The sequence below is a fragment of the Anoplopoma fimbria genome, chromosome 9 (genome assembly GCF_027596085.1).
Source record: "Anoplopoma fimbria isolate UVic2021 breed Golden Eagle Sablefish chromosome 9, Afim_UVic_2022, whole genome shotgun sequence".
Lineage (NCBI taxonomy): Eukaryota > Metazoa > Chordata > Actinopteri > Perciformes > Anoplopomatidae > Anoplopoma > Anoplopoma fimbria.
In genome coordinates, this window is record NC_072457.1 from 8,136,954 (window position 1) to 8,281,132 (window position 144,179).

A 144,179-nucleotide genomic window follows, 5' to 3' on the forward strand; every position below is an offset into this window, starting at 1 on the left:
TGTATGGACATAAACAAACAGGCTTAACCAGAGTGGTGAAATGATACTTAGATTTTAGAAATCTGTGTTAGTCTTTGTAAACCTGTGGAAAAATGCTGTAGAACCCATTTTTATCCTTGAATATTAAGGCTGTCTAAATAAAATTGTACACTGAAGTTTTAAATGCACACAGATATTTAGGTTATGAGTTTTTGCATTTGTTTGATTAACTAACTTTTTTTTTCAACTTTGACTCTGCAGGTGTCAAAATAAAGTTATTATTGTTTTTACTTTTAAATTCACATACATCATTTTTATATCATATGAAATCATTATAAATGATTAATTAATTTTTTAACTATGATTTTAACTATTTTTTTTAACTATTTTCAATTTATCAACAGAATTACAAATACAATTCTTTCTTCTATTATATCAAGCTCAAAACAACATAGAGCATTCAGGTAAAGTGTCAATATGTTTCTCAATTATTCCAAAAAATTCTGAAGAAAATACTTTTTCATTCATTCATTCATTATTTGGCCATGTAGCTCTATCAGCACCTTGATCTTTATGCTCAGCCCTCACTGGTCCTGCAGGGCTCTGTAGCCATCATGCAGCCTCCCATCGGTGTTTGCCAGCACTGTAACCAAGCAACAAAGGTAACCTGAGCTGTACACTTGAGAAAAACAAGCAGCATAGCTACCGAGTCTCCCTTTGTCTCAGTCTGTCCAGCAACTCCACAAACTCCACCCCAGAAGCTTCACGCAGGAACTCTTCCTCTCAGACTTTAGTGAAAAAGAGGTGAAAAATGCCATCTCACATCATGCTCTCCTACCAGTGGGATGACCAAGCTCTGGTTAAAAACATATACACCCGCCTAAAAGAGGACGGTCTGCCGGTGTGGATGGATATCGAAGGAGGGGTGACGGGGAACATAAACGACTCGTGAGTACACGGGAGTCATAACCGCTGATGGAATCAAATTAAATGGATGAGTTAGATCAATTAGAACACTTTGAGCAAAAATCTGTGTGTGTTTTCAGGATGGCTGCAGGTGTGGAGGACGCTGTGGTGATCTGTCCCATCATGACTCCGGCTTACCAGGCATCACGCAGCTGCAAGAAAGAGCTGAACTACGCAGACAGCAGGGAGGTCATCGTGGTGCCGGTCATGCTGACCAACAACTGGGAGGCCAGCGAGTGGCTCGGTCTGATCACTGCAGGCCTGCTGTGGGTGGACTTCAGGTGAGGAAGCCTTTCAAAAAAAGGACGGTTGACACACTTCAATGGATGAAAATTGATGTTGCTACAAATATATTTCACATCTTACCTCTTTAGAAATGCAGAGAAGGATGAGGAGCAATTCGAGATGTGTCTCAGGTCTCTGGAGGAGGAGATCATGTTTAACGCCGGTCACCTCCTGGCAGTTAAAGAACCTCTCAGAGAAGAGGAGGTGGATCAGCAAGAAGCATCCAAACCTCGGCTGAAGAAGAAACCGGGCCGAGGGTTTCGCCATGCTCTGACAGAGCTCTACATCCATGAGTCAGGTAAACACTAAATATGATCTGAAACCACTAAATAAACCAGAATTAACGGTTGTATGCCTCCACCAACGAGTCAAGTTGCAGTTTAGATCCATGTCTGTCATCACGTAATCATTTATCCTGTTAGACATGTGTGGGAAATTGTCATAATCAGCATATAAATTCTTGAGTGTAGACAAAAATGTGTGAGGATGTGTTATAAGGACACATTGACCTTTGCCAACGAAATTCTACTCAGCTCATACTTTAGTCCAAGTGGACGTTGGTGCCAAATTTGAAGAAATTCCCTCAAAGCATTCCTGACATATCGAATTCACAACAATCAGACAGATGAACAAAAAACACAATGCCTCCAGCCACAGCTAAACAAAACTATACTAAACAGCTCAGTACGGACCAACTGCCAGCTCTTTAGTGTTTTGACACACTGAAAAGTTTTCAAGTTTGGTAGAAAGAAGCTTCAATAACGGTGAAATATGCAGGGTTAAAGGTGGACATTGTGAAAATGTTGCTGAACTTTTTAAAGATGAATCGATACTGATATCGGTGTGAATCTGACTCGAACACTTGGATTGGTTATAGGATATCATTATTTCAATAAACTACAATTCAGTACATTCATATCCATGTATTTATTTGTTACATTTAGTTTTGCAAAATTGGGAAAGCAATGTTTTAAATCAAGCCTGATGTTGATTTACACATAAACCAATGATCCTTGTCTCTTACACGCAGTGAAGCATGCAGATTATAAATTAAAAACCCAAAGCCCAGGTATCTACATCGTTATCAGGACTGAAAAAGTAAAATCAGTGCTACCAAGTGGCTGGATACCACAAAGTGAATTTCTTTTACTTGGGTTGAACCTTTATGATTCAGCATTAAGCCTTCTCTCGTGCCTTGTATATTTCACAGGTGAGCATGATGAGCAGATACACACAGTGGGGCTCAGTGAGACACCTGGAGATTATTGTTTCTGGGTGGAGATTAAGGCTAACGGCTGTAAGTACTACAGGAGCGTTGTCACCAACAGATACCTGGGTAAGTACTCACACTTTTTGTCTTACTGAACAATAGAACAAAACAGCAAAGTATGTGAAAAATGTCGTTTTTATTAAACTGAACAAAAATAAACTTCACATTTCAAGCCAGAAAAAAAAAGGGCGCCGTTGGTTTCAGTGTCTGTACAACTGGCAAATTTGAGGCAATACTATTTTTTTTTTTTTTCCTACTATGTTTCCTTCTGCAGGGTTTGACCCCGACAGGAATGAGCTCCACTCGGAGGTCAGTCCGTCTGCGGCTGAAGAGTGGCTGATGTTGGTGGATCAGACGGACCAGAGCCACCAGAGAGCCGTCATCATCAAGAACAAACACTCTGGGAAGTTCCTCGCAGTTCAAAACGGCCACTTTATTGGACTCACATCGTACAATGAAGACTGCAAATGGTTTTTGGCATAAAACGGGACGATGTGGTCGCTTCTGTCAAAAAGACGCATTAGTTGTTATGAAAAACGAGTAGCAGGCAAAACTTGATGGGCTTATCTACAACAGGAAGTTTGGTAGGAACAAAATTTATCAATGTTACTGTGACAAGAGGAGCAAATAAAAAATGGTTTAGAATCGTTTTCTCTTGAGGATTTCTGGTTTCCAGTTGACTGGATGGCTTTCTTCCGTCTGAAAATAGAAAAACAAGAGTTTTTAAATTAGCTATCTGCTGCCTGGGCGCTAATAATAAAATGATTTAATCAAATTTTTAAATATAATGATTAAACTTACCGCGGTATCGTCCTCTTTGTATACTTTGATGGTCTTGTCGGCCTCGGCGGTGATCAGTCGGCTCTCTGAGTTGTCGAACATGCAGGCGAAGATGCCCGACTCGCTGTCCAGAGATCCCGGCTGCACAGCTGCATGAATCCTCTGGAAGTTGTAGCCTGTTCTCCAGTCCCACATGTGGATGGTTCCATTGTCGGCTACGGAGAGAACAGAAATGTGTATCATCATAACGTGTTTCTAATCCAATACTGTAATCGCCTGTATCTGTACCTGTAACATTAACCCAAATAAAAAATAATGAATCTATTATTACGCATTAAAAGTTTTTTTTTTAAGACAACAAGTGAAGGTGTAGCTAGTAATAAATACCTCCAGACACCAACACGCCGTCAGAATTAACAGCGAGGGTGTTGATGATGGCGTTGTGGCCCGACAGGTTCTGGATGAAGTTGCCATCTGGGAACATCCACTGCTTGATGTTGTCGGCTGAACCAGAGGCAAAGGTGTATCTGTGACACAAAGGGAACAGGATGACAACATGTTAGGCATTTTATTAACTCTATATTTGTTTTATAATCGTAGAATTGGTGTTTTATAAACCCATAGGTCAATCATCTTGCTGTTCTTTATTAATTAAAAAATAATAATAATAATAATAATTAAAAAAGGGCTTTTATTTTCCGATTAGGCTTTAGGTTTGTAAAATCGAGAAAAAAAACCAACATAAGGCAATCAAACGTTTTCAAAGCAACAGACAAAGTCTTCAAATTTGCATTGGAAAGAAACTATTACCTATCACGGTCTTGAAAAAGACTCGAACTGCAGCCCTGCTAACTCATCTAACACTATATTTCAGGGTTCTGTAACTTACTGTCTGGGGTGCAGCGCCAGAGTTCGGACAGACTTCTTGTGGTTCGTCAGAGTTGCTCTTGTTTTTCCAGCGATCAAATCCCACAGTCTGATGGTGGAATCGTGGCTGCCTGCAAGGAGTTAATCAGTTGTCAGATTAACAGCTAAAGGCCAACCAATCAGCGACAACTTCCATGATGAAACAGAATCATTTGTTATGTGTTCAAGTTACCAGTGATGATTTGTGGTTCTGCAGCCTGACATCTCACTGTGGCCACAGTGTTGGTGTGGCCGGTCAGTGTGTGCACGTTAGCTTTTGTCCTGATGTCCCAAACCTGCAGGGACAGAGAGGAAGTCCAGTCAGTTAAATTCATTAATCCTGCAGATGTTTAACTACATACACATCGTATTCAAAACCTATTCAACTACGGTTCCATGATGAAAGGATTTCTTTCTAAACACCAGCCCGTTCTTACACTTTTCCTTCTTCAGTTTTTTTAGAAGTGGAAGACAGTAATTCTATCTGAACTTGAGCATGTAACACAGAAAACTAGACCAAGACGAGGAGAAAATTGTGCATGAAGAGTATGTTTTTCATAATCTAGTAATAAGTAATATCAATATTATTATTGATTCAGTTCAGTGTTCACAGGGTTGCTAAATTTGGTTTCCTGGCTGCAGTGAGATTCGGAAGACTTGGCTAAATTGCTGCATCATAAACACAATTTGTGACAATCAAAGTGTACAGTGTCTTATAAAACATACACACACAGTGCATATGTTCTAGAAGAAAGTTCCTAAGTTTCATAAGTAGAAGCAATAACTCTAATAAAAAGTTATTTAAAGTCAGTATTTTCTTTGTTGTCTAATTGAATTGTTAGGTCTTTTTTATTATTATTGTTAAAACTTGCCAGTGTGGGGCAGGTTGTAACAACCTTTTTTGTAACCTCTTTTTTGACATTTATTTATTAATTCTCTGATATAGTTGCTTACCCTCGCTGTGGCGTCTCTGCTGCACGTCACCAGCACGTCAATAGTTGGATGTAGGTCGATATCATACACAGCACTGAGATGTCCGTGGTAGTGCCTGATGACCTAATACACAATTTGACATTGTAAGGACAATACCAACCGCCATAAAATCAACTGAAATCTCTTTTTATGGCCCTTTAAGACTTAACTGACTCCATCACATTAGCCTCCCTCTCATTACGTCATACCTTGTTATACTCCAGATCCCAACACTTGACTTGCTTGTCTTCTCCACAGGAGAACAGGTAAGGGCTACGGTTGCTGACCGCCACACCACGCACTGTACTGATGTGTCCGGTCAGGGAGAGTTTCAGTTTCCCGCTGGCCAGGTCCCAGATCTATCAAGACAAACATGTTAGAGTAGGAGCATGATAAAACATTCTGGAAATAGTGTCTCGAGAGGGCCATCTTGAGGTGGCAGAAGGGAAATTAAAGCTGCAGTTGTGGACAACGAAATAAATGTGTGATATGTAGCTGTTAAGAGGAGCATCATTATACACTCTGTCATCAAACATTCCAGATCAATAAGACAGGGGATTTATAAAGATTAAATATTGGATTATTATCTAATTTACCAGGGTAGGTGATGGTGAGATACAATACAAATTTTAGGTTCTCAGACATATTTGTTTATTTGTCAGTTCTAATTTACCACACCTGAGTCTTGATCAGTGTTTAAAGTGTCTCTGTTTTCATCATGTTATCATACTGAGATGACTTCATGACAACCGAGCCAACTTTAATTTGCTGATGAAGACATTAAGATGTAGTTAAAAGCTCTGGAGATTGAAAGAAGACTTAGAGCCGTGACCTCTTTGTCAAATACTGTTCCCATGGTCAAAAGGAGCTTTATTGTGACTTTACATAAAAATAGCATAAAAGATAAACCTTGTGGATTACATTTGTTATTGTTTCTGACATCGTATAAACTAACTAATTAATAGAATTAAAAAATGACAGTGAATATGTTGGTGATTTTCAGCTTTACTCACCTTAATGGTTCTATCAGCAGACCCGGTGACGAACCACTGATTCCCAGGCTCCACAGCGATGGATCTCACCCAGCCAAGGTGACCACTGATGACCTGTCAGATAAAACATACTCATTTTAAAAATAACCCAGAGGACACTTCACAGACGCAGCCCTCGCTTTGGCATCGGTATGTTGAATTATAATTATTAGTAGTTACCCGAAACAGTTTCCATGGTGGATGCCACTGGGGTTTCGGCATGGTGGGTGCTTTCCTCGCGAGCGCAGAATTTCTGGTGCCGCCTCCTTCCAACAGCGACTAAAATAAATAAAATAATTCTGCATCAGCTTTGCACTTCTCTCAAGGATTTTACATGTAAACAAGATATCTCATCAACTGTAAATACACTACAACCTACCACAGAAGATGACTGGGGGTGAGATCTCTCTGCTCCTCCTGCATGTCGATGGATGTCACCAACACTGGCAGCAGTGCGGCTAATGTCCTGCCTAAAATACAACAACACGTAGATATGGTTTAGAACAATGAATAAGTTTTACTTTAAAAAAACCCCCCACCAAATTAAGGCCAGTAACTTACACAATGAGGAGGGAAAAAAGGCTTACCTGGCTTGTGATGGTGGCAAAGCCAGCGCCATGGAGTGGACTCCTCCCTCACTTGGATTCCTGTGCATCTTTGTGTCAGCAGTCAGGGCTACTCCTATTTAAAAGAAAAATACTGCAATCAAACACTAGAATAATGCTGACGCAGTTCATTGAGTGGACTCAGCACATTTACATGCATGCAGCTTGTTTAAATTAATAGCAAAGTACTTACCAGGTCCAGAGGGGAAAGCATGTGTGCCGGTGATCAGGTATTCTGGGTCGTCCCCTGAAACATTAACAACACACAAATGAGTTAGTTTTGGAGCATCAGTGTTGAGGAAAAAAACAGCAAGGAAGCTTTCTTAATATCAGTCTGGATCAAAAACAAAACCTCTCTCAATGCTGGCATGGAAATAAAATGTCAGCTTAGATGTTTTTCTCCATAATCAACTGATATCAAACAAAGGGTTAAATACAGGGTTCGTTTTTATCCTCACCTGGCTGTGTGTAGCTCTGGTGACCAAGCATACTGCCAGTCACTCTGTCTGTCCCTTCCTTTAGGACAGGCATGTGTAAGACCGCACTGTAATCCGCTTTCAGTTTCACCGCCATCTTCATCTTGTGGCTGCAAATACATGATACAAGATTGTCCATCATTTTTGCCTTCAAAAACACTACTGTGCTCACTCTACTTGGCATAATGAGCAGGGTTTTTTTTTTACCGCTGTAATGCATAACAATACACAGTTGATTGCTTTGAACAGTTTAGTAGAAGTGGGCAATATGGATACAATCTTCTCTCATGGTCTGTTGTTACTTTATTTCATAATAAAAAAAACAATGATTTCTTTTGGTTAATCAAGTGAATGAAATACCTGCCAAATCCATGTACTTCATCCCATTAAAAAAATAAAACAATATTGCCATACAGAAGTCTCACGATATATTCCATTTATAGCTTGGAAAACCCTACAATGTACAAGTAATATTGGAAAAATGTCCTTATCAATACCGTAAAAATGATCTTTAGGGATATTGCCCAGCCCTGAGTTTAACCTTCTCTTATCTCTTATAGTTATTACCTTGCAAGTACATTTACAAGCTCACATTAGTTGGTCTTGAATTACAAGTAAACAAACAAGGGACATATTCTTTCTGTCCATTCTCCCTTGTTAAACATCTTTAAATTAGCTATCAAACAGCTACTATAATAACAATTTCAAGAACCCTAAATATTTGTATAATTTGATAATCATGAAAGCAGAAATAAGTGTTATTCCACTGTTCTTGTTCTCTGTTCTCCACAGTTCTCCAGTTTACAGCGCAAAACCGCTGCACTTAAACGCACCAAAACTGGGCTGGATTAACTCCTGGATCCAGGTACATTTTAAACCCAGTTAAAAGATGTAAACATAATTAAATATAACAACACTTGGACAAACAGAGGACATGGAGTTCAAAACCTCTGCAGCAGGTATTACTGTGAATAGACTGAGTTACCTTTCCTCGTCCAGTGCGATGGACTTCGCGTGGTCGGACACAAACATATCATGCGTCCTCTTCAGGGACCTGAACACCAGAGTGTGGACTGAGTGCTTCTGGACATCCTGTACAATGAAATAGTCACATTTAAAACCATTTCATTTAACTCACACAAAACCAGCAACATTTCTAAAAGGCTCTTGTCAGTAAATATAAGTCACACGGACAACAAATCGTATCGTAAACGTAACGCGATCCAGCTATTAGCCGGGCCCGACGTGTTCTACGTCCTGGAGCAAAGCAGCGGGAGCTAAATAAAACAAAGCCGGGAAAAGACGTCCAAACGTCGGACTTACCTCGGCCATCGTGGTGATATCAACACGGATACAACTCCACAGCTGAAGAAACTAATTTTCTTTAATAGATTGTTGTTTGCTCGCTCTCAAAAATGTATCACAGTCCTGAAAACATGGCCATCTCCACAAGCCGGCGACGTTAGACCCGGAAGTAAACATTACCAACAGCAGCTGGAAGTTTGTTGGCGCCACCTACCGGCCAGGAGGGGTACGACAGCGCAATTTTGCAAAAAAAACCCATAAAAAATAAATACCACAGTGGTGGTACACTACACACATTTTCTCACTGATAATTATTTTGTGTACGTTTTGATAAAATGAGCTTGCAGTGAGCACAGGCCAAAGTTTGGTTAACTTGCCTCCTGTACCAAGCCATGTTTGCCTAACAGAGTACTTTGATTAATGGTTACCCAATCCTTCAACGCCAAAACACTTAACGTGGTTGGTACAAAGTGTGTGGGCGGCCATGACACAGTCCATTGCAGGACACAACCATTTTCAACAAAGATGGAATTTGGACTCCACATGTCGTGGATGCGATGATGCATGAGGACAAGCACTATGAGTACACCATGTGAAGAAGATAAACTGTCCAAATGTGGATCAAAATAAACACGGCCTGCTCTGATAAGAACTCTGCCACAATAACTGGGTCACTAAAGGTTTTTTTGTGTCCTGAATGATACTGAAAGTTATATTTACTACCTGCAGTTAGTCTTGGAGGGTTGGCCGTAGAAAAGTTTATCTATATTGTGAATACCCTGCTGAGGCAGCGTAACCTTGGGGTTTAAGTGAGGGAAAATAAAAAAGCAATGCTCACTGGATGGGTAATTTGTTGTCCAAATAAATTAAGGTCAATGCTTGAAATTATAAATGTCAGAGGATTCAGGCAGGGCATCACATTACCATACGTTTAAAAGTTCTTTAAGGGAGAGGATTATTTTTCCAACTATGAATCTCTTTGAAGAGCCCTTCAGTTTAGATTATTAAATTACATTCTTCTTAAACTTATACTGGAATCGTTTCAAGTGCACGCTAGAAGCACTTTGAGGATCATTGCCGTGGTCAATATTTTTCAATTATTCATTTTATGGAGTGAATAGTCCATGGATTGTGTTTTGTTGCTTATAAAGCAAATTGATTTTAGCCATGCTTCTTGCTGCCGTTTAATTTGCTTAAAAGGTCCTCTAGCCAGATCACTAATCAAAAAGCAGTTCATTTTGATATAAAGCATATAAGCAGCTGTTTTTCTCTTGCTTGTGTGTATGTGTTTGTGTGTTATCTATACAAATATGACCACCTGGAAAACAGAAAGCTAAAAACCCCTGTAGCTCATAATGTTCTCGTAATCAATGGTAAATACTACATTTGTGAAACTTTAATCATTTTAATAGTTATTAAATTGTTGTTAGTTGACACTGTAATACAGTGGTGTTTAAACTGTGATACAGCAAATGAAGTGGACACAATATTTACGTTTAAGATGGTATTTATTTCAAGGCTGTTGTATTGTACATACATACAGGTGTATATTTCCGGTCATTCTGGTGCACAATGACAAACTTTTTGCAGAGTTAATTCAGACACATATCCTTTTTGATCATTTATTTTTAAGCTTGCAACATGGACTCTGCAGGTTGTATCAACAGAGTACAAACTAAGACAATGAAGTAATGAGTATTTTAAGAAAAGGCGTTATTTAGTGTGCTAAACAACATTGAGACACAATGTCCTGCAGCGTCAGATCAGTAAAACATGCACAAGCATCACACATCATAAAGTCAGAAATTTCCCATGGAGACTATCATTTCATTTAAAGGGAGAGTTCACCACAAAATCCTTATAAACACATTTTTCCTCTTACAGGTGGTGCTATTCTTTCAATCTACAGACCTTGTTGTGAGCTGTTTCATGGAACTTCATTCATTAAACTGCTCACAACAATGTCAGTGGATTATCTTGAGTAACCAGGTCAGGATTTCTGGAAAGAGACGTTGCTGTTGAGTTTTTCAAATGTAATCTTTGGGCACTGCGCACCTCAAGCAGAGAGCCATACTATCCCATTAAATTAGAGAGAAAAGGCAGACATCACTATGGCCGATACCTCCAAAACTAGGCAATTCAAAGCAAAACAATCTAGATTGATAAATAGCAGTTCAAGTAAGAGGAAAAATACTACATTTATAAACTGTTTGATTTTGGGATGAACCATTCTTTAAATGCGGATTCGGTGCTGTTGTGATTAACAACTTAACTGCAGCCTAAACAGACCACAAGCTTGTTTGTCTGTTTCTTTAGATATCTCCAAGTCCGCCAAACTGTTTCACTCCAGTATGCTGTCCACCGCCCGCTGTGAGGCGGCTGAGGGGAATGATCTTCATGGTGGTCTCCTTCAGGGAGTACCAGCGGTTGTGCCATGTAACCCAGATAATGCCATTGTCGAAGCCAGATTCACCTGCATCCTTTTGTGAGTACTGGCCACCTAGACGGAGAGAACACGACAGTTAGAGGGGAAATGATTTTTACTTATTTATGTATTTGGATAAGAGTTTTTGTTTTTCTATGTGTGGGGGTAAGTTGTTAATACAATTATTATTATTAACACCACCATTATTATATATATTTTCTATTATTAATATCATTCTTATTCCTATTCTTATTATTTTTTATTATTAATATCATTCTTATTCTTATTCTTATTCTTATTATTCTTATTCTTATTCTTATTCTTATTCTTATTCTTATTCTTATTATCATTATATCAATAGTAAAATGAAATAATAATAACAATAATATTTGTTATTTTTCTTCTTTTTATTATAATACAGCTCCACAGATCATTAAAACGAACCCCCATTAAAGGCCTTGCCGCTGGTTTCGGCCATGTGGTCTTACCCTGGTAGTATTTGCCGTTCAAATGTGCAGCGTGACATCTGTTCATCCACCAGCCGGAGCCGTCCTGCTGAGCACAGTTCCCATTGTACTTGTCGTTGTCCTTGTCGAAGGTGCTGAACTGCTGGCCGTTGTGAGACGTGTAGAACTTGTCACTGGGGTCATCACCAAAGTCAAAGCCGTCGAAGGCGTCTCCAGCATCACCGCCCAAGAAGTAGCCGTACGTCAGCCGGTACATGTCACTCTCTGCTCCCACTTTGAACATGGTGTAGTCGGCATATCTTGAGAAAGGAGGCCACAAAGAGGAGTGGAGGGTTAGTTTCGGGTCTTGTTTGCACTGTCACTGTGTCCCTTCGCTGGCCTCTTACATAATCTGCTATCGTGTGTGTGTGCAAACGTACTTTTTGTTGCCCTCCCAGTCAACAATCTCTATCCTCAGCACAGTCGGCATGGTAGTAGGGGTGACCGTCAGGTGATGCATCTTCTCGTTACCGAGCCAGAACTCTGTGGTGTCATCCGGTGAGAGATAGCCGAAGCCATTCTTGTACTGGTTCCAGTCCTTGTTGAAGTCCACGCTACCATCGCGTCTCTGTGGACGTGTTGAAGTGATCAGTGTCAGTCTCGGGAAGGGGAAAGTATTTTTGAATTTTCCTCATTATACTTTAAGTCAACCTTCAACTGTCAAATTATTATGAATTGGTAAGACATCTGATTTCATACATAACCGGATTCTGCATAATTTCTTCTTATTTATATAACTAAAGAAAGTGTTAATGACACTTGTAAAAGGCCTTTTGATTTTAAATATGTAAACATATGATTCAGCCCTCCATCACTTCCTAATAATTTTCATACAGTCCCTTATCAGTTGGTTGCTTTCAGTATTGGCAAATTACAAGCTGTTTTTCTGAGAATTGAGTTCTTGAGTACTTCTTCAACAAAATATTTATAGGGACCATCCAGTGGAAGGTTAATACAGCAAAGATACATTTTCTTTCAATGTTCAATTCAATTCAATACAACGTTATTAATCCACAGGGAAAATTTGATTCAGGGCAGGTGAAAACAGGAAACAGAAATATACACGAACAGAGAGGTGAAGTGAAGCGTACCCTCTGGATTACTGTAAAGCCGCGTCCAAAGCTGTCAATCTCACAATAGACCAGGAACTGCTCGGGGGCGTTTGCTGGCTTCACATAATAAAGGCCACTGGTGGTGGCACCTTTGTTTGCAATATCCTGGCAGTCTGATGAAACAAAAGGGAAGAAGATGAAAAAGAAAGAGGGTTAGTTCAACATAATATTGAAAATATCACAATAAAACCTTAAACGTGAACACTAGTGCTGTTTTTATGTAAAGCCAGACAGAAAACATCACATATTATTGTATTTTTAAGTAATTGTGTCCACATTTATTTTAATTATAATTCTGGGAATTAACTTATTTGAAAACCGGTCTCTACAGATTTCCTGGAGAATAAATCTGTTTACTTCGCATTGATGCACCATATTGATTTTTTTGTCCCTAAGTAAACACTGAACAAGGACAAATGTTCAAATGAGGCATTGTGAAACCTCTTGTGGAATGGGAATGACCTGAGGGTCTATGAATTCAATCCTTTTTTCCCCTTTTTTTTCCTACCTGTTCCTGTGAGGATCTGGATCTCAACCGAGTCTTTGCAGGGCTCGCTGCATCTCTGGTGCAGCTGAAGGGAGAGTCGTTTCAGGTCTGACATTCTCCTCTCATTGTCTGTAACTAAAGTCTGAAGCGAACTGGAAAGAAAGGAGCAGATATGAGTTGTACAAGACAATGAAGCTCAAATATATTCTTTAATAGATAAGACAAGAATAAGAAGATATGGAAATGAAATAGAAGCAAAAGGGACAAATGATGAACCAAATTTGGAAAAAGATAATTGTTAAGTGTTTTCTGTTAAATATCAGGAGTGAGTCGAGGTTCCAGTGTTTCTAGGGGATAAAGGAGTGGGCGGCAAATCGCCCTGTGACCTGTGTTCAGTCCTGACTGTGTGGGCGAAGAAGGTCGGCGTGCATTGACCTGAAGGTGTGGGCGGCTGGGACAGTAAACTATCAAGTAAAAGTACACAGTGTTTTTTTATATACTATATCACTACTATACTATACATTAGAATCATCAGACCATCATTTCTGATGTGTTTTTGGGTATGAAACACTTCCCCTGCAATCTATAACAATGCACCATGATTTATAATCTGATCACATAAAAAAAAAGAGAAAATATAAAATCTGCGAACAGGCCCTGAGTTCACAGTATTTTGACCCCAGGTGCACGCTAGGTACTAGTTACTCCCACACACACACACACACACACACACACACACACACACACACACACACACACACACACACACACACACACACACACACACACACACACACACACACACACACACACACACACACACACACACACACACACAGTTTTTGTACTTTCTTTAGAATATACATGCAATTTTGTTATAGAAAAATGGCACCATTTATAGGTGACTGTGAGTTCTTCTTTCAGTACGGGTGTTTTTCAGAGGCCTTAATCTAAATGTCTCACAGGGGCCCCTTCTCCGGCCCCCACATGGTTGGACCCAAACCCCCCATTCCATCCCATAGGCCCCAGTGGATCCAGCTGGACTCTCTATATTTGTACACCACTGTCTGCAAAGTAACTTTTAACTACAGATGTGAAATAAGTCTATTTAAGTATAAAAAGTACAACATTTCCATCTGAAATGTAGTGGAATAGTAGTAGCTCAGAATTGTACAGTACTTGAGTAGATGTGCTGCGTTACTTTCCACCACTTGGTATGAAAGTTTATGCCAAATGGTTTGATTTCAGTGCTAATGGTAACTTACTTTATTTGATGTTCCTGTGCAATGATGGTCTTTTCAAATCGAACGATTTCATCCAGTATGCTTGAAGATTTTTTGAAGTATGGGTCTGAAATAAAAAAGTTTGTGTCAGTAATGATCTCAACGCATTTTCAAAATACTTTAAATATATATATATAGTTTGTACAGAGGGGTTTAAAGTGGCAAATTACTGTAACAAAATGATCTAGTCTTATAAATAAGGGTACCTGGCTGGGAACTCTTTTGGGCAGAAGCAGCAGAATCTTTCATGTCGATGACTTTTTCTTCAGCCCCCTGGGTCAAATTGGCAATTGAGTCAAGTTGCTCTAGCAAATTATCCAAATCATAGTCCACCCTTGACAAATATCTCAGCATGTAGTCAGCCACTCCACATGTTGTAGGACAGTAGTTTCCCTGAATACGGATAAGTACAAAGACATTGATTAGCTGATACATATATACACATACAGTCCACACAGGAATTTTTTTTATTATCTTTTAAACTACTTACAAAGCCGTCATTTTGGGTGCATGTTGCAATGTTGTCTCCTCTGGTTTCCTAAACACACACACACAAAAAAAAAAAAAGATTTAGATGTTTGTGCTCAAGAAAACTGTGGCAGGGAAAAATTTAGTGACTTACTGCCGATGAGAAGGAGAAGAGGAACAGAAGTCCTCCTGCCGTTGCAAGAAGCGATGGAGCCATGCTGCTTAGGCCACTAGTTGTGATCTGGTCTTCTTTGGAGAATGACAAGCTGTTCGACTCTGTGGGATATTTATCTGTACAAGGTCCTCAGGTTAGTGTTTGCTAAGGGGTCATATGCAAACACCCCAATCGCTGAGTTGGGACAACGTTGTGACTCAAACATTGATCATTTCTCAGATTTGATGGGGACTGTGGTTAAGCTGACGTGACACAGACTCATGTGACTTGAACATAAACTATATGTGTAACTCAGGGCCGGTAATGATGACAAAGGACATAGAAAAGTATTATGACTCAGCTTTGTATGTCGTTGCCTTTTTGATCAAATACTTGATGGTATTTTATTCGAATGGACTTTGACTGTCCTGTTGTTCCAGTTCATACCTACAAACATTCACTATTCCTATTCACAATCAAAAACAAATGACAACATGAGTCATTCCTTACTGACAAAATGTCTTTAAAACAGCATGTCCTTGTAAAACATTAACTTTAGTGTGTTGTCAATCAAGATGTGCCAACAAAACCTGGATTGAAACATTGTTTGTGAAACAAGACCACAGAAAGTACTCATTTTGAATTGGCCATCAGATGTCAGTTAAATATCATTATGGGACATCTGAAACATACGGAGTAGTATAGTAATCTATAGAGGAGAAGATAAAGAGAAAAAAAAGGCTTTTCATATGTAATTCAAAATAAAGTCACATTTGTCAGCCAATATGATGAGATTGTAAATTGACCTTTGTCATACATTTGTTAGAGAAATTTAGCTAAAAATTGAAACTTTTGAAACTGTTCTTCCGAAACAAAACGTTGGACTTTGACACAGCAGACTTAGTTTAGACTGTTAGCTTCCTGCCTTTGACCAACCGGCTATGTTTCTTCTCACCATGACCCAAAGTTACTCTAACAAAGTAGTCATTTTAAGCCAAGTCTCACAGGGTAAACTGACAACAACACCAATTCTCTTTTTGCATAATGAAGTGGTTCTGATTCAAGCATCATTTACATGTTTTATTTATTTTGCATAACCTCATTCTTATTTCTTCACTAGTTATGCTCTATAAATTTGGTGTATGGTGTCGACCTCTTATTTGAAACTTGGCTGCACTTTAAGGCAAAACCAGTAATGGGAGTGGAACCACAATAATCCAAACATTCATACCTATTAATCAGAGAGCACACCTTCAAATTGAAATTATTAGCATTCAGAACCTAATTATGAAGTTCAGGTTAAGAGATGACATACATGCAAAATTATGCAGAGAATTAATTGAGATACATTTTAATGTTTGCAGAGACATTTTATATGATAAAGTATGCCATGGTCTTTGTTCATGTCTGGCGCATAAGGAAGACACATTAATTACTGGTGGCGTTATCAACATATATTACAAAATCAACCTTAAAAAATAATTGTTCTTCTTGGTTAGTTTACATTTTGCATGTTTTAGACACAAAAGAGTAATTACTACCTGCAGTCTGCAGGAAAATTAACGCCAGCATTTTCTTTTTTTTTTCTGAGGAAACAAAGAACGTTTTACACAGGCTTAAGTTTCAAGAAGTACATGTACTGCTGAGCTATTGTTTAGAGAGTTGGACCCAAACACTAGAGACACGAGACGGATCAATGGATGAAAGTAATAAAAGAAATTTACAAGCAATTACATTATACATTTTAAATATGTGCAATGCCTTTGAGGAAGGCTTGTTTGCAACTGCCTGTGATAGGGTGCATATATAAAGTGATATCTGAAGGTGTTTTCATGGTTGTTTTCTGCAGATGAACCTTTAGTTGCACTCAGTCCATCTGGAATAAGCTCATTAGGAATGTTATGCTAATCTGCATGAAGGGTGAGTATTTGAAAATAGCATTTACTTGGGGATTCTACAATACTTTTTACAATTATTCCTCATTATTTAGGAAATGTAGGTCATGTTTTTGAGGGGTTTAGCAACCTCAGAGTTTACATTCCATAATAATTAAAAAAACATAAAAAAAACACTAAAAGTACTAGATATATACCCATAAAATGGGTATATATCTAGTACTTTTAGGCCAATACATGAATAAATTAAGGTTTCAGTATTTCTGCACCATGATATCGTTTCTGGCAGTATGGAGAGGCAAAGAAACAAATTTTAGACTTTGATGTTGGGAAATTAAAATTACAAAAGATACAACTGAACAGCTAAATTAATAAATTAAATACAAAACATCCACATAATTTATGTTACAAGTGGGGCTCTACAGGGGAAACTTGGTCTACAAACTCAATGCACATCAGATTCTTATAGGCGAGCATTTTGCATTTGATTTCAACATTATGCCTGACTGAATTTAGCGTAGATTGAGATACGTTTATATTTTGTGAGAGGCTGCTACACTTGATGCATCATGAGCCTCATGCACAATAGTTTTTTCTGATTTTCTCGCTGAACGAATTTATGGATACATTGCATTTGTAATTTATCCAATAAAAGCCTTTTAGTTTTGCGCAAAATACTTTCCAAATGCTGTTATGTGTCTCGTCTGCCAAAAGTGAAGCAGATCGACTAAACTTGCCATTAGAAGAGAAAATAGTGACGTGTCTCTGTGAGGAATCTCCTAAAGACCAGCTGCCTCTGGGTGGATGCACCAAATGTCTGCTTATTTAGTTTTTTCTTTTTACTTAAAGGTTATTTTTGGAGGAGGTGAAGGGGGGCTTTAAGGTTGAACAGTTCTGGGGTAGCAATAGGCCTGTTGGTCTCAAATAATCGACAATACAAGGTCAAGCAGTCAAAAGATTACATCACAAACAAAGCATCATTTGACACAAGGGCTAAATGCTAAATATAGAATTACCTTGAATCTGGTTGCAATGACCAATGCAGTAACATAAGGGGGGAGTATGGTAGAAAAAACATTTACATATCAAGTCTCATGTCTCCATGACAGTAAGAAATAACTTCTTGTTCCCGTCGTAGTTTCTTTGTCTCTGCACCTGTATTGCATATCTTTATGGTTGTTTTGTGTCTTTTTGTAGTTCATTTTTGTCTCTTTGTAGATTTCTTGTGTCTCTATGTGGTCATTTGTGTCTCTTTGTAGTTTCTTTCTGGTTCTGCAGCTGTTTTGCAATTCCTTGTTGTTGTTTTGCATCTCTTTGTAGTAATTTTGCATATTAATGCAGCTGTTTTGGACTCTTTGTAGTTGTTTTGTGTCTCTTTGTAGTTGTTTTGTGTCTCTTTGGGGTCATTTTGAGTCTCTTCCTGTATGGTATTGGTCTCATTGAGTGACACACATGTGAAGGGCAGGGGGGGCCCTGACAATTTTGGACTCTGGGTCTGTGCCTAGTAGGCCTGTTCAGTAATCCATCCATGCCCACAGAGCTCATGGTTTAATGCTGTTGTGCTTGTTTTAGTCACACAAAAATAGAAAAAAAACACCTTGTCTATTGTGACTGATGAGTTTGAGGCTTCTTTTTCTTTAGCAGGAAGCCCACATTCAAAAGAAAAATATTTGTCTGCTGTTTTTAGGTCAAAATGTCAGTGGGTCAATCAGTCTTTCACTTTAACGTTATAAATGATACGCATTATTTAGCTGGGTTCAAATTAGGTTGATATCAAGTGCAATGTTTTGCTTTTGTGACTGAGGGATGTTTGCAGTTCCAAACTGTTCAAGGCCACCGGTATTATCCCTCCAATACGCTGTATAGTATGCTGCACAGTTGGACTAAAAACACAAATGTATGTAGCTATTGATAATTGTTCAGGCAAATGCTTTAAGCAAAAACCTTTTACTACAATAAAACCAACAATGGAGATACATGTGACAATATAATTCTTAATAAGGCTTTATCTGTGGGCCCCATGTTGACATTAGATGATAAATTGTACCCTTACTACCTCTGTGTGACCTGGTTTTATTATGTGGAAAAAACAGACCCAGGACGGATGTGAAGCCTCGCTGACCTGAGGATGAACTGCAAGGCCCAAGAACCTAAGCAATGCTGAACTTTTGCTGAACTGGCCTCTTTGTGAAGAAACACCAGATGGAAAGTGTTTCTTTTCTTTCTCTAAGTGCCATGAAGACATGGACGCTCTCTCAGAACACTGTGCCCAGGATGTTAAGACACTCTTTGGGCTGTTGTTGTTGTGTCATGCATTCGGACTAACGGTCTTGCGCAGTTTGTACTGTATCAGGATTCAAAGCAACAGAAAAGCAAGACTAAGTTATTTGTTCATATGGTAATATGTTGCAGAATCATTCTGTTTCTTGAAAACATAGGAAATATGTCTGTCAGTAATCAACTTGGGAGTCTTGTTAGGGTCCCCCAATGGTCACAACAATAAGTCTGGAGCCATTTGACTGTGGTGTAAATCTCCACCAGGACAGAGGGCAAAGGTTTGTTGTAATGCCAGCTCAGGGTTCAGCCTGTGGTCACAGACGGTAAGTCGACTCAGCTGAATGGAGGAAAAACATACAGCGAGGTTGACACTATGGGATGTCTCTGGTTTTCAGTAATTGTTCTACAAAAGGAACTCAGTTGACCTGGATACCTTAATATTAGCACTGCCATATGAATTCATTGTTCTCTGCTTTATCTCCATGTTCACACCCAGTTTGGGGTGCGTTAATTTGGTCCTGCAGCTGTGCTATAATAAAAGGAACACATCATGTTATCAGTATATTAATTTGTCTCTGTTGGCTCATTGTGCCATTTATTACCCTGATTGGTTTACGTAGTTATTTGTCGTTCGGCACGGCATTATCAGGGTTTACCGCCATATGAGAGCAGTGCAGAGAGGCGGCCGTGAGCCAACCAGTGTGGGAGGATGGCATCTACAAACATGCAATAAAAGCAAGGAAAAACTCAGATTACAACACACAGACGGTGAATTACATCATTCTCTGCTCAGGTACACAGTACTCCACTATATTTTTTCATAGATTTCAACTGTTTGCTGATATATTAATTCCCTGAATATTAGATAAAGCTCCCTTAAAATAGGATTAAACATTAAAATTAAAGAAGAATAAAAAATATATATCAGTTAAAACCGCATGTTTAAATTTCATGGCTAATGTCAATTTCTCACATATTGATGTTTTAACAGATGTTTAATAGCTGTTTGTGGTGATTACCGACAACACATTGATCCTCTTTAATTCCTTTAAAGGTTTCTCTCATTTCTGATATCGTCCAGTTGAATAATGCAAAAGGACAGTTTTTTACCATCTGAATTTGGCCACTGTATGAATGCACATTTTGTTGTGGTGGAAAAGAGTTCTGTGCTCAAGTAGAATCTTAATTCAATTTAATTTAATTTTTCCATTTAATTTTACTTTATTCTTATACTCAATTACACAAACCTTGCACTTGACTACATTTATCTGATAGCTGTAATTAGTTACTTATTTTCCACATTATCGATATGAGATTAAACTACCCAACACTACACAAAGTACTTCAATCAGCTCCTCGACCAGCTTCAGCAGGCTGCTAACTAATTCATGCATTAATAAAAATCTGCATAACTATAACTTTAATATAACATCTCAAAGATGTTATTTTATTTTGATATATTAGTATAATTTACTGGCAATACTTATGTACCTTTACTTAAGTAACATTATGAATGCACAACATGTACTTCTTGAGTATTTTTGCATTGCAGGTTAATGAGGCTTTTTTTAAATATTAATATTGTAGTTCAGGATTTGTTTTATGGGTCAGACTAGTTTTTCTAAAACTAATAAAAGAAGCTTTTTGAATTAAATATCAGTAATCATGTATCCCTTTTGGATTTAGGTCAGCAAATTAAACTAACGATTCAGTGACACATTGAAAAAGGCTTTCTCAAATTATTTTTTGGGTCAATGGTGTGTAACTGAAGCCAACAGGATTAAAGTAATCTGGTGAAAGGAATGTTTTATCTCATGTGAGAAGACCGTCCAGCACAGCCTGATTTTTCCCCAACACTGATCCTGGATTGACGATGGGACAGAACAGACCAGCCACTGTGAACCAACAAAGTCCTCTGCAAGTCCTTGTCTGGAGGCTAATTGGCTCAATAGCCTAATTAGAAATGTGTTCCACATAGAGGCAGTCAAATTACCATGCAGAAGGGTAAACAAAAGTTGCAGGACCTAACTATATTTCAATTTGTTATGGACTTGTACTTTGATGTTTTAAAGTACATTCACCTAATTACTGTACTTTTATATTACCATTTTAAGCCTCTGTACTCCCTAAATTTCATAGAAAATAATGTATGGAGTATTTTACAGAGCAGCATTAGTACTTTTACTGATGTAAATTATCTGATTGCTCCTTCCACTGCTGTTTAATATCAAGCATTAATCTCTCAGGAAATCAATCTGCTATCAATTCCTTAAAAACACAAAGAGGAAGTGTGATCCCTGATGTAGGATTAATGACTTACATGTATCATTGTATCAAAATGGTAAAATGACATGTGGTCAATCATCATCCACTGTTCTCATACAGCCTTTGTAGCTATACCTAAGAAAATGAATGCGCTGTAATTCTAAGAAATTGTCATGTATATGATTTCAACTCGGCCTTATCTCATGAAACGCTTTAGATATTTTGAAACCGAAAGAACTGACACTGGGCTGCACGGTGTAATTCTAAGAAATTGTCATGTCAGCGTATATGATTTCAACCCGTAGGTGTGGATGTGAGTGTGAGTGGTTGTTTGTCCTTATCTCATGAAACGCTTTAGATATTTTGAAACCGAAAGAACTGACACTGACACTATTTGGCCTCCTTAATAATGTAAGTCCAATATTCACTCTCTTATTAGCTCTGGTTTTGGTCTCCACCACAACTTCTGAGGGAGCTATTTGACTATTTAGCTGCCAAATGATCAAGTATGTCCAGCTACAGGTGCTAACTTTGTCTGCTATTTGTTGACCCGATGGTGTACTATGTGCCTTGCTTTAATTATTCAAGCGTGCTCCTTCATTAAACTAAACTGCCTCCTTTTCATTCTCTTATTTGCTGCAGTTCGTGAGATGATTAAATTAAGTCCAAGTGGAGTGTTGCACTTACTGTATTCGTATCAGTTCGCTGCACTTATTGAATTCGTATTCGTTTACTGCACTTATCCTACTCGTAGTAGTTTGTAGCACTTGTTATATTCGTATTAGTCTGTTGCAATTATTGTTTTCGTAGTAATTTGCCTCTGCACTATACTTTTGCTCTGGTTTATGCTTTAAGATGCTTGTTTAAGAAAGGAGATGCACTTATGACTTACATTACATTACATTACAGTCATTTAGCAGACGCTTTTATCCAAAGCGACTTACAATCAGTAGTATATTACATATCATTCACCCATTCACACACTGATGACAGGCTACCATGCAAGGTGCCACCATCAGACTCTAACTAACATTCATGCAACATCCAGTCCACACCGATGGCAAGCCTTCGGGAGCAACTTGGGGTTAAGTGTCTTGCCCAAGGACACATCGACTGCCGAAGCCAGGTATCGAACCACCGACCCTCTGATTGGAGAACTACCTTGCTCTCCACTACGCCACAGCCGCCCTTGCGACTTCTGGTGACTAGTAGTTCTCTTGAATACCTATGTTGAATACACTTTGTCCCGTAACCACAAAGCTTGGTGGATAAAATGCGTCTTGAGCAAGACACCTAAATGACAGAATAATTTCCCCATTGTGGGACTAATAAAGGCTTAATTATTATTATTATTATTATTAAGTCGCTTTGGATAAAAGCGTCTGCTAAATGACAGAATGAGACACCTAACCCCAAGTTGCTCCCCAGAACAATGTACCTCAGGCCGGATAAAAATGAAAAAAAAAAAAAAAAAAAAAAAAAAAAAATGGAAAATGGAACATGCTGAGGAGGTCACAAGTGCACAAGGTCACTCGTGGCAAATGTGTCCTCTGGATTTCCTCCCAGATTTCTCTCCTCCTCGTCCCAGTGAGGATAAAAAGGCCAATGCACTCGTCCACTTTAGGACACTTCCCCCTCCACACTTCTCAAGATGCTGCAGCTGCTGACGTTCCTGGTGGAGAAGCTCTCTCTGTTCTCCACCTTCAAACTTTTTGAGTCCAGCTGGGCTGATGCAGGCGAGGACCGAGAGAGGCGCACTCAGCCCCCACCCCCACCCCCACCCCCACTCCGGAGGGGAGACCTGCTGGAGGTCCCCAGAAGCGTTTTTACGCACTACGGCATTTATTTAGGGGACAACAAAGTGGCTCATCTGATCCCCGACATCCTGCCTGTGTTTTCCAACGACAAGAAGCTCATCGGTTCTGTCATCACAAACAAGAGACTCATCCTCGGCTGCATCTACAAGTGTGCCACGGTGCGTGTGGACACGTTAGAGGACTTTGCGTACGGCTGCAACATAAGGATCAACCACATGGATAGGTCGATGGAGAATGGAGCATTGCCCAATGAAGAGGCTGCAGAGAGAGCGGAGAAACTGATCGGAGCGGTCCCGTACAGCCTGCTGTGGTGCAACTGCGAACACTTTGCGACACATTGCAGATATGGATCTGCAGTGAGCCGGCAAACAGAGAAGGTAAACCATTCTGAACACTTTTCTGTGAATGAGTGCAGAATGAAATGTCTGTCTTACGTGTTCATTTGATCATGTACTGATTACTGCAAGGCTATAAACAGATTTAGCCTTGTGCATTAGATAGGTAAACATAATAATGTGTGTGTTCCATATTTGCACCTTGGAGTGTGTCATGATCATCAAAAATAATGACTTTTTCACTTTTTACAGTGTGATTGTTGTAAATTTAACATGAGTTAGGAAGCCAATGGGCTATATTTTGTTGCTGGGCCCCTGTTGACCACCCCATTGGGCCCCCTGCAGCCTTTGTGTGTATTTGAACACCTCCAAGTTCCCATTAGATAAATTGCTCACAAAGACCTAACAAAAACAGTAAGTACACTGTTGGAGCAGCTTTATTTAGGAATATGCACCATGGGAACAAAGCATAAAGAAATATAAGATCTTAAGGTTCTGACCACCCTACTCAACAGGTCCACACCTTTAGGTCAGGGTTTCCCTCAGGAAAGTTTTAACCCAAGGTGTGCCACCCAGATCCTGACACATCTAGTCTTGTGATGAGTTTAATTATAAGATGATGGTCTAAACAAAATTCCAACCTCAATTACCATAATGTGTCATAATAAAAAAACATTTGAGGTTTTCTGTGAAATGGCCGCAGTAGGATTAAGGCAACAAAACACACGGTTGGGCTTAAAATAAATAAATAAACCAAGTAAAAAGTAGACAATGAAACAGAAGTACAAAAAATACGTCCCAAACATCCCTAACGTAACGGAGTTGTTATTGCATGCAAAATTACTTTTTACAAATTGTCCTGTCATTCATACGGTATTTGCTAAGACACTGACGCTGATTCACCCTGTGGGTCATCCGATCTTTTTCTCTCAAAAAAAAAAATGCCATATATATATATTTTTAAATGTAGTCATTATTTTCTGGTGTTAGCAAAAGCTGTCTTCATTTCCACCTCTGCTACTAAGTATTGCATAAACCTTAATAATGAAGGGCATGACTTAATTCTTATTGTACTATGAATAGTGCACATTTCCAAAGAAATCTGCAAATCAGATTTACCAGAAGCAACCAACTGTGATTGGTTCCTCTGTTTTTGCACTTCGTGGCCAAATGGCAGTCCTGCTTTGCCAAATTTGTAATCCAGTTTAGAGTTTAACCATCACAGGTAACATTACGAGGAGTACTGTTGTCATGGTTACCTCCTGGCTAACCATGCATACTGATTTAATATGGTGGTCAAACTGTTAGAAGAGGCTCTGATTATGGTATGAAAGATATGATTTTATCAGACTTTTTCCTTTTCTGCAGCCGTAGTACAAGGTTCTAAATAATATTAATCCATCAAGCACAACGAGTGAAATAATTAACTGTATGTTTTTTCCTTTTTAGTTCTGTGAGTGCTTGAAATCAACCATCAGAGACCAGCGCAGCGTGATTGTCACCGGCCTCCTTGGATTGATCTCCATCGTCTATTTCGGCATGGCACCGACAACTACACTACCCACAGTCCTTATCCCCTTCACTCTGTGGATGGCTGGTTAAAGGAGTTCAGCACAAAGAACCTGCACCTAAACTTTTATTCAGCTCCGCCTGACCTGAAACCGGTCAGTGCGGTGCCCTTGATGCCTTATCAGTCTCCTTACGACTATTACAACTATACTTTCATTTGATTGTGTAGACAATGTTTAATGTTTTGATAAATGCATTAATAGTTTGCTATATGACAAAAAAGGGGGCAATACATACAATGTTTTGATAAAGGAATACCGTAAACGATTTATTTTTGCTAATATTTTAATCACCATAAAAATGAATATACAGTACAGTGGTGCATTGACTACAGCAATATCTTAATGTATATACAGTATGGTGGGTATTTTATAGTAGTGTCCTTAATATAATGTTGTAAATATGACAAATGTTTAATAAACAATTTATTTTTACTTGTGTGAGTGACTCTCCATGCATCTCCAACCACATGCCAGTGAAGCAGAGCCCTAAATTGTCCTTCATATATATATATCATTATTATTATTATTATTATAAATAACTTATTAGCTCTGGTTTTGGTCTCCACCACAACTTCTGAGGGAGCTGTTTGACTCTTTAGCTGCCAAATGATTCAGTATGTCCAGCTACAGGTGCTAACTTTGTCTGCCATTTGTTTACCCGATGGTGTACTATATATATATAAATATATATATAAAAAATATATATATATAAGTATATAAAAAGACAGAGGGAGAGAGACTGTTTCTAAAACAGTAACACAGAATGTGTAAGTTATTTTGGAAAAGATGCTGTGTAATAATAGCAACATTTCCATCAATGATATGAAAGCAGTGTCAATAAACGACTGAGTCTTTTCGCTTCGTCTATACTGACCGACATTTCAATAAATATAGTTATATATATTTTTCTTCTAAATGTCCAAGAAAGTGGTGAATAACGCTGAAAATAATTTAAAGGGATGTATCGCAATCTTGTCCACGAAAAACAAAGGCTGTTTATTTTTGGTACGATGGCTCAATACGAGTGACCTTTTTAAATGAGGATTTACATTGTTGCCAAGGCAGCCTTCTCATTGAGGACCCTTGACCTTAATACAACAAGGCCCACAGCACAGTGATTAGAGAAAGCTGTTTATTTCTTTCAAAATCTTACTGAAATGTTGACCAATATGTAATCCTTCCAACCACTCCTCCCAACACCGACTGAAATAAAACCTGTGTTCGGCACTTTGCAGCACACTGCCATCATGTTTCTTTACCAGCTACTCAACTTCTTCTACGTAGCTTCCAAAAAGGAGGAAGACTCCAAACATGACCTGTCTCTTTACAAGCGTGGTGATTTATTAGAAGTCCCCAGGACCTTATTCACACATTTTGGGATCTACTTGGGTGGCAATCGTGTGGCTCATCTCATCCCGGACATCCTGCCTGCGATTTCTAGGAATAAATCTGCAATTGCGAAGATGGTAACAAATAACCGTCTCCTGCTGGGGGTTATCGCCAAGGTCGCCAGCGTCAGAGTGGACACGGTGGCAGATTTTTCGTACGGTTCAGAGATTCTGATCAACCACATGGACAGAGTGTGCAGCCAGCCACCTTTGGACGGGGACGAGGTGGCCAGAAGGGCCGAGAAACTCCTGGGCTCAGTCACATACAGCTTACTGTGGTACAACTGTGAACACTATGTCATGTACTGCAGATATGGAATGGCCATCAGCTACCAGACGTACCAGGTAGAGTCTCTGTTCAACATCATTTTCAATTTTTCCGTCCGTACTGTCCAAAAACATATATTTTCATCGCCAAATCAGCAATCCTCATCCTGTGAAAACATGCACTTCAATGTTTAACCAAAGCTAACATGACGCTCTAACAGTCTGAGTTTGTCATTCTAAGAAGGTACCTTCCAAAAGTACTTTATTTTTATTACAAAATTCCCTTTTTTGTTTGCCTTGACAAACTTTTCTTGCTGAGCATTGTTATTGCATTAAGACGGAATCTCTTCACGGTTGGCTACCAATTACTCATTTAGGGACATAAATAGGAGTTAGAATGGTTTTAGAGCAGATTTCCCAAAAATATATGTACCTATACTTTAATATAAGATCATTTAAAGTACTTTATCAAGTAAATCAGTTTGTGAATTTATATAAATCAATAATGATGTTATGGCTGACCAGCTTGTCAACAGCTTTTACTTGTTTTTTGCAATGATTTAAGTGTGATGTTAATTCTTGTGTGTCACGTCAAGTCTTGTCAAGTGTGTGATTCTTAGCATTCTGCAGACTATTGAATGAGATCGGTCACATGCAAAAGCCAAAGGTTTAAGGTTCATTGCACGTGTATCACTTGGAATGCCAACAATCCTTTTCACATGAATTTAGTGTTTACATGTATTGATGTAAAGTAGTGTTAATCCACAGTTAATGCATTTATGATTGAGTGTGTGATTCAGATTTACTGACTTTCTGTCACAAGAGGGGTAAATCTCACAGCCCAGTTGTTTACTTCAGTCTACTTGAGTGAAAATTAGCTTCAGTTATTCATGAGGCGAGTAGCTCCATCTAGTGTTACTTTACACCCAAATGACTTCCGTTCTGGAGCTAATGAAGTCCTTTACCCTTGATGGAAGACCTTCTACTGCACTGCTAATTTTGAGATAATTTGATCTTTAAAACACTAATTCTCACACTCTGTCTTCTAGTTCTGCACAGCAGTACGGAAGATTGTGTGCAGCAGGATGAGTGCCTATTTGACTGCACTGTGTGGAGTAGGAGCTGTGCTGTACGCGGGCTGCGTGACACCACTGACGGTTTTACCGACCCTGTTCATCTCATTCACCATCTGGATGGCAGCCTGACGGCCTCTGGCGGGACGGCTCATGAGAAAGACTCATTCAACACACTGGTGGAAGCTGAAATGAAGTCCTGTGGTTTAGCTGCATGACTAAAGTCATTGGGAAACAACGGAGTTCACTTCAATAAGAATGTCAGTATTTTACTTTTTACCTTCTTTGGATAATTATTGAATGTTTTTCTTTTGTCTGAATATGTTGCTCCTAATAGTCTTATTTCATAAGGTACTTAACATTAATGTTCACCAGGCTCTATTCAACATTCATTTCATTTAACAGTAGCAACTCATAGATTATAAATAGACTTTGACCGAGCACAGTGGCGAACTCAGGAAGACTGAGACAGAGAAATCCAGCAGGAGGAGACTGAAGGGGAATCATCATGGATGTTGCAGGATTATTTTTACTTTTCGGTGTGATATACTTTAAAAGGTTGCCTTGGACAAAGTGCAATGAGTTTTATCATAGTGGAATACAGTATAATTTTTTTAATATATAGTATAAGACAATTGTCAGATGTATTTGTCAGTCCATTAAACATGTCTTTCTACCTGCTTCCTGTCGTATTTATTGTATAGTACTTTTATCTCATTATATTCACTACTGCCATCAAAGTTAATTCCATTCTATTTTATTTTAGTTTCATTTTCAGTGTGTGATTTGCCTCATTGCAGTCCTGAAGTGTTTTTTTCCCTGGTGAAACCATGTAAAGCACTTTGTAGCTTTGTTTTGAAAAGTGCTGTATAAATAAAGTTTATCATTATTGTTATTATTACAACATTCCCTGGATTAAGAGAAAACATTTAAAATCAAAGAAATCCATGGGAACATACTGCTGAATACAGGCTTGGGATAAAATACCCATAAACAACTAAATTAGAGTTAAATGTTTTGCTCATGACTGCAGAGAATGTGGTCAACCTTCTGTGATTGTAATGACAACAAGAGTAGCGTGGCAACACTGAGAAACATTCTCAAATCATCTTTGAGCATTTCCCTTAAGAGTACAAAGCAAGCATGGAAATTGACCTGCTAATATATGCAGATCAACTGAGTTACATGTAAAGCAATGTAAACTTAGAAAAATGTTAACAACACCCAGAGGATATATATATATATACATACATATATAAATACATACATGTTTCTTAATAATAATTGAATTATTTGAAGAATCTGAGAATGTCCAAAGACAGTAGGCGTAAAAACATCCCAAAAAAAGCAGCCACTGGGTCATAACACTGCAGGAAGAGAAGACTAAAAGCTGGTATGCTACAGTTTGGGCAGCACAAGACTGGAATAACAAAAACAGTGCAGGTATGTGCTTTGGAGCAGATGAGGGCATTTGGAGCCGGTGTGCAGTTAGGAGAGGACCAGAGGTTAATTTATCTGGACATTTCAGAACAATTAAGCAGCAGGTTCTGTGGAGACAGGAGATTAGAAATCTTCACACTGGCAACAGCGCAAAGAATGAGCCGTAGTTTATCTCACTTTTCTTGGTTATTGTAGACTAACTGATTCTTGGTTATGGTGGCAACAAATAAAAACATAAAATTCAGACTATTTGTGTGATTTGGTTTACAAATATAACGCTGGTTCTATGAGAATGGGCTGTTAAAGGGAACATTTGTGTGAAACAGAACTGACTGTTGTTGTGTGCAAATGTAATGCAAAAACATTTGCAAATGTTTTAGGATGAAGGATCTGACGCCAAAGACCTTCTTGTACAGAGATGGGAGTTACAATCATCACTCCCAAATATGACCACCTGTTATCACGTGTCCGAAGTTCAATTTAAGTTTCATAATTCAGTAGCTACAATCCACATCCGTTAACACTCTTCAGTAAAAATATATTGAGTTAAGATTAGTTTGTTTAATACTATTTCCATGATGAAGTATGAACCTCCTGCTCCACATGTATTATAGGTTCTGAATTATCAGAAGCTCTTTGGCCTTAGCTCACATAAAAAAAACAAATGTACCTACAGTATGTCTAAAGTCTCTCGGGTCAAGCTGTCTAAATTAATCTCTGCCTTGAGCCAGAGCAACACAGGTAAAAGACCAGTGCCAATTAAAGATAATTGCCTTTCCATTACACCTCGGCGCTCATCATGCAGGGAAGCACTTTGTATTGATTCAACAGAGGCCGATGTAATGGGCTCCAGCCCCCTGGTTCTATTAGGTGGACTGCAGATGCACAGTCCTGCTGAGACTGAAGAGTTCTGAGTTTTGCCACCTCTCAAATTGACACCTTTCAGCTTTTTAGCATGGAATCACTGAGGGGAATCTGATTTTCATATCAATATTCCCATACAGTGTTTTTTTTTAAATTTAGATACATGGATCACATGGCTAATTTAAAAATCCCCCAGGTGTGTGTTGCCCTTTAAATTTTACGCTTGCAAATGTGGACTGTATGAATTCAACTAAATTGCCTGTTATTGAATCTTGGACCATGTAGACTCCACTTTCATGGGACAGTTGGACTGAGAGGATGGTGTCAAACAATTCCATATTTATGTCATTTTATCAGATCAGACACTGTGTTTATATTTGGCATACCACAAGATTCAGTATAGGTTTCAACAAATTTTCGGGTGTGTCTGGAGACACAGATCAAGATTGAAGTAAACACACCTAAAGAGGCATCCCTCAAGTGAAACCTGCACTTCCATTTGAAATATGATATACCTTTAATCTTCCATTGCATCTGAAATGGAGAACTCATTTTCCGAAGTCATTTCATTGTCTGTCATAGCATATCTGCATTTTTGTCCTAAGAAGGAGTGTCCATGTAATTGTGTTGCATTTCATCTCTCCTCTCTCTCCCCTCACTTTTTGTAATGTCTCTACTGCCACTATAAAAATAAAGCCTTGTTCATTTTCTATACATCAAATCTAATTACACCATTTGTAAAAGGGTTTTAATTCGGACACCTGAGTCAGCAAAACCTAAATGTAGACTACTATACAACCATGACATAATCTGAATTAACAGTGTGGATGCTTATTTTTCATTGAAAATGTGATAAAACGCACAACAGCATATAGCTAAAATTATGTGTGTGGAGTTTCCTTGGTTAACCACTACAACATGACATCATGCCCAGATGTGCAGTTTTACAAAGAACAGGTGACATTTGGTCAATAATTGTCCGTCCCCTGACATAAGGGCCCTATATAGTAGCTTAGCATATTAATGTCTCTGCTGTTCAGCATGACAAATGTGTTCAACATCCTCCACAGACACAATATGTAAGCCATTCATACCCCTGTTGGTTTATGATTTATGTATCACCTCAGATATCTCTGAAGCACAGTTCTGTTTAGATCAATAACCAATCTATCGCCTGTGTGGTCGTGTTCAGTTGTCAGCTCACTGCATGTTGTTATTTACGGCAGTGGATGAGTAATAATAATTTATAGGATGCAAGTTAAGACAAGGATTGCTATAACTCTACTATGAATAGGATCAATAAAGAATATTAAAAGAAAGGAGGAAATCCATTTAGAGTCATTGACATTCATGAACTGGAAAAGACATTGTACAGAAATAAATTACTTGAACTCTCATGAAATATATATAGTTTTATTATCCAGTTTAAAATTCTCATTAATCATTTGAAATAATTCTGCGGGGACTAAATTTGATTGTGAAACGCCAATAAAAATCAAAATGAGTTTGCCGTGAACCTACATGGTTTAACTTAGATTAAATGGCATTGTCTTTCTCTGACAGCTACTGCAATTTCATTTGTAGCACTGATCCCTCAAACCCGATCTCACTCCCAACTCATCAATTGCCGACAGTTAGTAAGTACCTCTCTGCATCTGATACCGATGCATGAAATAGATTCTGATAAGACCAACGAAAACCCACCTGCGTCATTGCTAGATGCTCAGAGCGTCTGACGCAGTATAAAGAGCGTGAAAGGGTGAATCAACCTTACACAGGACTTATGCAGGAGACCGGTGATCATGTCCTGAGCGAAGTACGCTGATATTTTGTTACATGAGTTGCAGACACAAGAATCATGTTAGATGAGGTAATGTGAGCCTCTGAGTGCAAAACATTGGTAGGGAAATTCACCTTACCATCCAGATGTTTTATCTCTGGATTTACCAAAACGGAGCTAAAAATAGAGTGAATATTGGTGTTACAGAAAAATCCAAATCCTGCTTTAAACATGCAAAATGTACTTTTCTTTTTTACCATTCCAGACATCTATTGGTTTCCATTCTTTTCTTTTTTGTATGAACATTTATTAACAGACTGTTAATTACTTCGGTGGGATCATGTCTGATGAACAAAAGCTGTCTGGAATTAAAGGAAAAACACATAAAAAAAATGTAAGATTGTGTAGAAAGTAGTCGGCAAAGATGTCGAATATAAACTGAAGTTGAAGAGCTGAAGGCTTAAAAACACATTGCTGTGATGCTTTAATGACGAGGGAAGAATAATTTGTTTGTTGACATTCACATTAAAACAAGGACATCATTTACAGTCTGCTCCACCTCCTAAAATCATCGGGACACTCTTGACATGCCCCTTCAATTCAGGATTTCCTGGTTTTTCTAATTACTTCCCCATCTGTGTAGTTGCACTATGGGCTAAGTGGGCTTTTGCCAAGGAGGCTGCATGACAGTAACTCAATTTTCCAATGGCCACATGGTGTCTTGGTTTGTAACAGTGGTGATCAAATTATTAGACCCAATTACCAGACACAAGCTAAACAGTTTGAAAAGGGGTCGGCAACATTGTCGTGCCCCTAAATGGTAAACAATCAGCATCATTGACCGTTATATAAAATGTGAAGGTTACTTCAAGTGAGGGTTTTAATGATGATGCAAATTGTGGGTCAACAAAGCTTTTTGCTTTAAATTCTCGATGTAACCTGGGTAGAAATGATACTGTTGTCATCGTCACTGAAACATTTTGTCAAAACTATAATGTGTTTTTTTATTTTCATTTTTTACTTTTATCTTGTCTTTCTTCTACTATGTCTCTTAGGCAAGACACTTAACCCTGAGTTGCTCCCGAAGGCTGTGCCATCGGTGTATGAATGGGTGTGAATGATTAGATAGACCCTGATGGGCAGGTGGAACCTTGCATGGTAGCCCCAGTGTATGAATGGGTATGAAAGGGTGAATGATTAGTAATGTAAAAGCGCTTTGAGTGGTCGGAAGACTAGAAAAGCGCTATACAAGTACAGTCCATTTACCATTTACCATCTTGTGTGCACTTTAACTCTACGCTGCTGTAAGCCTGCAAATTTCCCCGCTGCGGGACTAATAAAGGATTATTTTATCTTATCTTATGTTGGCAGACTCATAATTGCCTCATGTGTTAGTCTGGCAAGCTGAGGATGAATGTCACCTCGGCTTTCACCTTGAGCTCAAAACGTTGGAAAGACGCAAACCTAGCCATGTGTACACTTATGTATTCAACACCTCTTCAAGACTCACATTTAATCAGGCCTTTAGGTGACATTATGTTTGCATTAGCTGCTGGCAATCATGCTATTTCTTCAAAAGACATTTAGAAAAATCATGTATTCATGGTTCCAATTATTACTACTTGAAATCAGTTAATCAGTTTGTCCTTTTACTTCCAAGCTTTTTTTCTTTTAATGAGCAGGAAATTATCACCAAACCCCTGTTGCTCTGCACAGGTGAAGAAAAAAAACAAAACCCACAGTGCTACTTTGATTTAATGATATTTGTAATTCTTGTTTGAAACATCTCTCCATTGGATTAGATCGATTTTCTTACACTGTTGGCAGGGGCGCCGAAAAGGGGGGGTAAAGGAGACGGATTCTAGGGGCCCATGATGGAGGGGGGCCCAGAGAGGCCCCTAATGATGATGAAATTATCATGCTGTTCTTCTTTCACAAATATGGTAATGATAGTCAAAAATACCATTAAAATGCATAATTGTATGTAAAATAGCATCAAAAATTTTTGCCGCTGTGTTGGGGGCCCTGTAAAGATTCTTTTCATGGGGCCCAAAATCCCTAGCAGCGCCCCTGACTGTTGGTTATTAAGTGAGAGTCAAACACAAATGCTAAAATTTTCACCCCACATTTCGTTTGCTATTCCAGCACGAGCATAGAGAGAAAGTACCTCCCTCAGAGAGAAAGTACACCACAATAACGAGACATCCTCTCTAAGGTGGAGGATGTCGGTGGAGGAAGGACGTGTTTCCTCTCTCTAACTCAAACCCGCCTCATCTGTCGGTCTCTCGCAGCCTCGCAGGGGTCAGGTACGGTGATGTGCTCCGTGCGCACTGGCCAATGGTGCGCACTTTGCTGCGTTGTTCCTCCATGAAGAAGAAGATCAGTCCGTCGGTGCCTGAGTGGTTCATATTGTTCTGGTTTTGTGGATACAACAGGAACGATAAGAAGCATGTCAAAAGCTGTCACTAAACTTTACCGCAGGACGAAACAATGAGAGGAATCTGAAAATCTCCACAGATGGAGGTGAGTCAAAAAAAAAGAAGCGTGATTTTGATATTACCGGACAATGTTTTTTGTCAGTGGGAGAAACTGAGCTCGAGCCTGTTGTTTCACTGAACATGCTTGCTTATGATATCTCCTGATCCACGTCATTTTTCTCATCGCTCCTGATAAGGTTAAGTAGTTACTAATTCATTTAAGATTTCCTGTCAAGCATCAGGTTGTCACTCTTGATATTCACAGATTCAGGTTTATCTCATAAAATAGATTAAGTGAAAATATTAGTTTTCAAATATTATCAAATGTCACTGCTAAATCTATATTTTAAGGAGAATGCTTTAGTCCTGTATATGTGTTACTATGGTTCATATACCCTCAGTGTAAGAGTCCAATATCTTTTTAAAGGGAAAATCCACAGTAAAACAATATACATCATGCTTTTTTTTTTATAGTGAAAGTGGAGTTTGGAGTGACTGACAGTATTATGTCATAGATGTTTTGTTTGAGTTTTATTTGTTGATAGCTATATGGATTGGAACTGTGCCCATTACAACAAATTCCCCTCGGCTGCTTTCAGTTTGTCCATGGCTTTTGTTGTATATGTGAATCAGTTTAGGATCAGTCTCCTGCAGTGTGTTTAGCTCAAGACTTCAAATTTACAAATCAACAATGTGCTGTCCAATATTTGAGATATTGAAGGTGTTTAATCTACAGATTATGGTGGATTTCTTTGGCACAAATAAACTTGGTATTTTGAATACACCTTCCCTTATCTTAATAGTATTGTGCGCTTGTGGTTTGAACATGCATATCATAAAACATAGTTGATCTTACACTGTAATGCAAGATATATATTTAGAATCTATTGAAATCTTATTCTCCTTCTCCTTGTCCTGTCCTCTGCATCTTCCTCTATCCAATCACCTGCATGTCCACCGTCACCACATCTATAAACCTCTTTTCCTCTGGCCTGGCAGTTCCATCTTCAGCATCCTTCTCCCCATATACCCAACATCTCTCCTTTTCAGATGACCAAACCATCTGTCATCCAACCTAAACTGTCCCTGTAATACACCCATTACTAATCTGTTCCAAACTCTTCACTCCCATTGAAAATCTTAGCATCTTCAATTTAGCCACCTCCAGCTCTGTTGACATCTACACATATATATTGTAAAAAGGGTCAATTATATTCATTTATTGTAATGTTTTTTAAATGCCAAAATAAAAAACATTGTTTATATACTGTAGATGCCACCTTTTTGTTTTTAGAGAGATAATTAAAAAAAAATTGCCAGAATGTTGCCATTTAATTAATACATTTAATTTAAATCTTGGTCACATTTTGTGTATTCATAGCTGTCCATCTTTTTACAGAGTGACTTATGGGGACCGTTCGCCATGGATACAGCAGATCAAGTCAACACCACTCAAGTGGAAGATTCACTTGGACTTAAATCTTCCAACTGCTGCTCAACTGACCGCACCCTGAACGATGAGAACTTTCTGGAGCTGGACGACAGCACCAAGCGGGTCGGAGTCCAAGTTATTCTAATCCTTGCCTACAGCACAATCATATTGTTTGGAGTCATTGGAAACTCCTTAGTGATATATGTCGTCTTCAAGTTTAAGGCTCTTCGGACCGTCACCAATTTCTTCATCGTGAACCTGGCTGTGGCCGACCTTCTGGTGAACACGCTGTGTTTGCCTTTCACCCTGGTCTACACTCTGGATGGCGAGTGGAAGTTTGGTCAGGTGTTGTGCTTCATGCTGCCCTGCGCTCAAGGCCTGGCAGTGCACGTGTCCACCATCACCATGAACGTCATTGCGCTGGACCGCCACAGGAGCATCGTCTACCACATGGAGACCAAGATGTCCAAAGAGATGTGCGCCGTGGTCATCATCGTCACGTGGGCCGTCAGCGCCCTGTTGGCCAGCCCGCTCGCCATCTTCAGGGAGTACGGGACGTTTGACCTTTCCCCGGAAGAGTCCATTCAGGTGTGCACGGAGAAGTGGCCCGGCAGCAGCACCAACGGAAGCATCTACAGTATAGCAGCGCTTCTTATTCAGTACGGTCTACCTCTGGCCATCAACTGCGTTGCCTACATCCGCATCTGGAGTAAGCTGAAGAATCACATGACTTACGGAGGTGGAAACGACCGCCAACAGCGCAAGAAGAAGACCACGAAGATGCTGCTGACCATGGTGGTGGTCTTCGCCGTCAGCTGGTTGCCTTTCCATGCGTTCCAGTTGGCCATTGACATCGACAGCACCGTGTTGTATATGAAGGACTTCAAGCTGCTTTTCACGGTGTTCCACATTGTGGCGATGTGCTCGACGTTTGTCAATCCCATCCTGTACGGGTGGATGAACAACAACTACCGGGCGGCTTTTTTGTCCGTTTGCAAGTGTTACCAGCCGTTCACTTCCAGGTCAAAGCGCTCCAGAGGCAGAGTGATACAAAAAAAATTTGATAGGGTTCATACTGATTGCAAATCAACAAATGTCTCCACACCCAATCTTATCCCATTTTGCTCCCCTCTCCCCTAACGAGGTCCTCGACCTTGTTACATCTAACCGCCCCACCACGTGCTCCCTTGACCCGATCCCCTCCCCTCTTCTTCAGTCTATTGCCACTGAACTCCTTCCTTTCCTCACCCACCTCATCGACACATCTCTCGTCTCGGGATGCTTTCCCTCGGCTTTCAAGACTGCCAGAGTCACCCCCCTTCTGAAAAAACCATCACTTGACCCCTCTGATGTCAAGAACTTCAGACCGGTTTCTCTTCTACCCTTTCTATCCAAAACACTTGAACGCGCTGTCTCTAAACAACTGTCTTCCTACCTCCACCAGAACAACCTCTTGGACCCCCACCAGTCCGGGTTCAAGGTGGGTCACTCGTCAGAGACGGCCCTCCTTGCGGTGACAGAGTCGCTTCACGCTGCGAGAGCGAACTCTCTCTCCTCTGTCCTGATTCTCCTGGACCTGTCAGCGGCGTTTGACACGGTGAACCACCAGATCCTCCTCTCCACCCTCGAGGGGATGGGCGTCTCAGGCTCTGCACTCTCCCTGCTTGCATCCTACCTGACAGGCCGATCCTACCAGGTGACATGGAGGGGGCCGTGTCAGAACCACGCACGCTGACTACGGGGGTTCCACAAGGCTCAGTTCTGGGCCCCCTTCTCTTCTCGCTCTACACAACATCTCTGGGTTCTGTTATTCGCTCGCATGACTTCTCTTACCATTGTTATGCCGATGACACCCAGCTGGTCTTGTCATTTCCTCCCGGTGACACCCAAGTGGAGGCACGCATTGCTGCGTGCTTGGCTGACATCTCGAAGTGGATGGCGACACACCACCTGAAGCTGAACCTGGACAAAACCGAGCTACTCTTCCTCCCGGGGAAGGGTTGCCCGCACCGAGACCTGTCCATCACCATTGATGATGCCGTGGTGACGCCAACTCGGACTGTGAGGAATCTGGGTGTGACCCTGGACGACCAACTGTCGTTCTCAGCAAACATTGCATCGGTCACACGCTCCTGCAGATTCCTCCTCTACAACATCAGGAGGATTCGCCCCTTCCTCACTGAGGAGACGGCGCAGGTGCTCATCCAGGCTCTGGTCATCTCCCGCCTGGACTACTGCAACTCACTACTTGCTGGAGCCCCGGCGTCGGCCATCAGACCCCTGGAGCTTGTCCAGAAAGCTGCAGCACGTCTGGTGTTCAATCGCCCCAAGTTCTCTCACACAACTTCCCTTCTCCGTTCTCTACACTGGCTCCCTGTAAGAGCTCGCATCCAGTTTAAGACTCTGGTGCTAGCCTACAGGGCAGTGAAAGGAACAGCTCCTTCCTATCTCCAGGCCTTGGTCAAGCCCTACACCCCCGCCCGACCACTTCCCGCTCTGCTGCCTCGGGGCGATTGGTTGCCCCGTCGCTCAGAGGTCCCTGCGGCCGATCCACCCGGTCACAGCTTTTTTCTGTCCTGGCCCCTCAGTGGTGGAATGAACTCCCCACTGACGTCAGGACAGCAGAGTCGCTGCCCATCTTTAGGCGCAGGCTGAAAACTCACCTCTTCAAGAAGTACTACCCTGAGCCTTCCTCGTAGCACTTATTGCAGTCGTATTAGTTGTTGCACTTACTGTATTCGTATCAGTTCGCTGCACTTATTGAATTTGTATTTGTTTACTGCACTTATCCTATTCGTAGTAGTTTGTAGCACTTACTATATTCGGATTAGTCTGTTGCAATTATTGTTTTCGTAGTAACTTGCCTCTGCACTATACTTTTGCTCTGGCTTATGCTTTGAGATGCTTGTTTAAGAAAGGAGATGCACTTATGACTTCTGGTGACTAGTAGTTCTCTTGAATACCTATGTTGAATACACTTCCTGTAAGTCGCTTTGGATAAAAGCGTCTGCTAAATGACTGTAATGTAATGTAATGTAATGTAATGTTTAGGTGCTCTATCAAAGACGGTTCATTGTTTATCATGAGTGGAAATCTTTGTATTTGGTTTTGTGTGGGCATTTTGAGGTATATTGAAGTTAATATATGGGTTTGAAGAAACTACCTAAACATCTAAAAAAGAGCCTCGACCTCAAAGTTACTTAACTGACATTACTAACACTGCGACAAAGGAAGATCACAGTAACTCTCATTTCAATCAAAACTTGTCATCTCACAATATATATATGATTAAACTATGATGGGTATTCCCAGTCTGTTGATGCAGTTTGTCTGGCTTGTCTCTTTATATTTTTGCAGGTTGTTCCTTCTGATGTATCAAATGATTTAAATTTAAATTTCGACCACATATGATTCAACCTTCGGAACTCGGTTAATCCCATGCCAAAAATGTTAATACAGCCCTCTGAGTCGCCTTCAGTTATTACCTTGTGTTCAGAGAAATGAGCAACAGTAAGTCCTTTGCAAACTTTTTTTTGTCTTGCCTTAACCTCTCAGGCTGCAAACAGTCGATATTTTTACTAACAATTAATTTTGGTCAAAAATCAGATACTACTGCATATAAAGTATATAAATACTAGCGAGCTCTTTGTAGTTAAGATGCAAATAGAGCTTTATCTAACAGAATGTATTTTCAAAAGATAAATGAAACTAAACATGATTGTTAGTCAAATTAGCATGTCTATTTTTGTAATAATACGTTATGATTTTTTTTCACTTAATTGTGTCTCCCCAAATACTGAAAACCAAGTGCTTGAGACCACCTTAATACATATTTTAAATACATAACCCTCCCCCTCCACTTTTCTTTCAAAGCTCAGAATAGGTGATTTAGAGGCATACAGTCAGAACAGCCAGACCTTGACATAGAAAGATAACATGTGACATTAAGAACAAGTCTGTTCCCATGAGGAGATAATTTAGTCCATGTGTATCTCTAGCAACCATTACATCATCTCGGTGACTAAGATATTTGACTTCACTCTCAACTTGAGTTCAATTCCAGAAAAAAGTTTTATGCTTTTACATCAAACTATTAGAAAGTCAACAATGTATTTAAGATAGATTGTACAACTGCTGAAATCAGCACTGAGGGGAGAAAAATAACTAAAAATCATCCGTTAACTTAAAGAAAAATACGAAAAAGAAAAAAATAGAAAACACCACATGTTTTTGCACAAGACATCCTTATACAACCTTGGTTCACCCCATTTCAGACATTAAAAGTTAAAAAACATCTCTATCCCAACTAAACGGTCTATACGCAGTATAAATTATGAGTGGATATTTAGATCTTTCATCCCTCATTTCAGTCAAAGTTCTTTTTTAGATTTGAGCAAAGCCTTTCAAGCATCAAATCTCTGAAGATCATATCTATTAAATATATAGCAAATAATATATTTTTTGAATTTTCTGGCAAGTAAAACAGCCTCCAAAGTACTCTTGATTTGTTTAATAAATTGGGGCCCTTTTGAAGCCTGAACACGGACTCATCACCTGCAATCATATACATTTTCACATCAATGTCAAAACCTCAGTATTTTTCTCTGGTATGTTGTATATGTTGCAGAGTTGCAGAGTTGCAGTTAACATTTTTTCGAAATTAATAGAATAAGAAGTCAGTATTATGTTTTCCATGCTATCGCTACTTTTTCATAACTGGGAAATAAAGAAATAACTGAAGCTCTTGTAGACAATTGTAAATATTAAGATGTAGGCCTAATCAATGCTGAAGCTTCATTGCCTAATGAAATATTTTGTAGGCAAAATATGCAGCTGGTAATGGTGCTGTATTCAAGATTGGGAGCATTACCTCTTAACAGCTTTTAACATGGAAAAGGCTGAGCCGGCAGCTTGCAGCTAACGGTGCTAACATGGCAAACACTTGCTAAAGTCCTGACTTGATACTTGGGGATCAAGTCATCATTTGATCCAGTGTCATTATTATACAACAATGTGGCTAAATGGTCATAATGTCCCATTTTATCAGAATGTTTGAACGTCATAATACTATTCTAAGTCAACTGTCTGCAGTCAAACAAGTGTTTGGTGGTAAATTATACTGCATGCGAACTGTACAAATAAATGTAAAAATAAATATCAACTATGTGAATTCATGGCACGTGAAATGGAGAAAGTGGTGTTTTTTTGGCCTTTGTTTCAACCTTGGAGTGTAATGCGGTCTTTGTTATGGGGTCTGAGCTGCAGTAGCAGAGGGATTCAGATGTTTATATTATGGGTTGAGCAGGAAACTGAAATAGTGTTTCTTATTAGACAGATGAGGAGTTCCTCCTCCTCCCCAACCTGTCTTTGTTTGCAGCGAGCAGCCTAATTACCGCTTTTTGCCTCTCCTGTGTTTACTCCGGTGTTCAGGTTTTGAAGAGACCTTCCTGTTTACCGGGTCTTTACTGATTTACTTTGTGCGTACGTGAGGAGCTGAGGGACTGATGCATTAGCTTTACATATCTGTTTTTCATGGTGCATTCAGCTCTAAATCAATACTTTTTTCTTTAACTGTCTAATGTTATTGAGCTTTTGTACCCTCAGGAGGAGGATACTTGCTAATCAAGTCAAATGAACAAGAGCTTTGAAACTAATTCAATGAACATTTGTTCGCTGATGGGCTCGTCTTTTGGCTTTTATAAGAGAAAGCACTTACATCACTCCTCGTTTCTGTCTCTTTCCATCCATATGCATTAATATTTGATTAATGGCATTCTGTCAGTGACCAGCGTATTGATTCTCCCAATGAATTGTAGTTCCATTGGGGAAATAAGTGGAACAGATAGTGAAACAGTGAGACAGCGATTAATGGCTCATGGCTTTTTTAGGGACTTTGTTACCATACATTATATTTAAGAGGGTACACTAAATCTAAAAAATATTAGTCTTATTAATGACTTATTCGGGTAGGCAGAAAAGTAATCCTGTCATAATCTTAAAGTAAAACTGCACAACATTTCAACTTTTGTGTGCTCATCATATTAATGTAATTTGGATGTTTTACATACTTACACTTCCAGCAGAGATCGAGCAACGTTACCTTTAATTGTGAGTTATTTTATGGAACCTGAATAATGTTAAGGCAAATATTCATCGGTGTTGTAGCTGTGGTTTGGTCCAGCAGGTCGTATGCATTGGGTTTATCAGGAATTTCTTAATGGAAACACCTATCTGAGGTAGATAATTCAAGAAGCTGGGAGTCAACTATAAATGTAGGAACCGTGAAACCTCCAATTTCTTTTAAATAAATCCTCTGTGTGTTTGTTACTGTATGAGCGACACCTTTTACTTGATTTGATGTTAATATGCTTAACGCAGCGCTAAAGGGACAGTTTTAACCCCAAATCAAAAATACATGTACACATTCCTCTCACCTGTAGTACTATTTGTCAAATCAAAATTGTTTTGTTGTGAGTTGCTGAATGTTGAATATATGAGCTGTAGAGATGTTTGCCTTCTCTTGAATATAATAAAGGTAGTTCAAATACATTTGAAAAAAACTCTACAGCAATTTGTGTTTCCAGCAATCATTAACCAGTTACTCAAGATAATTCACAGATCTTGTTTTGAGCATAGGCTGTATATAAGAATTGGACATAGTCATGTGACGTCACCCATTGGTTTGTGGACTGCTGTTATGAAGAGTTGTATTCTATATTTTGGCCAATCTTGTTTTTGCCATTGCCATCTTGGCTTTTTGCAACCAAACGTGAAACGAGAGGATGAAGCTTACTACAACTGAATGCTGAATTAGACATTTTTAACCCGAAAAGGTTACAATTAACATTAATGAACTGAAAACACACTGTGAAAGGGTTGAAGTTGAAAGAAGAAAACTTGTCAACTCCCAGACTAGACAACAGTGTGGTAGTGACCTGTCAATCACAAGGTAGCCACTCCCTAAAACATACCATGCTTTATTGTCTATTTTATTCTAAATGTGGCTGAACTGAACTGAAGAATAGGAAAAATATGTATTTCCGATTCTGCGGTGAACTGTCCCTTTTATCAATTTATAATCAAACTAATCATTATTTGAGTGAACTCAGCCCCACATACAGTTAAATATCATAAACATCCAGCACACTTGGTAAATATCATAAACATCCAGCATACTTGGTAACTTAGTTTGACGACTATGTTTTCTGTTGTCATACGTGAGGCTCAACGAGCTAAAAATTATACTTTAGCTCCCCCCGCTGTGTCAACAGGGTCTTACCAAGCAGTCTCTTAATATGCAGTACTGTATGTGCAGCGGACTAAACAATTGATTTAAGCCTATTGATGCTACTTTCAAGCCTTAATATTATTATTATTAAACAATGTACCTGTATGTGTCTCCATCCCACAGTGCAGTACTGTCACTGGAGAGTTTTAGGGGTTTATTTACCAGTAGACGGGTGATGGTTTTAACGCAGTATAATCTTTTCTTATAGCTTATATTCTGCTTTTTGAGAGTTTTTTGGGCTTGTTAACTTAATTGCAGATGCTTAGCCATGTTTTTAATGACTGCACCATAGCATAAAATGGGAATATTCTGTCTTTTTTTTGGGGGGGGTAATTTACCTCAGTTTCAGCCTGACATACTGGAAATTGGAATTTGAAACGAAGTTCTGCAGTTTTGAAAAACCCAATATTAGTGAGTAATGAAGTGTGATTTATCCTCAGCAGACTCGGTTGTGTAACTGTCTGGAGCAGAGACAGGAGCGGAACCTCTTAATCTAATCAATAACTTTTTTTATCCCCACTGTCCTTGACTTCGACAATTAATTGAAAGGATAAGCAATCGAGCCAAGAAATCATTTAGAAGTAAACAGTACAGTTCGTTACATCTTCACAACACAAATTCTTGTTTGAGTTACATAATAGATGCTAAAGAAACCCGAACAAAAAAGACCCTCATTCTATACTAAATGTACTGTTGTAAAGAAGCTGCCTTTTGCCAATAGCTACAGGCTCAATACTGGTGTTACAAGGACTTATATTACATCAGCTCATATTCTCTTTTTGTCTTTTCCTTGTTGCATACAAGTTCCTTGATATTACTTCACTTCATCAGGGTTTTCATGGGTCTGGGTCTACCACTCTGCTCAGCAGCAGTGGTCAAATACATATCCTGTAGGCCCTCTCACAGTGTGGCTGCTGGCCAGCGATGATGTATTTTTCCTCAAAAAGAACAGATGATGAAGACCAGGCTACACAGACGAACCACAAACACCAAATGTACCCAGATGTGCTCCCTCTCACTGTAAGCATGTTGCATTTCATATGACGTTAAATTGAAAGTAATCTGGGGCTGGATTGTGTTAGAAGCAGAAGAGAAATGTATTGCTTATAGATTCTGCGGTCCCAGAGTTCAGCTGATTGGGATGTAGCCTGAGAACCAGTTCCCAAATTAGTACCCTCACAATGAAAAAATGCCTCTTTGATAATAAAGAAATGTGTATAAAAAGGTTTCAATGACAATAAACCAATACACAAAATGAAATAAACCTGCTGCTCTTACTCAGGTGGAAAGTTGTTCTTTTTCCTATATATATATATACATACAGAGACTAGGATTCACAATGCTCAAAATGACCCTCAAACAGAAAAGATAAGACAGCAAAGACGTCTCAAATGGACCTAAATTGCAGCGTGTCTTGCTGAATCTGCTAAAATGAGGTCTGCATTACATTGAGAGAGGATCAGAACGGCCTGGCTGTGTGGTTCCCCACCTCTCTTAAGCCCTAAAGAAGGTGTGTTGTCACATCCTGATTGGCCGAGAGGAGACATGCACCAAGCTGCTCTCAATTCTTAATTAGGAGCCCGTCCTCACGTCGAGCACAACAGGTGATCTGAATCACCCTCCAATCGACTCTGGGGAATTGTTACATTCAGCTCGAATGAATTGGGAAAAGGGAAATGACACCAAGTACCAAAGAACGAGGAACAGCTAAAGTGCTCTTTGTTGTTTTTTGGTATTTTGTTTTTGTTGTTTTGTTTATTCTCTACCCCTATTGGCTTGAAAGTTTCCTTTTTAAAGTAACACTTGTAGGAGCACCAGCTATCAGCTTAAACTCAATGAAAATTTCAATCAGTATCAAAAAGCCTTTTTCGCAGCTGATATTTTGAAAACAGTATTTTTGTAAAAGGCCTATGGTGATAGTTTTTATGGTAAATAAACGTCCTTTGAAACTTCTGAAACCACTGCTTCAGTATAATATACGCTATCGTTCAATTGACTTTTACTGCTTGCCAGGCAACGCGGACGCCGCAGAAGTTTGATTGGACATCAGAGCCGATAGGTGGGTTTTCTGGAGGAGTAGTACGCAGATCTCCACCAGGTGTGTCTGCAACAATCACTGCAGTAAGGTTTGATTGAATGAACAAAAAGCAGAAAAGTGTATTTCTCTTGTACATCTCACAAAACAGATATGCTCTCATTTTTATCCCTGCAGCAGTTGCCACCAGTTCTTTGTACGCCAGCTTCTTAGCGCCATCCCAGAGGCATAACCACAAATTGTAGCATCTATTTGGGCTTCAAGTCATTTTTTTGACAAAATGCACATGTAAAGCTGAGATTCATATATAAAAATGCACAGAATAACTCTGTCTCTGGCCGCAAAGCAGCATTTGAGCGGCAGCAATGGAGTCAGCTGCGTGTGTAGTTCTGTTAGCTGTTAGCTGATAGCCAAACACAACGTCCAAAACAGTAAAAGTGAGCAAACAGTTTTCCCAATGGTTTGTGGGTTTTTTCCCCACTGTGTCTCTGGAGGCGAGAGCACAACTGGGTAAATCTGTGTTATTTCTGAATAGATTGCCATAAACAGGTTTTTTTTCTGTTTTCTAAAGGTGGTGCTTTTCATCTTAAGATTTCACATACAGAGGCCATCTATGAGTCAGTTTGAGCTGAGGTCTTTATTGACAAGACATCGAATTATGAGAAACTAGCAGGATGAAAGTGGCAAGTCTCAGTGTGTTTTTTTTGTAGTCACTGCTGCTGGGCTCTTTAAACAAAGGCTGTTCAACTGTGAAACCTTTCTACACAGAAAACATCTTGCTGTAAAGTTCAGAGAGTAAAGTGTATTCTTATCGATATATTATTGCACACAGACAACATCAGATAAACAAGCGCAGATACACACAGATGTAGGACACAGAAGTGTCTGTTTCTATGTGTGTCTGATGTGTTTGTCGTGACTCTATGCAGAAGGGAAAGTTGTGATGAGGTCGTGTCCCTCCGGTGGTCTCATTCTAGACCGAGCGTGAGTCTCACAGTACAGCTGCCCCTCCACAAAGAAATAGCCCTTCTGTTTGAGGTTGACGTCACAGTCGGAGCACACAAAGCAACCGGGGTGACGATATTTGTCTCGTGCTTTGACCACCGTCCCGCTGTGGCATAAAAGACAAAGAGGGAGATGTCAAAAGAAAAGAATAGGGTATGTGTATAGTAGTAATAATAAAGCCAGTATAGTATGATATAATGTAAATACATCCTCCCTAAACTGGTCACACTGTGACTGCACCAACGTTTTCAACAGACAAAAACCCACCTCACAATAATATGAACAATCTCATAATAAATAATAATAGAAATTCAACACACAGTGTTGTTAAGGAATTAAAGAAGAACCTGATTTGTTAAACTTGTTGAGATTGAAATAGCTATGAATATACAAAGTAATTACGGTTACTCGTTACTTTAACTCCCCTATAGCATTTATAATAACCTAATGAACCGTATAAGGTGTGTAAGGACACTTTTACAGTACTAATTCATGTTTTTAGTCAACCATAATTCTTCCTCCTATGAAGCATTAATAACTGGTGTTTAAACATGAATACCTGATTACACAGTAAAGCATAAATATATCATATATAATAGTATATGATATATAATTACAATGTGTTAAAAAGCATTATTATGTACAAATAATTCACAGGCTGATTATAAATATATGTGAACACATATCATTATACATGATTTAAATTATTTTACTGTATGTTACATTCATATTTCATTGGTAACCCACTTGGAAACAGACTTGACAGTGAAATGACAAGCTCTTTTTCAGGACTTTAAAAGGCATATTTCACACCAAAGGAAAAGTGGTTTATTATTATTATTTATTTCCTTTTGGTTAAGGTTAGTGTGGTCAATGAACAAAATGATTCTTATATTTGTTTGAACAATGTATAAAGGCATATGCTACTACATGTGTGCAAAACAGTTCAATGCTGTGCAACCGCCCTGCAATACAAAGTATTTTATGAAGCTTATACACTAATGTTTAGCCTTTGTATGTTCAGACAAAAGGGCTGTTGATTAATTCCCATACAACTTATGGTTTGTGTTTCTCCTATATTTTTTCTCTCCCCTTTGTTTGTATTGACTTATGGAGGCTCTGAATGTGAATGACAGACGATTCTTTTTTTCTGTTATCTACTCACACAATCCCATTCCCACACTTGTCGCAGACAGGCAGTTTCTGCAGGTTTCCTGTGGGCGGAGTCGGTCTGGTTGTCGGGGCTTTAACCGTCCTGGTCACAATGGGACGAGTGCCTGCCCGTACGGGAGAGAGAGCACGCATCAAAACAACCCTGTGCTTAAACAGGATCACTTAAAAACAAACAAAAGGAAATTGAGGCAGGGACACTTATAGCCTCTTGAATTCCTAATGAATGCTTCCTTATCGTGTCGAAGCATATTTCATAACTTCAACGCCACCAGGAGGCATTTTAACAGAGGAAACACATGGAGGAGTGCTTTTGTAGTGATGCATTGTGTAGCTTTAACACTACACTACTTGAATGTGGGTAACATGTGAGAGCGTGTAGCATACTATGTATGTTATGAGTCATACAGGGTCAAAATATTGCATGCATGATTCAAACAATAGTGTGATCTTCATCTTTGTTCCCTGTAGCCTAAAAAAAAGAATGTATATAATTGTTTATGCAATAGTTAGAAGGTCATCAAATGAACAATGTGGTTCAGTAAATTCAACTGTAGCGTAGGATGACAGCAGGTTGTTTGAATGGTTGTTGGATCAATCCCTTGCTCCTCTTGTCCACATGTGGAAGTGTCTTTGTGCAACACACCAAACCCCGAAAAATTGTCGTGATGTGCTTACCTGAGGTTAAAAATATAAATCGCTCTGGAGAAAAGTAAGCCGTAAGAAATCATAATCATTTGCTGATGCACCTTTAACAACAATTATGTAGTTTAATTGAACTTAATCCTTCAACAGGGCAACAATGATATTCCTAAAACCCCAAAAAAGAACTGTCCCAGGGCGAAAATACTGTTAAATACCTGGAAAACTAACATTTAAACATCATCTAAGTGTTTCTACAGTGAGGCACTGTGTCTCAGTAAAAATACTAATATTTGTCTGGACCTGTAATCATTTCAACCTGCAAGATGTTATTTTATGTTGTGGAGGTAATAGTCTGAAAGAATTTAAGAGCTCACCGTCACTGTCGATAAAGTCCTGCAGGGCTTTAAATGAGCCGGACTGCCGAGGCTCCTGGGGCTCCTCCTGGTCTCTTTGTAACATCTGGTACACGTCAGAATCCTCGATGCTGACCAAAGTCCTGGGGCTGAGCAGCAAGTACACACACACACACACACACACACACACACACACACACACACACGCACGCACACACACACAATTACAATTACAGTACCTGGTCAGGATGCACACAAATGCACACTGAACCATTCAATTGTGGAAGAAGTATTCAGATTCTGTGAAAATACTCCACTGCAATTAAAAGTCCTGCATTGACCTTATACAAGTAAAAGTATGTAAGTATTCACAGCCAACATAAAATGGTGCCAAAATTATGTTTTTGGATTAATATTACTGTTGCATTAATGCATATGTTGCATTTTACTGCTGTAGATGTTTGAACTCAGTCACAAATGCTGGTCTTTATATACTGTTGGCTAGTTTTTTCTACAGCAATGACATCATATTCTGTAAGATCATCATATGATTGTGGCGTCGCTGTTATTTTGTTGATGCATTTTCCAGCTGATCCAAGGCTTTTTTTTTAATATATTTTGTTAAGTTTATTCAGCTTAAGAAGTAGGAACATTTTCTCAACCCATAAATTAATCAGAAACATTCCAAATCAAAATCACCAAACTCTGGAGATACATAGTTTTGTGTATAAAAGTGAGAATTTTTTATATTATATATAGGTGGAGATTTGAAATAAGCCCAGAGGGTTTTCTGCCTCTTCCTGCACTGTGATATTATTTATCTTTATTATGTTTCTGTGCTTTTTGAATTGTGCATAATGCACTGCACTGCTTTGGTCTATAGGTTTCAACATGATACGACAGAGACATATTAACGTCTTCTTCCTAGACCACCTTGAGTCAGTTTCATTAAGAGGGATTCATGCTAGTGGCAGAAATGATGCATTGCAGTCTTAACTGCATCGATCCGCTGAGAAGAACCAGCTGGGAGATTACAGAGCTACAACACGGTGACTCAGCCTTAAAAGGAGAGAAAGGTTTAGATGATGAATGTTGGATGAGTTAGAAAATTCACGAGCTGGACCACAAAGAGGAAACTGAGAAAGGAAAGAGGGTGAATGAACGATTATTTAAGAAACAATTCTCTCTAGTTGGTTGGTTGTAGTGGTCATAAATACAATCCATGAAACCAGGGGGATGTAGAGTGAATCTGTGATAAATGTCTTATTCAGAATTTGTGGTCAATGCATGGACAGATTTGTTCCTGTGGTGATATGTTCTCAGTTTGACACAGCGTATATCAGGTATCCTAATGAAATCCTCATGAGGGAATGCTGAAGCTTAACATACTGAGGCTGTATTAAACTACTCAGCTGATACCTTCTAACAAAGTGTATTGCTGTGTATGATCAGTACATACCATAAACATAGCATTGATGGTTGAAAATGGACACTTATTGTAATTATTAGATCTTGACAATAAGGGTGAAGCTAGAGGAAAAGCTGTTTATGTTGAAACAATTAGACAAGTAAGTAGGTAATTCTGTGATAAAACATTCTCTTTTGCAAATAAAAAACTAACTTTCAGTTTATATTAATTCATCACAGATATGTTTCAAGGGTAACCGCATTAAATAAGTAGTTTGGCAGAAAAGTGATAAACTATTTAATTGTTATTTGCTTTAATTCCAATGATTTCTTGTTCACAGCTTCCAAAATGTGAGGATTCACTGCTGCTCTCTGTTTTATATCAATGTTACTTTCAGTCAGATAAAACAAGCAACGTGAAAGTCTTTGGAATATTGTGAGGGGCTTTTTTTTTTCTTTAACTATTTTATAAACAAAAAAAAAAAATGTGTATAGGCAATGTTAACAGTTAACTTGATAACAAATGTTTTTTAGGTTTGTTTTCTAGTTTTGAATTTAAAACTCGGGGGAAACACCATACCAGTGAAAGTTCCTTACTGGTCACGTATGATAAAAGCGTTACTCATTAGGACATTAGAGCCGGCTGATTCTCTCACATATATGTCAATATAACATATTGATTTGCCTTATTTAAGATATTGATGCAGGGCTTTGAAAGAGCCTGACTGCCACGTTAAAGCTGTAGACAGAGTGAGAACCATCACCTCTCAGGCTTGGGTAGAACCAGGCCTCGGATCTGGCCCTCCATGGCGTCCTGGATGTTGCCTGAGGAGTAGAGGCCTATCGGGGTGTTGTAGGCTGAACTGACCACCTGATGCGTGTCGTCGATGTTCGCGGCCGCAACAAACGGCTGAGCTTTCCGGTTGTGACCAGTGCCGATAGGTTTAAATTCCTGAAAGGAGGAGAAGGAAGTTAGGTCATTATTATATTTGAAGCAAAACTATAATCTTTAACAGATGTGAGGTTACTTCTCAAACACTCTTGCAAACCTGCTGTTCTGCTTCTAGGTTCATTTTATACGGGTGAGCTTTACCGTCCTCCACAGCACGCGGTGACCACAGTCTTGATTCATTCCTAGAAATTTATAAAAAAAAGATTCTGGTCAGAAGGTCACCACACCATTACTAATACACCAGCTGTTGGATTACTCTGTTTTTCAGTCTGTGAGTGTGAGTGAGTTGTCTATAATATCAACCTATAAAATAATAAAAATGAGGTTTAAACATCTGATCACATGTTGGCCTTTTCCTGTCATTCCAGTTTTCTATAACAGCTGCCGACATCGTCTTTAGATGATTAACAGGCATATAGAGTTATGGTTATTTTTCTCTGACTTTCAATACTTCAATACATTTTTGACTCATCAGGCCTCCAAAATGTATTTGTACATGAACACTCACACAAAGAAAACACTCTTGGTGACGACTTACATTCAACTATGGATCACAAGTAGACAATACTTTGTTTTAAAGGGTTCTAACTCACACAGGCTCCGCCCTCTACTGGACTCTCTGAATAATACTCTCCTCCAATCAGATGCAACCGTTCACTGACTGAAAGTTTGCATAAGTGTAGTCGGCCAATCATGTAGTGCCTACCCAAACCGCACAGCATATGAGGCAGCACACATCACTGCTCTACATCCTTTATCTCTTCAGCAAACAGTGATTTGCCCACTCGCTGCCTTTCTCAATGGAAGGAGTCGCCGCTCCAAGAACCTCGTCAGTGTCCCGACCTCATCGCTTGGAGAAATCCTCACAACGCCTGCTTTCAGTGCCTCAGCGCTGACTTTTTGCAGAAATCTCCTAAGGTTTAGGTAACACACCTACTAAGTTAAGTTAAGGAAAATATCATATTTTGGGTTAGAATAAACCCATTCTGGAAGAAATCACTGAAGGCTAACGGATTCGTGCTCCTGCTTGGAGGAGAGTATTACCCATAGAGTCCAGTAGAGGGCTCCACATGTGCTTATAGAAACTGGTTACTTCATTACAAGCACAACAGGTTGGAAACCACTGCTGCACAGTATCAGCATGTATTATGGAATTTGGACACAAATACTGACACTTGGACATGGACTTAAAGGGCACAGTAAAAGCAACAACAATGCAACACGTAATCCAATAAAACACAACATCAGTGGCCATAAAACTTAATTTAGAATTCAAACAACAGCTGTCGGATACAGAAATGGAACAATAAAAGCTTCACAAACACAGTGATTGTTGCAAGGCTAACGTTTTCGATTCCATCATACTGTGAAGGTGTTGCCTCTACTGGGTCGACCACCTGTCTGTGTGCATGCTTTTTGTTGCTGCATATAACCTTTCAACGGTAAGACTGAGCTGATGGATGGACTCCTTTATCTTGTTCTGGGCTTCACAGTGCATCATGTCTGTGGCTGGGACTCCCTCGATGGCCAGGATGAGGTCGCCGGCACACAAGTTGGCTACGGCGGCCTTACTGCCGGGGGTGACCTGGAAGTGGGTAGAAGAAAAGAATATATAACAGACTTAAAGACACTTTATTGGGATTCCTTTGCTAATTAATCACCGCCTCCCCCCTTTTATTACAATACAAAATATTATATGAAAGCCTTGAAAAAAAGATCCGTAAAGACATATTTTCTATATAATACATTTTTGAGTTTTAACCACATATAAAAATATTCCTTTCTCAACTTCAACTGAGCTCTCCAGTTGATGGGGGGGGGGGTCATGAGAAGTTCGTGACCCAAAAACAGGGTCATGAAATCAGTTTCTCATATTGGTTATTTTGGTCCTGTTAGTTAACCTTGTATTAGGCTATAATATATAATCATCCATGAGCCTATTTTATCTAAATGTTTATGTTTTCCTTTTTAAATACTACAAGCCTTCTAGCAATAAAGGTATCTGGTTTAATCCAAACATTTGCTGTAACTGTGCAGCATTTAATCTGTGTTTCAAAAACTCTGTCAGAAAATATTTGTCAGAAAATGGTAGAATTTCCATTTAAAATCCTGGATAGTTCATTCTGGGGATCTGGATGAACCCTATTGTTATGTTCTTCTTTCATTCTTTTTTTCAATTGATTAAGGCTTCGATAATACAGGTATGTGAATGAATGAGAGATGGGACTTTTTCTATAGTTAAGGAAATTAGAATGAATCCCAGAGCAATGTTGTCTCATTTTGCCAGACAAGATAAAAACCCTCTGCCTCTATAAATCCCACTCAAACAGTGCTGTATGTCGGTTGGGCAGCTTTGTGTAAAGCTCTGGTCTGTTCTCCATCACTGCCACTTCATCTCTTAATGCACAACTCAACTGGAAGGCCTCAGGTTCGTGTTCCCCTGCTGGGATCAGAGAGTCTCACCTGGCCTAAATACAGAACACAGACTCCACTAATAAGCCCAGCTATTCACTCAAACTCATAACAGAACAGATTCAGGCCATTCATGACCTAAATCTACCATTTTTTATTTATTTTTTTCCACCACTAACACTCTGCCAAGCCCGGGCTGCTCTCTGAGATAGAGATCGAGCTGGTTGGTATGCTTCAGTGTAAACCTCCCGTCCCTTGTCATGGAGATAAAGTAAACATGCACTGCTTCCCACTTAGTGACAGCGTCCAGATGGAATATGTATTCTGCCGTCCAGGAAGTGACCAAGACAAATAAGAACTCCCAGAGAGCCATCGGGGTCACAGAAAAATACCCCAGGAGAGAACTTCAAACCCCACCGAACATTCCCGCACTTACACTACACAGGCAGTGACCTATGCTCAGCCATATTGCATTACGGGACAGAGCTACACTGGGATGTTGCATTGAAACTTGCATTAGGTCATCTGCCTATAAATAACTGTGGATGAAAGTGCTGAGGGGATGTCTCATGCTGCCAAAGAGGGAGCAGTGATTTACAGCAGAGCGTTTGTTGGAGGGCTGCTGTCTTATTGTATGTTTTACTGCTCTGATGTCTGTTACCTGAATCTGTGCACAACTATGCTTTTTGTTGGATTCTTTTGCCGACTTTTTTAGCTCAGTTGTCCTGTCAAACATTTGTCTTTGTTTGAATTACTGCCATCTTTTCCTTTTTTGTTTCAGCCTGTTTTTCTTTTGCTTCTTTTGTCTTTGCTGGATCCCCTACCTGTTCTCCCCCTTTTTATTTCCTTTTCTTCCATCTTTCCTTCCTTCTTCAACTGATCTACTTGCATGAAAATCACCAAAACTGAAGAAGAAAAAAGTGAAATCTAAATTCTGTACTGTTACTTAAGATACTTGAGTACATTATATAAATGTAGGTCTATGTAGTTTTGGAAGTAAAACATACAATGTAAGATTGATAAATAAAGTAAGGGGATTCATAATAGAAAGAGAGGATCCAGAATCAGTAATAAGTTATACAATAAGAAAACAATCTGGCAGGCACAATGTTTGCTGTAAGCATACAGTATTCAAGCTAGTACTGTATTTAAAGCTGCATTCATACATTTTTCAGGGATCACAGTTAATAAGTGATTAAGAACTCCTCACCCGACTCTGCAGCCAGACAGTTTAGCGACAGTTTTAGCACCTAACATTGAGGAGAATTTAGCTGCTGAAGAGCCAGATATTTCCCTCAGGAGTTGGTGGAGACTAAAACAAAGCTAAAAGGAGATTGGGCTGACATTCCCTGAGTGCTCTGAGACACAAGTCCAAATTAGTGATAATGTTTTCTCTGTATTTGCTGGATGTGTTCGTATAGGCAACCATTTTCTAACTTTGTGTTCAGAGCTTGTAGTGATAAAATATAAAAAATAAATAAAAAAATAACGTTAAAGTTAAACAGTTAATACAACTTTAAAGTTGGGAAACTTGCAAGAGACAGATCAGAAAATGAACAGCCAAAATTAGAATTGATTTGGGCGCAACATTTCCAATGCAAAATAGATAGGGGAAGCAGAGGAGACTGCCATGTGCAATATGGTGCCCGTTGCAGGCTTTATACCCACAGTCCAAATTCAAATGAGTCACTAGCTTCCCATAATGCAGCTCAATTGCAAAGGCCTTACCTGCCTGGCAACTGTCTGAACCAATCAAGGCCCAAGTTTTTAACAGAGGCTTAAGGCCCTTTTCACACAAGGTTTCGTGTGATTAATTGGTGCTTCAAAGGAATTTTTTGAACTGTTGCTTTTGTCATAAGTACTTTTTACACAAATGCAAATACCACTTTTTTTTCGGAACAAGGTTGATTTTGAGTTTTTCCAGCACAAATAAAAGCATCAACCAAACTCTTTGTGCGGAACGTGCAGAGATTCAAAATAGCTTATACAGCTATACAAGAATTTACGCTGTTCTGGGTCAAAAAGATCCTCTGTACTTGGTCATCTGTCTGCATGAATCTATTCAAACTTTTAATTGAAAAGTGTTGCAACTGTCGCAAAACTGCCAGTATGAATAGTTTTGATGCAAAATATTTGCAAGTAGGTAATTCATTTATTTGTCATTCCACCGGGCGCGAAGACCGTTATTGTTATAAATTCATAGTCTCCACGCTCAACCTTAAATAACTCTGATGACATCACTAGGGTTATATTCTCCCACTTGCTCCTTCAGAGCCACAGAAGACAGTACACAACTGTTTCCACAGGCTCATGACATGAAGATCAAAATAAACTGATCTTGATGTGTAAATTCGGCGCCGTGCCCCTTTAAGGCCGCTGTCTGCCGAGGAAAAAGATGATTATCGCTTGTGTTTACTTTCCTCGACCAGCTGGGAACACCGGCCGCTCATAAAGAGGAGGATGTTCCTGACCAAAAATGGAAGTGAAGGGAGACATTTCTGTTTAAATGAAGCCTGAGAGTTCAGAGAATGTATTTTTGTAGATTTTAAATCGGGTATATCAAAGCTTTTCACTTCTTTGTCTTTATTGAATCTCTCCCTTACAAGTACATTTTAACACTTTGCCTCTTGTATTACTTCTCTCATGTCGTTTACCCTCCCAGATTCCTCTCCGTCCTCGTCCATCCCTCTCATCACAGTGTCCGCTAACACAACAGCTGTGGTGTTACTGGACGGAGCCAGTGGTTTGGAGACCTAACTATGACTTTAGTCACTAGTTCCTGAGGTCTCCCCCTAAATATAGACAGAGCCAGATTACCGGGTCTCCTCACATCTGATCCTGGGTGACATCGGGGATACAGAAATCAAAGTCTGACTGCTGATTAACACACCAATGTTCATATTCAGGGTGTTTACTTATGCAATTCTTTATGTATTTCCTTTTTCGTACTTCTTCTATTATTAATTTATCCTCTTCCTCTGTTTTTCTTTCTTCAATTAATTTGTGTGAACTGATGAGCCTTAAAAGGTGCTGATTTGTTGTCTTTGGATGGAACCATGCTAGCTGTTTCCCTTTGCTTACAGTCTTTGTGCTAAGCTAGGCTAACCATCTACATATTTTCCTTACAGACATCAAAGTGATATTCTTCTTCTTAACTAACTCTAGCCAAGAAAAAAAGGCAAATTAATATGTTGAACAGCTCCTTTAAATGGGATAAGTTTTTATCAGTAACCGTTTATTTCTTGTGATTGAGTTCCTTGTCGGTAATTTGTTTAAACAGGAAATACCATCTTAGTGTCAGGAAATCATCATTTTATCAACAGATTAAGCAAAATTCCATGTAAATCAACAGCAACAGCACATCTTTCTATTGTGAAAGATCATTTACAGTGTCTGTAACTTGGTAAGTATTCAATTCAATTCAGTTTATTTTGTATAGCCCCGAATCACAAATTACAAATTTGCCTCAGAGGGCTTTACAATCTGTGCACATGCGACATCCTCTGTCCTATGACAGAGTATGAGTTCCCTTTAATGAATTCCAGTCACGTTTAGTTATAAACCTGTAATCTGTCATCTCCCAGCTCTGCCTGTGCCGTCAGTCTACAATAATGACTGTGTGATGCTGCGTGTTGACCTCAAGCTGACGTTTACAAGCTTGTGAACAGCTGCACGGTCAAACGAGACATATCGTCACGATGCATATGCAGTTACACTGTGCTCATCTTCTCCAGTAACTGATCAAATTCATTTTAATATGTGTTGACTCGGCTGTCAGCAGGAATGCGTGGATGATTTACACAAATAAAGTTTTATAGGACTCTACTTTTCTTTTTCTTCCATGTTTGTTTTGTGTTAGAATTGATTTGCACACTGTGCTCCTTTATACTCCAGTCTGAAATCCACTCAATGAGACATTTGAGTGTGTGTGTGTGTGTGTGTGTGTGTGTGTGTGTGTGTGTGTGTGTGTGTGTGTGTGTGTGTGTGTGTGTGTGTGTGTGTGTGTGTGTGTGTGTGTGTGTGTGTGCACATGTCAGAGTACAATGTAAGCTGCTATTTGTATCTAAGCCTCTTGCATTTACTGTGGCACAGGTGCAAGCCACAGACTCTTTCTAGAACAATCCCTCCTGGAAACACAAAGTTTATTCTAACGGTCACACTGACTCCTCTGGACTGGACCACAGAAGGATTAAAGCTCATTCACACTTTAGACACTTGTCTGCTGACAGTAGAAACATTGTCAGATCCTTGATTATCAAAAGATCGACCAACAGTAAAGGCCGGTAAAAGCTGTGGAAAGGATTGGTATTTATCAGGTTATTAGGAGGATTATTAATAGAGACATCCCATCACTCACTCACCCTGGAGATGGTCAGCGGCTGGCTGAAGTCCTTTCCTCCCGTCAGGCGAAACCCCCAGGGGGCCGGACCGTCCAACACGACTTTGAGTGGCATGACCCTTTAATGTTCCCCCCCTCCCCGCTGTCTGAGAACAACAGCACGGACGGTGAACTGAACGCAGCGGGGAACAAAGTTAAAGAGCAAAGGCAGATCAAAGTGATGGAGATTTTGACCCATGTGGGTGGAGGCAGGGGGAGGAGAATGAACAGACCCCACCCCAGGAGTGAGGTAATTGGTCAGATTTTGGGAACTTGGCTGCCAGACTGTTCTACCAGCACTTGCTTGCCAGTTTTTCCTATTTCTGTTGAGCACTTTTTCATATTTCTTATTTTCTCTCTTACTTCTTTTCTCTCTCAAAATAGAAAGCTATATTTTGCGTGTTAAATTAGGTGCTACACATGCTTCAGTCGTCCTAAACAAATCCAGTTTTGGCTCACAGTCTGCGAGTACCTACATGGACACTTGTAGCAGAGTGAGGATGTAAACCAGCTCACAGTCTGGCGGGCCTTCTCTCTCTCCCTCTCTCCCTCTCTCCCTCTCTCTCCCTCCCTCTCTCTCTCCCTGGTTGACGGGTCTTGCTGCTCCGGTCCATATTTGGTCTGGAGGCAGCAGCTCCGCTCGGAGGCCCTGGAGGTCCCACAGGCACATTCCAGTCCACTATTGATCTGGATGGGACTCAGGACTCTCGCCCTTGAGCTTGTCACCAATCCAGTTTCAACACAGTTGTCAACATATTGTCTCTCTTAATCCGTGTCATAAAACAGGCTCTGTGTTGACTGTTAAAATTAGTTATTATTCATCTCTCGAAAGATTTCCTTTTGTCTAGAAAAACTTCATTTACTGTGCACTTTGTTTATGATCAAAGTGTTTTATTCCAGCCAGCTGAGGATATCTTTTCTAGTTGCTAAATTGTCAACAAACTGTGAGTAAGGCTGAATCAACACTGATAGGCTTTGGCTGTGAGCTTTTCCAGCATGTAGCTGAATCAAAGTGCCAGTTTGAACAGTTGTGCAAATTAAGAATCACACCACAAAATCCATCAACTGCGTAGAGTGTCATTCTATGCATGCATTCTCAAGTGGACCAGATTTCATGGTTTGTTTCTTCAGTTACCACGACGATGTCTCAAAACAATCCTCAAAACTTTCTCTCCATCTCTCTTTGCAGACATAGAAGAGTCTAACTGCATAACTGTAAGATTCCCTGTTCATACAATTTTCTCTCTGTGAAAATTCACACCTGCAAAAAAAAGCAAGTGAGCATATAGAGAATACAATGTTAGATTTCTGTCATTATCACCAATTCCAATGAAAAAAAAACTAAAACTAAAGATACATTTATTGATCCTATTAGGTATGTAAAGTATTGTCCTTGCTTCCAAAGCCTGATATAGCTTGTTTGTCTCTGCTATGGAGAACCATTGTGTCCAAAAACATATCAGTGAGCCACCTCGTGTTTCATCCACAGCTGAAAATAGTCCTCAACAAAAACACAATTTACTGTTGTTTGAGTAATATTGTTAAAACTGCAGTGCAAAGCTGTTTAGAAAATGAATAACCCTATATTACTAACCAGATCTATTTCAGAATGGGCATGGAGCTACAAGACAAAGTAGAGTCCTAAAATAGTTAGAGGGTGCAATGAACTGTAGTTTTTTGGTCCTTTAGACCACTGTAGGTCAGCATAACAAGGTTTTTAAAAAAAGTTATTTTAAAAAGACAACCTGCCACCCTGTGGAGTTTTCAATCAAACAGTTTTCTTCTCTTATTGCACATCACCGCCACCAACAGTCCATTTGTGGAACTTTGTGAAATAAAGAGAACATGAACGTGTATAACATCACCTCCGTGCTTAAATTTAAATTGTAGGAAAGGGGTCAAAATCTCTGAATCGTACCTTTAAACGTCAGAAAAGAGATTTCCTTTTCAGTCACGAACAGTTGAAGCTGTCTTTCTGTTATGCTGAAAGGACGAAATAATTGAAAATATGTCATCTACCAGCTGGATTTTATTAGCAATACAGCCCCATAAAATCATCCAACAAATACTAAGATATTGTAGAAATACTTAGGTCCAAGAGTGTGCGTTGAATTTGATATTAACACCAATAACATATAAGATTAACATTTTCATTACATGTATAAACATAGCAGGAGTCAAATTCATGTCTTCAATTCCAAATCTGTTCCTAGTAATGTATCAAAGGCAGACCAGAGGGTTACTGTTTGTTTCAACACTGTAGTTTGTGATCATTCTGTGCACACCTTCCTGATGTTTTCTACACTAAATATGCATAAATTAATGTTTTTTGCATCACAGAAGAGGTTTAAATATACATGGCTATTAAATTAGTGAGTTGGATGTAAGGCAGCAATCACCAACTCTACTCACTAACTACAGTAATTTCAGTTTAAATAAGTCACTGGTTTTTAAAACAATGAAGAACTGGAGAAGAAAAAATAAAAAGGCCTACATGCCTGGCTACAATAATAACTTTGAAAAAAAGTGGAAATTAGCACCACTGATGAAGAGATGTGAAGAAAGAAGGAGAGGAAACCAAATATGATGATGGGTGAGAAAAAGCTGACTTTATAAAGCAAGTGGATGTCGGCCATTTTACAGCTCTCATACAAAAGGCTTACAAAAACACCACATACACACTCGCACACACACACACACACACACACTTACACACTGTGTCCTCACACCAGCTGAAATAGTGGATGACGGGGTGACGTGAAGGACGGTGAATGATAAAACAAAATATATATCTTAAGGTGCTTTAACAATTGTTTTGTTTGTCAGTGTCCATCCTATGTGAAACACGTAAAATGAGAAAAATAAAAACACATAAATCAGAATTCACTGAGCATGAAAAGCTAAGAGGAAAACTGCAGATAATTCCAAATAGTATATAACATGAAACGGTGAACCTCTCACTCTGACAGCAGGGTTAAACTGCAGTTACATGACTGAAGTTGTGGATAACATGTTACCCATCCTGCATCTGACTTAAATAACTGAACATAAAACATCATGACACCTGGCATAATTACAGCCCAAGAACTACTGTGTTGTTTGTCACTCAGCACCTATCTGGACAATCATACTTGACAATAAAATAATACGCCTTCAAATGTGGGATGTTAGAAAAGCATCGTGTAGTTCAATACTTTTTATAATCGTCTTATAACACAATTTCGACCAGCACTTGTCCCCTAATAAATATAATACCTAAAAGGTCGGTAACCTCTTTGCACACGCTTTTCAAACATGACCAATACTCCTGAAGTCATTACATCTAGTGTGTAAAAATCTGAAGTCAAATTTGAGACAAATCAAACACTAAATTGTGTTAAACTTTCGTTAAAGTGCATCAATCCTAGTGTGAAGATGAAGAACCAACAGGTCGAAAAAATAATTGTGTTTCCTAATGTTGTACTTCAAATCTATTACATCAGGTTTAGACAGCGAGAGTCAATGATACTTTTCACACTTCCTCATTTGCAATATTTGAAAATGATTGCTTGATAATGATCAATGATTATCTCTAATATCCCCAAATTCTTATCATCCAATCAAATCATTGGGCGACACATTAAAATTGATACATGCACAGTCTTTTCCACATGTCAGTGTGGGACTTTACTTTCTTTTATCTGAAATATCGACTGCATGGCTGCAATCCCTTCAACACAGTTGGTATGCAACAGACCTGCAGACATGATTCTGTTTCTACAACACTCTCTGCACTGAATGTCTTTGGGGATATTTGTAATTGAAATGTAACAAGTGTTTTTTTTAAAGTTTGTGACAAACTGAAGACAAATAAAAAAAGAGGTGATCTGCCCTTTAACAGAAAGAAAAGCATCACTGCGGTGCCTTGTTTTCTATCACTGACTGTTCGCAAAGTTCCTTTCGATATGCCTCCATCACAGTCAAACGTTAAAGGTCGCTGACTGGAGCACAACGTTTGGGGTTCCCCATGATAGAAAAATAAAGGATAAAAAGATAAGATTTAAAAAAAACAACAACATTATTTTAAAGAAGTCTTCCATTAAAGATGGCGAGTTAGAGCTAAAAGGTTGTGTCTGCGTGAAGCTGACGAGCCACACAAACACGCAAACACATAGGTGTGCGGCAGGTCTCTGGGAGGAGGTGGCGTCCTGCAGGGTGTTGTGCTGAGGGCGAAGAACGTGTCACAGAAAAGGGGCGGAGCCAGGGCTGGGGGGTGGGGGGGCGGCGATCTGGAATCATCATTATAGCTGCTTCACGTAGTTTCCTGGGAAGGTTCCAAACAACTTGCTCCGTCGAGAGGTCCCTTCAAAAACAAAGAAAGTGAGATGGTCAGTGCTTGAAACTCTGGATGAAACTTGGCAGAAACTGTCACTGATGTTATTACAGCTCACTGCCGCCTGGACACGCACCAAAAACCTGGAGATCAAACTGAGTCACATGAGAACATCTTAAGAGGGCAAAGTTTTCCCTAAAAGAATGTTAAGATGAACAAAGAGATTCTCAGGGCTATCCGACCTGCTCAGCCGTGAAGGATAATGTCGACTCCCTGAACAGTGAAGTAATGAATATGTGGTGGGACCACAGTGCCATCTAGTGGTATACGTTTGTTCTAATATATTATTGTTAAATATAGGTATTTAAGTACCTCCAGACCACAAACCATGAATAGATGGTAACAGCATCTCTTTGACCATCTGTTCATAGTGTACATTTGTTGCCCAGCTGTTCTGTGATATATTTATATATTTATCTAGTATCATAACTGCATGCCCTAATAGACATAACGACCCTCCTCTTACCAACAAACCAGCCATCATCACACTTCTCCATCACATCTACAACGTCGCCCTCCTTCAGCTCCAGCTCGTCCTCGTTGCGAGGCAGGTAGTTGTACACGGCCTGATATCTGTGATAGGAAAAACTGATGGTGAACTGACGCTCATGATATTCTGCAGTATTGATATTGAACGGTAATGCTATTTATTTTTTTTTGTTTTGTTTGTACTATGAATAACTTTTTTCTGTTTGTGTTTAAATGTTACACCAATAAAGTAAATGCAAAAAGTTTACATGGTCCGACAAGTAATTTGTTGATTACTATTACTGCATACATATTGTATCTATCAGTTTAGCACAAACACTATATATATATAGATATTTACAAGAGATATATATTTTCTTGGATAACAGCAAATTAGTGAAAAAGTAAGAAGAATAACTTACGGGTCTCCTCCACCATGGAGGGCATCCTGTACCAATCGCTGTGAGAAAGACAGAAACAGACAGAAAGTCAAAATCTTGCATTTGAAAGGCTTTTATATGGGGTGTGAAGATGTTAAACAGATAGACTTGTCTCAGGTTGTCGCTTATGATGAATAAGGTGTAATTTCATTCCCAGAGGTGTGACCAAATTCTTTGAAAACAAATATGGATGAACAACAAACCAAACACTCACAGTAGAAAATACTATAATTCATCCTTTTTCACAAGGAAAATGAAACTGTATTTGAGAAACGGCATACTTCAGTATGTATGTGTTGTTATCAGTCATGAATGATGTGGTTATTTCTAAAGATTTCCTTCCTGCACAGAGACAATAGTACAGTAAGAGCCTGGTTGAATGAAGACATGACCCCTACCCTTCGACCTCTAAGGGGGGACAGATAGGACCTCCGGGTCAAGATGGGGCTACGAGGAGGTTTACCACCAACAACTGGATCCTGCTTAACAGTCAGAAAGACCAGAAGCAACACACCGATAATCTTCAACAGTAAACGAGTCAGCAGCCTTCACTGTGAGCTGAACGCACACGCACAAAGGCTAACGACATGCTGCAAAACATCATCCATCAACATGCAAACGCCAATGAGCATCCTCCTAAACACACCAGAGTCAACCAACACAAGCAACACACTGTCCAGGGTTCCTACCATGGAGGTTTAAAGAGAACCGGATAAAGAGTTGGGGGGAGGGTCTTGTTCATTCCTTTGAGAGTTGGTAAATGGTACTTAAAGCCAAAAAAATAGTGTATAACATTTATTGAATCCCCTGCACTGCGTCTGCATCAATGGGCCCATAGATTATGACTTTTCAAGAATTAAAAATGAAGATCAACTCTACAATAACCAAAATGCTTCTTGCAAAAAAAATGGACCATGCCTCGTATACATTGCCTGGTAACGGTTTCAGTCATGCTGCAAAATCTTTGTTGAATAGCCAATTCTTTTTTTAAACTCGCTCTTCCCCATGTTGTCGCTCTCTAGCAGACTGTGCATCCGCTCTAAGAATCCCGGCAATAAAGTAAATCTGAATGTCATTGGTTCCAATATTCTGCTATGTGTGACAATAATGCAAGAGGCATTCTGTCAATTCTTCAAAAATAGAATTAAATTATATATATATGTATGAGATAGAAACTGTAATGTTGTCATAAGACATTTTATACCACTAAAGGCCCCATTTTTTAATTTATGAATTCAATGCATTTTTGTTTTTTGAGGATCCGGGGATACCCTGATTAATCATCACCATATCACATATATGATCGTGTACAATGTATGCTAGTTTACATGACGTAGTCCCAGCTACGGCTGCAAAAAATGCTAATTTTTCATGTTTGTTCATCTGTTGATTAATCCTTTAGTTTATAAAAAGTCAGCAAATAGTTGGCCAAAAATATAAATTGGTCAATTGTGATTCAGACAATTAACAATGATATAAAACAGAGAAAATGCAGCAAATTATTATAGCATTTTCCTGCATGAAAAACGTAAACGATTTATCCGACTTAAAACATGTTGTTAGTTAATTTTCTGTCAGTTGATTAGTTGACTAATCACTTCAACCACAGTCTCAGCTTCAGCAATCTCAAGACACAACTCGTTAGAGAAAGGTATCATCAGATGAGTACTTCTTATAATCCTCGGCACCACAAACAGGATCTAAATCAACGGCATCATCTCCACATTCCAGCTTTACCTTCACCTTGGGGGACCTACGTCCTGGATGGGGAACAGTGGGGGGAGAGCGCGGAGTGGTGGGTGGAGGAGAGGCGGGTTTAGGGGGAGTCAGGGCGGGAAAGGGAACAGGCGACTCTGAGTCGGGGAGGGATGTGACCGGGTGAGACGGACAGGGCGAGCTTGAGGGTTGAGTGACTGGGGTTTGTGAGGGGACTTTTGGAGAAGGGTGAGAGGGGGGGAGGGGAGGCGGAGAGGGTGAGACTGAAGGTAGGGGCGATGACATGAGGTAAGGAAGTGACGGGGGACGAGGGGAGACAGGGGGAGTGGAAGGGACGGTGTGATGATGCTGCTGCCGTGACCGGGAGAAAGAAGGTGAAGAAGGAGTAGAAGATGAAGTAGAAGATGAAGAAGGAGTAGAAGAAGAAGTAGACGATGAAGAAGGAGTAGAAAATTTAAAAGGAGTAAACGAAGAAGTAGAAAATGTAGGAGTAAAAGAAGAAGTAGAAGATGAAGAAGGAGTAGAAAATTTAAAAGGAGTAAACGAAGTAGAAAATGTAGGAGTAAAAGAAGAAGTAGAAGATGAAGAAGGAGTAAAATAAGGAGTAAAATAAGAAGTAGACGATGAAGAAGGAGTAGAAGAAGAAATAGACGATGAAGGAGTAGAAGAAGAAGTAGACGATGAAGAAGGAGTAGAAGAAGAAGACGAAGAAGAAGTAGACGATGAAGGAGTAAAAGAAGAAGTAAAAGATGAAGGAATAAAAGAAGAAGTAGACGATGAAGAAGGAGTAAAAGAAGAAGTAGAAGATGAAGAAGGAGTAAAAAAAGAAGTAGATGACGAAGGAGTAAAAGAAGGAGAAGATGGAGGGGGAGGTAAGGAGGTTAGAGGTGGTGGTAGGGAGGGTGAGGGGGGCCGGAGGGGGAGCCGTGTCAAAGTGGAGGGAGAGACTTCAGCCTATGGAGGTAATGACACGCACATCAATTCTGAAGATGAAACACAGAAGCTAAATGCTGAGGATTTTTATTGAGCCCCAGAAAGGACATGGAGGGAAAGATTCTCTTTTTAAAATGACCTACTTTTGTTTATACAGTGTGTTGTACAATAGTGATATTTTTAAGACTTTAGCGTGCTTATCTATTCTTTGATGGAAGTTACTACAAGGAACTTTTATTTTGTGTTGATTGTGGCGGTCCCTGTGGACACACGCGGTAGTGTTTCTAAGCTCCAGAGTCCCTTTACAAAACCTCACATTTTATTGAAGCAGGGTCTGACAGGTTATCCTGTGCCTTCCTTTGCTCCAGCGAGCCCAACAATACGGCCTAGGCCTCCAGCAGTGAGGTGTCGATGATGATTCACAGCGGGGGGGGCAGAGCAGCTCTGCTTCCGGCCTGAGAAGGAGCCGCTGCTGCCGTGTGCGGACCTCTCCACCTCCCGCAGGAGCTTCCGACTGCAGGTTGAAGTCGGCATCGAAGCCGGATCTGGGTGTGTCCAGGGCTGACTGGTCGCTGCCAGAGACCCCGTCGCATTCTGAGCTGATAGTAACTTTAACGGGCAAATAAAGTTATAAAAACTACTATTTCTCACATCATGTAAAGTACTTTATTCTCACACTGGCTGTATTCGAGATCACTCCCTATTTTCTACGTAGTGCACTTAATTTATGTTCACCATTTCATTTGATTGGTCAGATTCTGATATGCATTATACCCATTATATAGCGCTCTCATAAAGTCAAACAACAGGCCTTTTTCACAGCAGACATCTGCTAACAATCCTACAATTGAATGCGTCACATTTTACAGATGCAAAAATTACAGTCACGCAACACCATGCCTGTGAATGATAATGTAACACGACAAATTCATAAGTGTATGTAATCTTTATTTGCTGCTCAATATATAGTAAACTATTGAGTGTCTATTATATATAATAAGGAGGGAGTTATTCACATTCACTTCTGTTGGAGATGAGGATATACAGCACCAGGTAAACTTTAATGCAATCCTCAGTCTCCATTATGTGTCACCGTGGACAACGCTTGATCACTTAGTTTCGTTATTTAACATAATGCTTCCCTGTAAATGCATTTAGGCTTCCCAAATGGCTACGTCACACAACTACATTGACATTTGTGTCAAACTTTTGGAAGAGAAGGCAAATGCAGGTGCATATTTTCTAAGATTTAAAACATTTCCCTCCATCTAACTTCCAGGGCCCTGTAGTGTTTCCCCCAAAGCTCACACCATGCTCTACCTGTGGATCGAGTCTTTCGTTAAAACTTTGAATGTCCTCCCCTATGTCCTCTCTAGCTTCATCGTCTTCCTCAATGAACAACTCAGTAAATCCCCGTCCTTTCACCGATGGTGGTCTCTGAGGCTCGACTGGTTGCTCACTCAGAGTTTCTGACTGCCCTCCCCAGGCGACGGAAAGTGGCTCCATTGTTACAGGCTTGTGAAATTGCACATCTAACCGAACGCCTGCCGAGTCGCTAGCTGGAGTTACCGCTGGGGGTATCACAGCTGGCTGATTGGATTCCTCTGCTTTTAGCTTAAACCTGGATTCACTGGTTAGCATAGCTGCTGGGGAATCTACCGGAGACAATTTTGAAAAGTCTGTGCTGGTAGAACCATCCAGAATCAAGGACAACAGCTCGTCATAAGGGTCTTTTACCTGCAGCTTAACATCAGGGATTCTGCTGCTTTTGGTTACTTCCACTTGTGACTTGTCCTGCAAAGGAACTTGTGTGGGTGACTTTATTGAGTCTGGTGTTGTGCAGGACAAAGTCTCTGGCTTAGAAATATGTAACGGTTGAGCTGTTCCTTTGCCACTGTTGTATCGCAGTAAAGAGTCAGGCAGTGGAGAGGCAAATGAGGGATGAGGCAGGGGGTGGAGGAGGAGGAGGAGGAGGTGGTGGAGGAGGAGGAGGAAGAGGAGGAAGAGGAGGAAGTGGTTGAGAGAAAGGCAGGGCAACTGGGGTGTGCCCTAACGTGAGTCTCCCTGGAGGAGTTACGGAAAATCTCTGGGGTGGCAGGGTGGAGCCTGTTTTTGATGGTGCAGGTGAGGGTGCTTTAGGTTCCTGTGCCGTTAGGAAAGGTGCAAGGTCAATGGGGAGGGGGTGGTGTAGGCGGTACAGGGGTGGTTGTGAGGGAGCAAGGTGGAGAGGACGCTGAAGGGTCCAATGTGAGGGACAGCCACTCGCTGGTGATGGCTTGTAGGTCAAGCCTTCTCAACGGGGGCTGACGGGAGGGGAGGTCACGGGGGTGGAGGATGGAGGTAGATGGTAGAGAGGCTCCATGAAGGTGAAGTGAAAAAGAAGGAACAGTGTAATTTATAAAACTGGAACAGAGGGTACAGTGTGTGCTTTTTGTGTGTGTGTCATTTGAGGGCTGAATAGAGCTAAAAAGCTGTATATACTCCCTTACGCAGATGATGTATTTACTTATTTATCCAAATATATTACAATAAACTATTTTACTGAACTGGAGACATTTTTTTGCAACATGTTACTTTTTGAGGATGTCAAATGTTTTTTGGCATTTGTCATTTTTGTTCCAGTGGTTCATTGAAAGTGGTTTAATTGTCACAATGTTGTAGTGATTCCCCTACCTTGATGGGTGTAGAGCTTGGTGTCCTGTTGCCAGGGAAACCGTGTGGGTCTATATGGTGGCTGGAACTCTTGGACGGGGAGCGCTTGACAAGGTCAATGTATGACACAGGAAAGATGCCCTGTTTGGTTGTGTCTGGGATCTTCCCCTCGTACCAGTTCTGGTCGACCTGTCTTATCACAATTACTCTCTCACCCTGCAAACACAATACATATACATGATGGTTAACTGTAACTTTAAGAACTTTTAGAAACCATTATACAACCTGTTACATTGTTGTAGCTTTTCATTCACACACAACCGAATACCTTTCTCAGTGACAGCTCCACATTAGTATCAGCATTGAAGTTGTAGCGAGCTAGTCCCTCTCCGATCTCTCTGACATGTGCTGGCGGAGGAGGACGAATCGGCTGCTGCTTCTCTGACGATGGCATCCTCTGTTTATGTGTGCATTAGAGTAAAAGGGTGTGTTGAAGAGGGAGAAAAATAAGGGACAAATTACACGTAAGACAGCAAATGGTGCAAAGATATAGCAGTCGCATACAGCTCATGAGTTGCACACTTACTTCTACATATGATATGGGTAATATCCCAACACGTCCGCGGTGCTCTCCTTCATACCAGTTGTTGTCTATCTGCCGGATGATGTTCACTGCATCACCCTTCTTAAATGTCAGCTCCCTGCAACACATTCAGGTCATCAAAGTGCCAGCACACAAATGTGTGGAAGACATGAACCAAAAAAAAACAGCACAGCTCATTTCACATAAACAGCATCAGCTCAAGAACGTCAGCCACTGAAGCATCCAAAATAAGCTTTATTCATGCATATATATAAAGACTGCATAAATAAATCAGTTAAAGCCATCCAGGTGCGATGGTAAGATGTGACAGTGAAGTTTCTTAGAAAGCAAAAAAAAAAACTTTATGCAAGAAATGCACACAAATCTGAAATCGTAACTTAAATGCAATGAGTTGAGATGTGTTGATATGCAGTTAGGCATTCGCGCTTTAAAGCTAGCTTCCTTGTGCATGCTCTGTGCATTTACTGTACTCACTTAGCCGTTTGTGCCTTAAAATCATAAATGGCTCTCGCAGGCTGTTTCTGATGGAGGAGAGAGAACAGAATAAGTTGTGTCATCTGTTTATGGGAGACCTAGGAGATGAGAGTGAGAGAAAGAAAGCCGGCAAGCATTACCAGGCAAAACATAAAATAAAAGCATTTTGATTTTTGTGAGAAAATGTAACTGTGCTGTGGCATTGAGATGCTTAAGAAAAAGCCAACATGGTAGCTGGTTGACGTTTAATCAGAAATATTTGTATAGTACTTTCCACATCAATAAAGTGTACTTATAGAAAACTGAGGTTCTATTTATGATTTATTTTAGAGAAAAAAATTGATACTTCAAAACTTCATAGTGCTCCTAATGAAGTGCATATTGGTGTTGAGAATACTAGCAAAAGTTTCAATGTTGTACCTCTCTGTCCGGAGTAGGCCTTCTACTCTGGGGTGTGTGGCGTCCATCCATGGTGGAATAACACCTGGAGACATCCTGATCTGTGATCAGCAGAGACACGTGACAAAGGTAACAGGAGTTACCATAGTAACCACAATCATATCACATGATGCATGCTCACAATACAAAAATGTGCTCTGGCGAAGTACTGTGATGAGATGATGCCATTCCAACAGGTAAATGAGGGAATGAAAGCTCCGGGGTCAAAAAGTTTGTTTTATTTCCGTTTCACTGGAAAAACAATGTGATTGTAATTCCCATAAATATGAAACATGCAGTTGAATACTGCTGAAACACAAAAAGAAACAAGGGGAACAGCTCAAAAATGTCTAAATATACAAACATGAACATACAAGCAAATGGCTTAAAGGAAAGAATGATGTAGGATAGTAAGACGACTCCATAAATTAATCTGCAAAACCGACAAATCATACAACCAAACCAATAATCAAATTATAAACATACAGAGGAATATTCACATGTATTTAATTCAAGAAAAATAATAAACTATGAATTCTCAAATAATTATTTGCCTCAATTACAGTGACATTTTAGTGATTCTTTTAGTTTTTTCTGAACTGCTCTTACTTACCATTCTGTTGCTCAGATTTTTCTCTTTCTAACAGAAATGTTGTTCTCTCTCACTATTTCATTCCAATTTTTCCTACTTTACCATTGTTTTGTTCAAGCTGTTAAGTCAATCAAAGCTAGTGTTTTTTTTTATGTTTCAAAATAGGTTTCCCGCAGCTCAAATGGCATAATCCCCCCATTTTAGGTGCAGACCATTAATGTGAAACACCAGCAGGACTGTTGGGTTTCACTGACATTAGCTTAGCACAGAACGAAAGAATGGCATTTATTTTAACACGAGGCTTTACTTGAGAATTTACAGTAAACATTCTTACTGAATCTCATAAACAGAACAGCACGGTGATGGATGTATCGGCTGACCGATTAGGGGGATGGGGCAACGAGCCCATGCAATACTGAAAGAGACATTGAGGTAAATGTATGTGGATTATGTGGACATGTTTATTACTGTATGTTTATGTAAAGAAAACTATGTGCTGGTATGACTGGCTACATGACAAAGTGTACACATGCATATTATGGAGGTGTGATATGTGCATTATCTCCACCTGAATAACAGAGACCATTTCCATTGCCCTGCTCCTCTCCATATTCGTTATTGTTTGAGGTGTCTGTGTGGCGTCCGTAACAGGCACTGATTGGTGACTGTATCCGTGGTGTGGAGGGGTCCCCTGTATGGGAGGCGTACTCAGTGGGGCTCCCATCTGGGTACAAAGATGTAGAAGACTGACCCCCCTGCCAACACCCCCTCCTCCCCCGCAAGGAGGAGCTTCGTTCAGGCACATTTGGCAGCAGTTCGGCCAGTATCCTCCTCAGGATGCTATCATCGGGTGCCCTAGTTCCTCTGTGTCCTCTCTCTGTTTGAATGTGCTCATAAATGTCTCTCAAGGCTGCATCTAGTGCTTCATAAATAGCCTGTTTGGACTTGGGTCGGCTACCTCGATCTGCGCCGCCACTGCTTCTTCTGGAGTTAGGCGGTGAGCCCTTTTTCCTGCGGAAAGGCACTGGGCTGACCAGGAAGGCCAGCTTGGACATCGCTTGCTGGGACTGTGAGCTCTGGATTTGTGAATGGCTGCCGCGGCTCTGCTGTGGAGGTCTCAGGGGCTGCTGGCGCGCTCGTTCCCTCTCATGGCGAAGCATGGTTGTGAAACGGGTATAAGAGGCCGGGCAGCGGCCTTTGCAGGAGCTGATGAGGTGGCGGTGTTGGTAGCCCTGGCTCTGGCCTAGACTTTGGGGACCAGGGTGGTGGTGGTGACGGAGGTGGTGGTGGTGGTGGTGGTGGTGAAGGGAAGAAGAGCCGTACAAGCTCTCAGAGGAGGTCAGTGAGCAATGGTCAAAGTCACTCTCGCTGCAAAATGAGGAACCCTCCACCTGGATGAAGTCGCTGAGGTCAGACGCAACAGCGTCTTGTTCACTGTCGGAGTAGTCCGGGTTGGCTTGTGGGACTTGAGGAACAGGAGGAGCAGGAAAGGGCCGTCCACGGCTGGGCTCCGGCCCAACGCGAGGCTGACCCTCAGGTGGGCTACGAGGTCGATGCAGGTGATCCATGGTGTGAGGAACTGTCCCAGTGTTGCCGTTGTTGTCTTCCTCTAGCAAAGACTCTATGGAAAAACGGCGTTTTGGAAAACTGGGTGTGGCACCGCCGCCGCTGCTGGCTCGAGATGACGAGCCACCCGGCGTGGTGGTGCCTGAAGGCACCTCAGTATCACCTAAGTTGGGCATGGATTTGGACTTCTGAATAAGGCGCTCGTATGCAGAAATGCGGTTCGGCACCACATCGCGTGGCACCTCCATGCCCCAAGACGGTGCCCAAGGAGAGAGACGATGCCGATGCAGGTGAGGCTGGCGCTCCAGCTCGAGGATGCGAGCGCGGACCGAGCGGATGACATCAGATGGGATGAGATGAGCTCGGTCGATCTGGTGCATCTTACGGTAGAGCTGGAGAAAGCCCGGTGAGTCGTGTGCCCGTCGCCGGTGGAGGCGAGGCAACGAGAGAGAGGAGATGGATCCAGTCGAACCTGAGGGATTCCCATCGCAAACCAGGGACCCGGCACTTTCTGAGCGGATGGCGTTGCGCCCGCCTGAGCCAGAATGCCCATCGTTGAGTAAGTCGTCACAGCTGCGTGACTTGAGCTTGCCAGGGACAGGCGGTACCTCGTCCGCACTGCTCCATGTCTCAGCATCCTGGCATTTTGTCTGCCAACTGTCCTTACAACACACAGACTGCTTGGAGGAGGAGCTGCCGTCCTGGCTAGCATCCTCGTGGCAATGGTCAGGGTCAGAGGGGACAGGGGGGAGATGGGGGCGTTGATAAGGACCTGGGGAGGTCAAACTGTTTGAATACATGTTGCATGCGTCCCCACCTTTCAGATGTCCAATAAAAAGCAGCGTGGTGAAAGAGAAAGAAGGAGGAAAGCATGTTTAGCAATAACACCCAGCAAAGGGTGGAGGAGCTGGGGAGAGGGAGACGTAGGAGAGAAAAAGAGTAAAGGTGGAAAAAAAGAGGTTTTGATGTTTTTTCTTCAGACTTCCATCAATAAGAATCAAGGAGACTTATGACCTCAGCAGACAGACATTGTATTATGAAAAACATCAAAATCACAAATAACAACACATCTTCTTCGATTTTCAGGCGATGTGGTAAGTAAGTAAACACATGACGGTCTGGGGGAAGAGAACGGGCAAGAAAAACTGAAAAAAAAACAACCTAAAAAGGAGATGTTTGTGCGAATGTGTGTGTACCTTTGGCTCTGGCGGGCGAGGACGGTGAGGAATGAACCACTGGTTTCTTTAGGCTGCTGCTGGGTCTGTAGGCATCCACTGGTTTAGGGGAAGTTACAGCTCTGCTCTGAGACGGAACGTTCACTTGGGAACTTGTCGGCTCGGACTTCCTCCTCTTCCTGTAGTCGCTGGCAGCACTGCAACACAAGTCAGACATCAGGGACGACACTATGCTCTGTCACTGGTGCATGCATGTGTTTGCAGAAGGCAAATTGAATGCAGGTATTGTTCATTTCTAATGAGTACATTATTAATACATACCATGTACCAAAATATCATAAATAAATAAAAAATATATAACAACGAGCATCTCTACTTAGCTCTGTGAACAACATGAAGCATTACAAAGCATTCTTTTCTCTTCTATAAACCAAGGATACAAAGCTTGTCCTACTAAAGATTAGGCTATCATCCTTGTGTCTGAAAAAGATACCATAACTTCTGGTATTCGAAATGACTAAAAACCCAAAAGGGCTTTCTGTTCAGAACAAACACACTCCATCTCGCTTTCATGAATTACACGCCCTATTCATCCCCTCTCTGCTCTTTCTGTTCACCGAGGAAATTGCGACTGAATAAGCAGGCCATTGGTGAAAGGGAGTAGGACAAGGGGAGGAAGAGGGTGGTGTGTGTGTGTGTGTGTGTGTGTGTGTGTGTGTGTGTGTGTGTGTGTGTGTGTGGGGGGGGGGAATCAATAGGTTTGCTGGGTTAATTTATTCTGGCTCAGTTAGTGAAAGGATGATGCAAAGCGCCCTGCTTTAGTGGCAAAAGAAAATAAAGACCAAACACTAATCCTTGCATTATTGATAAGCAGACACACAGAGGCTATTTGCACCAGAGTCGAGGGCAAGAAAGAGCAGTTGTGACTCCCTGCTGAATCACAACAGGGACCACTGCTGTTGGGAAGGATGGGGGAGGGTGGGGGGTGGGGGGGGGGGAGTGATGCAGAGGAAAATAAAAGAAACAGAGGTTACCTCGCAGGTCTTTCAGGAGCCTTGTCCGCGGGAGCAGCGATGTGCAGGGATGTCTGAAATAGGGCAGACGACAAGAGAGAAAAGTGAGGTCCGCAGGAACAAAGACTGGAGGCAGAGCAGCTCACAATGCACAGCCTGCATGCGGTTGTTGTTGCTGTGCCACACTCTAAACGTTCCCCCAGCGTAAGGTGCGATGGATGCTGGTTCCACCTGGCACACCTGAGCGAGAAGAGGCCTACCGGTCTATGAGGTGGGGATAAATGTCTGCTTTCTCTGAGGCTGTTTCTTGAGGATGATGGCAAAGGTGATATAGCAAAGGATGTAATGATGAGCTGAGCTCAGTGGGGGCAAAACCAGGCATGGATCAGCTGGAAGGGGCTTAGTGGTAAAAGAATGGTCGATACACTTTAACTGCAAAGGTCTCTCTGAGGAAATGCTTACCGTGAAATCGAACCACACAATGATGTTTGAGGTATAAAACAAGATTTCCAGTGAATTATATTTAGATGAATAGTTCTTCACAAAATTTTCCAAGGAGAAAGACCTTTTTTTTAATACAACCCCATGCAAATAAATGGAAAGCATTTCACCAGTCTTTACAAAGCAACATCATGCTCATCTCGTCGTGAATGGCTGACATGGAGGTGCTACACTACTTTACGCTCATTTTAAGGAAATCCTATCTTACATCTTCCTTAAATAAAAGAGATTGAATTCCTATGACTTGTTAGAAATCGTGAGATTAACAACACTACTGGAACACTCGTGAATGTGAGATTACCTCAATACGTTGGCGAGCGGAGATGTCTGGATTATAATCCAGCCGTTTTTTAGGAGGCTTGAGCCCCAAGCAGCAGCAATGAGCAGGAGGAGGAGGAGGAGGAGGAGGAATAGGAAGGAGGTGAAAATGAGGTGAAGTAGGAGAAGCAGTGATGACGTCATGGGGAGAAACCAAAAAAACGAGAAACATGTGGAGAGAGCGACAAGCGTTAGAGAATCAGAGTAAACAGAGATGGACTAGTTCACAAACGTTGCACATGTGCCTTGCATGTACAACACACACATATGCACACACTCAACACACTTCAACTGACAAACACACACACACACACACACCTACACACTATACATTCAAATGCACATTCTTATTTCATCTATTGATCTCTTATTGCTATGCTTGTCTCAAAACAGCAACATTAAAACTACAGTATGTCAAGGTTAAAACAAACTAAATCAACCTTTATACCAAACACACACTCACACACACACAGACAAAAATGTGCTAATTTACCACACACACACACACACACACACACACACACACACACACACACACACACAAACAACACACACACACACACACACACACACACACACACACACACATGCAGAGTGTGAGAGCGAGTTGTCAAAGCAGAAAAGCCGAGTGAAGCACAAGCTGCAGTGTTTATTTGAGAGTGCAGTGAACGGCTCTATCTAGTGCTGTGATGTAGTGCTGGGTTACTGGTGCAGGTCAACTACTGTTCACTCAGTCGGTCAAAAACTTTCTCGTGACTTGTCACCTCAGTAAACACTCAAACACTGATCCTACTGTGAGGTTCTGTCCCAGCTGGACCAGTCGGTGCATGTAGGGAAACCCTCTACGCTCTACGGGGCTCATTCAGTGGTGTGAAACGTTTAAAATATTGCAGGTAGAAATGTCAACAAACAGCCCAACAGTGACCCTGGGAAGTCATGCCAGCACCAGATGTGACATTTTTCACCTGAACATTTTTTGAATAAGCCCAACAAACAAACAAACAAACACCTGATGTCATGCTGTGGCATAGACAGAGGCATGACACTTTGTAAATCAGTCAGGTTGGGGTAATCTGATCCCAGATCTGTGGCCACGAGGAAATCCCTGCCCTGAGCCACTAGGATGTTATTACCACCTACATCCAGCAGAGGGCGCTAAAGCATTAAGATTCTAGATAAGCAGGAATTTGCTCTACCAATAGTGAAAACAAAACTACAAGCAGAAATGATTCAAAAAATAAAATGAATAAAACTATAATTAGGCTATATAGAAGGGTGTTGGCATGTGCAAGAGATGTTGAAGAAACTGCACAGAGTCAGATTGTTATGCAGAATAAAAGGATAATATTCATCTTTAGAAAACTCATCAATTCCATATATATAGTTATGTTGTATGTTATGATTGATTGATTGATTGATTGACAGCTCTGTGCAGCTCTACCAGTTAAAAGTCAGGTCATCTTAAACATCTGTAGCACATTGTCTTTTTCACCCTTTTTCCTGCTTATTTTTGGTCAAGATTCACCACCAAACTGAAACAAAATGATCCAGGTTTGTGTGTGAAACATTTCAGCGCCTGCTAGCCACCAGACCAAAGAAAACCCAGCAACGCAGAGACATAACACAGCCTGTCACAAGGGTGGGGGGAAGGGGGACGGGGGACGGGGACGGGGACACCACAGCACCCAGCAAATACCACATGCCCAAACAACTAGCACCACCCAGTCTATTGGTGTAGACATTTAAAATACAAATATAAAAACAATCACGGGTGGAGTGTAGATAGTGGGTGCCTGCCTACTGCAGGGTGGAGGCGTGTAGCTATGGCCCTGACTTACCGGCCGCCCAAACTCCAGCTCGGAAAAGAACTTATACCAAGGCTCGTTCTCTAAATCTATGTCATCATAGTTCTGGGAAAAGCATGACAGTGACAGAGAGAGAGGAGGGAGAAGAAGAAAAAAAGAGAGAAGGAGAAAGACAGTGTGGAAAGAAGTCACACACAAAGAGAGACATGGACCTCATGGTTAGGAATGCATGGACAAAGGGGGAGATGGGGCACAGGATGAAGATTTCAAATGGCTCTAATCATCTAATACGCACAGTCCAACTCTTCCCAGCGCTGGAGACCAAACAGGCAGACAATATTAAACACCTCGGCCCTTCTCCATTGACATTCATTCATTTCCTGAGCATATAAATGAACACGGCTGTGAATCCCATGACACAATCACATTACCGCTGCCTTATTCTAAGCCATAGTGAAGCTGACAGATAATGAAAATCGGGGATGTTACTTTGAGCATTACATATTTAACACCCAACCTCATTATCCACACCTCAGAGCCGGGGCTCAGTGGATGGAATATTAAATAGTACACAGTGGTATGTCAGAGTGGCAGGGGAAGGTACTCATTGTAGTTTAGAAGAAGAGGAAGGGGCACATAGTGAAGAACTGAAAAGACATGAGGGGTTATTTACATGGGTGTGTACACTAAGTTTCACTTCTACATTTGATGGGAGCAGTATGGTATCACAGTCAGCCAGCTAACTGAGTTCAAGTATACAAATACTACACTTGTATACTTAAAATACCTGATCAGAGATAACATACTGTCTACTATGACTTTTGTGCTTTTATTGATGAACAGGTAAAACATCAACGGAGGACAGTGCTATTTACCACTAAACTTTCAATTACTTTTTTTTTTTTTGCTCTTTTAAACTATTTATGCATCTTTTTCATATTACCAATTTTTTTCTTTTAATACTGTCTTTAAGGAATACTTCTCCCCAAATGACCATTTGTGTGTCAATAACTCGACCCCCGTTGCCTTGCATTTCAAAATAAAACTTCGTATTTCTTGCATGCCTCAATGGAGAAGAAACCAAAACCGGAGAAAGGTCTTGATGAATTGAGATAAATGGGGGCTGGGTTTGACAACAGCGTTACTATATCAAAACCGTTCACAAACTCTCACACAACTCATTTGTTATGATCCAGGTCTCAATTTCTCTAGTCATTAAAGTCTCTAAAACCTTACTATTTATAACCTTTCTGACTCGTCCGGACTCCCCAGTGTTTTAAATAGTCCGGTTTTAATAGAGATGCATGTGTTTGAGAAGAAGGGCACATACGACTGGATAAATGAGACTTGGATTTACTGCATGAGTTGTGTGAGAGCTTCACATTGAGGAGGATTTATTGTGAAGAAAATGAAAGAGCACAGTTGAACAGCAATGGAGATTCTCTTTTTTTCTCACCAAATCAGAGGACCCCTTTTTTTTTTTTTTTTTTTTTTTACTTTTTTTTTTTATATATTTTTATATGAAATTATGATTTCAGATCCAGAAATGCAATTATTCTAACATGGAGGGGTTACTGTTTTTGTGTATTTGCATATATGTATATTTGTATGTATGCAGGCTACGCTATGTACTGTATGTGTCTCCTAGGTTTTTAGAAACTCTTGTGACAGTTCTGATGTGAGTGAGAGGGAGACTTGTGTTTTTAGCATTATTTATATGAAAAAAGGACTTGCTGCCACATGTCAAAAGTAGGAAACCAAGCACAGCTCACAATATGCTGTGTTGTTACCTTAAGATTTACCTTAAGCAGTTGAGCTTCACACAACTGCTTTGGGATTCAAGGTAACACCGGGTGAGTAATTATTCTTTAAATTGTCATTTCACGGGGTAAAATATTACTTTAATGCCTTTTTTATGTCTTCTGTAAAGCATTTTGAATTGCCTTGTTGTTGAAAGGTTCTATACAAATAAACTGTTGTCCTGCCATCCATAACATTTGCCAAACTCTCCCCCTGTAAGTGATCCCAATCAGCACACTTAACCCTTTAATGTGTACAATTTACAAATATTTAATTTAAACTTTGTGATCTTAATCTATCGTATTAAGTCTCGTCAGCTGCCATCCAATGCTGCCTTGTCATTTGCTAAAAGCTATCGGCTGAAAACATACTGTATGTCCTCGGCTACTTTGCATGCCTGGCTTGATAATTATGTTTATATCCCCTTGAGGAAGCAGAGGTTTATCTTTCCTGGTGTGACATGATGGATTGAAAACACTTCTGCTGTATCACAGAGAGATACATTTTCATATCAAATCGACTTGCAATAAACTGTCAGATAGGATGTAAATATTTACATGCAACATAATTAGACAGGTAAGCCCAAACAACGGTGACTGCTGTGAAGCAAGTTAATCATCTACTCTTTTTCTCGTGTTTAAGCTCTCTGTATTTTACACACTTCAGCTTGCACTGCAGTCAAGAGGCTTATTCATTTTACCGTTATTTAAAGTGTAGAGATGATGCGTTGGTTTACTACTCTGTCTGCTCTTTTCTAACCCCCATTTCCCACGTGGAAGAGGAGTTTTCACGCCAAATGAAACACTGCCGGGAGATGTTTTGTAGGTGTTGTGGCGTTACATCTTTCTTGCTCAAAAGACAATACAGCTCTGAGACGTATGAGTCACCGTGAAAAAATAAATAAAGCGAGAGCCGAGAGCAGAGGCTGCCACTCACACAGGAAAAAAAGACACTAAAGAAACAGAGTGGCAGAAAAACACTATTTTGTTTCCTTTGCCTCATAACTGAACACCAAACGGACACTTCACTAGCAGACAGGATGCTTTTGTGAGCCATTTGTTACCATGGACAACGAGGATAAAAAGCTTCTAAATCAGAGTCCTAGACAGCAGATTATTCAGCGTGGGTTCACTTCTACTCTCTTCAGCTTTCCCCTTTTATTGCCTTATCATCAGGAACTGACTCATGCATTATTGCCCTGAGAGAGCGCTCTGCTGTCAATGCATTAAACATCTGCAAAAACCTTCACAAATAACTTTTTTCTGTTTGATCTCCTCCCACAGAACAGAATCCTCATCTACAGCACATTCTCCATTATCCTGTTCTCCATCTCAGACACCTTTCGTCTATTATTTGTGGCCTCACTCTGCTCAGTAATTATCTCTGCTGTCTGCTCTGTCATTCACCCCCCCCCACACACACACACACACACACAGTGAACAGCCAGTGCAGTCGCTAGAGGATGCAGCACTGGAAACCTTGGCTTTTAAACGCCCACACTGTGCCTGACGGAAAGAAGTCCGTGCAAAAAGCCCCATTATATGAAAATACATTAAGCAAGAAAGCTACATGTGCTTTTGACTCTTTTCTCAATTCGACCATCCTGTTATTTTACCGTGTTGTAGCTCTACCTTTTCAGTGTTATTGAACTTCATGTTGCTTAATGTTTTGTCATTTACCTTCTTCAAAAAATGAACTTTCTATTTAACAACAGAAGGATCCTTTTACAAGCAACAAAGTAACAGAAATCACTTCGCTGGATTCTAACAGAAATATGGCACAATTCAATGTAATCAAGTGAAAGAACATTTTCAAATAATACTCACTGGTCTTTCATGATCCAAAATGGAAGACTTTCCAGGCTCATACTCAAAAATACTCTTCGGCTCTGCGCGGTACTTTCGTGTGTCCACCTTCCTGTTGGGAGGACCCCATTCATTCCTGGTGCAAGAAAAAAACCAAAAACAAGCTTCTTAGGAAACATCCGGACACAGAGTTACATTAATCAAATAAATAAATCAGTAAAGTAATAAGTCAAAAGCTCCTCGTACGTGTCAGGCGAGTCTCTCTCCCGATCGCTGTCTCTGGCCCTCAGCTGGAGGAGAGATGGCATGGGCGGAGGTGGTGGGGGCACAGGGGACGGCGGAGGCTCCCGAGGGCCCAGATGCCCTCCGTTGTCCGAGGGGCTTTTGGCGAGTGGCCGGTACGTATGTGTCCGGGGGGCTGGGTGGGCCATGGTGGGGTTGGATGACAGGCTGTAGTCATCTGTTAAAGAACGGGACAGAGGAGACATTGGAGGGAGAAGTAATGAGGCAGAGGAAGCCAGACAGGAGGAAACAAATGGGTTTGGGAAGAAATGGCTTATACGCTTAGAGCATCTCTTACCGTTGTTTATGACAGCATATGTTGCATTGTACGTGTCAGAGTAGTCGTCATCTGTCGAAGAAAAGGAACAAAGACTGACTGGTATGCATGCACAAACAAACGGGGAACAAAAGTGCAGTTTGCTTCCTGAGGGAATCAGCACTTTTATTCCGCTTGAATAAAGTCATAAAAGTAAGTTCCAATAGCGAGCATTTTCCCCAAGAGGAAAATTATAAAACCACCCAAGCAGCATGAACCACTTCCCCCTCCGTCCATCCACAAGCTCAGCTATGTTTTTCCAATAAATCATTTTTTTGAGGTACAAGAAGGGCCAATGCAACCCATAGAGGAAGTGTATTTACAATATTTTGGCATAACTATGAGTATTTGATTTTGGCTAAATTAAAAGCTGCCGTTTTCTGCGCATAATGAAACTATGCATCTTTTTTGACTCTTTTAACCTACATGAGCTCTCACTGGTAAGATTCGTAGACTTTGGCTGTTTGTTTGTGTGTGTGTGCTGCTGTAGTAGAAGAAGAAGCCTGAGCAGTTTAGAACAAACAAGCTTTTGAACTGACTGTGATTCTGTCGAGCCCATAAAATTAGAACAGATTTCCCAGGACGGCTCAGTGTCTATTAGAGGTTTCTCTCAATTCCTCCTCCTCCTCCTCTCCAGACTCTCATCTAATGAGTTCTGGCTCTGATGTTCTCTGGGTCTTTTGGTTTAATAAGAACCGACACACACACACACACACACACACACACACACACACACACACACACACACACACACACACACACACACACACACACACACACACACACACACACACACACACACACACACACACACTGCATGCTCGGCCAATTTCTCTGGTAATGTCTGATGATCAAATCACATAAAAGGGACATTTCTGCCTTTCAGTCTCACCTGCTTTGTGAACCTTGTGGATCTGTTTGAACATCGTTTTGTACCAGTCCTTAGGCTTATCCACCGTCTGTGGAGAGAGAATAGAGCCATAAAGATTTATGTGCCGTGAAATGCAACATAAACTCGATAGCTAAAGTTAGAAGGTAGGAAGGGTTCCCATTGTTTTATGGGATGGAGTACTTACTGAGAAAAAAAAAACACCCTCTCAGCCTTTCTAAGGATCCATATTTCTCTCACCGACAATTTAACTCATGCTGAGACATGAAGAAATTAATTATAAAGCTTTACTGAATGAGACGCTCTCCATATGACCTGAAGATGACAAAATGTTCCTGTTTTCTTGTTAATCATAAACAGTATTGTCAAGAGACATTTTCATCAGGTTATTTCACTTCATTTAATGTACCTCCTCTTAATTTGGCCCAGTTTTATCTATTCATCCGCTATAACTGATGAGAAACAAGTCTGAACAAAAAAATTGCATGGTTCATAACATAGACTGTATATAAAGATTCTATTGAAGATACAGTGAAATAAAAAAATATATAGCCCGAGTTCCAATTTTGTGTCACTGGGTATATTGTACATTTTTTTAATCTCTTGTTATATGTTAAATATGTATCAAAGATTTTTTTTTTTTTAGTATTTAATGTAAAAAATATCTCTCCTTTCTCTTTCTGTAAAACATTGAATTCTGGGACGTATTAATAAATCTCTCAGTTTAAATGTGACAAGCTTCCCCATCGTATGAAACCACGCTTGATGCTTTAGTGCTGCAGTAGCTAGCAGAATGACATCATAGTAAGATGTGTGTTTGGATATCGATTGGCAAAAAACAACTTAATAAACTACCATTGTAGTTTGTCTTGGTTTTTAATCGTGCTTTCTTTCAGAAATCAGTGTCAGCAGGTTTTGGATTTGCAGCAAAGAGGAAACAGAAGCCTTGTTGCTACAAAACCAAAGTTGGAGCTCCTGTTGCTGGGCCCGGAAAAAAAAATCCAGGAGAAAATCTGGTATGTGTGTCTTTGTGTATACAGTATAGATCTAACAGCCACTTCAAAAAAGAGTTACCAAATGGCAGACTTAATCCCCCCTTTATTCAGCAGCTCTAAACACTGTGTCTGATCTCTGGTCAGTGAACAGGCTGTTTAGCTCCACAGTGAAGAAGTGAATGTGACAGAGCATGTAGCATTGGCACCGCTGGGAGACGGACCAATTACCACTTCACTCTCCATGGTTACCAAATAAAGTGCCCACAAAAATGTTTGTCTCCTCACAACAAGGAGCATCTGTTTTTTTTTCTTTCTTTCCACCTTTTCTCTTTGCTTTTACTGCCCATCTCTCATTCTTCCCGTTACTTTCTCTGGCCCGCTCATTCTGTGGCTGAACATGTCCGCTTTTAAATGCCACTGAGTGGACTGTTAATACAAGAAGAGCCTCAACAGAGTTCACACATGGACACACACTTTGACAAGTAAGAAGCCAGGACGTTGCAGTAAAAGAGATACCGAGAGATGGTGAGAGAGAGAAAGGGTTTTTCATTTTGGGGCAAAAGCTTCTGACAGCTGAAAGAAATCCACTTTTGTGAACCTGATCACACATCAAGACAACCGAAGTAGGTCAAAAGACTCTCCTTGGCAACACTACAGTACCTAACTGAGTCAGTGGGCCGCATACCAACGTGTTTAGCTCTCTGTATGTTTGACCTCACCGTGCGGATGGCAATAGGGATGCCAGAGTCGTCCACGGGGCCGATGCCTTCATAATGAGGGGCTTTGATGACGGACACCTTTTTCTCCTCCTCTGAGAAGCGGGCGATGGGCACCGTGCTGCAGACGCTGGTGTGGCCCAGAACCACAGACTCTCTGGTAACTGACTCGCTGCCCTCTAAATATGGGGAGAAAGAGGAGAGGAAAGAGAAAGATACACTGTCAGTTTGACCTACTAATAATCACACAGATATCCAACAAGGAAGGAGCAAGTCAACACTGAATCAATCTAAGATTAACTGCTTTTTTGTACACTTTAATATGTGAGCAGTACAAGAACAACCTGTCATTATTTCCATTTAGTCTCCGACTCATTTCATAGTGTGCACCACAGCTAAATGGCTTAGTATTCTACTAATAGTTACACACATATCATATCCTGAGCTTTTAACAAATACATGTACCAGTAACTATTCAATTTATATGGGCAATAATGAGGAGATTATTCACAATATCCCCTTATGGTGTCTTAAAAGATTTAAACAATCTTGAAGGCTATATTAATATAATATATAACCAATGACGGGTTATGATTTTTTGGTTCTGAATTAAATATGTTGTGAAACTTACAAACCCAACAAAGCATAATGAGCAAATGCTAAAAAAAAACTGAAATCTCACTCCAAACATAGCTGTTTCCACAATTTCACAAAGCTTTTATGTGCGAAATATCTGTGTCATGTTTGAGCCAAATCATCCTTCAATTCGTAGGACTGCATTCACTTAAGAAAAACTGACAAGATTCGTATCATTCTTTCATGGCTGATCCTGAAACACTTGTGCATACATTTGTCTCATCATGGCTTAATTACTGGTAAACACTATTATCTGGCTTACCTAAATCAACTATTAGCATTAAGTACGACTTGGACAAAATACTGCTGATAGGATATTCACCAAAACTAGAAAATGTTATCATTCAACCCAGTTCTTATTTCATTACATTGGCTCCATGTACAGGCTGAATCAGACTTCAAGATCCAACTTTTGACTTATTGAACACTACACTAACTTGAACCATCCTACTTATCGCCTCTTTATCAGTTGATGTTTGGGCCTTTTCTTACCAACCCCCCCCCTTTCTTTGGTATCGTCTTTCTGTCAAAGAATTGTTAATAAAACATTTAGTGTCCTTGGCTCAAATAAAAAGTGTAAAAGATTAATAACTCACCCGAGCGCCGGCTCTGTCTCTGGAGCCCAGTGTGGAGTGAGGTGGGGGGAGGAGGATAGGATGGAGGAGAGAGGGGCCTCGGTGGAGCACTTCCATTCATAGTGTGAGACAGGACCTGGCCCTAAGAGTGACCCACAAGACAGAAAACAGAGAAATCAGTCACTACCAACCACACATGGCAGCAAAATGTACACATTTCCTTTTATAGTGGGGAATGTTGCTGCTCTGCCCTCCAACATTAGATTATTAGTGCAAAAAAGTAGCGAAACAAGAGAACTGTTATCTTAATAAATCCATTAGTCATCGTATATCATAAGTTATTACATTTAAAAGGGGTAGAGGAGCCTACTCTGGATATTAATGTAGACAGATGTTGGGGCTGATGTGATTCAGGAAGTGCTGAATCTGAAGTGACTGTGTAATGTGAGTACAGTTAGTGAGGGGAAAGGGGCACTTATTGAATCACTTCACCGTAATAACAGACAGCAGGGATTAAAACAGTGACGGTAAGCAGACACAGGTCTTTCAGATTCACAAACATTTCATGATAAATTAGTTGCGACAGACAGGACAATAGACACAATGGGAGGCACCTCTGAATGATGCTCGCCCATTCAACACAGGAACATATGATTTCATTAGACAAAAAGGATAAAAACAAGTTTTCATTTTAAGGCAAGTGTGTTTTGATCAAAGATTCATGAGAGCTTTAAAACCAATGTCTATCAAATATGCTGCTATGGCAGATATTTAAAAGTGATAAACTCACATTAACGCAAAACACAAACACTGTGTTGAAAACACTTATTGCAAGTTTATCTAATGGAATTTGTACACAACAGGTTTTTCAGTCTTCTGTGTCATACATCTGATGCAACGGATACACTTCTATTTTAAACAAGCGCAAAAGTAATGGCTCGTGTTTTCTTCGGGCATTATGGGATGTAAAGTGGGTATTTTTTTTGCGTTTCAAGTCAGTTTTCTTATATTTTTCTCACATAACTACAGTGATTTTGAACGCTGCCAAAACACGGGTGACCTACACTCACTACAGTGCCTGAATGCATCCTGTGTAGACCATAGACTGCATAGTCACTGTGACATCAGCCATTGGTTTGTGGACAGCTTTTTTGATTTTGGCCATCGCCATCTTGGCTTTGCCGTCAGAAGCAGAAATTGCCACCTGGGGTAGAAACTGAAGCTGCTAATCTGCCAACATGCTGTTCACACTATGTCACCTGTACAGGCACATTGTTAGTCCTACTTCTAACTTCTTCCTTGTCTAGTGCTTGGGAGTACCACTCTTTCACAGGGTCCCTTATATCTATAACCACAACAAAATAATGAGCTGAGAGGAAACGTAACTACAGTCCTCATGGATGTTATATCATAAAACCCTCCACTTCTCCCAGGACAAGTTGAGACTTTCATGATGCCAACAATCGGCAGACAACTTCCCGCTGCTACAACCTCTCTGAAAAATGGTTTTGTGTTGTCATGAATCTTTGATATAAACGCGCCTTAAGAGACAGTATAATTGCATTTGAGTGTAAAAAAAAAAGAAGCATAACAGAGAAACATAGACAAGCACAAAGACATAGAGAGAAACATGAATATAATAAGGGATCATTAGGTTGTAGTTAAAGGTTAGTGAAAGGTAAAATAAGGTAGCGAAAACACATTCTGTGAAGGTTTGGTTCAGCCATCCAAGTGAGTGTTGGCAGGGAGGGTACCATTTGCTTTTGGGTAATGATGTGTGTTATAGCAATGACTTGTTGGGATAATTACGTTAGTGACAGTGGCGGCTGCAGCGGTGGAGGCCACAAAGGTTGTTAGCACATCATCAGGGCCAGCAGCGGATGTGTAGGCGGAGACATGGCTGAGGGTGGGCGATGGCGTGGGCGAGGCGCCGGGTGAGTCCAGGCTACAGATCTGCAGCTCGTCCAGCAGCCCCGCCGTGGACGACGAGTAGTGGCTGAGAGCGGACACCGTCAGGGGGAGGCCGAGGGCGACACGCAGCCGCCGATGCTCGCACTGCTTATTGTGGGGAGGCCCGGCCTGCAGGCTGCACCGGCTCCACTAGGAACGTACGGGGTGGGCGATAGAGTCTTGGGCATTAGGCCTGGCAGGTAGTCGAGGGACTCTGAGCTGTGGCAGCGATAGGGGGAGTGCCGTGCTGTCGGGTCAGGGGAGGGAGGCCCCTGGTGTTTGGGGGGAGGGGGGAAGGGGGAAGGGGGAGGGAGTTGAATGGAAAAAGGAGGAAAGAGGGAGAGCGCTTAGTGACATCACTCATTCGCTCACTAGATGTGTGGAAGCAACACGTGAGCCTAACAGAAGGTGAAATGCTGCAGTGTCACCGGGCTGCAGCATCTTCCTCTGAAACGTGAGTAACGCTGTGAAGTGAAGAGGCTCCGTTAGTTCAAACTCTGTGGAAGGCAGCAAATACAGAATACAGACTGTAACGGTGGCATCAGGGAAATTAAACAGTTGGTTATCACACAGACAGTGTGAGTTCACACATATGGAGAATCATGATTAGTTTGGTTGGTCAGATGGCAGCACCAAGACTAATAAACTAAAGGGCAACACACACAAGCAGCACACATCAAAACACCCACACTTCTTGTTTTCTATGTGAGGAACACTAGTGGCTATATGGAACACCGCTGTCATATGACCCAGTGTTCGTATGGGTCACGACACAAGAAAATCACATTTCGCCTCTGAATTTGGCCCATCCCAGCTACTGTATCTTGACCATTTTGTCTGTTTGTATGGCGCGTTTAGTGTGTGTGTGTGTGTGTGTGGGGGGGTGTGTTACCCTTTTATCACTCTTGATGTCACCAAGACAAAAACCCACTAATGTTGTATTAAAGTGGCCCTAAAACAGACACAATCATCTCTTTTGTGACACTTTGTAGTCATTTATGTACCAACAGCTCTGCAGGAGAAGGTCTTGGCGGCACTGCAGGAGGAGCGTTCGTTTTCTCCACCTGGGCTGGAGCTGGGCTCAGGGTTTGATTTGGGGCTCGATCTGGGACCTTGAGCTCCGCTGTGTTGTTTGAAGGCCGACGCTCTGCATGTTTGAGATCCTCTGGGCCCAGACGGATAGAGAAGGAGGCGGCCTGTCTCAGGGGTGGAGACGGAGGTGCACCCCTTTGTGGAGGTGGGGATGTAGGTGGAGGGAAACCTGTGGTCTGGGTCTTAGATTGGGAGGAGTTGCGGTGAGCCGGGGGGTCAGGGATGGTGAGGGGGGTTAGTTTGAGTGAAGACACCTTACGCTCCTGTGAGTTAGTGGTGGCAGATGCACTACAGTTGCTGATGTCATCCAGGAGAGAGGACTGGTGAGCCTGCTGGACTGAGTTCGCATTGGTCTCTGAGTAAGAGTAAGAGGATGTGCTGCTAACAGTGTAGGACTCTTTCAAAACGGCTTTGTCATTCTGCGTGAATGTTAGCGTTCCAGGGCTAAAATCGTTAGCCAGGGCAACAAGGGAGTTGTAGTCTGGCGGATTAGTGTCCGTGGGTGAGAAGTGGAAACTCTCTTTTCTGGGGGGTGGCAATGGCACATTAATGATTTCCTTATCGGCCAATTAGAAAGCAACAACCGATGTAAGTTCAAACAACAACAAAGAAAAATCATCAGTGCAAAGCTTGATCCAAACACATACTGAGAAATACTGCATGTAAATTACATTAGAATGGTAGAAAACACTTTTCACACAGACCGCTGATTCACATTCTTTGTTTCAATTATAATAGTTTAATAAATCGAAATGCCAACGTCTGTCAGTGTGATGCGTCGGACATTTTACCTGTGTTGGTGACTTTTTGTCCTGCAGGTTGGGTCTGACGCTGCGGAAGCCTTTGGCAGCGAGAGATGAGCTGCTGGCGTCTCCATTCTTAAGGCCGTCTGTTGCACTGCGGGACCGCCAAGAATCTGGAAATAAAAATGATAATATTAACATCACATACTGCAGCGTTTTGATTAAGTTGTCTGGTCTCCAATTGGGTGTTTTCCCAGTTTTTTTTCGTTTTCTTTTTCTCATTTTCTCCAAAGAGTCTAACCTCCAATTGAACACATGCAACAGAGACTTACCCAAGTCTGATGAGTGAGAATCACTCCCTGGGGGAACAGAGAAGACACAGCAACAATAAGTGACATGAGTGAATGATTGGTCTCGTTCATCTCTACAACAGATGTCAATACTACTGCACAGGGTTACGTCTAGAATAGTCTTCGTGTCATAGAGTGAGGTAAGGGTAGAGAGTACAGAAAGCTCTGAAAAGACACAAACTGAAGAGGTAAGAGCACAGGATGAAAAAAAGATTTCAGTTTGTCCATCATCTTTTGAGGATAAAAAAATGAATTCCCAGGCAAACAATTGGATAGGATTTTACGTTCAAGATGTTGTTGGCACAGACATTCGGATTTCTAAAGATCAAAATTCACACAGCATCACCAGTGTCAAATAAAGATATATCAATAAATGATTTGAACGAGAGTGGGCTTTCCTCAGAAGGCTGCTCTGTATGTGCAGTGGGTGCAAATGTTCTATCAGATCTTAGCTCTATTATAGAAAAAGACTACAGACTGTGTACATTAAAAAAAAAGGAGAGAAGAAGAGCTTAATAGTCCACCTCACCCCCAAGACTAATAAAGGAAAACATCCTCCAGAGCACACTTATGTGAGCCCCATTAGTGAGCATAGAGATTAAAATCCACACAGCAGAATGACCACAGTGCATTGAGCCATGCTTAAAAGGGATCATTTTGTGTTATTTCACCGTGGCATATTTCCAATAAATGTGGCCATTGTGGCTCTATCGGTTGTGCACTCACCACTTGATAATTATTCTTGATTAGGAACGGCTCTGTCGATTGGTTCCACACTGCTGGTTATGTTAGCTAACTCACAGCAATACAAACAGCTAGTTTTACTCATGGAGATGGCTCAAGCTTGGGCGGTTTACTCCACAGCAAACAAACTGAACAGACTCCTTAACATCCATGATTCCCAAGTCTGTAGTTGGAACCATCCCAGAGAGGGCTTTCAGTTTTTTTTCTAGCGACTAGCGTTGCATATTTTGGAGTGTAAACTCCAAAGTGCAACAGTATGCTTAACAGCAGTGGTGAACGTACCCCTGTGTCAAGGCTGAGGGTCCCTCAGAGGCTGACGTCTGCACAATAACGCTCTAGTAGCTTCGCAAAGGCTCCTGAGGCCGCGTGAGTGGTGGTTTGATCAGTTCTACTACGCTCAAAAGAAGGCTGACGGTGCTCGAAGGCCGACTTTGGTGCAGCCGTTAACCTAGATGCTGACAAGGTCCAGACACAAACGCTGCTCTTTTCAGCAGAGTAAAGGAGTAAGAAGCTGGGGACGACCAGCTGCAGCCTCTGGAAGCTGAGAATATATGTCAAGGTGGGACATTTTTTTTTAAGCTATGTTTTTATTCACTTGATCCCAATATGTGCATGCTTTAATTAATTCCTCCTTTTGTGTTTTATCCATGGATATATATTTTGGTTTTATTGGTTTTGATACGAGTGTGTTGCATGGTTTTAGTAGTTTTACATTCTTTTTATTTTTAACATTTCATATTCATTCGCAGCAGCTCTAGCGAGGAGGGGCAGCGGTGATCTGAAACCAGAGAAGCCAAACAGGACAACGGTCACACTGACCCCCCCAGCTGCTGCTACCCCCTGGAATATAAGTAGAACATTCTCCCCTGAACATTTTTATGACCCAGTAGAGACATTTTGCACTCTAGTATCGCCACTACAAGGAGGGTCATTTGTGTTTTGCTTAATTAACTCTTGTTTTAATCTACCTGGGTGTACAATTTAGCGATTTTCTGCCACTTCAGGCTGTTGTTGTTTTTTTATTCTGTGGTATTTTATTGACTTTAAATAAATTATTCACAGTCCTCCTGTGGTGCATCATTTTTTTAACAGTGGAATTAGATTTTATTGCTGGTACGAAACAAGATCCTCACACTCTATACTTGAGTTTACGCTCTTTCCGCTGAAAACTATCTTCAGTTATTCATCTTACTTGAACTATCATTTGTGAAAAGAAAGAGGCAACAGTTTTAGGATGAAGGGGCTTATACGTATATACCAGATCTACAATAAGTTTGCTGAACCACTGATCAGGAACAATTAAGCACAATGGTGCCATTTAAGTCGACACACAAGCCCATTCAAGAACATAACCACGTTCTTCAAGAGCCCGGGATCAACGGAGCTGTGCCAATCAATATCAACAAAAGGAGAACGAGCTGTAGATACAAACAACCTTAGACAACAGGAAGTGAAGAGTAAACTAGCCATAAAGAGGGGGAGATGGAGCAATGGGAGAGCATGACACATGAGCGCTTTGAAAGGAAGGAAGATTCAACAACATGTAGATAAACAGTATTAGTTATGACTGATTTAGGAAGCAAAAACAAGCCAAGGACGGGAGAGACTAAACAAAAGAAAGTGAAGAGGAATTATGCAACAAACCGATTTGGAAAGAAAATAACATCCAAACATTGCTGAAGCATACAGAGGCAGACGTAGCCTATTTGAGAGTTTTTCAAATATGCTCAAGCCATATCAGGGGAAGATGAAGGTCAAACATGAAAAACAACAAGCCATTTTCTAAAGACTTACCTCATGCTTTGAGAGTTTACCTGAAGTGGCCTGCCCTTTTAGTTACTTACATAACTCTTCTTTAATCAAACAGGGTTCATTTGTAGTGTGTTTTTTTTTTTTGCGTGAGTGTTAGTACCTGAGCCTAGATTTGGTGAGCTCTGGACCCTCTTCATGGGAGAGAGCGTGAGTGATAAGGCCGCGCTTTTGCGAGAGCATCCTCCGCTATCTGAGAAATCACAGCCAGGCAGGTGATCACAGAGGCAGAAGCAGCAGCACACATGCACATGCACAAAGACACACACAGACACACACACACACACACACACACACACACACACACACACACACACACACACACACACACACACACACACACACACACACACACACACACACACACACACACACACACACACACACACACACACACACACGATAAGGTCAGGCAGAAACAAAACGCAAACAAGTGGAGGCAAAGCACGTGCATTTAAAAAGCTTGTTTGTTTTTTTTGCTACATGAGCTCAGGACATGTGATGAAACAGCTGTACAGCTGAATTTCAAATAATTTATAATGGTAGAAGTTTGAAGATTTGGTATTGCATTAGGTTACACTAACCAAACCATTTCTGATGTAGTGTTATGACAGGAATTAGATACTTTTGAAGTGGATGAGCCTGGTTGCAGTCTCATGACGGCTGGAATACTTATATGATACATAAAGTGAATATGGGGAAATGTGTTAATGGTGGAGAATTCGAGTGTCAATATGGCTAAAACTCATGAAATCTACATTTATTGGCCTGCTGACAAACATCAGAAACCCTTCCATTAACTGAACTCTGGTGAAATGCCTTCACTTCTTTTTAGTAAAACAACAAGCTGCTGTTTGTCACAAACGTTTCTACACATATTTTCCACATTGAAGTACCTGACACTTACACAGATATTGAAACAGACACAAATGTTGAGGTCAGTGAAAAACTGCACTTCTGTAGCAAACGCTTAGTCACTTTATAATTTAAGCTATATGCCGATACAGGTGGTTTTGAGATCTGTGCGTCAGACTCTGATCTAATTCTAGTGGCTTTATTGGTTGGCTTTCAGCACATGACGAAGCTGTTTTTGCTTTGTCTTCTACGTTGTAAATACAGACAAACAACTAAGATGAGTCAAGCTACTACTGGCAGCAACAGAGCAGTGGTGTGTGTGGTGTGTGTGGTGCTCAAAGACGGATTACTCATTGATTCTCCGGCTGCAACACACACTCTAGCTCGGGATGACTGCCAAGTTCAGGACAAAGCTTTGGGAATTTATTCAGGGACGAATACGTCACTGTGGTTAAAAAGCAACAGGGTTACTATACTTATTGATGCTTTCAGTCACAATAAACATGGCCCAAAATGGACAATCACCAAAGTGGTGAAACGGGGTCAGGCTTAGAATTATAGACTCAAGCCTGTGGAAGAGGAAAACTAGCGCACAGGGCAGCTTTTAAAAATAGCCACGAGGTCTGAAATACGGAGACATACTGATGTTTTTGTAAAGTATCAAATTAAAATCAATAGTTTCATGTTCACTTCATTCCTAATACAAGAAATACAAGATATATTGCTCAAATGAAAACAAGATTCCACTCTGCCAAACAGAAATAAAGGACAACAGACGTATACAGTGTATGGTTTGTGTGTGTGTGCAGGTGCGTATGCTTAAATACCTGTATTCATATTGAAGAGCACTTCTTACTGATCTACTGCAGGGACACACACTTTCCTGTAAAACAAAAACAAAGTATTTCAGAAATACAATATATGTTTTGTAAAACAGCTAATTGGCCCTCAAAGTTATGACTTTTCCAGGGATTTGCATTTACATAATGATCTCCCTGAGACAGCTGCAATACATTATTCAGTTGTCGCAATTACAGGAGGCAATCTCATTTTAATTCGCATGAAAGCAAATCTCAAATATAAGCATTTATTTTGGAAACCTGCCAGTTTCCCACAGCCAATTAGGTCTCTTGGTTCATTTTGATTCGAATCACACTACTTAAAGAGCAAAAATGTCTGTGCAGGGAAAAAGTCTGGACAGATTAATGATGTTTAGGAATAGAGGACGGCTGTGTGCAGAAACACTGACTGCAAGTCAGCTCTAATTTTAACTGAGCTTGCACACATTTCATTTTTTCCAACCTTGAGTAAAGCTGGGCTAAAAGGCTGAAGGGCAGACTTCCTGGACATGGAAGGTGACAAACACAGGGATGGACTGAATCGTGAACTGCACTTCTGAATTTCCAGGCAAATTAAAGTGGCAGTAGTCTGGTTCCAGACCCAAGAGATGAGAACAAACATCCACATTTGTTCACTGATTCAGATGCAGTGAACTGAAATAGCAATTCAGTCTGATTATCAGATTATCAAGGTGGACACAGAGCTGTGATTGAATGTCAACATTAGATGCTGCCAAAGTCAGACCCCGAGCACCCTGAACAGAATATGACGAGGGTTAGAAATTGCATGCATGGATGAATAATGTGGCATGGCTATGAATATAGTATTTTTGAATAACTGCTTTCAAAACAACACAAAGAAAATTGGACAGACATCTGACATGTAACATGTACATGTACGTCTAGTATGTTTTCAGGGTGCGCAGTAATGTTCTTCAACTGTGATTTGGTGCAATTGAAATGATCACTTTAATCTCCATTTGACTTGATTTACAACGCAGAACTGTACTAAAAAGTAAAGGTTTAAATTAAATCAACACATACTGCCTGTCATGTTCACAGAAGATGTTTGAAGCCAAAACCTAAAGCCATGGAATTCAAATGTGGGAACATAACTTCTTCCAGCTGAGAGACTTAATGACCATAGCAAATGTTTCACAGCGCAAAGATGAAACATAAATAATGGAAATGATAGAAATAGAATGCCATGTTTACTTGACTGGACCTATATGCGATGCCTGCCTCTTGATATATGGGGACTCTTTTCTTTGAAGCGCTGCAGTGGGGTGCATGAGTGATATGAATAGGGGTGCGCACATCAAAAGCCGAAGGCGCAAATCACACTGCTGCATCGCTGCTTGAATGCATGAACATGTGTGTCATCACGGGGCTTAGAGTGCATGACGGATACTGCAAGTGACAGCCTACAGTGGCTGCAGGAGCTATCAAACATGTCTGGTATTTAAATAGCTGTGACACACACACACACACGGCTAACCTTGCCTCACACGCACACATAGATATCGTTGTGAGGTTTTGGGAATGTGATGTACATTAGCTGATATTTAAATGTTGGTATAGATGGCTCCAGAAACTGTGTGACTGCTTCTCTGATTTAAGTAAAAGGGACTTCAATGATAGAGATGAAGTTATCGTTAATTTTAAGTGTTCAGGCAATAGAAATGATTACATAACCGTGAAAATATTCTCGTTTATTACAAACCACCACCAATAATCTGGCAGCTGCTAATGTTGCACAACAATATGTTCAGATAGAATAGAGCAGAGCAAATACCTAATTTCATGCCTGGAATATTAATCCGAACATACAATGTAAATTTTGGGTACAATTAGATGTACAAGTACCTAGAGGTAGAGTTTGCACAGCCGAATCAATCAGAATTTTTTCCTTTTTTCTAATTCTATTCTCTCAGTTTCGATGTTGAACAGTGAAAAAAAACTGATGTTTCCGCTGTGTCTTCTTCAGTGCACAAAGTGAGTTAATCTGTACAAATGATGTGATACTACGGTACATAGAGTCTATGTCTGGATTTGTAAACAAACATTGTGCTCGCATATCTGTGAGTAGTGATGTTCCCAAGAAATAGAGGCTGTGTGATAATGAAATGCAAACAGTTTGTTCCTAAACTCATTTTGAATCCTGTCACGGCTCTGGGTAGGAAAAAAAAACTAAAAACTAACAATGCATTCATTAATCATACCTTTGTTTTAACACTATGACAACTCTGGGCTTCACATCGACAAGTCCTGATAATTGTGGCTATTTTGGAAATGGTATGCAAGTGTATTCTGACATGAATGTGTAAACTGCCTCAGCAGTTGGCTCTGGTGATGAATGGTACGAGATGCATTGCATAACACTGACACGTATTTGACCATGTTGAATATTTTAAACGCATTAGACTTGGGCGGTATCTGTTTTTTTTATATACTGGGGGTATATCACGTTGCTGGGGAGGCTATAGGCCAGGTGTCCACCAGAGAGAACTGTAAAATATTCTGTTAACTTTGGCTGTGGTTACGACTTTTGTCATGTGATCATACCAGGACCAATAGTGGACACACATGTGTGGACACAGCTGAAAAGTCGCATCGCTAAGACGAGTGTAACTACAGCCTATTTATCCTGGTCAGTGTTCATGATACCTTTAAAAATAAATCAAGATTGTCGGTTATGCTAGGATTTTATGAAAAAAATATATAAACACTGGCTGATATATTATCTGATTTCTTTAAACTCCCAAGTATCTTTATCAGTATTGACCTAAAAAAACCATTGTAAGTAAGGTTAAAATTAGAACATTAAAAGGGACTGTAATGTAGGTCAAGGTTGTTTGGAAACTCTATTATCACTTTCCTTACTTCCTCCATGCTGACACAATACCTCGAGGAGCATTGGTTGGTTCACCTTAAGGTTCGGAAAAACTATAAACAAACGCCCACAATGCCGAGGAGGGATTGTAATTATCTGTAAACTCAATATTTTATATTCATGGACTTAATTGCCTTTTAACAAGTTCATGGATTTCACGTAGCATTTTTCTAACAAAATACCAATGTATGTTTTCTTATTAATCCGTACAATCAAAACAACTTAAATGAACATGCAACCGGTGGTAATAGCTGTGCCTAGATAAGTAGTCAATAACCTTTATCCATGAATAAAACATTTTTCATAAAGCGGTAGTGTTTTAATTCAATTATGTTGTAATCATCTGTTTTGCCAATATAAATGTAATATACTTTTGCAGAAAATGTTTCACAGGAGCAGAGGATTCAATTGTAAGTACTTCCTTTTGTATAAATAAGTAATAGACAATAATCAAACCAATAATTTATCCTCATTGACCCACATATAAATACAACTACTTCGTTGGCACCGTGTGAGGATTTTCCAAACCCAGTAACCGCTGGTCAGGAGGAAATATTATAACTTGTGGTACTACATCACGCCATGCACCGTGGGATACTTTCAGCCCCTGAAGCCCTAACCCTCGCCCTCGCCCTCGCACAGAGCGCCCTCGTAAATCTATCTCTGAAAAACACACATACACACAAACACATGCACCGGGGTAAATCATGGGCCTGGCGTCGCAGGCAGTCGCCGTCCAAATGATGGTCAGATTATAAACGGGATCGTGTTTCTTGGGGACAGATCAGCGGCGACACAGCAGCTGTGTGGCCGCGGTGTAATGTTATGGCTGCACACTTGAAGGAAACCCCGCCGGGCTCAACACCTCCAAGTAGCTCTCACTATCTGCTCAGGCCTTTTGAGCTTTTAATCACAAAATGGGCAGCACTCTCTAAAGCCAGCGATGGATCATTAGCAGCTCATGCATTTTTCAGCAGCCATATATACAGTTTACTAGAGGGGCACCAAATGTTTCCATTAATAATCAGGCAGGCCTGTTCTGCTTAATGTAATACTTACAAACTGTGGGTATAAATGTGAACGGAACAAACACTTAAGAGATAAGATAAGATAAGATAATCTTTCATAAGTCCCACAGCGGGGGAATTTGCAGGATTACAGCAGCAGAGTGGATAGTGCAAACAGACGAATACAAAATAAGAGACGTAAGTAGAAAAACAAGATCAAAACAAGTATAATAAATAAGTAGAAAAACAACAAACAACTAAAATATGATATAAACGGACTGACGGGTTGTTAATATTCCACAGTGTATTGCACAGAATATGTATATTGCACATTGGATATTGGATATAGTTTTGGTAAGCGTTATCATTTCTAACAATGAATTACTTAAATGTCAATACCCAGAACTCTTTTCCACATTAAGAGCTATTTTATCTTTACACAATAATTGGATAACAAACAGGAGACTTTCATTTCCAAAGAGTTGTTTCTAGTTTTGCTGGCCAAAGCATTCGCTATGTTAAGTGTATTTACTTTCTAACATTTTGCTGTGGTTTTTCCACCGACTGTAATTTCGGCATTGGTGGGCCACTCTGGAGACTGGTGTGTATATAATTACTGAGTGTAATAGCTGTGGGACTGCAAATACCCAAGTCAGAGCTTTAAGCCACAGAAAGCAGTGATGTCCAACACCACAAGCCCATGAAGTCTCATTAGTCTGTAGAGTGACCTACCGGGACCCATTCGGTTCATATCAGTGGACTTGAAAGGGTTGAGGCTTCGAATCCTTTTGAAACATAAGACACTGTGGTGACTGTAGTATGTTAGTAAGCTCATCCGCCAATGTTTCTTTAGTAGAAGAATATTGCTATTGATTTGAGCTCATAAGCAGAAACTATTGCCATTTTCCTCCCGCGGACATCATGGGATGTTTCCACAACAGAGAGAGAGTTTTAATAATATTGTCGACCTCGACAAGACTCAAAATTCAATATTAAAGACATTAGATAATTTGCGGAGAGCACATGGGACTGTCAACGAGGAATCTATATCTGTGCTACTTAAATGATCTCATAAAATGTGTGTGTAGACAGCACTTAGATGACAAAGCAAAAATGAATCAATGCTACTAGAAAGAGGTTAAATCATAAAATGTCATGTCCTTATTAACAGAAGTAACATCATTTTACACTAAAATAATGTCCTAAAGAAGCAATAACATGGTGAAAAATGTAGGCGAGACATTGTCATGGCAACACAAAAGAAAGGAAAGTAAAACACAAACAATGTCCTCAAAGAGCTCTGGCCGGGACGCCATTAGTCACAAAAAAATCATCCAAAAAAGTGTCAAAAATCAAAGATGTCACTATTGTTCCACGAGAAATGCTAACAATGAAAACGTTAAAAAAATAATAATAATGAAACAAGCAATATCTAATAATTTGACGTTTTTTCAATCTTATGCTGACTATAAATGGATAGATATCCATAGAAATGGTATATTTCCATTTAAGTTAATTACATTTTTATTTAAAGATCTTTTTTGTGTGTGTGCACATGCGAGAGGACAGCAGGAGAGAGTGAACAATCAGTGGAGATAAGCCGCCTATGGCTTCAAGGGTCCTGACCCTGGAGTGGTCACTCAGACCGACATACTCACAGGATGTCAACAGATTAAGCTCCTTAGAAAAATCTATTTAAAGGCCGAACCACAAAGTCATCAGATAGATGTCATATGTTCAGCTGGTCTATGTACCAAATGATTATCAGCTGTTGAAAGCTTGATACGATTAAAAAAATATATATACGACATGGCCACCAGGTGCAATATTCTGTTTGAAATATTCAAATCGGTGAGTAGGAGGGGGATCAGAGAGAACAAATCCCGTTTATACAAGGCAACAGAACGTCTCCGGAGATCCAACATGAATCTCAGTGGAGACATGGCTGGCCTGAAACCAGACAGAGAGCGTGACCCCCTCCAAAAAAGGCAGAATTTAGATTTGCTTCATTCCTTGATTCCTGAATTGGAGCCAAGTTATTTTAATGGTGCATTTTTGTGGTAAAAAAGGTTGGGAGTGTAGAGTTGTGTTTAAGAAAAAAAAAAGGAAAGGCTTGGGAATCAAAATAAGAGTCTAGCTATATATTGCCCATTGTGCTTTAAGTGGACATTGTGTTTTTACAGCTACAAGTATTCATGTTAGACATCAGCCAAACAAGTAAAACAAGTAAACATTTCGACAATATATAATTCATTGAATTGAAATGACACCACAGGAGAAGGGTAACTGTAGTTCATTGGGTTAAGCTGTTATAAACTTATACAGTTACCTTAAAGCATATAACATTCACATCCTTCTTCATTTTAAAGTTTGGATCACAGGATGGTCAAACACTGACGGTTAAGTAACGCTTTACTTAAAGCTACTACAAGCAGAAGGAACTTGATATTTGTTGTTAACGCTGCAGTAGCAGCAGAGTGTGACATCAGCTGCAGCAAAGACAACTTGTCATTTGTTTTCTTCCATTCCCAAGCCTCCATTATGTTGGACACCATAATTAAATAATATTGGCTCTATGGCCACTCAACCTAGTGAAGCGTAACTATATGGTACAGTGGACCTATTCATATATCCATGGTCAATAATACATTATTTCAAGGCTGTGCTAACTTCAGATAGAGCGAGGTCAATATTGCAGACACTGCCTGGCACTGTGGGTCCATATGTATCTGAATTTGTGGATTTTTTTATTTCCATACAAGCAAGAAAAGAAGAAGTTCCTTTCTATATTTGTTTTAAATGCTGTCTTTTAAAAAATAAAATCTTTGAAAAGTCAGTAAGAAAGCAACTTTGCACCATAATGGTTCCATTAAGTAAACAAAATGAATTAATTAAAATGTGAAAATATGACATTAAGCTTTTATCCACATCAAGGTGTGATGAAATGACTTAAAGAAGCACACAGTTGACACGTTTTGCAAAAAGGTTATTAAGAAAAACGTAGCTTTCTTATTATAAAGTTGCTATTGCATAATTCCATTGTTTACATCCGTGATATTTATCAAAATCAATGCTACAGGGGCTTTAATGCATTTCTAAAAATGAGAAACGTGTCTTCTCTGACAGCCTAACTAATAGTTAAAAATCAAACGAGCCCACTTACAAAGTTTTAAACCATTTCTTTTACACAAATAAATGCTACAGGACATTCTACAATGGAGTAATTTATCAGCTCCATCCAACTGCTCCACCACCACATTACTACCGCTAGTCGAAAAAAAAAAGACGTCCAACAAAGTCTCCGTTATCAGCCTTGTTTGTTCAACCTTGCCACTCATTAGCAGACCCCCCTCCAGCTGTGTGAATGGATAGGGGGAGGTCAATACGCTGCCCCTGCGTGCCCACTCGTTGCCCATACTGCTGACAACAGAGGCCCGTGTGTTCTGCAGATTGCATCACAACCCCGCTAACGAGCACAGCCATTGGCCTGAGAGCACTAATGCAATTATGCAACACAACCCCCCGGCACTGTGAGTCCGGGCTATGAGGGAAGAAGAATGAATTGGATGTGACAATTTTGTGGGTTTGCTATCTTACCATTTTCTACACAGAACTAACGATGCATTCACTTTCTACTGCTCTGATGCTCGCTGTGAAGAAGACATCACAGAGAGGATGAGAGGCTCCCGAAAAGGAATATGTTTTAAAGAAACAAACATGGGCCGAAAAAAAAGCAAATGAGCCAATATTAGCGTGTCGTATTACGTAATCCGTCTGGCTAAAAGCCGTCTGGGGACACAGCAACGCGAGTAAACAAAACACCTCTAGAGCTGCCACGGTTTCATCTCCTCCTCTGAAAGATGTCTACGCCACATGTAGAGCTCGGTAATAAAAGGCTGCAACACCATCGAACCCCGGGCTACGAACTGAGAGGTACAACGAAATGAAAGGATGAGCAAATAGAGGGACTTGGTGTTACAAGGTGCTGAACTCCAAAAGCAATTTTGAAGACGAAGCTTTTCCTGACAAGACATTTTGACTTAGCTTTTTCAAAATGTGGAGTGAAGGAAGAATGGTTGTACACCTTAGGAGACTTTCATCTTTAAAACCTAATGTTCAAACGTAACCACTGAATTTGACACTTTTTTTTTTATGCTCACAAGATAGTAAGCACAGGCTCTATATAACAAGAATAAATAAAGCTATTAAAAAAAAAAAACATACAAAATCAGGAGGTCAAACTCAAACAGAGCATAAATGTCAGTGATAGCATTAAAACGAAAGTCATAAAGACGTCATCATGGACATGCACAACTGATCCCATAATAAGAAGACCATGAGGAATTTATGGTACGTAAAGGCCACGACTATCACCTAATGCCAGTGAATATAGGATCCAAAGTAAGAGGAGTAACATAGGGTAGACAGGTCATAAAATACAGCAAAAAGGTTGTAGATGACACTGAATACATGTCTGCTTTTAAATAGGACTTTTTATTATCAGGTTCAGGTCTTCGAGAAAAGATATTTCATGACATATGCTTATTTAACTGCCCTACAGTCTGGGCCATCCCAGCAGGAGTGAATAAAATTGTATATATATATAAAATTGTACGGCAGTCCCGGCAAGTCGGAATAATTGTCTTTCACTACAATTTGAATCCAATGTTTTACCAATTCATAAAGGCCTAAGATGTTAACTGAATGGGCTGTGCTGCAGAGGCCTAATGGAGGGGAGAGATATTCAGGAATGCAGAAATGAGCTTCTTCAGACTTCACTGGGATGGTAAACACTTCTATCCAGAGAATGAGTGAAGTAAACACGGCTTATTATTAATCACTCTTGTGGGGAAATTACTTCTGTATGACAGCAAAGAGGCCTTGTGGAAAATTAAACCTCAAAAGGGAAAAAAAAACCGAGTGGCTGGTGATAAATGAAGCCAGCTTGTAGAAAGATTTGATACCTTCCAGAGAAACATATCTGCAAATTGAATCAGAAGTTTGTTTAGTAAAGTTTTTTTTCTTTGCTTTTCTTTTATAACATTTTCAAAATGAAATAATGAAAACAATCCAAACATTTTGAAAATAGTCTTTTGACGCAAATGGGTACGCTAAAGCAGGATGGCTATCAGCTGTGGCTAAGATTACATTCCCCCTAAACATAGTCTGGATTCCCCAGGTACCCGTGTTAAGTGTCGAGCATGAAGATAAGAGGAACTTGATTAGCAGGGCTGCTATATTTACTGCCAATAGGCACGACCCTTTACCCTCTAAGGTGGTCTGGATCATCGTGAAATCCATCCGAGGAATTTTGATGCTCTCTGGCTTTAAAGGCATGAGGAAACTACTTTTTTTAAATTCCTCCAAATCACCAGGCGGTTAAAGATAAATGGCAAACTTCATCATCTCAACAGGAAGTATCTCAGAGAGCTGACAGTTTATATGTTTAAATCAAGTCAGCACAGGTTTGACAGTGAGGAATAACACCTATGCACTAGATTAAAAACAACTTTATTAAATAAGTCGGCTTATTAAATGATGGCCATGGACCTGCACTGCAATAAAAGCTGCAAAAACTTCAATCCACTGACACAGCTCTGTTGATGTTAATGGTTATAAGCAAAACGACAAACAAACGACGGTAAATTTGAGTCAACATATAAAAGGTATTCTGTATGCAGTTCACAAAGAGAATCGCACGTTCTCATGAGACTGTAATTCAAGAGCCTCGTGTTTGCCGTTATTCTGCAAAGGCAACTGTTGAATGTCTTTGTACAGGTTTTAAACAAACACCTGGTATCAGGAAGGAATGAGGAAGAGGAGGGCAAAACGGTGAAATTATAGTTTTAAGCCACTAAAAGTGAAACAATAGTATAGTATAGTATTTCTGTGCAGCCCTGGTTTAGTGCCCAGATTTTTTTGGACATGCATACCTGAAAACATTCTGTAGTTTATTCTAGACGTATAAATAAACAAATCTGTTTTCAGACCTGACTTATTTTGGTCTCTCTCCAACAGAGTAACTGCTTCCTAAACCAACATCACAGGTTCTACACATCCAACCGAGCAATCAAGCCATCTCTGTCCCAAGTAGCTTAGTAGGCTTATTTTGCTAAACCAAAATGTTTTACAGGAGCACTGACGACTTCTGCAAACAAATGAAGTTTTAGTGCGAGTGGAATTAATCATTTATGGTATTAAAAATGTGACATTTAATGTGGAAAAATGGGCTGCCCTGTGGCGTTCAGCCTACAGGGAACAGACAAAGTGCCCCACTGTATGTCAGGTCCGGGAGAACAGGGCCCGTGCTACTATCCGAGTATGGGAACCACCCCCTACTGTGTACCCAACGGGTCAAGGTGACATTCCTCAACACCTCTGAGACTGGCCTAATGGAGGGATTGGAGCATGGCTTTTGTTGAGTGGGAAAGAAGAGACCATGAAAAAGTGTGTAATAAGAGACGGAAGTATGTAAAAAGGGACAGAGGGAAGAAAATGGGATTGTGGGGCCAAAATATGGAAAGGTAAGATGTAACGGGAAAACGAACAGGAAGTTCTTTGGGAGATTTTATAAAGTTGTTTCGAGTGAATTTCTGCTGTTTGTCAGCCAACATTTAAATTAAACTTTCCCTTTTCAGTTTAAAAGTCATAAACATGTTTGTTAATCCTCAAGCCTGAATTAATCTCTCATGGTTGACATATAAAAACTTTTCAAGCCACAGAACTGTAATCTCAGTCATTTACTGATGCTATTTCTGAGGTGGCGGCGGTGGCAACCATTGTTTTATTTGACACCATTTCCCCCGCTCACTGTCACGAAAGACAAACGTCCTACTCTCGGTCTGTAATTGTGGGATTTGGCAGAACAGATAAATACAATTCCCAATCGGTGTTATTGGGTTGTAAAATCTATTATAATCGCCACAATAATTGCAGTCCCTTTAAAGCATCAACGCACAAAATAAATGTCACATCACATCACAAAGGATTCAGACAATTTTTGAAACATAAATGTTCAAAAATCATAAATAAATATATTATGTGAATTCTCTTATGAGTTAGGAAGGTAAATTAAACCTGTATTTGCCAATCCATCATTTAAATCTTCAAATCAATCTACTTTTAAAAATGCAATTTAATAAATATTGTATTTTGGCATGAAATGCACAAGAGCACAATAATTACCCATGAAATGCGACCTTGCAGCCCGAGTATCTTTTGTGACATTTAACCCCAAAAAACCCTGACCTCTCAACCAGCAGAGTTCAGGTGCATCAGTCCATCAAGCGGAGGAAGTTTAACTCTTACCGTCATAAAACCAAAAGACTGGAGCCTCGCTAAGAAGAGTCAGGTATAGGTGAGCTGTGAGCCCCAGGGGCCTTTTCCTCCCTCTTTCTCTTCTTATATTCTGATTTGTTCGTTTTTTTTCGTCTTCTACCCCTCCGCTCAGGATAAGTCTCTCCTCCCGGTCGAGCTTTATTCCCAGACCTTACCCCCCGGTTTAATGCCTGGGGAGCACAGAGACAACAGAACGAGGAGAAAGTCAGAGCGCAGAAGAGTGGGAGTGACGGGAGAAAGAGAGTTCCCCGTTTGGGTGAAGCAGTGATCAGATACGGCTATTTTCAGACTCAGGCATGCTCGTCTATGGGACTGGAAAGTTACCCCCCTTGGTGGAGATGGGTGGGGGCTAAGCAAAAGGGTTGACTATCTCTATTTTACCACACATGTTTGCGTGCATGCATACCACACAGTGTGCGCACACACACACACACGCACGCAAAGACAGACAAACGCGTCCACATGCTGTCACAAACAGATTGTTATTTTATGGTGCGAAATATGCATCAGGTATGTTCATCTCTGACGTGTTACGCAATGATAAACGGCCCAGCATGGCAGTGGGAGTGAGCAGACAGAGAGGGGAGTCACAGAGCCTCCTCACTCCCATCACTCCCATCACTCCCCCCCGGGGCTTTAATGTCACCCAGCAGCCGGTGCCGTCAGCGTGGGGCGATGTCAAGTGGACCACTCCACGAGAGAAAGAGAGAAGAAAAAAAAAAAAAAAAATGACAGGAGTGTCAAATTGTTCTCGCATGAGATTTTCTTTCACTCTCTGATGCTGACACTTTGATTGCCTGGGAAGACGGCTCGCTCCGAGATGTGCAAACGCACGCGCATGCACCCGGGGAGGCAGACACGGCGGCTCGGTCTCTTTTTATCACCTCTGGGCCGCCTTCAGTCGGTGTCATATCGAGGCTGTAAATATATACAGACTAATTATGTGTCCACTCACCTGTGTCATTAATAATGTTACTGCTGTGTAATCCATATGGGAATGTATATTTGGAAATGACCGACCACACACACACACACACACACACACACACACACACACACACACACACACAGGCTGAATATATATATGCAGCGGGGAGGTCAGCCAGAGGCACCTCTAGACCCCAGACTCCCTGCTATTCCCAGAATGATGATGTAACCACCGCTATTAGCATCTCACATTTAGAGCCTGGATACCTAAAACCGAGCAGGCAGCTACTGTGCAACATGCTATTTAGATCACTTCCACCTCCTCCCTTCACACCCGTACTTGTCAATAAACAAAACAGGCAAGAAAAATCTGCATCTCACAAATTACTGTGCGGTAGGGTTCAGGAAGAGTTCAGCGCTCTCTACAAAGGGAATCCATTAATGTATGGTAATGTGGCTCCATTAGTAGCAATTCAATGCTAATAAGGGACTGGAGTAGTCACTTGTTTTTTCTTCTAAAAGACCAACTTTGATTCTAACTGTGACTATTGGAGTTGCTGATGTTGCCCCCTGTGGAGTTGGTGCGGCCTAATTTCAACTAAGACGAAGCAGTAAGACCAGTCATTGCAAGTGTATCACCAACAACGGACCAAATGCAGGAACATTTTCGAGAAACTTATCACACAAAAGTGTCACGTCAGATTTGGAAAAAGCTCCTAACGTCAGATAACTGCGTAAATGACCAGCATGAACATGATGGATGCCACCTGTGCGTAAATGAGTGTGTGTTTTCAATTAAATACATAAGAAAACTTAAACTTTATTACAGTAAGTATAATAAACACCCATATCTTATATAAGGCTATGCATCCTGCTCCATGTGTCCTATATTGAAGTCCTGCTTGGATGTGAAAAGCGATCGATGACTGCAACAAGACGGGAATCTAAGAATTGAAGGCGTCTTGCAGTTGGAGATGTTCATATTGATATTGTAGTGATATACAATAGCATCAATAGCCAATTTATATTCATGGGGATTTAGGCTATAATAATACATTTAGAATTATAGTAGCCTACAATGCAAGTCTAACGGGATAATGTCAATTTGATTTGCAAGTGTTATATGTATAAGCTTTTCAAACACAAAATTGCTTCAAGTAACGAAACATACATTCAGTTGGTGAAAAACGTACGCTTGGATAGCAACAGACTAACTGCTTTTGACTCCTACGACCGGTCTGGACCACTCGTGTATTGTGTTTGAGAAAATTCAAAATACAAGAAGGTTGGTGAAAGTTCTCCTAAATCCTAAGCAACTTGAGAACAAATCTATTCATACGAGTGGTTCTTGCATGAGGCCCAATGAGTTTGACTGGGACAAGTATTTTAAGCATATAGCATATAGGTTTACAAAAGGTAAAACGTGAAACTCATAAACACACTCGGTCAAGCGTTGACATGATGCTAACCTTTAAATCAAACATGGATGGCATTAGTTGAGAAGTTCTGGATCAACACTATCTGCGTCCGCTGTCATGGTGCCAATGATGAGGCGGAAATATAAAAATTCATGCTGCACGGTCACAGATGGCTCCGATAATAAGTAGCACTCCACCAATCACTCTGGCTTCAGACCCCGGGGTTTCCACATCACACCACAGTGATGGGTGTGCCTGCAGACATTTGGCCCCCAGAAATTTCTGATCATGAGCCAAGGATCACGGAGCTATGGTGAAAAGCTGACAACTGACAGGTGCTAATGATGGAACCTCGGAGCCAGAATCAGAGGACCAATAAACTATCAAAGGGCCAAAGGGTCCGAGTTTAATTCCCTATTCCAGTTATTATATATTTACTTCAGAACAAAAGATTAAACTGATGTGGCTTTACAGTTCTGGATCACATCCCTCATGTATTAAAACTTGAATTTGACTTTAACAAGCGAATTCCATCAAGTTTTAACGTGAAGGAATGATTTATAAAAACAATTAAAACCGACATGACACAGCAGCAGCAGCAGCTTCGGAGTGATCTCATTTAAGTACCAGAGCAAACTATTTTTATAGCGACCGACACACACTCACACTCAAACACACTGACACTTTGACCTATGAGCCACTCCGGACTACAGTGGGCCGCGTCGACATGGTCTCGCCCGTACAGTTTCAACACCTAATTCATTATCAGCTTCGGCAAGGTCCCGCCATTCCCAGTTAAGTAAGTGGCAGGTTATAAAAAGCAGGAGAGCCGTGCATGTGCACATTGGTAAGTGTCGCTTACTGGAAAACACTTAAACCTGGGAGCAGATCAAATAAAAGGGAAATTTATATCCACCAAAATATTGCTCAACAGAGGCGGTACCAACGTTTGCTTTGGTACGGCACATGATGCAGCGGAATAAAAGCTAGTAGAAACTAACTGGTTTTTTTTTTGATACAGTAAATCATTTTTTTAGATGTGAATTTAGAATATGGGAGTCAGCTATGATACATTTCAAACCAGCGAAGCATAATCCAAAAAGGTTTCAGGCCTCGGAGGTCAAACAGAAGCATTTTTTCCCTACAAAGCTCTGAATATAAACAATTCATACAGTCATTGATTAAGGAAGTCCCAACTGGAACTGTCTCTTAGAGCCTTGCAGCACAACACAAACATGTTTTGCTTCATTACATTAAATAATTCAAATAGTTTTACATTTGTATTGTTTTTGTCAACTCCTACAATATCTAATAAAGCATATAGCTTTAGCCAAGACATTTTCAAATTGCCTTGATCTACGATGGGCTGGATACTACAGATAATGAAGAGAAAGTATAAAAAACGCTGTTGTTTCTCCATTAGCCATGATCTGCAAGAACTAGGCAGCAAACACTTGTCAGATAAAGGTCAGCAGACGGCGTTTGTGAATTCTGACCTACTGTGTACTCAGGGTAGTCTTCCAACACTTAGCGGGATAGATTCCTTAATACCTCTGTGTTGAGTCTCTAATTAGTGTAAAGCAGGTCTCAATCCTTGCCTGCTTAGAGCCTGTTTTTTAAAGTCTGCCTTTTTATAATGCTAAATAAAACTTGTGTGTATTCTTACACCAACTGAAATGGATACATTAAAATTCACCCGCAAGAAATAGTATTTGGGATAGTTAAAAAGGACAAGGATCCTGGCCTTTTCATATTAACATATTACCTTATTACTTCAAATGCTCTAGTGCTTCACGAGATGTTGAAATCAGCTTGTCAATGCAAATTTTCAGTAAAACTAACCACCCTTTAGAGGTGTTGGGTTGTCAGAAAGGTTGGTTGGTTTTTAACACATTTTAAATGAAGGCACACAAAAAAAATGTGCGCTACACTTTTGATAATACGCACTTTCTTCAGTATCCTCGTTTCTGTCTCTGCCACTAAAACATTTACTCCTCCACATCTGATCTGGCAAATTAACTGCTTCCCCCTGTGTTCATTCTAAGTTTTTGCAAATTCTAACACTTGATGAGATGGTCACTGAGGAAGCTCAGGGAACAAGCATGTCCCCTATTGTCAGTGAGACTAAGAATTGGGCACGCTTTTCAAACACCACTTGAGCCATGACATCAGCCCCTGAAGAAGGGCAGAGAGGGGGGGGTGGATGGAGGACGGGAAAACAAGTGAATGTGTGTGAGATAGAAATAAAGAGAGAAATAAACTAAAAGAGTTACCCATCTGCTACATTCTGTACTTTAACGAGAATATGTATCACCGTCTCCTATTTCCTGATGGCCTGCCATGATCCCCTTTCCTCTTCCCACTCTCTCTTCCTCTTCCCCTCCCACTCAAACATGCACACTCTCTCTCTCTCAGTAACTCTAAACTGGCAGGTGCAACTGAGTTGACGCTAACAGAGACATACTTTCTGGCTCATTGGCCATCAATCAAGTCAAAAGGCAATGATCCCCCATTAAGTGTGTATATTTAAGCCTCTATGAGAGCCTGTTTATTGACAGATAGCAGCCAACTGTTGCTTGTCATACTGTGTCCCGCTGTGTCGCTTCCTCTCTCCCAGACACAAGTATTCAGTCAAAGAAATACATAGAGACATCTTCCACTAATGCCTACACACTCACTATAACACACACTCACTATAACACACACACACACACACACAGACAGAGGCCAGGTAGGCTGCACTGGGAGTGGTGTGAGGTTCCCGGAGTGATAATGTTACACTTTTGTGCAACCCCGGACACCTCCCCACTCTCCCTGTGTCACCCAGCATTCAAATGGGACTCAGATACCATCCATCGCTGCTGGCTCTTTTCTTTTTTTCCTCATTACATCATCCATTTAAATGGTTAGCAGGCAGCACCAAAGAAACACAGGGGGGTGGGGGATACTCCTTACTACTGTCTGTCAGATCTAGAATAAGATAAAATAAGATAATCCTTTATTAGTCCCGCAGCGGGGAAATTTACAAGAATATGACATGGGCATCACAGCATCAGATCTGTCCTTAAATATGACATAAAACACACTACTACAGTAGCATTTATGAGACAAAAAGGCCCACTGGTTTGTATCCATGCCCTTTCAATTAGAGTGAATGCAACAAGCAAATGTACTAGTGTGTAGGTCAATATATAAAAAAAATAAGCAGCTATAATACAAAAATCTGAATAGATAAACCTGCATAATTGACCAAATTTAAGATTACTGTATAATTATTTGTTTTACTAGACAACACATACTGTACTGTAGAAGTGCAGGCAAACAATAGAGATTATCCTAAGCATTTGGGATGTAGGTTAAACATGGATATCCCAAGTCATGCTTACTGCTACCAAGCAGTGATCCTACTACTGTTAAGCAACATTTATAGAGCTTGTGTAAAAAGGTATTTTAACACTTGAACGCATCTCCCTTTAAATGCACTGGAAACAGCGACCCACTGGAATGCACTTTAGTGGGAATAAGAGGCGCCGCATCCCCGGATGGAGCGGATTCACATGCGCCTCTGCTCTGGCTCTGGTGTCTGCTGCAGCGGCTCAAAGGACGGACATTAGACCTCCTTCACACACCGGCGGTCCGGAACGTCACCTACCTCAAAGCAGCTCCGCAAGCATATCGCTCAGGTTATAGCAGCCCTCGTCCATGTGTGTAAAGAGAGAAGTGCACGAACACCCAACAGCTCAGCAACGCGGGAGCGAGCGCGGCGGCGTCCCGTGTGATGAAACAGTACACCTGTTTTTTGTCGACGCGCATGTATGTTGCCCCGGTGTCGGTCGGCTAACTATAAAGCCAGCTCCCTCCCTCCCTCCCTCCTCTCTCCCTCTCTCTCGGGGGTCACTGGGGCTCGGATAGCAATGCGGTGAAGCTGCCCTGTCTCCTTTTCCCTCACAACAGAGAGGCGGCGCCTTTTTTTAATTTATTTTTATTTTTAATTTATTTTTATACCACAACACACATACGCACCGCAGTCCCACACCGCCTCTTTTATTATTTTATTATTATTATTATTATTGAATGATGCCATAGCTTTCGTGCGCAAAATGGCCTCTGTTATATATTTTTTTTTCATTCAGCAACAGTCGTCCGAGAGCCTCTCATTGGGTCTCCGTGTAGCCATGGCAACGACCGCGGTTCAATCAGTGCTGGCACAACAGGGGACAGACAGAGTGGGCCTGTGTGGCAGCTCAATGCTATTAACGGTGGAAAAAATAAATGTTTCAGTGAATGGAGTCTGTTGTATTTTTGCATGAGAGATATAACAAAATGGTGCTTTTAAAAAAGCAAAATAAATAAGTGCCACTTAAGCTTCTAGCTGCAGTAGAAACACAGTAGAAAGTTTATGGAGGCTTCATGCTGTGTGTTAATGGCTGGGACATGACAATAATACAGTCAGGATTAGTGAGTGATCCACAGACCCATGCTGGGAATAAAGATAGAGCTGTGTCAATATGTCTATCTCTGTGTCTCCCTGGCAGCATACCGTGTTGTCATCAAACTGTTTTTGAAGGCAAATGTTGAGCTATTAATAAATGACAAGTAATTTATAGCTTGATGTTGGAGGTGGGCTTGTGTTTTGAGGATGGGGTTACAAAGTCTATGCAGGAATAGGAAAGATAAACCTCAAGTTAACCTGCATTATGGGCCAAACTAAGCATTAACTTGATGTTTTAATGTTTAAAGTGCAAGCTAACAATGAGTAGAAATTAAGTTTTTGCTTGGTAAAGTAAAAAGCAATTACTTTTGTAACTATGGAGGCCCATTTCCGGCAATGTTGCGAGAAAAAAAAAAAGATCCTGTAAGTCATTATAATGGGATAGTAAGTCATAATTATGAGATACGTCGGTCATAATTATAAGATAGTAAGTGATAATTATGAGACATTCAGTCATAATTATAACTATGAGAAAGTATATGTAAGTCATAATTATGATATAAGTAAGTCATAATTATGAGATACCTAAGTCATAATTATAAAATATTAAGTTATAATTATGAGACATTCAGTCATTATGATAATTATGAGAAAGTAAGTCATTATTCTAAGAAATGTAAGTCATAATTATCAGACAGTAAGTCATAACTATGAGAAAGTGTCTCATTATAATGACTTACAGGATCTTTATCTTTTTCATCACAGTGGTGTAAATGGGATTCCATAGATAACCCATTCCAGTAGCCTATATCTACAGTGCTGTGAACCATCCATCCATCCATTTTCCGTAACCTGCTTATCCAGTTAAGGGTCGCAGGGGTGCTGGAGCCTATCTCAGCTGTCAATGGGCGAAGGCAGGGTACACCCTGTACAGTTCGCCAGTCTGTCGCAGGGCTGACATATAGAGACAAACAACCATTCACACTCACATCCACACCTACGGGCAATTTAGAGTCTTCAATGCACCTAAGCTGCATGTCTTTGGACTGTGGGAGGAAGCCGGAGAACCCGGAGAGAACCCACGCTGACACGGGGAGAACATGCAAACTCCACCGTGCTGTGAACCGTTCTGGATAAATTAGTTTCTGTTGTTAAGCTTCTACCAACCACTAAACATTGTGCTGCATCCAAACAGGAAATGGTTCAGTGTGAACCCTGCAAGTATTGATTTTTCCGTTGTTGACACAGAGCTGACATGACTTTGAGGCAGCGAAATCCTAACGCGTTAAACTCTAAGAGGTGTTGATTTATATCAGCTGTGGCGTGATTTATAACGCACAACATTATAAATTAAAACTTTTGCTGTGAGGTCTTTGCCAGAAGTAGAAGTGTTGCCCTGTATAAAAACTGTATTTATTTGAACTTTGTTTTCATTAAGCAAAGCGACCGGACCGTGTCTTGATTTTTGATGGCTTAACTTGGGAATTCACCCCCTCTGTCTCTGTTTTTCTCCCCCTCTGTCTCGCACACACCAAGCTGTTAAATTATTTACAGACTGGATGGGAGCCCTTTACAGCTATGTGCTGGGTATTGTGACCATGGCAGAAAACCTGACCTTTACACATTTAGCACATTGTTTTCACTTGTTTCAAATGAAATAGAGTGAATCCTCAGTATCTAATATGGTGTTGAAAGGGCAGATAAACCAACAGGTTCAGAGCAAGAAATGTGATGTCTCAATGCAACATCAGAGACACAGATCTGCACACTGCAGAGGATCTGCAGGAGAAAGTGAAAGCCCCATTGCTCATGAATTCTTTAAAAGTAGACGGCTGTCAGAGATGGTCTAGTGAGTTGATATTAAGTCAAATACACAGCAAAAATAAGACCCTTTCAAATTGTGAAAATGTCACTAAAGAAAGGCATCCATTCTTATGTAAATATCTGACAAATACTATCCTTTCCGCTGTGTTCACCTATTCAGCCTTGTGATTATGCAAAACTAGCTCATATCATCAACTAAGAGCAGCATAACTAGCACTGCTTTTTGTAAATCATAATAATTAAACCACTTGCATGTAATTAAACTGATAAATTACCTTGTTTGGCCACCGTAGTTCTCGGTTACGCTTGTGAAACTATGGTAACATGAGCCGCAGAGTGCAAAACCGTGGTACTGCTAGCCGCCGTTTGACTCCTGTTGCTCCTAAAGTAGTGTTATTATGGAAAGGATGGATGGCATTTGGTTGCAGTCTGCAGTCACATCACTAGATGTCACCATATCCCACACACTGTGCATTTAATTGTGCTCAATTGGAAATTCAAAGCATATCAATTTCCTCCACACTGCTCTCAACATCGTGATTGCTGAGCCGACGGATCGCAGCTAACAGTGCTAACAGCTCTAACAGTGCACTAAAAGCCATGTGCTGCAGCCCCGGCTTAGTCAACAAAGCACAGAAAAGCTCAGTTTACAACTCACATAGCGGGAAAGCGTTTTCTTTCTCTGTAGACATGACTCCACCATATCTTTACATAGAAAATAGTTAAGTTGTTGCTATAACATTTTCTTAACGTCAAATAAAGAACTTTTAAGTTACATTGACAAGAAATGACTTTATGTCATTTTGTTTTTCACTCATGCAAAAAGGGCTACAAATTTAGACGGTTATTGATAGCTGACCTTTCTGAAGTGTCAACCAGACCACATCTGTGAGTGTGTGCAAACGCAAGCATGCATGTGTTTGGTCTTTAATCACCAGCTCTTGTCTGCAGTACAGACAGCCCTTAATGACCTTACTGTTGCCATGTAGATGCCTTTTTATAGGCGGTATGTTATCCACAGACATAATCTTAGCAATCCATTCTGACGGGGCTGAGTGGATGATGACGATACATTTTGTCTGGTATGCAGTGGTCCATTGGTCTTACAGGCGCAGAAGTACTAAGGGTGGAGCTAAGGACGTTACAAGCCATTACAGAACAATACCGGCATGTCTACACTGGAGGTGCTTCAGATGCATTTTTCTTTCGTTTGTCTACATACAGTAGGTAAAAGCATGCACTTCACTAGGGTTGCTTTGCACGTAACCATAAGTCAAAGCATAATATGAACACTTTGAGTCAATTTTGTGATTGTGTATTGGGCTGTGTGGAGCAGCCATGCTGGTGGCTCTGTGACGCCAAACTTCGGCACAGCGTTGCTTTGGGCTAAATGCTAATGTCGACACGCTAACATGCTAACAATGACAAGGCTTACATCCTGATGGTAAGCAGGTGTAATGTTTGATTCTGTGTGTTCACACGTGTTATCAAGCTAGCTAAACATAAACTACAGCTTTGGCTGATGGATGTTATTTTTTGAGTAGTTAGTTGTATACCAAAGAATGGCATCAATCAAAATACGTGACCTGATGATTGAGCTAAATAAAAAGTTGAGGAATCACAATAAATATTAGAATTCCTCCTTAAACCAATCAGGGTGGTGCTGCATAGAAGTCAGTTGACATGTCAGGGGCCATGAATGTCTTTACGAAATGTAATAGCAAACCAATAGTTAGATATTTCAGTCTGGTTCGAAGTAGTGAACCGAACAATCAACATAGCTACATTGCCATGACTCGGCCTCCTGGATTGGGACACTACATAAAGTCACAGACATCTTTACCGACACCCCCTGACAGACAAGAATGGACTTTGGTTAGTAGAGGTGCCATCAGTGTGCAACATTCATTTAATGGAGTCAAGTGTTGATGTGAATGCGATCCGGAAGCTGGCCTTGGATACAAGATATAATCCTACTGAAGCTGACCACTACATTACAATCTGGATCTGTGCCAGACCTTCTTCCAAATACAAATGTGTAATAATGCTTCCCTTTATAGTATTTCCATTTTAGGGATGGCAACATGAACCTTATCTGAGAGGGCCTGACATCATCAAGCATCGGTCAAGCTTTAATGGCTGCAGCTACCTTTCCTCACCCACATCATGTCATGTCTGCAATTATCAAATATCCAATACTACCAGCACAGCCCTCATGACCCCTCTTAGAATAGCCCACAATAAAGGAGAGCAGGCTGGCACATGGATCTTGTGAGAAAAATAGCTCTTTTATCTGAGCAGTGGCACTCGCTCACATCTTTCCACTGACGCTTTCCAAAGAGATCCACATTTGGAACAGCTGATACGGAGGTTCACTCGTCTGGCCAACGTTGAAGTGGCACAGTAGTGCTGAATGAGTGGATTGCACAAGGACATTTTCTGGCAATGACTTAATGCCACTTTAACTTACATTCCAGTCTTGCTTTGATGTCTGAGAGCTGACCAGGTGAAACGCCAAAGCAAATCTGAGAGAGAATAAGGCTGCTGCCGTAGAATCCTGCATCATCTCTCAATTTAGCAGTGTCACTGAAGTGCAAGTCAACCCTTTGCCGTCTGTTAATGTTTGCAGGCTTCATTTCATTGTCCTTATTAGATACATTTTCTTTTTATGAATTGCTGTTAGACACACATCTATCAATCTTAAAGAATCATTGGCTGCCACAATTTTAACAGGGTCAATCTCCAACCTCTCAATCATAGAGTGAAGGGGATGAAATGCTGAGTTATGTCAGCCAATCATCATTCAAACAGTACAATTTGAACTTCATCTCACCCAAGACTCACCTTGCCCTCTGCTTTCCTACAGTGCTCCATCAATCAAAGAGAGTCAACATTACCCAGTGAAAATGCCAGTGCCACACATGGGTCCTTTATTTTGTACATTAAAGCTGGCACTGCGTGGTTATGATAGATGCTTTGGAGATGCTGACATAACAGAACAGAGAAAAATGGTGGCACTGTGAAGGACATGGAGGAGCAGAGATGCAAGATAAGACATACTGTAGGCTAAATTCTAGCTTGTACAAATTGACATCTTCTTTGTCTACCTGTCCAGACATTACCTCATGGAAATATTTAACTGCATGACAATGCATATTATGACTTTAATTAATATGAGAAATGAAGATAGACACGTTCCAAACATTTATGTCTGTTACATCTGTAGCTAATAGAAGATAAACCAAAGCTACATAACAGCAACATAATAAAAAGGAAATTTATATTGAGATGAAATACTGGCCAGGAATCCCACTGGTGCGGTTATTTCTAATGAACTGAAATGTGTATAACGTTTTGCAACATCCTAGACTGAAAAAAAGATACTAAGTGATGGATGACTCATACAGCCATTCATATCATAAAATACATAATGTATAACTTTCTGTATTCTAAATATGTGTTGAAGGTTTTTAATACTTTTCAATTACTGGTGATCCATAGTGCTGAGGATTTTAGAAGTGATGAGACTGGAGGCAGAGAAAGGAGAGGCAGAAGTAAATTAGTTTTCTGTAATATGTACCGTACAAATATTTTTCTGTGTTGTAACATATCTTACAAATACATATGCTGACTTATCTGGGTCTGGGGTTTGCCTAAACTGGTCTTTAAAGCCACTCTCATCAATATTGTCTAAAATGGATCAGATGATGTGTGCAAAATATAAAGGGTCGCTCGTAGTGGCAAAGTCACAGAGAATTATCTCCCAACTCTGCAATGCCACAGAGATATTAAGCCTCTTTTTGCTCATGGTTTTGGTTGTACTGCCCCCAAATGCGATTCTCATGAATCTAAGTACAGACAGGAAAAGATAGTGCCAAACTGTTGAAGAAAGAAAACAGAAACACATTCTCTCAGCAGGTAGAGACCAAAACAGAGCAATGATATGCGAGAGTCAGCTCAAAAATCATGAATGCAGCCACAACAATTTAAGTCATCATAGTCTCCCAGAGTCATGTACACAAAACACAGACACTACTATGCCTAATACCCATTAAATGTAACAGTAACACAAACAAAACTGTAAACTGAAAAATATAGAAACAGGGTTTTTATTTTCCTCATATCGAGTAGTCACTCAGTTTCAATGTGTCAGCTGACAGCAGTTACTTTCAAATAAGTGACAATATTTCATGTTCAGCACATCTGCATGGTACAATATGCTGTTCGGCGTGCCTTGCTGTTTTTCTCCCTTCAGATGAGGAGTCAGCAGCTGTCGAACACTCAGAGGCAGCTCCCACCAGCAGAGGCTGGAATTCTATAATGAGTCAAACACTGTAATTACAGCAGCAGGGCATGAGGAGGATTTGAGGAAACCAGACTGCTAATTTCTCTGCTCATCTCTCCATCTTAAAATATCCTGAAGTGTGAAGCTACACTATAGGTGATACAACTTAATTTCTAAAACACAAACACTCTTAAGTGTCAGTGAAATACCATTTAAATTGAAGTATGTCTTGAAATATAGTGTGCTTGATAAAATAATATAACTAAACACTTTACCGTCTGCCAGATGTAGGATAATCTATAACAACATTCCATGCATGCTTTTAAACATCCCCAAGATATTGAAGATGCATACTAACATATCACAACATAAATCAGATAGATTGCCATCAAATTTTGTACAGACATTCATGATCCCCAGAGGATTAATTGACCTCTGCACTATTGACTTTGAGACATTTTATGTCAAATGTCCAAACAATTATTCATGGATTGCCATGAAATTTGCTTGAGACATTCATGCTCATTAGCAAAAGTTAACATGCTAACACGCTAAACTAAGATGGTGACCATGGTTAACATCGGTAAATTAATTGTCATTGTGCACATGTTAGCATAGTTACATTAGCATTTAGATACCCTGGCACCTCTGTGCCCACAGCTTCACAGAGCTGCTAGCATACTTGTAGACTCTTAGTCTTGTACACTTTATGTTTCAGTATCGATATTCATGTCTTATGATTTTGATAAAATCTGTTCTGGGATCCTTGTGATACAACTACATTAGGTATGATCCATTATGGCAACCTTGATATTGAAACATCTAATCTGACTCTTGGAGCTCATAACCTCGTACACTCTCTCTGCTTTTCCTTATCGGGGCATGGAGCGAAACGCAGAGCGGCTTATGCTCGTTATGCAACACACCCCTTCATATTTCCCTTGTGTGTCTTCCAAACACAATCACTGATAGAAGCTGTCTCTGGAATGCATTTCTAATATTACTCTGCACTTCATCCACCTCAATACCCTTCAGTGATGTTGGTGAGCCAGGCCTCTCCAGTGTGACCGCTGAGTGGATTGATAAGTGGTGTTGTGTCTGATGAAATGTTGCATAGCTGGATGCTGATGTGGTGTCTGCCAGAATGCTCACTAGAAGAGCAGGAGGTAAGTTAATAATAATGGAAGAGTAGTGCTGGAGAAAAGGACACAATGGACTATGAGTAAGTGAAATGAGAGTGAGTACAAAGGCAAGACGGATACAGGGAACAATAAAAAGTGATGTCACAGAGAGTAAGAGCATCTTCAAGGGATGTGATGCCAGTCAGCTAGAGGAGATGCCATCTGGCTCAGACAGTGTCACAAGATCCCGTTTTTGAATCAGGTGTTTGGTGAGAAAATACACACATTGTCAGCTTAGGAGAGATGTGTTTGGGAATGTCTTTGTAGCAGGGTCTTCTCAAAATCAATCTTTGTTTCTTTGTCAATTATGTATTTCATTGTTTGTCTTTAAGAAAAAAACGATTCTTGATTCAAACTTAATGTGTTTTATGTCCTTATACAAGAGGTTGATAGATTTAGAGCAACACATCTACCATATAAAGAAATCCATTGCAGCGCAACACAGCCACAAACTATATCCTCAAACATAACAATGAATCTCCGGTTTGCTAGTGTTTTTATCTGCCTCAAGTATAACATTTAACTGTTAACATTTTGCAATGATTCTGACTCCGTTTCTCTGTTAAATTCATTAGTTTTAAAACCATATCATAATGTATACTCAAAGAACCCCTACGCATGATTCATGACTCACAAAGACAACTCAGTCCAGTATCAGCTGCCCCACTCAATGCACCTGAGTTAATGGTGCATAGACAACAACAATGGTTAAAGGCATCATAAAGCAGGAGCTCTGAATAAGAGTAATTCAGCCTATAAAAGGTTTCAACAGAACAATCCACAACTCATACGTTGTACATGAACATTGTGCAATTGTATAGCTACCGTCATACAAAGCTGAATAGGCCAAAATTCAGATTTTATTTTTGAGGCCAGGATGTTCTTTCACTCTGTGATTATAGCTTCCACACTAGTGACACCACAAAACACAAACAAGTGTTTGACGTTGCTTTCTTTCCAACTTGTTTTAAACTGTTGAATAATGTTTAATTGGTTATCATGTTTGGTTTAGTTGCCAAAGTTGACATGCCATTTCTATAGTAAGCATGTAAGACATTATTTCATAGATGTCTTTTAATCAGATTTCCACATAGAGGAACATAAGCGTGTTCCGTGAGAATCTTACCAACTGAGTCATACCATAACTGAAATGTCCTGGAAAAGTCCAGGAAATATCATTTCTATAAAAGAGTGGGAACCCTGACTTGACATTTACCAGATTTTAACCAAAGGTTTGTGATGAACAACTGCATATACATTGATGTATATCTGCTTCACCAATGTTCACATACTGAGTAATTACTGTGATGTTCCATATCAGCAGCAGAGAAACTAGCTGTGGTTGCTTGTACAGAGTTGGCAGAATCAACCGCATTAGCTGTTTCCGTCATAAACTTGCTAATTAGCCTGTTAGGGAAAATAATTTATAAAAAAAAGAAGAAAAGATTTGCTTCAGAATTCTGTTCTTGATTTACTGTAAAAGCTGTAAATCCTCTTCATAGATTTTCAGCTTTTTCTCGGGCTTGTAATTAAGTAATGGCTCTATTAATCCTATCAGACCTGTATTGCCAGAGGGGAGAGTAGGGACATTCATTAGGAGGCAACAGGAGGAGATTAATCCGGACTTAACATACAATAGTGGTACGCAATTGTGTACATGATGGTGCAAATAAGATAATTTGATTTAAATCAGAGAAAAAACATGGATGCATAATAGTTTAAACGGTTATAGAAGAAATTAGATAAACACTGTACTGTTTTTGTGTGACTTCTTCTACACAGGATGTGCAGAAGAGAAATATGCTGCTATCACATCGCAAAGCTTTCACAGGCCTTTCACTTCTAAGTTCCAGTATGTTGGGTCACAGCTTTAGCACAAACAGGAAATGGGAAAATTGGAAATGTTCAAGTCACAAATTGTCCCACTGAACGTGTTGCATGCACCGGGGCAAAGCAATCTATTTGGGCTGAGAAGTTTTTAGGATGAGGAATGTGACCCATGAATCTCCCTTTTCCTTCTTTGGTAACAGCGCTGCTCCACCACATCAAACGAGACCTAAATCGCTAAATCAGTTTTGACCACATGACCCAGAGAAATATTTGTGTATTCAGCCAAAGGGGGGATGAACTTATTAGTGGACGGAGGAAAAATGGCATGAGTGTTTAGTTATTTATTTATTTATCAGCTGAAACCTACTTGAACTCTAAAATCTACTAAATCCTATCAAATATAATCTTATTGCTTAATTTGCTTTGGTCACATCTACTTTTCTTTTTTCTTTTTGGTTTGTTTTTTTGTTGGTTTCATTGAAGTTACCGTGCTCTGTTGGATATTCAACCAGCACATAGAATTCATGTGAAATAATGTTAAAACACCTGCAACCAGTGATAATTAAAACAATATGTCTGCATGTCGTGCAACATAATGACACTCCTGAATGAGGAAGATGAAAGTCAGCTAATGTACTGTACTTGACTTTGAGAGATGATGCTAGTCAGCAGAAGTTCTTCTAATTATGATATTTGTTTGTTCAAAGGAACCATTGCGCCTCAAACATTCCCTCAAACCATATGGCTTTTTAAATCAAGAAAGCATTAAGTCCCATCTGCTAACTATCACTGACAGGGTTGTTGGTAGAGCCAGATTGATGAAGCCAAAGCTTTAAGGTGCTGGCACAAAGCTCTGCCTGCCTTCCATGCAATCAGTTTGGTGTTAGAAGGGTGTAATCTCCCTCTGAATAGCCCACTTGTTTCACGGCCCTCAGCACATGGTCTCTCAGTGGCAGCTCTTCACACAAGATGTCTCTGCAAAACAGGGTGACAGCGCTGAAGGCACTGTCTGTAAACTGCATGCCCAAATTAGATCTCATCCCAAAGCCCTAGGAAGAGGTTTGGGAGAAACCAAAATTGAGTAAACATGTTGATGACAATGCGCTCTCTCTCAATGATTCAGATAGAAACCGAAATATTGCACATACACACCCAAAGACCAATATGTGCAATATGTGGGATTCAGAGCATTAATGCAGCAGCAATGAACTATTTGCTACGTAAAGATAGGAGTAATCTCTACCTAAGCAGAGAGTAAAGACACTCTCCGTCATAGTGTGAGTGTAATCCGCCACTCTGCACGGCCTCATATGGCGGTTAAAGCTTGTCCCGTAAGCGTAGCACCCACTCTCCAGTTACCCCTCAGGTAAACACTGTTAGCGCAGCACTTTTGCCATCGTTTGCACTATTAGCACTGTTAGCACCATTAGCTGCAAGCAACCGGTCGTCGCCTTGATGAGCACCAGGGCAATAGAAATGCACCTTATCTTGTATATAACACTTTTAAAGTATGGTTAGCAACTATAGCTAACGAACGTAGTTGGTGGAGACCAAAACAGAGCTAAAAAGAGAGGGAATATTGGACTAATATTTGCTGATTGTCCAGAAATGCTACTCTGTATCTCTTGTGTAAATAGTCAACTGTTTGCTAACATATCAGCCATATAAACTTTATAAAATGATACTTTGTTAATGTTGTGTTTACAGCTTGTTTCTGCTGCCCCCAAGTGGCCTTAAATCCTTATGGAGGTTTACATCTGGGTCCTGTATGTGCCAACAGACGATATACATGTCATGTAGTACATCTCAACAAAGAGGTTAAGTGCTGAAACAGTTGATACGTCTAATATGGTGGTCATATCTTCATGGGAAGATTTCACTGTCCCTCTCTGTGTCACATAATGGTAAAAATAGACATGTTATTTCTTTTAACTATTGCTAAAAGAGACAGGGGAATTGTAAAGCTTCTCTAGGGCCTATACTGGTTTATCCAATTGAACAACTGCAAAGACTTATAGCCCCAATAAGGTTTTCACTGTATCTGCCATATTTCCAGCCACACTCCCCACACACTGAATTGTCTCTCCCTTGCATTTTGCAGAGCTGCACTGCAGAGAGTTAACAGCACAGTATAGTAGATCCACGCTGCTGATTCCAGTTCAGTATTGATGTCCTGTCACCCCCCTGGGGACCACTTATAGTGAGAAGAGACCCCGAGTCAGCACTTTGTGAGCACTAGCCAGTGATGAGAAGAACATACCATCAGCTAATGCTCAAATAAAAAAAAGAACACAATGATGTCTCGATAATTACACGACAGTTGCAGCTGACAGTGTACGTTTTCACTGAAGTGATGATATTCTATAATAAATGCTACATCTGTTAACAGTAAAATATCAGTGAATGCTCATTATCCTGACTCTTACACAACTGTCATCTTGTGTGCCGTGTGAATACATAGTGGAGTCATCCACGTAATGTGTGTGTTCATGTCCTTAACAAAGGACTAAATCTGATAAGGAACACCAAGAGTGATACATCAATATTCCGTTCTGTTCTGTATTCTCTCCAGCATTTGATTCAAATTAAAATGCATGTTTTCCCCCTCCCTTCCTCTGAGGTGTAATAACCACACAAGCTGTGTGTCATAGCTGACACTAGTAGCAGAGCTGGGCGTCTGACCTCCAAACATCATTTGTCAGCAGACTGGGGAGGGAGAGATATACTGCAGTGTCTTTTTTATTTCTGCAGAGGGCAGAGAGAACATACTACAACATGGATGCTATACTGCCTGCACCGCTCCTTTTATGTACATTACCTTTTTACCCCTCTTCAACATCTAAAATCTCTTCATCTACCATACTCTATTTTCTCTGTTTGAAGAGGAATCAGGGCATTTAAACACCCTCTTACTCAAATAAGAAGGGGTTTAAATACACAGGCAAGCCAATAAGACTTAAATTACTACTGCTTCTCTAATTTTTTCAGTTTATTTTATTTCATTTCACTTGAGCTGCTCATATACAGCAGATGCCCATTACGTCAGACAATTTCAATGCACTGCTGCAAATCAACATTACCATCCATGAGGTTTATGGGGTTAATACACTCATAAACTCACAGGCACACAATATGAGAGTGTTTTATGAGTGTGTAGTGAGGATGTGAGTTGATAATGACATTACTGTGTGAGGTTGTGCGCAGGGTTACATAACCGTTTATAACATCCACCATGTATAGCACCATGTATAAGAGCCAAGAGGGCAAACTCACCTTTGGTTTCGAGGCATTCCAACACTCCAGAGATTCAGTCTGCAAATGAGGGCAGAGGAGATTTACCCAGAGCCGGTAAGATGAAGAATGCGGCACACACACACAAACACACACACTCCCATTGATGGAGCCGCTGCCTCCACCAGTTATCCCTCTTGCATGAGTGCATTCAGTCACACGTACGCATGACACACACACTAACCACTCTTAGGCTTAGGTGAAACATGTGCAGCAATGCCTGTCACTCAGTCCACGCTACAGTAGAGGGGGAGTTCCTTACTTTTAATCCTTCCTTTTGGTGCCAAGTTGTGTTTCTCCTGAGAGAATCTGATGTGCATCTAATTCCTGTCAGCTTTCATGACTGTATTTGCCCTCCTTCCCTTACTGAGCTGTTGAAAGTGCACACAATTTAGCCAGTTTTTGAAGCAGATCGCGTTGCAATGTTTTGCTCTGGTTCTCATCACGGCCTTTTTCTATCTCTGTTTGCTCTCTGTTTGTTTTTATAGCTGTGTTTCTTGCAGAAAAAACCTGAGTCATATGTCTCTTTCGAATTACTAACTTGACCACCACCACCACCACCACAGGGCTAGCTCTCTCCACTTTTCCAGGTCTTCAGCAATCCAGCCATTGGCACAAAGCCCTGTAAGCTGCCTCGGCTTAACACCAGGCTAAACCAATCAGGTGGCCCGAGGTCTATCCCGGGACAGACCTGCTCTATTAATCTGAGGAGAGAATGAAGAGGAAACGAGTGGGGATAGAGAGGTGTGTGCAGGTCTGCGTCTGTGTGACTATGGAAGATGAATGGAGAACTCCTTTTCTTGGGGCAATGTACAGTTTCCTGAATTGCATATCGAACAATCACCAACAAAGATATGGAACATAACTGTATTCATCCACCGTATTAATCCAGTGACATGAGAGAGAAAATGTGCTTAAATTAAAGGCCACAGGGTCAGTGTCCTCCCTCCATAAATCTCCACATAATCAATAATCTATTAGAAAACAGAGTCTGCAGGGGTAAACAGAGAAATAAGATTACATGTTACGTCAAAAGAGGAGTTAAGACATTAAACAAAGGTTATCAGTCTTTTTTAAATAGGCACATCTTAGAGATATGATGCAGGACATTCTATGACATGTACAATCCAGAAAAACGTTCACAAATATTATATATTGATATATTATAGCATCCAGCATGATTTAATGAGTGTTAGATTTTGGTCATTTAGAAGGAAAGTCTAAGCAGTGTCTAAGGTGAAGGGATGAAGAAAAATAAAAAGGGCACCAGCTGCATGCAGAAAGTTTTCTAGCATGTAGGTCAGCCCATATGGCACTGCATCAAGATTTCTCCATTTAAGGACACCCATTAGTGCACTGCATCTCATTTATTTCTACGGGAGGGCACTTTATCATGTTTTATCTACTTTATCAGCTTTAGGGGCTTCAAAGACGGCAATTTGCTCGAACATTGGAACATGGGGGCACCAAGGTGGGCGGTTGCAAACCCCCTTGAAGAATAAATGTAACACTCTCAGTGGTCCGCAAAGAAAAAATGGGGGATCACCAAAAGGCTTTACAATTCATCCTCTGGAGGGCGTGAATGACTCTACCAGATTTCATGGCAATCAATCCAATTGTTTTGGAGATATTTCTGTCTGGACTAAATTGGAGGACAGACAGAGCGGCTCTGCCATTCCTTAAATCATTCTGCTAGCTTTAAAGAGGCTTTAACAACCGCAAAGATAGAATGATCCTGTTTACAGTATGTGATATGGTGGGAACAATTCATTTTTTTTTTAAAAACGCTAGAAATATAGACGTACTATAAGATATTGGTAAAATAAATAACTGATTTGACCTGCACTTCAACACAGTGTGGCTTTGAACGGTGCCAGTGCTGGTTTGGATTAATGGCATTCTTGGGACTGATGGGATGTGTGCTCTGTTGCGCGACAGCTGATGTAGAGCTCATTTACACCCTATGGTTCACAGTGGCTGTTGGTATGATATGATTAAAGAATGTAAAATGACACTGATGATATCCCAGAGAAAGATATGCTCAGTGAAGGAACTTTTAACAGGATATTAAAGCAATTATGTAAAAAAAAACAAGTATTTCTGTTTGAAGTGAAATTCCCTTCAACTGAAAAGGCAGCCTGAAGGTCAATAAATTAGTTTCAGTCCATTTACTTGCAATGTATTTCTTAGGGGAAATAGGTGCTAAATGCAATATTCAGAGCACATCTATTGCCTTTGAATAATTATTGTGCCTCTCACAGTTGAGTCTGGCCATAGTGTTCTTTAGAACTGTTGTGCATTTCCAAATAAAGTAAGAATCCCCAAAAAGTCACATGAAATGCCAAATCCCATGCACAAATACCTTGAACAATGTATTAGCCACGCTGCAACAGAGCAAAAAAAAGGCAGAGAAGCTTGTTGCAAGTGAGCAACAACTTATCAACTCATATGCTACGTTACGTATACAGTATCAAAAAAGTGTATCTCTTTTATATATTTTGTAACAAAACCTGAAATGTATGAAACATTCTGTTCAAGGAAGAAGCACAATGAATGGCCTACAGTATCTGATACAGAGATGTTGAGCATTCCAACAAAAGTATTTTACTGCCCCCTAGTGGTGACCTTAACCACGTTGTTTTTTTTGTCCAGTTTATCTCTTAAGTTTCACTTTCCGTGATGTTCTGACTAGAATGATTTCTGTTTCCTGGACTTGAAAGTTGGCCCAAAGGAGTGAGTGAAAGTGACAACGCCCACCCCTGACTCAGAACTATTAAAATGCCCTAGAGACTGTGTTGGTGCTGGGCAGCTGTCAGGTTTATTTTTTGTGTGTGTGTGAGTAGGCATACTCAGCAAACCTACTCTTGGTGCATAAAGCTTATAAATGTGTTTGTAAAGCATATTTTTCTAAAACAAGTTCTATTAATTACATTTTTACAATAGGTTATGAATTTTGAAGGCAGTGTGTCTGCCCCAGGGTAATTTGTGATAAATAATCCATGATTGTAGGAATAACATGCACAACAGGGAAAAAGTAACACAAATAAATAAATAAAAAATATTCTTTAAAGCTGTAATAAAGTAAACTGATCTTCAATAAGTGTAGTAGTTCTACACCCCTACTCTGCTAACAGAGTCTCTTCTCAGTTCTGCATTTTAACAGATGTATTTTAGGGAACCAGATGAATGAATCCCTCACTTCCACTTGGTAGAATTATATATTTTCTTAACTATATTGTAGATTGTGGGCAGCAGCATGTTCTTAGAATGAAAAACGTGGATTTATTGTTCCCACTTTCACATTTTGAGGGTACAATTTCTCATACTCAGCTCCCTACGTGACTTTAATACATTTGTGCATTATATGTCAGTGGACTACACTATTAAAGTGATGCCATAGCTGCAACTGAATAAGGTATCTGCTAAGTGTTGGATTCTAACAACCTTATACAAATAATGAGTCATTGCAGAAACAGAGGAGGACTCATTTAAGCTATCTGAATTCAGATCCTGCTCTGGCCTGTCATAGCAAGACTGGTCCAACCTGTCTTCTCACACAGTCACAGAAGAGGATAGGGGCAGAGCACAGTCACTGTCTGTTTCCACAATACCGGTAAATAGATTATAGAACAGCACAGACATACACAACAATGACGGAGAAGCGTCCCCTAGGCAGATTTATATGTTATTTCATATATTATGTCAAAGTTATCAGAGACTTTAAAGCTATGAAATAACACTATTTACAGCAAACTTGCAGCCGGTTTTTCCACTCCTCAACATTCATTGCCTTGCACGTCTACTCTTAAATTCGTCCCATTCGTCTTCACCAGGTAAATTCATAAATGTCTTCTCATAATGACACGACCGTTTACTAATAGATTTATGTCTTACTCTGCCATAAGCACATACAATATTTAGTATTTTAAAAGGCAATTTGAACAATTTAGCCGGTCTACACCACGCCTCACCAGCACATTGCTGATGTTTAGACACATATTGGGTCTATATTGCATCACACACTACGGAAGTTTAATAATCGTAAATAGTCTGGATCCCGTCTAGTTTGTGGGAAGTGAGAATGAATTTCGTTCAACTTCCCAATATTTCTGCTTTTCCTCGTGCATGAAACAGTTAAATTGTACAGTGGATCAAGGCAATGTGGAAGTGAAACCGGAGCGGCTGCTGCCTCATTTCCGTGTTGTCTGCCTCTGTGGCTGCAGAGTGCGAGCAGCCTCACACACAAGCTCCTACTGAGCCTCTTTAACGTGGAGCTGGAAGAGAATGCTTTCTGTTTCAAGTCCATGAAGTCTGATATGTAAAAAGGCAAAATCTGGTAAGAACTCTGCTGGTTTTACATCTGAAATATGAGTCAGACTTACAGTGCTGTGATCATCATGCAGTCCTGGTAATATTCATACATGTGTACTGTGATAGTAATAGTAATATAGCCAATGTCTTATTCCTCAATATGGAGTCAGTATGTTTATTTTAACAATAGATCAGATGAATGATGAGAAAGATGTTGCTCATATTGTGATGAACAGCGATTCATCACCCGATCAAACTCAGTTCCTCTCTCCACAAGTGTTTTTTTTGCATCTTTAAGCACATTTTTTGGTGGGTTTTACTGCCCACAACTTTCCTGTTTTGAGTCACTCTCAGTAGCGGCAGGCATGTTGTTTACAATTCTCTTAAAAACCCATTGTGCATTAACTGCTCGGCACTGAAAAGAAGACAGACAAAACTAGTAACTAACTGCTGCATATAGTGACGAGACGTTAGCAGCTAAAGAACAGGATATTTCTCTCAAAACAGAGCTAAAAGAGAAAAAATAAATATACTCAGCCTGTCACAGCCTGTTACTGCTATTTAAACACACACACATACACCGTGCATACACACACACGCACAGCAAATATTTTTTTACATGCATATGAACAACAATAAATAACCATGTGGGCCAAATTTAACCCAGTGAGCTGACGGAGGGGTTGACTGCAGAGAGAAGAGGAGGGGCAAAGGCCGCTCACATGGTCACAGTCTGTTACTGCTATTTAAACACACACACATACACTGTGCATACACACACACACAGCAAAAAAAAAAAGATGGCAGTTTTGCTCAGCAGTTACTCGATACCTTTACTTGGAACCAGCATCTTCATTGCCGCTCTGACCTACCTCACCTACAGGCTGGGATTTCCTATATCTTCTTGTTGTGCTGCCCCAAAATTGCCCCAAAAACCCAACTATTTATGTAGTTCTAAGGCTTATGCAGATTTGAATCTATCTCTCGTTTTTGAAAGGTCTTTGAAACGATGCATGCCCCACGTTCCCTTCTCCTCCTGGCGGTGATCATCTTGCACCATTGCGTGGCCTCCCAGAAGAGGACCTCCTGCAATGTGCAAGACGGCAGAGCTGACTGCAGCCACCTCAGCCTCACTGTGGTCCCTCCGGACCTTCCCGGGAGCATCACCAGCCTGGACATGTCTCACAACAGGCTGAGGAAGATTCCCCCCGCGTCTCTCGCCCCTTACCCGGGCATCCTCCACCTCGACATCAGCTACAACAGTATCACCATGCTGGACCAGGGTTTGTGCCAGACCCTGCCTCTGCTGCGGACATTGAACATGGAACACAATCAAGTGTATGTGCTGAAGAAGCAGGACATGAGCCATTGCACCAATCTAACAGGGTTGATTTTGGCTAGTAATAAGCTAAATCTGCAAGGGGAGCCCTTCTCTGCACTACAGGTACAGTTACACTGATGAGCTGGGTCAGAAATAGACGGAGTAACAGCTGGCTCATTTTCCTCAACAGTTGCTTGATATGCCTCTCATGCATTGCGTCTCATTTGTTTTTGTTCTCTGTTTTATTGTTCACAGAGCCTGAGAGTTCTTGATGTGTCCCAAAATAAACTGCAGTCGGCCAAGCTTGGCTCTCAGCCCCAGCTGCCCAACCTCTTCAGCCTCAATCTGGGATTCAATAACATCACTACTCTGAGTAAAGATGACTTCTTGTTTCTCAGCCATTCGTCCTCTCTGCAATTCCTCAACATGTCATCCGTGACTCTTAAAACGGTAGGAAACTTACCTAGAAATGGGAAATGAAATGGTGGAACCAGTGTTAGAAAGTAGTCATTGAAGCACTTGCTCTCACTTGTCTATTTTGTTTCCCGTTTTTTTTTGTCTCACTTCAAGACCTCTATGTTCTGTTTTGTTGCAGTTGGAGCTTGGTTGCTTTGAGCCCATTTCAGGCCTACGTACTGTGATCATGGATGGAAGTAATATGGGCACGCTGGTTTCCAAACTCTGCTTCGAGTTGTCAGTGACGGCCATCGATGTTTTGTCCCTTCGGAAGACAAATCTGATCACGCTCACAAACAGAGCCTTTGAAGGGCTGCAGAAAACGAATCTAACCTTCCTGGATCTGTCCCATAACAAAATGGGCAAAATGGAAGATGGCGCATTCCAGTGGCTGTCTAGACTTCAGACTCTAATTTTGACAGACAACAACTTCAAGCACCTGACCAAGGACACATTTCAGGGGCTCAAAAGTTTGAAAAAACTCAATTTGACAAACGCTCTTGTGAAAAGTCAAAGCATTATTGATGATTTCTCCTTCCAACCATTGAGTGGCCTGGAGAGTTTGATTATGCAGAAGACTGGTGCGCAACAATTAACAGAGAACACATTTACGGGCTTGACAAGTCTCCAAGAACTCGATTTGAGCTGGAGTAGTTACATCTCGCTCAGAACCATCACCAATAAGACGTTTGTTTCACTTGCGGGAACGCCTCTCAGAAAGCTAAATCTAACAGGAACCTCTATAACACAGATTAATCCTCAAAGCTTCTCCTCTTTGGGGAACCTCACCACTCTTCTTCTAGACTTCAACTTTATCAAGCAAACTCTCACTGGCAAAGAGTTTGAAGGCCTGGGCCAAATCAAAGAGATCCACATGACCAATAACCGCCAGACAATCGATCTAATCTCTACGTCCTTCGTGAGTGTGACCAGTCTGAGGGTCCTGACGTTGGGAAGAAGTCTCACAGTCGAAGCGGTGAACAAGGATCCCTCTCCGTTCAGTCCCCTGCTCAACCTCACCGTCCTGGACCTCAGCAACAACAACATTGCCAACATCAGAGAGAATATGCTGGAGGGGCTCGTGAACCTGAAAGTGCTGAAGCTCCAGCACAATAACTTTGCCCGCTTGTGGAAGAGCGCCAACCTAGGTGGGCCAGTGTTGTTCCTCAAAGACACAGTGAGGTTGACGACCTTACAGATGGATAGTAACGGGCTGGATGAGATCCCAGCAGAGGCTCTGAGAGGGTTGAGTAACCTCAGTGAAATCAGCTTGGCCAACAACCTCCTTAATCACCTTAAGGACTCCATTTTTGATGATCTGAACTCACTGCAGGTTTTAAATTTGCAGAAGAATCTGATCACAGCTGTGAGGCCCAAAGTGTTCAAAGCTCCTATGAGAAACCTCCGCCTGCTTCTCATGGACAGAAATCCTTTTGACTGCACCTGTGAGAGCATTCTGTGGTTTGTGACGTGGTTGAACGTCACAAATGCGACAAGCGTTCCAGGTCTCCGGGACCAGTATTTGTGCAATACCCCGCTAGCTTACTTTAAGCGCGCTATCATGGACTTTGACCCCCTCTCCTGCAAAGATATGACCCCATTTCAGACTCTTTACATTCTGAGCAGCACTATGGTCATCATGCTGACAGTCACTGCGCTTCTGGTGCGGTTCCAAGGCTGGAGGATCCAGTTTTATTGGAACATATTGATCAATCGCACATTAGGGTTCAGCAACGCCAAAGTTGAAGAGGGCAGGGAATTCGAGTACGATGCGTACGTCATACACGCGGAGAAGGACGGTAGCTGGGTGGAGAGGAGGATGGTGCCCTTGGAGAATGACATGTGCAAGTTTTGTTTGCAGGATCGAGATTCGGTCCCCGGCATGCCAGTGCTTGAATCCATCATGGATAATATGAGAAAGTCCAGAAAAATCTTGTTTGTCGTCACTGAAAGTCTTCTCAGAGATCCCTGGGTTAGGAGGTAAATCAAACTCACGCTGCTTGATTTAAACATTAAAATCAAATTATGGAATTTAGATTTTTTTTGATGTGTAGTGTATTTTGTCTGGGTTGCATATGAAGTTCTCACAGTTGTCTTTTTGCCTCCCTGCCCTTGTCTCTATCCTTATCCAGATTTAAAGCCTATCATGCACTTTACCAGGTCATTGAAGCCAGCAGGGACTCTGTGGTTCTGGTCTTTCTGCAGGACGTCCACGACTACAAGTTGTCGAGCTCACTGTTCCTCCGTAGGGGAATGTTGCGTTCATGCTGCGTCCTGGACTGGCCCGTCCATAAGGAGAGGGTGCCGGCCTTTCACCAGAAGCTCCTCATAGCTCTTGGCATGACTAATCGATTGCAGGACTGAATGTGTTTCATTTGTAGTTTTAGTGGCCAATTGTCCAAAAAATCCTAAAACAAACTTTACTCAAAGGGCCACTGACGCACCATGGGTTTGTGGTTTACGCAGGCAAAAGAGGTTATTGTCCATACAGAATTCCGTGTTGCTGATAATTTATTTGGTCAAACAAAGAAGGTAAACAAACAAAAGAACAAAGGTAATCCTGTTGCAAAAAAACAAAAACATAGGCCCACCCCAGTGCATGCTGGTCCTATACCTGCCTATATAATCGCAGGTGCCCTCAATGTTACCCAATTCAAAACAAATTACCAATCCCAAAACTAAGTATACTAAACAACAACAAAACTATTATTAAAACTAAACGAATGACCATCAATAGAAAATCTTAATATATCAAACAATCTAACCTAAATAACAATATTACAATATTACTTATGCATAAAATAACTAAATACTAACATCAAATAAATAGCCCCTACAGTAGTAATTGAAAATTCACTCTGCTATAATATTTACCAATGTATGTACAAATAATTGCAACTGATTGCGGATTGTTTTACCATCAGTGTGAATATTGTGCTTACTGTAAATATGCACTCAGTCTTACTGTATTTACATTGCATTGCAGCTTAACCTAAACATTTTTTAATTAAATGGTAACGGGCCTAAGGTGGTGTTGTATATGTGCGCCTGCATACACAGCACATTTACTCACACAGTTACTATGGCTTTTTGGGTGTTTTTATTGTATTTTTATTGTATTCCTGTTCAAGTACTGTAATGTAGAAAAATCATCATGTTCTCCAATGTTTTAAACAAGGTCCAGCTGAATAGTTACATTTTGACAATCCTAATTAAGTGATTTATATTATACATTTTGCAATGTACATTGTAACATATCAAGAATAAAAAAATATTTCAAGTGCAGTTTTAATGATTTTATCTCTAAATCGCTGAAAAGTTGGCCTTTACATTGAAAAGTCTAACCCTTAACTAATTTACTAAGTCTTTTCCACAATGCCAGAGAGAGAGTTATGGGGGAGGTAGCTGATGTGTTTATTTGTTATTTTGTTGGCCTAACAGTTGTCAAATTGAAATACATTGTGTGCAAAAATACTGAATACTTTTCAGAATTGGAACTCTCGCCAGGTTGCCAAAATGTCCAGATTCATAAGAAATAAATACTACATGACCTCCGTGTCCTCATGCTAGCTACAGCCTCGATGCTCAGTCTCTGTTGAGATTTTGTCACAGAAATGTTAATTCAACAGATTCATTTAAAAAGGAACCATAAACTACATTGCCTCAAAAATCACAAATAATATGGGTTAAAATGACTTAACAAAATATAATATACACTTTTGGAAGAAAATATATATTTTTAAAGTATTAAATAAAACACAAACATACAGAATTAAAAACAAACAATACAAACAATAACTCAATAATTTAGAATGTATTAACAGATACATTAATAGTATTAAATAATGAAACTTAACTGTAAAATCTAGTAAATGTTCATTCAATTCTCATATAAACCAAGATCCAAAGGCCTCTGTAAAGACTAAATTATCATAAAAGATAACTGGCACATGGATAAGTCTGTTATTTATTAATCAATCAGGCTTTACATGACATGAAGAGAGAATAAATATGGCAGAGGTCCTGACCGGTCAGATACCGTTAATAATTAACTTCTTTATTATATCTTTTGTGCCAACATTTACCATCTATATCTGTTTTTTCTCTTCACATTTTATACTCATGTTGATCTATATCCTATCTCCCATGTTCAATATCTCCAAATAATTTTTTACATGCATATGAACAACAATAAATAACCATGTGGGCCAAATTTAACCCAGTGAGCTGACGGAGGGGTTGACTGCAGAGAGAAGAGGAGGGGCAAAGGCCGCTCACACGGTCACAGTCTGTTACTGCTCTTTAAACACACACACATACACTGTGCATACACACACACACAGCAAAAAAAAAGATGGCAGTTTTGCTCAGCAGTTACTCGATACCTTTACTTGGAACCAGCATCTTCATTGCCGCTCTGACCTACCTCACCTACAGGCTGCTCAGCGATTACCTGCACAAATGGTTTGTTATGAAGCCCATTCCGGAGGCGGAAGGAACGTATCCCTTCATAGGAAATGCACTGCAGTTCAAAACCAATGCAGGTGGTAAGAGAGCTATCAACATGCTGCTGCAGGAGACAGTAACTGATGGAGTAATCGCCCACTTAATGATGTATAAATACTGTATATGCAGATTTTCTTTTCTTCTTTTGTTTCAGATTTCTTCCGTCAAATTGAGGATTTTACCCGTGAGTTCAGGGATGCACCGCTATTTAAACTCTGGGTTGGACCAGTCCCATTTGTGGTTCTGTATCATGCTGAAAATGTTGAGGTACAGCGACTGACAACTGCACATTTACACCAATTATGTCAACAGCAGGTGTAACTGCTATGTCCACATGCCTTATCTTGTAAATATTTAACCTCAGGAACTGAATAGGAGTAAAAAGTGTCTCATTTCCAACCACATTCAGTGAGATGTAAAGCAATCACAGTCAGTGTGTTTGCACAGATATAACTAGAGCACTAACTTATGAAGAAAAAGGCTGTTGTTGCATTTTCACACACTACAGCCATGGGTGCAGACAACTGGCCCCTGGGCAGATACATGCAAGAGGCCCCAGGTTTTGCATCTCTTTGTGGTCATTTTGTTTCTCTTTTGGTCATATTGGGTTTCATTATGTTTCTTTTTGTAGATATTTTGTCTCTTTGTAGTCTTTTCATGTTTCTTTGGGGTCATTTTAAATCCCTTTGTGGTTGTTATGTGTCTCTTCAAGGGGATTTTTGTTGTTGTTGCTGCAAGTACAGGCTATAGGGGGGCCCTGACCCTTTGGGCCCCTTTGCTGTTCAGTAATCCATCCATGACAGCAACCACTGTGACTGCTACATAACTGCTATTGCTCAACATTCCAGCTATCTATTGCTTTTTGCTTGCCCTTTTTCTTGCTTTTAAAAAAAATGTATTTCTTAATTGTCGTTTGTAGACGATTCTGACCAACGCTGTCCACATGGAAAAGGCCTATGCATACAACTTCCTCCACCCGTGGCTTGGAACTGGCCTTCTTACAAGGTATTGACTTGTGGAGCTTTAAAAGCTTGTCAGGGAAGATCAAAATATTCAGGATCCTGCATTAAAGAAAAGAAAAACACAGTCCACTGTAGGTTTGAAATGAACATCAACATTATAATGACATAACTTAATAAAAATAATAAGACCCATAGATATGTCCCAGATGCATACTGAAGACTAAGTCTGAGCCTGTTTGTGTTCACATTGGAGAAAAACAATTGTGTGTATACTTGCAGCCAGAAGGTGGTGCTATAGACATATATAAGTGTAAAAAGTGAATTGCATGGTGATTTGTCACTAGTTTTTTAACCCTCCTGTCGTGTTCGTTTCTCCCCCCTTACTTTAGTGTTCCCGGTCAAATTTGACCGGTCTGTTTTAACTGCTCTTACATCATCACCAAATCTTATTTAACACCTTTTTAAGCTGTAAACAATGTCTCAGACTAGTGGTTTACATGAATAACTGTAATAACTTTCAAGACACTGAAAATGTATCGCTAAATTAACATTTATTGTAAAAAATCAAAATCAAAACAGAGACCAAATTCACAGAACATCAGAACATCAACATGAATAGTCATCTGTGTGTGTGTGTGTGTGTGTGTGTGTGTGTGTGTGTGTGTGTGTGTGTGTGTGTGTGTGTGTGTATGGGAGGGGGGCGGGGTTGTGGGTGTGCAGGGGCTGTTTTCCATCTGATGAATGTACATAATCTAGTGTTTCCCATTCAAAACAATGCTATAATACTATAATGTATTCTCTTGTGATCATGAATTCCCAAAGCAAATTTCAATTTAATCTGTTTTCAAGATTCTGTTATAAACTCGACTAAGGCTTGTAACAAGAGTCGAAATTAAGTAATTTAATTAGTAGGAAAAATAAGACGGGGTGACGAGACATGGAAGGAGTCAGTGGTGTAATGATGTATGGATGAGTGAAAGCATGAGTGTAAACTTTAAAGAAACTACAAAGATGTGGAGGCCATGAGGAGATGTTGAGGCTGCCCAGTAAGACTGAGCTTAGGCTGCTGGGAGAGCTGCCCTGTTTGTGCCCTTTGCCACTCCAACCAAGTTGTACCAAAATGTCAAAGGTCAAATCCGGATCTGATTACTGAAATTAGAATTGATGATGACCATGTTTGGTAAAGTTAAAGTTTTCATCTCTGTTTCTTTTGTCATTTGTTTTTAAGAATTTGTCCCTTGTGTACTTTCTCCTCCTTAAGTTCTCTTTGTTGTCTTCAGCACTGGGAACAAGTGGCGTCAGCGTCGGAAGATGTTAACCCCCACCTTCCACTTCTCCATCCTGACGGACTTCTTGGAGGTGATGAACGAGCAGGCAGCCATCCTGGTGGAGAAGCTGGAGAAGAAGGCGGGGAAGGGTGAATTTGACTGCTTCAGTCACATAACCCTGTGTGCCCTGGACATTATCTGTGGTGAGAGAGTATATGTGCAGTGAATGTGAAAGTGTGCAGGTATAAATGAACCTTTTATCCCTGTTTGCACATAATAAATGCTTAGAATGGTCTAAATCAGTGGTTCTCAAATGGGGGTACGTGTACCCCTGGGGGTACGTGAAGGCACTCCAGGGGGTACGTGATTTTAAAAATATATATTTAAAACTAGCATCCATTCAAAAATCCTTTCAAAATAGTTATTTGATAAATATTCAATAAAATAGAAGTGTAAGTTCATGAACTGAATTCAATGCCACAATGCAATTTTCAGTGTTGACAGTTTAATAAATCAGACACTGATGGCAGAGCGCTGTGTATTACATCTTTTTTTCAACCAAAAATGCTTTGCGATGGTTAGGGGGTACTTGGCTGAAAAAATATTTCACAGGGGGTACATCACTGAAAAAAGGTTGAGAACCACTGGTCTAAATACAGCAAGAAAGATGTTCCAATAACAGTGGGTTTTCTTTCAGAAACTGCAATGGGAAAGAACATTTACGCCCAGAGTCATTCTGACTCAGAGTACGTTAAGAGCGTGTACAAGTGAGTTATTTCAACTTTCTTTTCCATCAAACAAAGAGACGATAATAAGGGAATATTTATATGATTAACTGCTTCATATTTCTGTCTTCTATCTTACTTTTTGTCCTTAGAATGAGTGACATCGTGAGCCGCAGACAGAGGACACCATGGTTTTGGCCTGACTTTGTGTACAACTACTTTGGTGAGGGACGGGAGCACGACAAGACGCTCAAGGTCCTGCACTCCTTTACATACAAAGTGAGTAATGGAGCCATTGGTTTGAAAATAAGTGGACGTTAACATTAAAATGAAGCAGAATCCACATTCAGCCTCAACATTGACCTACATTTCCGTTTCAGGTGATACAAGAAAGAGCGGAGAGCATTTCCAATACGGATTCGGACAGCGACTCTAAAGAGGGCAAAAAGAAAAGACAAGCATTTCTGGACATGCTCCTGAAGACCACTTATGAGGATGGAAAGAGAATGAGCCACCAGGACATTCAGGAGGAAGTGGACACCTTTATGTTTAGGGTTGGTGGTTAGAAATACAACTCACATTATCATCTCTGCCAGGCGTGGTGATCCATTAAAGCTTTCACGATACGATATGAATAAATCCCAGTTTTTGTAATCTTCGCTGACATCTTGACTCTAAGGAAGCCTGGTTTTGACAATTGAGTGAGATTGAAGTCTTTTTTGTTTGGCAAAGATCTGCTAAGTACACTTTTCTAGTTAATTTTTTTCTCCTCGAACATTACTCTGGTCACAGTTGCATGAATATATGACACACTAACACACTTTCATTAAATCCCTAAAATGATCTCACAAAAAAAAAATGCTTAAAATCTGTAACATTAAATCATAACTGTCTGTTTCCACATGTTTTGTGGCTAGAAATCCGACTCTGAATCAATGCTTATGTTGTTCCTTGTCTGCTGGATGGTGTTGTAAATAGGCAAACATTTGCACATTTACAATAATTAACCCCGCCCCCCAAAAAAAATCAATGAATGCAGCTTTAAAGTCGTTAAATAACGTGCTGTTTTTTCTGTATTTTAATGGCCCTCATCATGCAGGGACATGATACGACAGCAGCCTCCATGAACTGGTCCCTACATCTGCTGGGCTCCCATCCTGAGGCACACAGGAAAGTTCAAGAAGAGCTTCAGGAGGTGTTCGGTAACAGTAACATGCACTCTCCCCCATCACCCCACGCCTTCTCCCTTTCATGACATCATTTGTTTTCCCGCCCAAAGGCCTTTTGACTCATCTTTGTTCCGATTTGTTCTTTAAAAGCTCAAGGGGAGCTTATACTGGGATAATAGATGTGAAAGTCTTTGCCAAAATACTTAGAGAATAATTTAATTATTTTAACAGCTTTGTGGATTTACCACCATGCTTTTTTTTCCATGACGTGAGCTAGATGGACTTGAAATAAAAACACATGCTACGTTTACACAAGTTTGAGGATCTTATCTTCCTCCACTTAGTCCTCAAGCAAAGACACTTTTCATTTTGACCTACTCAACCTTTATTTAAAACTCCATCTATATTCGAATACCGACGGTTGGTCAGTGCCACTTGGCATGTGATACGGACGCACCGTGCTTTCAACGACCTACAATGTAAACCCACCCGCGTCATAAAACGATCAGAGAAACTGACGTATTATAAAGAGTGAGATAATCAACACAGGGTTACTGGGAGTGCAGGTGGATGGGCTCAACAAACACAGGACTTTTACCCAGGAGACCTCTGCTCGTGTGCTGTGCAAAACTAAAAGAAACAATGTTTACAGTTTGTTGCGTCGTCATGTGAGTCGTTAGAATTTGGTGGTGATGTGGGTCTAGTAAAAGTCAGCCACGCCCTTTTCCTGAAGTAGTTTTTTGTCGCCTGAACCCAACTTCCTGTGAAGACGGAAGTTTATTTTGAAAAGTGACTACTCGTGTAACAACTGGAAACAGACACACCGTCCCTGACAAGTAAAATACTACTTTAGAGGGGTATCTAGAGCATCAGTTCGAAAGCTTGAGGCCACTGACAGAGCGTCGGTATTCGAAGAGTTGGGAGTGATTTTTTAAAATAATAAACATTACTTTATCGAACCCAGTAGTAATGTTATCAATTTGTTCTATTAATAATTGTTGATTTATGGTCTAAAGTTAGGATTTTCTTTTTCAATGCACGCCCATTGAAATGATTGCGCTGAAGACAGTGCAGTACTATTACTAATATCTTATCTATGGAGGGAAAAGTGGGGTAAATGTCAAGGATATAAAAGAAGGAGAAAGTGCAACATCAGGAAACTTCAGTGCAATCTGATTAATAACCGTCTGATCCAAGACCTAGTATACACTTTGTTCTTTATCTGTATTTTGTTCTGAAGAGTTTAACATTGTTTCCTGTTTTATGTGCAAAGGTACATCCGACCGCCCCGCTAACACAGAGGACCTGAGGAAGCTCAAATACCTGGAGTGTGTGATCAAGGAGGCCCTGCGACTGTTTCCCTCTGTGCCTTTCTTTGCCCGCAGCATCGGTGAAGACTGCCACATCAGTGAGTTACAGATGAGTGATGACATTTGAATGAAACATTCATTTGCTGAGTTCAAGTCCCCCAGAGGCGGTGGTATTTCTTATTCTTAAGAAGCCATGGGAGGCCAGGCTTTCCTGTGTTATTTTCACTTGAAAAATAGGTTTGTTTGTCACATAGCATTTATTCTTTGGTGTTGTTGGAGCCGTCTCTTCCTCAGAGTTTCTTCAAGTTTATAAAACAAGGCCCTATGGATTGCAACATGTTGTATATATTCAGTTTGTTTGGTGAATGAGTGAATGGCACTTCATGGTAGATCACCCCTCGTCAATGGACAGCGACAAATCATAAATAGAAGACCCTCCTAATCAGTTAACAGAATATGAAACTCAGCAATATAAGACAATATAGGGCTCATCATTTTGACATTTAAATTCTAAAATCATAATTTGTATGCTGCACAGCTTTATTTTATTCTATCCTATTCATTGTGCTTAAGCTCTGCATTTCTGCACAAATGGAGATCAGGCTGTACTTATATTATTAGCATTTAACTTGTATCATACTGATCTGGTCTGATCTGTGTACTCTGCAAATGGAGATATAGCAGGGGACCTTTCACTCTTTGACTTAATTTTTTGAGGATAACCGTCTCACTTGCAATGGTGTAAATAACCAAGTAAACAGATCAGTAAAGAGAATTTCAACATGGCTCCGGCAGTCAGAAACCTGCTGGCCATTGGACTTTGTTTTGATGATTTCAACTTTTCCCAGATTTTAGCAAATAACAATGTGATTACGGTGTTAGTGTCCTTTATAAATGATGGCCAAAATCTACAAAAATAAGACCCAAATTGTGATAAACTTTTTCTGTATTAAACAGCTGTCATCTGTCTGTCCTGATTTCTAATGGCTTGAGCTGAGACAGTAAAATTAATTATGGTCTTAAGTCGAACAAAATGTGTGAAGCGATTTGTAAGGAAAGCAATTACAGTACAGTCATTACGTTTCTGTTGTAACTTCAGGTGGTTTCAAGGTGCCCAAAGGTGCCAACGCCATCATCATCACCTACGCTCTCCACCGTGACCCGCGATACTTCCCCGAGCCCGACGAGTTCAGGCCGGAGCGCTTCCTGCCCGAGAATACAGTGGGACGGCCTCCGTATGCGTACGTCCCCTTCTCCGCTGGACTCCGCAACTGCATAGGTAACACAGGTTTAATTTGTAGTCCACTGAACCTGTCTCCATGTGTTCTTCACTCAGAGAGACTCCAGATTAACTGCTGTGTTTGTTCCACAATAATCTTTCCACAGGTCAACGTTTTGCCCTCATGGAGGAAAAGGTTGTCTTGTCGTCCATTCTGCGTAACTTTGACATTGTGGCTTGTCAGAAACGTGAAGATTTACAGCCGGTAGGAGATCTCATCCTGCGACCAGAGAAGGGCATCTGGATCAAACTGGATAAGAGGAAAACCCAAACTTAATCAAATCAGCACCTGCTCCGCTTTATAGAAGCTTTTCACTAATTTCATCTTGTGCTCTCCATTCAAAGCACATCCTTTCCAATTATAATGGTGTAATGGCTTCTAAATACCCACTTGATGGGTCAGGGAGAATAGTGACATTGGTGTTTGATTTAAGAACTTTGTCATCATTATCAGGTCTCGAGATTTGACAGTTTGTTATTGTGATTCACTATTCTGGCACAACAACTATGCCCTTTTGTTTTGCCAAAAGAGCGTTAAAAATGAACTTTACAAATATGTTTTGCTATAAAAAGCTAAGAAATTATGGTGGGATTGAATGAAAATCTTAGCAGAGTATGTGTATTGCTTTTAGAAAGGTTCCTGTTTATTATAAGACACATTAGTGATAAATAACTGAATGAAATTTAGATGAATGGTGGTACTCAACTGGCAGTAACTGCCATCAATTTTCTAGGTTCCATGTTTTGAATATATACTGTGATGTACAACTATTTTGCTTTACTTTCATTTGTTTGTTAATACACACAATTCTTAATGAATCATGCTTGAAATGCTTAAAAAGTTTCATTTTTCAATTATACTTGTTGAAAGAGTGTGTGATAAAGGATGAATATGAGACTATACATATTTGTGGTATTAGGTGGTAATGAAAGTCTAAAACTTAAAAGTCAGTGGTGCGGAGCAGGACCTAATAACAAACACTTTAACATATGCATTACATTTACAAACACCACAAAGATAAGCCTTTCATTGAAGGAAGGAATGTGATGGTGAAGAAAACAATAATGTAAACCACCAGAGAGGGAAGGCGCAGCTAAAGCAACAGACTCGCTCAGGTTGCAATTTACCCCGTTGGCAATCTGGGGTCTCCTTTATCTAGTGCTCCAGTGTGATTCAGACGTCTTACACAGACTCAATACGCAATATAGTCAACAAGATATCAGGGATTCAAGCAAAGGCAATCACCACGGAAAATATCGTTTACAATGAGGCCACTCACACAACCATGAAACAGCTATGTCCTACTTTGCACCTTATGCACAGCAGGTATATCGCAATTCAGTCAAAGCAAACATAGGCCAGAGTTTGAAAGGTTATTCTGACCTTAAAAAAGAATGGACTTACTTTTTGACATATTTACCAAACCTGAGGTAAATGGACAGTACTTGTATAGCACTTTTCTTGTCTTCCGACCACTCAAAGCGCTTCAACACTACATGTCATCATTCACCCATTCACACCCATTCATGGGGTTAAGTGTCTTGCCCAAGAACACAGCGACATGGACAAGTTGAGCCAGGGATCAAATCGCCGATTCCTCCGATTAAAGGAAGACCCTGCTCTACCACAGAGCCACAGTCACCCCGAAGTGTCTAGATTCTTAACCGAGATATCATTTTTAAACTATTTGAATCACTGTTATGATACCTAGGAAATTACATCCAAAAACACACCAATATCCCCATTCTTTAGGTGCCAAAGACAATTAAACATATATCTAATATATTCAAGATTGTAACTTCAAGGGACAAAACTTCTCACACAACTCTTAACATTGTCTAATTCGCCCTCAGTACTTTTAAATAACCTTTTTCGGTTGAACTCCTGACTTCTCATCACTCTGGTGGCTGGAACTCTTATGAAAATCCATTCAGGGTCATGATTATAATGAGCAAACTCTTTAGTCTCTAAGTCACATTGAGGTCAGAAGGATCCATTGTAACAAAGTAGTAATAATAGCATGACACACTTACAAATGACCCCATCCATAATGTCACAAGATGATTTAGCTGGCATGGCTGCAAGGGTCACTGCCTAACACCAAAGCGACATGACTGATGATAAATTGCGGGCTCTTCTCTGAATCTATTATTTGAATTATTGAGCACATCTCTAATCAATGGCTGGGTAGAGCTGAGGCGCCTGAGCTCCAGCTGAAGAAGGAGGAGTTCATTTATCTGAGATTCTCTAATAAATGGCTCGGATTAAGGAGCTTCTGCTCAGATTCAGAGGTTACAGTAGGTGGATTTCAGGACAATATGCAGATAGTTTATTATGATTAAGCCTCAATTCAAAAATAGTAAAAATAACAGGTATGCAAAAATTACTATAAAACAGTGTGTGGATGTGGCCAGAATTCATTTCCTCTCATATGTTTTGTAATTACGTTTCGTGTGCTTTATTTCACAGAGTTTGTCAGTAACATGTCTTTGCCAAAAATTGTGGACATAGATTTCCCCTTTACTCACAATGCTATTTTTGATGATCAACTGTTTGTCTTGATGATCATTTTTAATAATATAAAAAAAACAAATGGAAAAAGCGGAGGGTGCAATAGGGTCAATCTTGTGCACCCTCCACTTTTTCCATTTTTCTTTTTTTTTTTTATATTATCCCATGCCTCAGTTCTATTTTACTGAGCATTGCGGTTATGTAATCATTTTCAAAAACATATCAGTAACTTGCCGCAACAGCGAGAAAGCTTCATGTGTACTAGTATCGATTCTACACTGACACAGGGAAGGCAAAAAGCTAATTCATGAGGAGAGTTGTTAAACATATCATTATCAGTGCAGCTTTAGCAGCTGGAAGGAGTGCCAAGGAACGTTTGCCACCCGTTCAAAGTCTGTGTGCAGTTTCTGATTCCAAAACAAAGATACTGAATGAACCAACTAAAGCACTGGTTCCCAACCTCTGGGCCAGGTCCCCTCAAGGGGTCATGAGATAAATCTGAAGGGTCATGAGATGATTAACAACGAGAGGAAACAAATGAAAAACATACATGTTATTGCTCTACGACATTTATTTTTAAATTTCTGTGTAATATTTGCTTTATTATTGTATTCCTCATCAGCCATATAAGCGGCTCACAGACATTTTTACAGCCGGTATCTTTTTTTTAAGGCAGTCATAAGTTCTAGCAGCCCCCCAGATCAATGTATGTAGATCTCCCCCCAAAAAAAGTAGTTAATTTAAATATTTTCCCAGGCTTCATTCGTTTTCCAATCTTTTTTTATTCATTAAAAAAATTAATTAAATGAACGTTTTATCTATTCATGCATTTTCTCATTTTTCTCAAGTTGTCAAATGTAAAGACACTGCGTCAAATGATGTCGATATCAGCTATAAATAACTTTACATTATAATAAGTAGCCTGCTTCTGGGTC

The 144,179-nt window shown here is 40.4% G+C and overlaps 9 protein-coding genes across 9 annotated transcripts; 5 read left to right on the forward strand and 4 right to left on the reverse strand.

Moving 5' to 3' along the window:
• Positions 1 to 2,617: 2,617 nt before the first annotated feature.
• On the reverse strand, positions 2,618 to 8,769 carry plrg1 (pleiotropic regulator 1). Its single transcript, XM_054604465.1, has 15 exons — positions 8,594 to 8,769; positions 8,256 to 8,362; positions 7,253 to 7,380; positions 6,988 to 7,041; positions 6,777 to 6,870; positions 6,569 to 6,659; positions 6,370 to 6,468; positions 6,172 to 6,264; positions 5,368 to 5,517; positions 5,141 to 5,242; positions 4,380 to 4,482; positions 4,170 to 4,278; positions 3,668 to 3,807; positions 3,302 to 3,495; positions 2,618 to 3,199 (listed from the first exon to the last, which is right to left on the reverse strand). The coding sequence occupies exons 1-15, from the start codon at positions 8,600 to 8,602 to the stop codon at positions 3,140 to 3,142; spliced, it is 1,533 nt and encodes a 510-aa protein (XP_054460440.1). The 5' UTR covers positions 8,603 to 8,769; the 3' UTR covers positions 2,618 to 3,139.
• A 1,295-nt stretch (positions 8,770 to 10,064) lies between these two features.
• Positions 10,065 to 15,125, reverse strand: fgg (fibrinogen gamma chain). Its single transcript, XM_054605127.1, has 9 exons — positions 15,011 to 15,125; positions 14,879 to 14,926; positions 14,595 to 14,781; positions 14,371 to 14,455; positions 13,127 to 13,257; positions 12,598 to 12,731; positions 11,887 to 12,074; positions 11,489 to 11,766; positions 10,065 to 11,075 (listed from the first exon to the last, which is right to left on the reverse strand). The coding sequence occupies exons 1-9, from the start codon at positions 15,071 to 15,073 to the stop codon at positions 10,888 to 10,890; spliced, it is 1,302 nt and encodes a 433-aa protein (XP_054461102.1). The 5' UTR covers positions 15,074 to 15,125; the 3' UTR covers positions 10,065 to 10,887.
• A 7,960-nt stretch (positions 15,126 to 23,085) lies between these two features.
• lrata (lecithin retinol acyltransferase a) lies at positions 23,086 to 25,544 on the forward strand. The gene is made up of 2 exons (XM_054605023.1): positions 23,086 to 23,641; positions 25,049 to 25,544. The coding sequence occupies exons 1-2, from the start codon at positions 23,099 to 23,101 to the stop codon at positions 25,199 to 25,201; spliced, it is 696 nt and encodes a 231-aa protein (XP_054460998.1). The 5' UTR covers positions 23,086 to 23,098; the 3' UTR covers positions 25,202 to 25,544.
• An 871-nt stretch (positions 25,545 to 26,415) lies between these two features.
• On the forward strand, positions 26,416 to 28,579 carry si:dkey-30k22.5 (lecithin retinol acyltransferase family protein). Its single transcript, XM_054605010.1, has 2 exons — positions 26,416 to 26,903; positions 27,875 to 28,579. Exons 1-2 carry the CDS (start codon positions 26,418 to 26,420, stop codon positions 28,028 to 28,030), a joined length of 642 nt encoding a protein of 213 aa, XP_054460985.1. The 5' UTR covers positions 26,416 to 26,417; the 3' UTR covers positions 28,031 to 28,579.
• A 7,279-nt stretch (positions 28,580 to 35,858) lies between these two features.
• Positions 35,859 to 37,031, forward strand: npy2r (neuropeptide Y receptor Y2). Its single transcript, XM_054603763.1, has one exon. The coding sequence runs from the start codon at positions 35,883 to 35,885 to the stop codon at positions 37,029 to 37,031; it is 1,149 nt and encodes a 382-aa protein (XP_054459738.1). The 5' UTR covers positions 35,859 to 35,882.
• An 8,805-nt stretch (positions 37,032 to 45,836) lies between these two features.
• LOC129096263 (PDZ and LIM domain protein 3-like) lies at positions 45,837 to 57,708 on the reverse strand. Its single transcript, XM_054605003.1, has 7 exons — positions 57,520 to 57,708; positions 52,180 to 52,331; positions 50,844 to 50,928; positions 50,559 to 50,746; positions 48,409 to 48,536; positions 47,385 to 47,496; positions 45,837 to 46,325 (listed from the first exon to the last, which is right to left on the reverse strand). The coding sequence occupies exons 1-7, from the start codon at positions 57,610 to 57,612 to the stop codon at positions 46,136 to 46,138; spliced, it is 948 nt and encodes a 315-aa protein (XP_054460978.1). The 5' UTR covers positions 57,613 to 57,708; the 3' UTR covers positions 45,837 to 46,135.
• A 1,839-nt stretch (positions 57,709 to 59,547) lies between these two features.
• LOC129095221 (sorbin and SH3 domain-containing protein 2-like) lies at positions 59,548 to 110,405 on the reverse strand. The gene is given in 28 exon segments (XM_054603577.1): positions 59,548 to 61,878; positions 62,375 to 62,481; positions 62,799 to 62,836; positions 68,139 to 68,333; positions 68,446 to 68,574; positions 68,704 to 68,818; positions 69,196 to 69,242; positions 69,616 to 69,695; positions 72,988 to 73,163; positions 74,001 to 74,053; positions 74,782 to 74,838; positions 76,637 to 76,708; positions 77,291 to 77,302; positions 80,230 to 80,344; positions 80,455 to 80,668; positions 80,789 to 80,839; positions 81,699 to 81,765; positions 83,410 to 83,585; positions 84,639 to 84,759; positions 86,427 to 86,637; positions 86,676 to 86,839; positions 87,572 to 88,216; positions 88,451 to 88,575; positions 88,735 to 88,761; positions 91,409 to 91,498; positions 92,988 to 93,043; positions 104,208 to 104,407; positions 110,235 to 110,405. Coding segments are annotated over 26 exon segments (3,159 nt in total). The 5' UTR covers positions 92,998 to 93,043; positions 104,208 to 104,407; positions 110,235 to 110,405; the 3' UTR covers positions 59,548 to 61,816.
• A 17,232-nt stretch (positions 110,406 to 127,637) lies between these two features.
• tlr3 (toll-like receptor 3) lies at positions 127,638 to 133,060 on the forward strand. Its single transcript, XM_054604542.1, has 5 exons — positions 127,638 to 127,761; positions 128,734 to 129,180; positions 129,313 to 129,507; positions 129,653 to 131,493; positions 131,646 to 133,060. The coding sequence occupies exons 2-5, from the start codon at positions 128,746 to 128,748 to the stop codon at positions 131,875 to 131,877; spliced, it is 2,703 nt and encodes a 900-aa protein (XP_054460517.1). The 5' UTR covers positions 127,638 to 127,761; positions 128,734 to 128,745; the 3' UTR covers positions 131,878 to 133,060.
• Positions 133,061 to 133,809: 749 nt separating this feature from the next.
• On the forward strand, positions 133,810 to 141,563 carry LOC129095682 (cytochrome P450 4V2). The gene is made up of 11 exons (XM_054604222.1): positions 133,810 to 134,060; positions 134,174 to 134,286; positions 134,939 to 135,024; positions 136,262 to 136,452; positions 136,947 to 137,016; positions 137,127 to 137,253; positions 137,355 to 137,528; positions 138,074 to 138,176; positions 139,417 to 139,551; positions 140,553 to 140,732; positions 140,840 to 141,563. Exons 1-11 carry the CDS (start codon positions 133,868 to 133,870, stop codon positions 141,007 to 141,009), a joined length of 1,542 nt encoding a protein of 513 aa, XP_054460197.1. The 5' UTR covers positions 133,810 to 133,867; the 3' UTR covers positions 141,010 to 141,563.
• The last annotated feature ends 2,616 nt before the right edge of the window (positions 141,564 to 144,179 follow it).

Excerpts from the sequence above, each read along its gene's own strand:
- plrg1 (XM_054604465.1), bottom strand. Across the intron at positions 7,042-7,252 it reads CCAGAGCTACACACAGCCAG|GGGACGACCCAGAATACCTG; the intron begins GTGAGGATAAAA and ends TTAATGTTTCAG. Across the intron at positions 6,660-6,776 it reads TTGCCACCATCACAAGCCAG|GCAGGACATTAGCCGCACTG; the intron begins GTAAGCCTTTTT and ends GTTGTATTTTAG.
- fgg (XM_054605127.1), bottom strand. The coding sequence starts at position 15,073 with ATGGCTCCATCGCTTCTTGCAACGGCAGGAGGACTTCTGTTCCTCTTC. Across the intron at positions 12,075-12,597 it reads GCTTTACAGTAATCCAGAGG|AGACGCGATGGTAGCGTGGA; the intron begins GTACGCTTCACT and ends ACACGTCCACAG. Across the intron at positions 11,767-11,886 it reads GACTGGGAGGGCAACAAAAA|ATATGCCGACTACACCATGT; the intron begins GTACGTTTGCAC and ends TCCTTTCTCAAG.
- lrata (XM_054605023.1), top strand. The coding sequence starts at position 23,099 with ATGCTGCAGCTGCTGACGTTCCTGGTGGAGAAGCTCTCTCTGTTCTCC. Across the intron at positions 23,642-25,048 it reads TGAGCCGGCAAACAGAGAAG|TTCTGTGAGTGCTTGAAATC; the intron begins GTAAACCATTCT and ends TTTCCTTTTTAG.
- si:dkey-30k22.5 (XM_054605010.1), top strand. The coding sequence starts at position 26,418 with ATGTTTCTTTACCAGCTACTCAACTTCTTCTACGTAGCTTCCAAAAAG. Across the intron at positions 26,904-27,874 it reads TCAGCTACCAGACGTACCAG|TTCTGCACAGCAGTACGGAA; the intron begins GTAGAGTCTCTG and ends TCTGTCTTCTAG.
- npy2r (XM_054603763.1), top strand. The coding sequence starts at position 35,883 with ATGGATACAGCAGATCAAGTCAACACCACTCAAGTGGAAGATTCACTT.
- LOC129096263 (XM_054605003.1), bottom strand. The coding sequence starts at position 57,612 with ATGCCACTCAAAGTCGTGTTGGACGGTCCGGCCCCCTGGGGGTTTCGC. Across the intron at positions 52,332-57,519 it reads AGCCGCTGACCATCTCCAGG|GTCACCCCCGGCAGTAAGGC; the intron begins GTGAGTGAGTGA and ends ACCCACTTCCAG. Across the intron at positions 46,326-47,384 it reads AAGTGTGGGAATGGGATTGT|CGGGACGGTGGTCAAAGCAC; the intron begins GTGAGTAGATAA and ends TTTATGCCACAG.
- tlr3 (XM_054604542.1), top strand. The coding sequence starts at position 128,746 with ATGCATGCCCCACGTTCCCTTCTCCTCCTGGCGGTGATCATCTTGCAC. Across the intron at positions 129,181-129,312 it reads AGCCCTTCTCTGCACTACAG|AGCCTGAGAGTTCTTGATGT; the intron begins GTACAGTTACAC and ends TATTGTTCACAG. Across the intron at positions 129,508-129,652 it reads CATCCGTGACTCTTAAAACG|TTGGAGCTTGGTTGCTTTGA; the intron begins GTAGGAAACTTA and ends GTTTTGTTGCAG.
- LOC129095682 (XM_054604222.1), top strand. The coding sequence starts at position 133,868 with ATGGCAGTTTTGCTCAGCAGTTACTCGATACCTTTACTTGGAACCAGC. Across the intron at positions 135,025-136,261 it reads GGAACTGGCCTTCTTACAAG|CACTGGGAACAAGTGGCGTC; the intron begins GTATTGACTTGT and ends TGTTGTCTTCAG. Across the intron at positions 137,254-137,354 it reads TGCACTCCTTTACATACAAA|GTGATACAAGAAAGAGCGGA; the intron begins GTGAGTAATGGA and ends TTTCCGTTTCAG.